Source organism: Sphaerodactylus townsendi, linkage group LG04 (genome assembly GCF_021028975.2).
Source record: "Sphaerodactylus townsendi isolate TG3544 linkage group LG04, MPM_Stown_v2.3, whole genome shotgun sequence".
Lineage (NCBI taxonomy): Eukaryota > Metazoa > Chordata > Lepidosauria > Squamata > Sphaerodactylidae > Sphaerodactylus > Sphaerodactylus townsendi.
The window spans coordinates 41,850,913-41,995,091 of NC_059428.1; the positions used below are offsets into that span (position 1 = coordinate 41,850,913).

The 144,179-nt window shown below is 40.5% G+C and overlaps 2 protein-coding genes across 7 annotated transcripts in view; both read right to left on the reverse strand.

Moving 5' to 3' along the window:
• Window positions 1-17,528: 17,528 nt before the first annotated feature.
• On the reverse strand, window positions 17,529-96,259 carry IMPG2 (interphotoreceptor matrix proteoglycan 2). 2 transcript variants are annotated; one of them, XM_048495072.1, is made up of 20 exons: window positions 95,918-96,259; window positions 93,736-93,996; window positions 81,369-81,535; window positions 68,354-68,385; window positions 68,233-68,256; window positions 60,061-60,110; window positions 59,547-59,632; window positions 56,691-56,852; window positions 44,943-45,001; window positions 42,769-42,786; window positions 41,019-41,263; window positions 38,083-38,147; window positions 35,537-35,717; window positions 32,431-33,605; window positions 31,373-31,592; window positions 28,653-28,863; window positions 26,885-27,073; window positions 25,585-25,783; window positions 22,976-23,055; window positions 17,529-19,995 (listed from the first exon to the last, which is right to left on the reverse strand). In XM_048495072.1, exons 1-20 carry the CDS (start codon window positions 95,994-95,996, stop codon window positions 19,983-19,985), a joined length of 3,516 nt encoding a protein of 1,171 aa, XP_048351029.1. In that variant the 5' UTR covers window positions 95,997-96,259; the 3' UTR covers window positions 17,529-19,982. The 2 variants fall into 2 exon arrangements, 1 of the variants encoding a protein (XP_048351029.1); XR_007244354.1 differs by lacking the exon at window positions 25,585-25,783.
• Window positions 96,260-100,465: 4,206 nt separating this feature from the next.
• Window positions 100,466-144,179, reverse strand: part of SENP7 (SUMO specific peptidase 7) — a 55,764-nt gene continuing 12,050 nt past the window's right edge. Inside the window, exons 5-24 of one of the 5 annotated variants that reach the window (XM_048493341.1) lie at window positions 139,701-139,898; window positions 137,458-137,652; window positions 130,840-130,949; window positions 128,905-129,083; window positions 127,393-127,711; window positions 126,293-126,459; window positions 124,397-124,531; window positions 123,428-123,461; window positions 122,669-122,848; window positions 119,455-119,714; window positions 117,334-117,467; window positions 112,499-112,615; window positions 110,869-110,988; window positions 109,159-109,251; window positions 106,995-107,209; window positions 105,885-105,937; window positions 104,565-104,605; window positions 104,266-104,334; window positions 102,996-103,146; window positions 100,466-102,104 (exon numbers count right to left, since the gene is read on the reverse strand). In XM_048493341.1, the coding sequence (XP_048349298.1) occupies window positions 101,967-102,104; window positions 102,996-103,146; window positions 104,266-104,334; window positions 104,565-104,605; window positions 105,885-105,937; window positions 106,995-107,209; window positions 109,159-109,251; window positions 110,869-110,988; window positions 112,499-112,615; window positions 117,334-117,467; window positions 119,455-119,714; window positions 122,669-122,848; window positions 123,428-123,461; window positions 124,397-124,531; window positions 126,293-126,459; window positions 127,393-127,711; window positions 128,905-129,083; window positions 130,840-130,949; window positions 137,458-137,652; window positions 139,701-139,898 (2,908 nt within the window). In that variant the 3' untranslated portion in view covers window positions 100,466-101,966. The remainder of the gene's footprint in view (window positions 102,105-102,995; window positions 103,147-104,265; window positions 104,335-104,564; window positions 104,606-105,884; window positions 105,938-106,994; window positions 107,210-109,158; window positions 109,252-110,868; window positions 110,989-112,498; window positions 112,616-117,333; window positions 117,468-119,454; window positions 119,715-122,668; window positions 122,849-123,427; window positions 123,462-124,396; window positions 124,532-126,292; window positions 126,460-127,392; window positions 127,712-128,904; window positions 129,084-130,839; window positions 130,950-137,457; window positions 137,653-139,700; window positions 139,899-144,179) is intronic. The other 4 variants (XM_048493344.1, XM_048493342.1, XM_048493343.1 and 1 more) reach the window with 4 other exon arrangements.

Sequence of the window (144,179 nt, forward strand, 5' to 3'; positions counted from 1 at the left end):
ATTTAATAACCTGCTCCTGTCGCATATGTAGCGGGCCTGCCTCCAAAGCCAGTGCTGCTTAAAGAGGCTGCGAGGGATGGTGGCTGCTCCACCCCCCTCCATCAACCGAGATAGAGCTGAGTGTCCATCTGCATACTGATGATAAATTCAGCCCAAAAAACTCCGCTTTTCGAAAGCCAGCTGAGCAAAGTTACATCAGATGTTAAACAACAGCGGGGATAGTAGCGCCCCATAAGTGCGCGGCATGGAAGGCGGGCACTTCCGGAAGGCCTGAGTCCCGCATCTCACTTACTGGCGTTCCGGCCCCGGAGAAGCAAAGTTTACTATCCATTGAAAGGACGGTGCCCGTACTCCGGAGGCAACCAGACGGTGGGTCTAAAAGGGAATGGTCGACACTATCAAGCGCTCGCGGTGAGATCTAACAACTTCCAGCAGCGCCGATGGTCTACTCGGTCAAGCGCTGGATCGCGGAGTGTATCTGTACGGCGGCGACAGGCAAAAGATTCTCCGCCCCATTCTTAGCACAAACGCCGGACTGGAAGGGGTCGAAAGCCGATGCGTCATCCACATTGGCGCTTTAAAACAGAAGGTGCCAGAACTTGGCTGCACCAGGGCCAAACTTATGCTATTTTGGAGTGAGACAGTTCCTTGAGTTGTGGTTCTTTTCACTCTTTTGTATAGTCTAATGGAAAACAAAAGCACCAGCTCAGCTTGGCCAAATTCTCACATAGAGCAGTTCTTAAAACTCCAAGTGTTGTTACTGATTTAAAAAAACTCTTTGGTATTTCTTTAAGGAGACCTCAAAAAGCATTTTGTCATATCTCTTTATCTGAATAATGTAATAGATAATTGAATACTATGAACCTCTACTGTCCCCTAGTGGAAGACCATTGAATTTTAAAAGGAAAGACTGGAAACAAAAGGTTAAATATTATTGTTGTTTGGGAATAATTGAGGTCTGGAATCCATGCTGGAAGCATCCTTACAAGGGTGCAATGGGTCCAAAAGGCCAACTCCCCAACCCAAGAGGTTTTTAGTCTCTGCTCTGTATGTGAGGACAAGAAAGAGGAGTGAGTGTGACAGCCTAAAAATAAACCTGCTTTGTCACCCAGAGGAACAAACTCAATATTGTTTACCACATCTAAATAGAGCCCAATAACTGAGTTATAATCATAGAATTTTTATGTGTCATGTCAGTGATACTCTGGATTTATAAGCATATTTGCTTTTTTTCTTAATGAGTACTCAACTATGTTAATTATTACTAAGCAATAAAAGACATCTAGTTCCAGCAGCACACATGTTGTAATGCAGTTGATTACAAGCAACTCAGTTAATAGGCTGAGTGGACTGCTGCCACCTTCCAAGCAGAAGTTGCATATAGATAATCAGCAGGTTTCTGTTTCGCAGAAGTCATTCAACGGTACGACTGCTTGGCCTAGAAACCAGCAAAGGTTCAGGCGGGTGGGGACATGGAGGTGGTGTTAGCAACAGCATTACATCAATTATGGGGAAACCCAGCAGTGACCTCACACCTCTTTAGAAATGCCAAAACTTTTCCATAATACTATACAGCTTTTGACGCTTCCTATGGGGACTGATGTTATTACTGGTTTTTCTCAGACCTGATATCAAGTAAGAAAATAAGAGCCTGCTGTATCTGATCAATTGTCCATCTGGTCCATCTGGTCAGTGGCGAAGCTACCAGGGGACAGGGGGTGCGCCGTGCACTGGGCACACGATTTTGGGTCACGTGGGGGCGGAAAATTCCCCCAGACCCCTCCCCCTCCCTCCGCAGCCCCCTCACAGCGCCCCCCCACACTTACATTACAAACCGAGCAGGCTGGGGAACAGGCTTCAAAGGCCCTGGGTGGGAACTACATTTCCCAGGGTCTCCTGGGAAATGTAGTTCCCACCAGGGCCTTTGAAGCCTGGTAGGGAACAGGCCTGTTCTCTAGCCTGCTCGGTTTCTAAATAAGTATGGGGAGGCGCTGCAGGGGGACGCCTCGCGGGGATGAAAATCCCCCCCATGACCCCCCCACTTACTTGAGAAACAGAGCAGGCTGGAGAACAAGCCTGTTCCCTTCCAGGTTTCAAAAGCCCTAGTGGGAACTACATTTCCCAGGAGACCCTGGGAAATGTAGTTCCCACCAGGGCCTTTGAAGCCTGGAAGGGAACAGGCCTGTTCTCCAGCCTGCTTCGTTTCTAAAGTAAGTGTGTTGGGGGGGCGCTGAAGTGTGTGCTGCGGGGGGCTCCATGCCAGGGTATGTGTGCCACGGGGTGTGTGTGCCGTGTGGGACTCCATGCCGGGGGGGGGAGGGCGAAAGAGCCATAGTGTGCACCGGGCGCACTCTGGCCCAGCTACGCCTCTGCATCTGGTGCAGCATCCTGACACAGTGGCTAACAAGTTCCACTGGAGGGCCAATGACAGGGCACAGAGGTCAAGGCCTTCCCCTGATGTTGCCTTTTGGCACTGGGATTCAGAAGTTTACTGCCTCTGGACATGGAGGTTCCTTTTAGTCACCATGGCTAGTAGCCATTGATAGACCTATCCTCCAAGGATTATGCCCCACATCACACCACACCTCCCCTGACTATCAATTCCCAAGGAGGGGATGGCACCCACCAGTCCCAAGGTCCAAAGACGGCAGCCTTCCCTGGGGTCAAAACAACTTATATTCCACGCTACTGATAGAACTACAACAGCAGGTGTCTAATGAGCTGATAGGGCATTGCTTGGGAAGCAAAAGTACAAAGAGTGGGAAAGTACAACCAACCACAGTAGTCAAGAGGGAGGGGGAATGAGAAGAAAAAAGCTTCCCACGTCTTAGGCGGGAGACATGGCCAGATCAAACCAGACTTGGGCTGATCATGACATTCTGAAACTTCAACTTTGAAAACTGTATGATTGCAGCCCTGTACTCACTCGCATTTACCTTTGAGAACAAATGGTTGAATTGTGCTATTGATGGCCAGAATTAGAGAATTTGCATGATAGTTGTATTTGAATCTGGTGCAGCATCCTGACACAGTGGCTAACAAGTTCCACTGGAGGGCCAATGACAGGGCACAGAGGTCAAGGCCTTCCCCTGATGTTGCCTTTTGGCACTGGGATTCAGAAGTTTACTGCCTCTGGACATGGAGGTTCCTTTTAGTCCACTCATGGCTGAAGGTAGCCATTGATAGACCTATCCTCCAAGGATTATGCCCCACATCACACCACACCTCCCCTGACTAGCAATTCCCAAGGAGGGGATGGCACCCACCAGTCCCAAGGTCCAAAGACGGCAGCCTTCCCTGGGGTCAAAACAACTTATATTCCACGCTACTGATAGAACTACAACAGCAGGTGTCTAATGAGCTGATAGGGCATTGCTTGGGAAGCAAAAGTACAAAGAGTGGGAAAGTACAACCAACCACAGTAGTCAAGAGGGAGGGGGAATGAGAAGAAAAAAGCTTCCCACGTCTTAGGCGGGAGACATGGCCAGATCAAACCAGACTTGGGCTGATCATGACATTCTGAAACTTCAACTTTGAAAACTGTATGATTGCAGCCCTGTACTCACTCGCATTTACCTTTGAGAACAAATGGTTGAATTGTGCTATTGATGGCCAGAATTAGAGAATTTGCATGATAGTTGTATTTGAATCTTATGGGTCATTCAGAATGAGTGTTGGAACTTACAGGCCTGCCAGGAAAACTGTTAGAAAACATTGTAAAACAGCAATAAGAATGAAGAACGAGTCTTGATGAAAACCAATCAAGACAACTTCTTCAAATAGAAGTCTTGCATCACCAAACTGTTATATTCTTTGAACGTTTCAGTAAATAAGATGATAGACAAAATCTAGTAGAAACTGTGTTTTTTACAATGGAGGGAAATAATCAGTGATGTCCCCAAAGGTTGCTTTTTGGGAGGACTGTGCTGTTTAACATACTTATTCACACGGGTAATCATATATGTAATGTTTACCTGGAAAAACATAAACTGATCTCACAAAGACACTCTCAGACCTACATTTATCGTAATAATTTGCATCCATATATAAATTGAATACAAATACTGGCAGGGGCGTATCTGTCAGTCGGACATGTGGGGTCACATGTCCCCAGGCGCCACCCATTTGATCCTGTGTGGGGTGCAAAATTGCATTGCACATGTGATCAAGCTGTGGTCAGAAGCCGGGAGACTACATGTCTCTCTGGCTCTGGGTCGCTGTAAGCCCCTTGAGTGAGGCAGGGGCAGCCTCTGATGGAGATGGCATCCAGCTGATGGAGATGGGGGGCCAGCAGCATCCAGCTGATGGAGATGGAGGGCCAGCAGCATCCAGCGCCGGGCTAGGAGTCTCTGGCTCTCTGGCGCTGGGTCGCTGCAAGCCCCTTGAGTGAGGCAGGGGCAGCCTCTGATGGAGATGGGGGGCCAGCAGCATCCAGCGCCGGGCTGGGAGCCTGACCTGGTGGGCCCGCAGCAGGCCCCTGGCCTGGCATCAGCTGCTGCTGCCTGCTGGCCCACCTCCACGTCTATCGGAGGCTGCAGCAGGCTCCCAGCCTGGCTCCAGCTGCTGCTGCCTGCCGGTCCCCCCCCCACCTTGATCGGAGGCCATGGCAGGCTCCTGGCCCAGTGCTGGCTGCTGCCGCCTGCTGAGACCCCCCACCTCAATCAGAGGCTGCGCTTGCCTCACTCAAGGGCCTTGAGCAAGGCTGATGCAGCCTCTGATCAAGGTGGGGGGGACCAGCAGTAGCCAGAGCTGCTATCTCTCTCTCTCTCTCTCTCTCTCTCTCAGACCCTGCCAAGGGGTGCCCGCCCCTTGATAAACCTGTGGCAGGCTCCAGGCCCAGCACTGGCTGCTGCCACCCACACCCCCATCGATAGGGGGTGTGAAGGGCAAGCATGGAGCATGGTGAGTACAAAGTGCATGTGGGGGAGGGGCCCCGGACTTATTGCCGGTATGCCTCTGCATACTGGTGAAAGCCAGTGTGGCATTACAGACTGAGTGTCAGATTTGGAAGTGCAGATGTTTTAATTTATTTGCCTGGGATAGGAAGTCACTTTAGCTCTAGTGACAAAACTTCCATTTCCGCTGCAGAAGCAAAAAACTAAGATGCCTGATACGACTGCTCCGTTCTAGACCATCATACTATATTTCAGAAATCCCATCTCAATTTCTTCAGCATATGCAAACATATTTATAATGCTATATGAGTCTCCATGAAAATGTGACTTCAGATTGTTCTTGATCAGAAACAGTTTGAACAATCCCCATTTACTTTCTACCACACCACTGTAGAAGTTGGTTGGAATTCTTTCCGGATAACTGACCTCAGAGACAACAGGGAACTTGCAATCATGATGAGTAAACAGAACTGATTATCAGCTTGTGATCTTCCCTTCCCACACAGTCTGCCTTTTCTTCTCACAAGATGCAACCAGCTCTCTTTCAAGAAAAAGAATTGTCTCTCGATGCTACCAATACCAGTCCTGATACTCACCTCACAAGCTGCAAAACCATCCTGGACAACAATGAGGGTGAGCTACAGTCCAACTAAGGATTCCCATACCTTAAAAATTGCTAAGGACAGTTTTCAAACATTACATTTTCCTAGAAGAGAGGAAAACATATGAAAAGAGATGCAGGATTTAAAATTAGTTGTTGTTTATAACACATATTTCGGTTATGACCTAGCACTCATTTGACTAATGTTCAGATCAATCCAGTTCTGCTAAATTCCAGTTGAATCTTACGCTTGATTAGGCAGATGGCTGCTGGCATGGTGGCAGCCTATATTTAACCCAGGCTTGGCCATCAAATGGGATAAAGGAACACATCTGACCGATGGGAAACCTAGCAATATACTTTTCCCAGCCTCGGGACAGGAGAGGAGGAAGAGAGAGGAAGGTTGTAAGAATAACAAATATATGCACCTCATCCTTCAGCTGCTGGGTCAACTTTGTACTTTTTAAGCTCTATCCATGCAATTTAAAAATATGCTGTAAAACGAGAGGGAGTGTTTCCGCTCTTCGTTCTATTCTGTATGTTCTTTTCTAGGATGGCTAATATGTAGGTGTTTGGTTTTAAGCCAAAGATCTTTAATGACCCCACTTGTCCAGGACACCTGGCTTTGACATCCCTCTTAATAAGGTGTAGTTGAGGTAAAAAGCCTAGGCGGAAAGGTGAACAGCAAAGTACTCCGTTGTGATTCAGGCACTGACATTGCACTCATAAGAACAGACGGTGGCCTTAAGCTGAAAGCTCTTTCGCGTGGCTTCCTGTGAGAATGCTTCATGAGCCCTAATGGTAACATGAATTTGTGTGTATTTTTATGAAACTTGTGCTTTGTGTCAGCTAACTATGCTGCAAGTGAGCACCACCTACAAATAAGTCACATATAAATGTCTCAAAATTAAGACATGCTCCTCTACCTTGCTGCAGCTTTTTCTAACTCCTGAAACAAACATCCCAGGGTCACAAGACCCATAAAGAGGGAGAAACTGCTGCATGGGATGCGGGACAGGTCTAGAGTGAGGACAAGGAACTGAAACCCTTCCTCTTCCACAAGCACAGTTCCACCAAGGGGACAGAACAATATCTTTGTATTGTCTGTCTTGCTCTCACAGCTGCTCATCTACATGGATCCAGTGACCCCAGAAAAGATTTTTCCAGGGGTCAAAAAGAGGTGCAGAAATGCAGAGGAACATGAAAAAAACCAGTGCTTTCTGCACATGGTGGGTGGGTATTAGTAACCCAGCCTGGCCAACAAGTCTAAAAGAAGCCTTCTCTCTTACAAAGCAACAAGTGGTCAAATACAGAGAATTAGTAAAAAAAATATTCTAACATCCATTGCTTGTGATAAAATCCAGGTGATTCTACTATGAAACCATTTATATTTTTCGGGCTTTACAGGAATGTCCTCTTCATCTCATTCCAAATAATTCAAAAGTCCTAACTAGAGCTATGCAGAATTTTTATCTATCAAAAGAGGAGGTTTGGAGGATGAAATTTTCATGGATTTTTCTCTGCTTATGCTTTCCATGCACAATTCACTGCCTAGTCACAGCTGCTTCTTTCTCCAGTCTGCAGTTTCAATCCCATTTTTTTTTAAAAAACTTTTTTTTAAAAAAATGAACTTCCTCATTAAGTGACCCCAGTCATTCAGAGAATATCTAGACAACATGATGCTGTTACATCATCCTACAAGCCTATGGAAACTTGACTACATGGCATAATCATGATAGCAAAGAGAATATGGGGAGGAAACATTGCTTTCACACCAAAGGGGTTCCTCATGACCCCATATAATGAATCATAATTCATTATAGTATAATTAACTATGATGATGAGCATTATAGCCAAATCACAGTAATCTCACCATATTTCTAAGCATACAAACATTTTCACAATTCACTAAATTTCCACACTTAACTGTCAAAAGACAATTATTATAAAACATAAACTCCTTGCCCCATTTCATCTCCAGCAGAAACCTTCTCAATCCATTGTGCATGCTCCACACTGTACTATGCCAATGTAGTTTGAGCTTCTGATTTCTCAAATATTTTGGCAGTTTTCGGCCATTTTGAAAAAAGAATAACAGTATTCTTTAGGAGGCATAAATATTACATTCAAAGATGAAGAACAGAACTGTACAGATTTCCGAGGCAATGCTATCCGTTAATGGAAAATGTTTCTTTAGTTGAGAAACACTGGAAAATTAGTCTCAGGACAAAATTAATGAATAGTTCTTCTGGCTGAAGTAATCATCTCAGGTTTCCCAATGAAGTTGAGCCAGATCTACACGTCAATTTTTGCAGAGTTGCATTGGCATTGTGACCACCTGTCCATTCTAAGACCCCCAGTTCACTTCTCATAGATTAATGTACAGTCACAAAAACCAGATGGTAAATGCTGATCTGGATTTAAACCAGTAATTCAGAGGAGAAAAGAGCCATATGCTGAATTTAATCCCCAGAAGCTTCTGGGCTGTTAACACACCTATTTCATTATGAGTTAATTCTTCTGCCTTCTCTTAGTTTATATGGGCCTTGAAACTTGATTTCAGTACAGTGTACATGAAGGAATAAAAAAGCTAATTCATTCATGGGGAGGTCTTTGTACATTTAGGCTGTTATGTTGCCAGATAATTAGGGGTGTCACCTGTTCTTAATTCCTCAAGACCATTAGTATTTTGGGAGCTCTATCCATATGTTTCTAACCACACTTTTCTGTCCATATGTTTTCTGTCCATACTTTTTTTAAAAAAGAAACCAAAATTGTATCTTTGTTATGTTTGCAAGGGAAGGTGGATTCCAGGGAGGGATTGTTCTCATCATTAGGCTTTTGTAATTTGCCTTTCAGCTCCCTATTTAATAATTAAACAATGCAATTCTGGAGGAGCATAGGCGCTCAGGGAGCTATCTGACCTTTACACTGGCAGATTTCTACGTTATACTGGTGTAAGTGTCAGTTACACTGGTACAGACTCCCAGTGCTGCTTCATGGCTCAGTGGTGCCAGAGCAGCCCATCAGCAGCTACTCATTGGCACAAATGAGGTGTAGACCTCTGCACCAACCTGGTTGTGGGCAGTTCTGGAAGTGTGACTGAAGTATATTGGCTCTCAAAGCCCTTTAAGCCTGGGAATGCCCCCTGTTAGAGGTGAAAAATTACACCCCCATAAACACATGGTGTAATCTATAGAAGTGGCCAAGTACTCTCTCTCACTGGTGCAGACACGCCCATAAGGCATTAAGTAGCTTAGGATACTGACTATTGCCACAACCAATCACCTTTCTCCCCTGTGGTGACCAGCTCCCCTCCATAGCACCCAATAATGGCGCTTCCAGCCCTACAATAATCTTGGCCAGGATGCTCCAAACTCATCCCACCTAGGATGCTCCACAATTCATAAGGTAGGGCACATGGGATGCCATCTCTCAGCACCCTGCCATGTGGACTTAGGCTGATTCCCTACTGCCAGAGTTGACCTAGGTTCGTCCTAGCAACTCCCCACTGCCGCTCAGTTCAACCTGAGTTCAATTCCAGTTCTGAGGTACAGCTTTCCCCCCAAACCTAGGTTGAACTCAGTTGGAAGCTAGATAGTGGGGAATCGTCCATGGTGACTCTCCCGTTCAGCCAGAATGGGAGAGTTGCGGAGGGGAAAAGTGCCTTTCTAAAAATTTTAACTGCTTTTTTCGAAGCTATGATGATGCGACCATGACTCCCCCATTCAGTCAATTCTACGTAGCTGAGACGTATAAAAACTTTTTTAAAAAGGACGCACGCTCAAATTTCCCACCATAAAACAAGAGTCAATCGGGAACGAGGAGAGAAAGAAGTAATGAAGATGATCCCGCCCTCTGAGCTCAGTTCAAGTTGGATGAACTGAGTTGAACTCAGTTGCTGTGGGGAGTGACGAGAGTCGACCCTAGGTCAGTACCAGTTAAAGGAACCGGGTCGAACCTAGGTCAACTCTGCAGTGGGGAATCAGCCTTAGAGCAAGCAGTGAGGTACTTGGTGGCCGGAAAAGCACAGAGAGGACACTCAGTGCTTCTGGTGAACATTTTGCACTAATACCCCAAGTATGCACTCTGTGGCTGACCTCTTTCATTTCGGAACATTAACAGGTATCCCATTTCTGGAGGCTTGACCCGAAGGGTTGCCTACATGCTAACAGGTAAGCATGGGTCTTGGCACCAAACCTCATTTCCTGTTCCCCTTACTTGTGGCTAGGAACCACAGTGACCACACTGCCACATAGCTAGTTCACTGTATTTTAGTTTTTGTAGTTGTGGGAACTGTGATTTGGGGGTTAGCTGATATAATTGGTTATTGCTCATAGTATATTATTGTGATCCATTATTATGCTGTTGATATTGTTGTGTTATGATTTATTGTTGTTGCTGTTTATGTTGTGCTTCATTGTTTGTTCACTACTGTTGTTTGCCGCCCTGAGCCCTCCGGGGGATGGCGGGATATAAATTAAATGTGATGATGATGATGATGATGATGATGATGATGATGATGATGATGATGATGATGATGATGATGTTGATGGTGGTGGTGGTGGTGGTGGTGGTGGTGGTGGTGGTGATGATATGGGGACCCTGTGAGCAAGGAAGACTGATGCATCACAAGTACTCTAGAAATGATGTAATGGGGAGGGGTCTTAGGTTTTCCACACTAGGCTGGGAGCTAAATATTTTGTGCTCCCCCCGACAGGGTACATTCTGGGGAGATAGGGTTTGCAGAAAACCCAAAGCAAGTGAGTGGGTTTCACAAACCTTTCACACATTCTCTTGCAGGAACAGAGCCGGGGCAGCAAGTACTGGGGTGGATGATTCGTTATATGTTGTTGAACATTTTAGTGTAGGACAGTTGAACATTGTTTGGCCAGCACTACTCTCGACCTTAAGAGGAGCTGGGGGCCGAGCCCTGCCTTATGGGGCTGAAATTATGACCTCCCAAAGGGTTTCCAATGGGAGCTAATAGAAGATGTGGGCTACACTTTTGAGGGTCCATAACTTTGGACCCCCTGAACCAAACTTCACCAAACCTGGGTGGTATCATCAGGAGTGTCTCCTAAAGGTACTCTGAAATTTTTGGTACTGCTAGCTTAACAATTGCACCCCTGACAGCAGGCACCCCTCAAATTTCCCCAGATTCTCCTTTTAAATCCACACCCTTCGGCATGGATTTAAAGGGAGAATCTGAGGTCCCCTGTTTAAACATTTAAACAGCCACCCATTGGGGGGGGTGCAAAACTCAGATTTTGCACTGGGCTCCATTTCCCCTAGCTATGCCTCTGCCCGGAGGGGAGGGCAGAAGGGACTTCTGGCTGCTTGCTGGGAGCCCAGTGGGTGGGTGGCGGGGTGGGTGGGGCAGAGGAGTCAGTCGTCCCTGGCCTCGGAGAGCTGCTTTTATAAGCACTGAGGCTGGGGGCAGGGCTTGGGGAGGTGTGGCCACACCCCCAGGAGCGGGTGGGGGCATGTCCCTTCCCCTGAACCCCTCCCATAAAAAATCTATACCTACGTCACTGGGTTTCTGACAATGCAGTTACAGTAGAATAAGCTCTCTTCAAAGATGGCAGAGTGGCAGCTGTCCCAATCAGACATCTCGGGGTCAGGGGGCCTCAAGCACCATAGGTGACTGGTGTCATCACACCAGTGACAGGCTGCATTGGCCAGTTTTCCACTTGGGAATTCTGAAAGTCTTCTCAAATTTTCTATTTTGATTTCTAAATTCTAAATTACCTTGTCTGGAAAAGAATCAATTTCAGAGTTCCAAGCTATCAGTCAGAAAAGAAAAATGTGGTGTAACAAGTAGAAAAATTTGAACTATGGAAAGCCTTTCCAAATCTACTAAGCTGAACTGGAGGAGTATTGAAATAAGAAGCATGTGGTTTATAACTTAATATTATAGAGAAAAGATCCTTACCATCTGTTTATGTATCATACTGTGCTCAGCAACCAAACTTTTCTTGCATAAATAAATAAATTCATTGCTGCCCTCAGGTTTCTAAAGTAAGAAAGGCACTTATTAGAGCCTTCATTAAATCAGTAAGCTTCTAATTTGAGAACTATTAATACCTATTAATATTATGAACAATTCCTAAAGTTCTTATTATTGAAGCTACTTATTTGTTTTTACCAATATTTGAGATAAAACAAACACTGTCGGGACCATTAACAATTTTGTGAATGTGTTTTCGACTAGGAAGTACCAAAGAACTTCTTATGCATTAGATCTGAGAATGGATCTCCTGATGTTTACTTTTTTAATTAGTAGTCTCTCCCACAGCTTCAGTTGATTAGTCATGCTGTAAACTTTGACCTGAATATGATCACCACAGCTTCTCTTTCTCAAACTCCCTTCATCACGTAAAAGGTCAACTCCTGACAGAATTCCTTTAGTCCTACTTGGTGAATATCAGCACATGCGTAGCAACATGCCAAGAACTTTCACAAAGGTGCAGTAATTAAGTATGCTTCATAAACAGGTCATTGTGATTTGCTTTTACCCAGTTTGAGAACTCTGGTAACTGAGTTGATATGGAAGAGGGATATACTTCCCACAAACATGGCCAGGTCATTCAATTGACTGATATGTACTGCTAAATAGAATCACTTGCCATTTGTCTCCTCTTTGTGCACGTGCAGTCAAATGTGTTCTTGAAGTGGTCACCATCAAGCTAGACAGCATTACCTCCATAAGCAGTTGATGTCATCTTTAGAAGAACAACAGTATGAGAGCATGACTCATCCAGAAAATGGCACAGAGAACATCCCTTTCACAAGAAAAAAGCAGCAAACCTGACCAAGATAGTAAGGGAACAATAAGGTATTCATCTTCCCACCCTTGAATAAGCTAATACGTTCAAGGGGCATTTTTAATTAGCAAAACTGTGACTATAGAAGAATTAAAACATCTCTTCTCTCCTATTAAAGCTACTAAAGTTATTAAAGTTTAATATTTGTGATTTTGTCTAGTTATCACTTTATTGGAGATATGCGGTTCCAAATGAAATTGGCAGAACTTTCTACTATCTGCCTCCTTATGTATTAATACAAAATAAGTGTTAGGACCACGCTATGAATTTTCCTAGCCTTTCACATTGGAAGGGAAATGTTGGATTTATGGTGGCATCATATTGCACCCTTTACACTTGTTAACCAGTGCGAATGGTTCTTCCTCCCACCCTGGACATTCCACAGGTATATACCATCAGATCCTCTGAAGATGCCAGCCACAGATGCAGGCGTAATGGCAGGAGAAAATGCTACTGGAACACGACCGTACAGCTTGGAAACCCCACAAGACTCCAGTGATTCCGGCAGTGAAAGCCTTCAACAATACATCATATTTCTTGTTTTCTATTTCTAGATGTCACTAGAGGACAGAAAGGACATCCAGGAGTTTTACTTTTGGTGGCAGCCATCTGATTCCAGCCTCATTGTATTTAGGAAATACAAATAGGGACTTATGTTTTTCTTTGGGGAATATTACTTCCCTCTGCCTTTCTCTCCTTCCTTTCCCCTCCCCTCTCCTTCCTTTCTCCTTCCTTTCCTTCAGCGACTCCCTTTTCTCATGTCCCTTCCTCCAGTCACACTATCCCTCTTTTGTGCCAGTGCTATTTTCCCCATCTTCCTTTTTGTCTTTCTTCCTCTCAACTCCTTCACTCCTCCATCCCTGCTCATCCAAGATTTCGAAAATTAAATGCAACAGCCATTTAGGATTACCTAGGGAACTGCAGAGAACAAGTGTTGCCTAAAGCAAATCAAAATCTCTACAGAGATCTCATGAGGTAATCTTGTGAGATTTCAGAATTTTATACCTATTTTAAATTTATTTTCTATCCCTTTGTAATTTAAAAAAATGGCAAACTTTGGATTTACTCCAGCTTTATTGAGGATCCTCCCCTTTTTGTACTTGACCCCATTGTGCAGATGTTTTGGTATGCACTGATAAGAACATAAGAACAAGCCTGCTGGATCAGACCAGAGTCCATCTAGTCCACTCTGGAGCTATGTTCAGATATTAGATTTAAAAGATCTGGTGATGAAAGGGAGGGAGGGTTGGTCAGGTAGCTTTCTATTCCACATATTAGGTTTAGATTGAGTTTCAGAAAATTTTGTGTTACTGATAACTCCGTGGACCTCTAGTTCAAAGTAGGTTCCCAGTTCCTACCATCCAAATGAGCAGAAAATCCTTTCCTCGTGTTTTAAACTGGATGATTGCTTCAAGTAGTAGCTGACCTACAAGACAATGATCAGAAGTCAAACATTTGGTTATTGATGGTAGGTGTCCATTCTTAATGTAGTTCCACTATATTCCAACTCCTTCTAACCCTGTTGAATCTGTGATTTACAATATAATTGTGTATGCTGTGCCTGTAGCATAATCCAAATGCAATACTCCAATTCCGAAGAGACAGAGCTTAAGTCTGCTGCACTTTCCAGCAGCAGTGGGCCACTGACAAAGCCTCAGTCATTGTGGGTGGAGGCAAACTTTGATTCACTAAAGAGGCTAACATCTCTCCTCTCTTTGCTCTTCCCTTCAGCCTATCCAGTGGTGGTGGAACTTTTTACTCAGATACAGAGACCTCACAATTCCCATCAGCCCCTACAATTGGCCATGTTGGCAGGGGCTGATAGGAATTGTAGTCCATAACATCTGGAGTGCCAAAGGTTCGCCACCACAGGTCTAATCTATCATCCTTGGTTACCTTTCCTCCTAGTTTTTAAAGGGTTGAATCCCCGCTACCATCTTAGCCAGGTTTCAGAACACAAACCAACCAGGATGACCTCCCTGGTCGAATCCCCACTATCGTCTTAGCCAGGTTTCAGAACACAAACGACCGTTAGTTTGTGTTCTGAAACCTGGCTAAGACAGTAGTGAGGATTCGACCGGGGAGATCGTCCCTCAAACCTGGTTAGTTTGTGTTCTGAAACTTGGCTAAGACGGTAGTGGGGATTCGACCAAAGTAACCAGGTTTGAGGGACAACCTCCCCATGCTTGTGTGGCAGATTCCGTTTCTGGCACTCGTTCTCCCCGTTAATCCACATTCTGGCAGGACCTGGTTGCAAGTGGCATAGACCCCATTAACATGGTTCAGAGCTGATCCGAGGGGAGGGATGTGGGTTGAAACCTTGACTCGTTTCTCGCCCTGGAGTGTGACGCGGAATTTGGGCAACCAATCAGCACTGCGATGCACGCGCAGAGCTTTCCTTGGTTTCGTTTCTGCTTTTGCGATCGGCCAGCAGAAGGGGACGCAAACGTTAAACAGTCAAACGTGTAACTTTGAATCGTTAATGGCTTACACAGGTAATGATTAACTGTTTGCAGTTAAATGTTAAACTTTTACAGGTTGGTTTTTTTTTATCACGCCCCTACAATGTACCTTTCCGCAATGGGAAAAGGTCCTGCCCCATCAAGGCATGCCAGCCAATCAGGGGAGACCGGCAAAGCGAGCTCGCCTGGTAGTGGGGATTGCTAAGAGTTCTGCAACTGGGTGTGTCTGCTGTGTGCTCACTGCGGTGGGGAGGGAGAAACTCCGATGAAGAGGACACAGTTTCACAACGAACAGGTTTGGATCTGCATGCAAATTTCAAGTGAGGATTTGACCAAAGGACTTTCTATGGCATGGCAGCCCTGGGCTCATTTAAACCCATGAAAGGGGATTTGGCCCTTCTAAGTGTGGGCAACAGAAGCAGTAGGGTTCCAAGCCTTCCCCTTCTAGAGGGCTTCTTCTGTAGCCCAGGCTAGCCTAAGTCAGGTAGGGATGCTGCCAGCCTCATCTGTGGGATCACCATCAAGCACAGACAGCTCAGTGGCAGAGCCCCAGACAAGCCAGCATTGGACTGCTGGGAGCCTTCACCAGCCAAGGAAAGTCTAGGAGCAGGGCCTTCAACCTCAGACACATTAATAGTGATGACTTCTCATGTATGCTATCAGTCTTTTATTATAAAAATAGATCTGACATGAAAAGAATGAGAAGTCACACATTGTTTCATCCAGAATCATGAATACTGTATTCTAGAGTGTATGCTACACATTCTTAGTGGTAAGGGAATGTTTAGAAAAATCATATATCTAAATGTACTAAGAGGCCAAATGTGAAATGAAGGAAAGCATACTCAAACAATGAAATCAACGTGCAAATATTTCTGCAAATGTTTGTAAATGAGTTCTTATACAGCTTAATTTGACTCTGCAAGAATTAATGCTACAGATTTTGAATAAACAGTACAATTTATACAGATGTTCTGCATAATAAAACTATGAGAAATGTAGAAGTAATGAAAAAAATGTGTGGCATGTCTGTTGACAGTCTCAGTGAACTCTGCATAAAATACCTTTTTCTTCATGCCCAAACATGCTCATAAGATAGCACTCGGGAGAAACAATAAGAAAATGGTTTAAAGATGTTAAATCATTCATAAATTACTTACGGTTCCAGTGTAGGTGTAAATGTGTGTTCACTGTGTTGGTTATAAATTGTACTTGGCAAGAATACTGACCTATTTTCAATCTATTGGAAAAAGCTATTGATTCATGCCTTTAATGGCCTTAGACTACAAAATGATGCAGAATTAATTTCTCTAGGCAGGATCACTGCAGCAAATTGGAAACTGATAACTGCCTTTGTTGATGCTTCAGAAGAATGACTTTGGACATATTGCTCTCATGACGGGCATGCAGAAAAAAATGTAAGGGATGCAATCCACATAGAAATTTTATCTCCACTAAAATGAATATATTATAGCCAATTCTGATTCATTCAAGAGAGCTTGCACAAGAGAACTTCCTGGTGGGTTGGGTTCTCCTGATTAGCAATAAAACAAGAGTGTGACATGTAATGACCATGGACATGTCTTCTTTCTCCTGCAGTAAATAACACAAGGTCCTACTTAGCTTGTATCCAATGTTACCATGAGATGCATACATACCATGCTTGAGAAGTACAACATACAGCTGATTGAAACAAAAATAGTGTTACTCAAGTGTGAAGTTTGCTACAATCCATATTTATCCATGGAATAGTCTCTCTCTTTTTTTACTTTGAGAAGCAGGTGTGATAGCTTTGATGCCTTGCATGTACTTTGGAGTTATATATAACCATTCCTGTTTAGGCATAAACCTATTAGCTTTATCTCCCTTGCTGGAAGGAGTGGAACAGTGAAGGTGCTCACTTCCCCGACAAACGCTTACATATGCAAGCAGCATGTACCAGAAATCCACTACCTGTAGGTCAAACAAGGAAACCCCTTCGCATGGCTTGAGCTTCCTTGGTAAATGCTCTGTGGTGCCCTCCTTCCCTGCAAGAGGTCACTAATCTTTTACAATATTCTTTTGGCTAATCCTCTTTCATCAAAGCTGAGAGCATTCTTTTGTAACTGCTTGGGCCAGGTTGTGCTGGAGTCCTTAACATGGATGTGATTTCATCATCTATCAGCATAGTCATCAATGAGCATAGTTTTCCTTTGCCTTTTCATACCCCCAACAATTTTCTACCCAATAAAATTAGCTTTTTTCTTGCTTAGCTTAGTGTTGGTGGTTTCTCTTAGTGCCTCTGAATCTAGTGAATATATACTCCTAGAAAAATGTCATCCCTTCAAATATGACCATTTACTTCAGCGTAGGCAGTGAAGGCTGAATCCAAAATCTTTTTGGTCAGGCATTGATACCTGACTCTACCAACAGGACAAGAGATCATAGAAGGAAAAGCAATTCAAGATGGAACATTATCACGATTTCCCTAAATAACCTGGATTCTTGGAATCAGGCAATACATGCCATTGTCTATTACATAAAGCTCCCAGATCTGCTGTGCTCTCAATCCAGACAAACACCTGCTTAGATCAGCAACACAAACATGAGCCCGTGGTGGATTTTTGTCAAATGGAACTGTCTTCTGGGCTTGTGATACTCCACCAATCATTTATCTACAGCACTTTTCAGCAATCATATTTGTTCTATGGACCTTATAAATGTTGTATAATTGACACATTGGTAGACAATAATCACATGGAACTTTGAAAGAAAAAACAGATTTATTGCAATGAAAAACAGAGAGAATATTATGTACAGTAAGAAAAATATGCACTGTAAAAAACAATGAAATGCTCATTTCAATATGACCAGAACCTCTTCAAAGCTAGCATTCTGGAAGGCAAATCTATTGCTGAGAGATGTTACATAAACATAGAACAGGCCTATCTCATACAGAACTTTCTCTCTGATTACTTGCATCTCAGAATTTAAGTCTGCTATCAAAGCTCTGCAATTAACAGTCTCTAATGAAGCTATGTCCGCACTGAAGATTTCCCTAGATTCAGCTTGCATTGCATTCCACACATTTGCCTTGAGCTGTCCCTATCCTCTTGCATTCCCATGACTTAAATGTGCATTATTATCCTCCTTGTTTCTTCATTCGTTAGGGATAACTGGGTTATGGCTTGAGATATGAGGGCTTTGATCATTCTTTTGTCTTTTTAAAATTACAAATAAAAGAATCACAGGGATTTTGCCACTGCACAGTTTTGCCTGACAGATATGCACATTGCAGAATAGACAAGCCATTTGAAAAGGTACTGATTAGACAAAAGTGTGCACTTGACTGGACCAAGTATAACAACCTTGATGGCATTATTCCAGGATTAATCCCAGACTACTGTCTGCAACTGTTTGGTTGAGCCCTAACTGGAGGTGACTGTAAATTGGCTGTTCTTTAAACAAGATTACTCATACTCCAGCTGTGCCTCCTGCAAATGCCACAGGTCAAAGGCACTTCAAATTCACCCCAGTTGAAGATTCACATGTAGCAAAGCAGCAGCGCAGACAAGCCCTAAATGGCAAATTACTGGTAGAGTATGAAGGCAGGCAAGAAGCACGAAGAGGCATGCAGCTTATTCCTCATGCACAACTTTACAATTCAGAGCCGGATTCCAGGATGTGCTCCAGCTTCAACAACAAATGTCAGAGGATTAAACCCTCCACTTACTGAACTACTCCTGCTCAAATAAATCTCGAAGGTTTACAATGGCCTCAGAAAGCCCAGTCTTGCGAACAGCATAGAGGAATTTTTAAGGCTGTGGGATGGTATATTGTACATATGGAGATACTGAATACTGATAATTGCTGAGGATGATGGAAGAGCTACCTTGCAAAAAGATTAAAGATTAAAGAAATTAAAAGTCAGTGAGCTAAGTCCACTCTGTATGTGAATTCACATAAGAGCTATCTTTCATCTGTTGATACCTACTTAGTTCTCTATCTGGAGGTGCACAATAAAAGTTTTGTGCGTTCATTCCAAGCAGTATTGCTCAGGAATACCACACTTGGTTCAGGACTCTGTTCAATCAAGGATCATCACAACCAAGAGGAGGCAATATGGATACAAGTGGGGAGAGAGGGGGAAGAATGAGCCACAGTGGTTTCAAAGTTTCGGAACTTCAAAGTTTCAAAGTTTAGGAACTAGAATGTCATCTACCCGTTGTGTGAATAAGGGGGAACAAATAAATCTAGTGCTCTCTTTTATTACAGTATATGAAACCACTATGAAAGAATTTAACAAAAATCAATGCACTGTTACATGTATTCAAATTGGTTAAAAAATCCATATCTGTTAATCAAGTTCCTTTCAAAGTTAAACTGTTGGCCTTCTAAAAATAGTTGTGGGATATTTAGCATTTCTTGCCTGAAGAGCATCTCTCTGTGAGATATATGTTCAGCACATGGTAATTCTAATGATTATTTTGATGGAAAGAGATGAATGTATAGATGGTATGATCCAATTTCTCATGGTGATGATATGAACAGTACAAAAGCCACAGTGGCAACAACTCTAAACCAAAGGATGTAATGGTCTTAAACTCGTCATTAAGCTTGCTTTTAATAATAGAATATTCTTCTAGTTGGGCAAGAAAAGCTAAATTATATGCTAACTATTTAGGTAACTACCACTTTAAAATTTCTTTATGGACCAAATTATTTATTTAAAATGCAAATATCACTTGAATGAAACATTAATCAAACTATAAGACTGTCACATGCAACTCAACATTTATCTCATCACTAATACTTTAGAAAACCCAAACATGTAACTCTCTGAAGTAGAGAAAACCAAGCAGAAGTTCTTATGTGTTATTTATAATACCTCCCCAGAACCCTAAACAGAAAAAGAAAAAAAATGATCACAAGACAACAGAATTCAGCTGCAGAATGATCAATGTCCTGTTGAATTAAAATCTGCTTCTGTTACACATTTGAAGCTGATTTTGATGACCTTGCTGGACATCTCCCATGACGTACAGCTGCACTCAGAATTATCCAGTGATAAGCACCATTCTTTATATTTATCCACCCATTTAGCAGACAAAAGAATCCACCCATGAGATTCAGTGAAAAAACTAAAGGAAACTTCACAAGCATGGCTGCGCCTCATCTCGTGGCAACATTTGGTCCATCATCTCCATGAGGTATCCTTTTAAAGCAGCTTCCTAAAAGGAAATAAACAGAGCAGTGATTATTTAAGTTCTTGTCAAAAGCTGCACATAGGTAATTCAATGACTTGAAAGAAGAGGCTATACAAGCTGCCATTTCTCCCACTACAGACCCTAGTCCAGTGGTGGCGAACCTATGGCACGGGTGCCAGAGATGGCACTCAGAGCCTTTTCTGTGGGCAACACCGCGTAATACAGAGTTCATCGTGGGGTGGAAAATCACACAACTCTGGTGACAACCCTAGGTTGGCCTGGGCATGATCCTTTACCTGGGAGTAAACTCAGTTGCTGGCAATCGGGCTTGCTTCTGAGTAAACTCTCCTATAGGGTCGCGGATTCATCCATTTGAAGCTGCTAAGCACGGCGTTGTTTCCACCTTTCAAGCTTTTACTCATCACGAAAGTAACATGCTACTCGGAGCCAACTGTTTTTTTCTTAAACTAAAACCTCAGTATTCAGGTTAAATTGCCGTGGCTGGCACTTTTAAGTGAGCAATAAGTGGGTTTTGAATTGCAACCTGGGCACTCGGTCCTCTCAAAAGGTTCGCCATCACTGCCCTGAGTCCAGTAGGTGATGGCGAGCCTATAAGCCGCGGGTGCCAGGGTAACCTCAGGCACTGTAATGAGCACCGCGTGCTGGAAGTTCATGCGTGGGGTGAAATCCACACCCCAGACACTGGGTTGGCAGCCTGGGCATCGATCCTTTACCTGGGAGTAAACTCCGGTTGCTGGCAATCGGGGCTTGCTTCGCAATTAAACTCTCCACAGAATGCATTGATTCATCCGTTTGAGCGTTACGCAGTTGCTTCACCAAACCTCTGAAGTAACTTGTCGCCTCGGAATAATGTTTTTTTCAAGCTAAAACCTCAATATTCTGCGGGATTAAATTGCCCGTGTTAACTGCGATAAATAAATTGGGTTTTGAATTGCAATTTTGGGCGCTCGGTCACCGGGTTACGCCATCCCCTAGTCACTAATTAGACTCAGGTAGGGCAATCCTAAGAAGGGGGCAGTTGTGACAGCAAGCAAAAAGTAACACTGCCCTTTTCCCCATGCAAGTGGTAAATGCAACTCAATGGCCTGTGCCACTGGTTTTGCTGGTTTAAGTTGGTGGCAGCAAAAGGGGGTGTTACTTGCCCCCAAAGGCTCAGAAACTAAATAAAACTGGTTCTGCCCCTGGGAATGCCCCCTTGGCACCAGCACAGGCTCCTGTGCCAGAGGAGTGTGCACTGCAGATGTGATAGCGCCCAGGTGCGGCTCTGCCATGTGGCTCCCTAGCACTGGCATAAGAGCCCCTGTGCTAGCATTTACACCACCTCCAGAGGTGTTTTGACTCCCCCTTCAGCACTGCACAGTTAATCAGAAAATGAAGGCTGGCAAGTATATCCCTCCTAAAATGTGAGAACCAGTTTTAGCAAACAGGAACATTTTCAACTAAACTTTATAGGTCAAAGATAATAGCATCAAAAATGTATACAAATGGATTTCCATCAGGAATGTCAAAGAACTGAATTTTATACACCTAGAACAACCACAGCAATCATAGTCCATCAGCTTGTACTTTCCTAGAACTCACAAGAGTAAACATTATATTCTACTAACAACTAGAGGTTCTTTTTTTCATTACCTTGTTGAATTTGTGGAATTCAAGAAGGACTAGCTTGTAGGATTTGTGTTCCTGACAGCTTTCAATCTCCTATTTTAAAGGAAAAACTACTGAATATTAGCTAGTCTTAAACAAAGATGCTGACAAGTCTCAGTGGCTTTCTACTACGCTGTTTCTGCTTAGCCTTGAGATTTTTCATTCATGTACAAACATTTCAGAGGGCTCCGTCTTATTACCTCTAGAATGCAGACTATCTCATCCTATGTTAAGGTATGAATGGTTTGAACTTGTAACTGCATTAAAATTCCAGTTGTGCTAACTGGAGATTACAATTATATTTTCAGTACATTGCTTGATTTAGGAGATATAAGTTCCTCTGATTTTTAATAAATTGTTTAATTTGAGGGAAACTTGATTTTCATATCAAATAACTAGCAGATGCCATCACACAACTGCAACAGGTATGCATTCAGAAGTAAAAAAATATTGTGCTCCGTACAAAATGAGTGGATGTTGCAAGTCTGTTGGACAGCACATAGCTTTAATTACATTGACTTTGGCCAACTTCTCTTAATCATGTTAATTTATTATTTATCTGGAGATTGATCAGAATAAAAGTGTTGATTCCACAAAGATAGCACCCAATGATGACCTTCTAGGAGACAGGTTCATGGGTCACATGCTGACTTGAACGCGCTGGAATTATTTTTCTACAGCTCAATTAGCTTTACAGCTCTTTGTATTGCTCCACCCCCTCCCCACTGTGATTAGTCAAGTGCTCTTTACATTCCCTATATGAACTTCTGGTTAGAAGATTTAAAACAATAAAATAAAATAAAGCTCCTATTGCATCAGGGAACCCAGGTGTTGCTTTTCCCTATTCTTTCCATCTGTCACCTTATTCTATTAAATGTTCCTCTCCCTAGCATGTCTTTCTGAAATTCAACTTATTTATTTTGAAAAACGAGTATTATAGAGAAATAAAAATTATCTCATATGCTGCCCACATAAACTTTATTCATTGTGAGACCACTATGAATAGAAATAACTTGGTTGGAGAGGACTGCTAACATAAAAGGAGAATCTCAGAAAATAAATGTTTAATGTTTGTTTAATGTTAATAACTGGCATTTTTGTATAGCATCATTTTTCCAATGAAGCATTATACTAACTCACTTTGTTTCATCGAAATATATATTTAAAATCTACACAAAATTCAAATATAGTGGATTATACCCACTGTTTTAAAACATTAAAATGAGTCCTCGAATATAAAGTAGTTTTATTTTGCTCGAGTCCCTACTGTGTGAAATATAATAAACAGGCTCAGTGGAGAAACATCTACAAAAATATTTTTAAATATCTAACTCACATTTGATGCTGTCTCACAAATTCTGCAAACTGCCGGTCTTTGGCATAAAGTTCTAAGATCCGTATTCTGTCCTGGATTTCCTAAAATATGAGGAAACACATACTTTTAAACAGAAGCAATATGGTGACCCCTAAAGCCCTACTTCTCAAGGTTGAATTGGATTCAATTATTTTCTTTTACCAAATTCAGTCCAACAGCTCCATTCTACTAATTGTTGAATCCATAATGCACAGCCTGGGAGTAGCATGCAACTAGACAGCCTAGTTGACATAGCTCACAGCTCCTACTGACATTTATTGCAGCTGTGCTGGTGCTGCTGGACTCCATACCCCTGAATGGCTGAACTCCCAAGTAAGGCCAGCTCATTGGAATTAGGGAAGCTGGGCACTGCTAAAGAAGTATTTCTGAAGACTGATGGCAGGTCTCAGGCAATCTGCTGAGAGGTGCAAATGCACAAAATGGTTGTCACTTTGATCACTCTGATTCCTCAGATTACCAGCCTCCAAGTAGGGCTCTGAATTCTGCTTGAATTAAAACTCACCTCCAGACGAGAGAGATCAACTGACATGGAAGAAATTGTAGTTTCAGAAAATGGACTATTTGGCATCACATCTCTGCTGAGCTTTCTCCCATCCACAGACCCCTGCCCAAGATACCACCCATAAATCTCCAGGATCTTTCAAAGCCAGAATTGGCAGCACTACTAGTTCCCCAATATCCTGAAATCAGTTTCTCATGAAATCCTGGAACTTGATAGAATATACAGGGCTGAGAAAGCTTTAATCAAGAAAACTCTGCCTACTATTAGAGTCATTAGGTGGAAGCAGAGAGGAGAGTAGCTGGAGTGGCTGGAGTATGAGGAAGGAAGAAGACCACAATGGTTGGAATCCTCTTCCTCCCAACAAGAAGAACCAGATAAACAAAATGAAAGTTGTATTGTCGAAGGTTTTCATGGCCGGATTCAAATGGTTGTGGTGGGTTTTCCGGGCTGTGTGGCCATGGTCTGGTGGAACAAGATCCACCAGACCATGGCCACACAGCCCAGAAAACCCACCACAACCAAAATAAAAGTTACTAAAGAGTTGCTATGAGAAATGGCTGGCAATACCACACCAGTCTCCCATCCTGTGAACCCTTCTGTCACCTTCCATGGCTTGCAACAGCCACCTGCACCTCAATCCCACTCCAGGTTTTTAGCAGCCATTTGACCTCTCTGCTTCTGTGGCTGCAAAATTGTAAAATGGCCTCCAAAATCTCTATACCTTTGGCAAACCTTAAATACTATCTTTTAAAACAGTTCTAGATATAGTCAAATCATAAAAAGCTGTTTTTCATCTAATTTCAGCATTTTGGTGTGACAGTCCTGAAAGGGCACAAAAGCCAATCTGGGCAAGGGCTGTGTTGATCTAGGTAGGAAATACTACCCTTACTGTCAATTGGCTGCATGCATGACACAATCACACGTGCAAATCTGATGGGAATAGTCGTTATGCTCAGTGTTCCAAACATGCAAAATTAATGTTTTTCAAGGTATCCTTAGAAACATAGACTGTAGTGGCTGGAGAGAAGTGCTCAAGAAGTGACAATATCCTAGGATGAAAGTCCTAGTTCACTCTGCATCCCCCCCCCACCGCCCCACATTACCCAGCTCATCATGAATTCCTCTATTGATGTCAAAATTAAAACAAAATTTTTCTAGAGTATCACAATATATCTTACTTTTATTTGGAAATGAGACCCAAACCTCTTTACTTGGTTTTAAACTAAGGGGTTCTTGTGGCTCTTTTGCAGTCTGCTCCTAGCATGAGAACAGTTTGATTAATATAATTTAAGACTGCTCTGTTTTTTGTGCTTTTGTGCCATGGCTTTTTTAAATTAGCTTGATTTTATTACAATGTTCTTACTGATTTGCTTTTATTTATTTATTTGCAATACTAATGTGGCTTGTTGTATTCACTTGTTTTACTGACTTGTTTTTATTGACTTGATTGGTTTTGTTTATTGTTTTAGTTGTGAGTCACCTCAAGATGGCCTGGAAAAGTGGCACTAGGGTTGTCAGTTATAACTAGCAATCCAGTGGGAGCGTATAGAGAGGTGGTGACAATTTCATTAGCATCACCCGACGACAATTCCACTACAAAGCCAGAAATGATGGCATAGTATTGGGGCAACACTATAGGTTTCACACTAAACTCTATGGTTAAACAATAGAGTTTTTGGTGAATCCTAGAACACTGTGCTGAGGCAATTCCATCACTCCTAGACTTGCACTGTGTTGGTACAATGCCAAAGATACACCTTGCTCCATTTTCCTCTGCCAGCCTCTCAAGCAGCAATGAGGAATAAAGGCCATGGACCAGAAGGCCCCAGCTATTTGCCACTAGTTCGCAAACAGATTTCCTGAATGCATGAATATATGAAGTATTTCAAAGCTATACTTTTATAAGATTATATTTTGTATTTATACAGTGTAATCCTACACAGAGTTATACTCTTCTGGACTTCAATGGGCTTAGAGGATGTAATTGTGTTTAGGATTACATAATGAGTGTTTAAAGTATTACAACCACGCCCTTGAGATAGGACAGGGTGAAAATCAAAACAAGTACCTGTTTAGTGAGCTCACTGTTTTCATAAATGTGCCTGATCTCCTCACTGCTGTACTCAGTGGATGACTCATTACTGGTTGAGCTGTAAGAAGTTAGCTGTGGATATCTCTTACAGTACTGGTTGTTTCCTGTAGCATCACTCTCATACATTGGGTTATATTTCACTGCATTTTCGATGGATGAGAGGCTGTCCCCTTGCCTATAAGGAAAGTAGATATGTGCAAGTAGTACATTCCTATCTTTGCAAAATATTTCCCAAGTTGACTTGACCCTAATGTAATCTGGCATGCAAAACAACAACCTGGGAGATAAATTCTTGCCCACACTGCAAGGCCTCAGTTCATGGTTTCTTATAAATGTTAATCATACAGCCTTTACAAATTGGCACTTCTAATAAATCATGAATAGTGTTATGGTAGGTGGGTGGAACAATGCTTCTAACAGGTGGGCCAATGAGGCCCTCAGTGATATTTCTAGAGCCCATGCGGTCTCTTTCGGAGAGCTGCCTAAAACATCCATAGCCTCCTGCCCCATGTATAAACCCTATTATGGGCTTAGCTTTTGTATCCTATCAGACACCTGATGCATAGAAAGAGTTGCCCTTTTTAAAATATGCCCTTCCTCAGCCAGCTGCTTTAACATTTTCCTTCCTCAGGCTTCCCACACAGGCCAAAACTGGCTATTTATTTCTAGTCACACGCTAGGCTTCCCTCATACTTTTCTTGTCATTTAGCCCTAACTATGAGTCAACCAGAGATCAATTCAAAAAAGCCATTTTTGCTCACAGACCATATGCAAAATATGTTTCTAGTCTCCTTCACTGTCCACTTTCCTGTTCATTTGTCTCCTTTCAATACCCATCTTCAGAGGTGGGATCCAGCAGGTTCTCACAGGTTCCTGAGAGTAGGTTACTAATTATTTCTGTGTGCCGAGAGGGGGTTACTAATTGGTGATTTTGCCACGTGATTTTTGCCTTAGTTATGCCCTTCCTCTCAGCAGTAGCACGGAGAACTTGAAGCAGTCTAGCAGGAGGTGCACCGGCGTGTGTGGCAGCCTGCACCTGCGTGCATTCGTTTTCCGCCCAAGGACTGGTGCAGCTGTTGCGTCCTTGCCACAGCTCCGCCCCCGGGATGCCCCGCCCCTGGAATGCCCGGCCACGCCCCATCGTGCCCCACCCAGCCCCATTGGTGCTACACCACAGTTTGAATCCCACCCCCATGTGAACCTGTTACTAAAATTTTTGGATCCCATCACTGCCCATCTTGCTTAAAGAATGAAACACTCTCCAATAGATCCTTACCCTAACGTGTCCTCCATTTCACTCTTTGTGTACTGATCTCGAAGAGTCCTGGCCAGGAAGAAAATGACAGCAGATGCTACGAGAAGAAAGCCAGCTACGGAAGCAATTGCAATACCCACAACAAGTGGTTCCGAGACATACTCTTCACAGTGCTCTCCTCTGTACCACCAGTTCTCACCTACACGGCATCTGTCGTTCAACCCCATCAAAAGGGCAATGATAAAGAAAAACAAAGGAAAGTCATTCTGTTATCAACCTCAAATTAGAAGCTCATGTTAAATCTTCACCAATGTAAGATAGCAGCCAAGTGAAACACAAAGGCATTGTGCATTCATAACTGAACTACAGGGAGCTAGCAGAGAGGCTTAAAACAACATGAGTGATGCTATGAATGGAAAGAGGTTTCTCTGAGAAGTTGAGATTGTTCATACATTGAGGATCTATTGTGGTTATTGGAAAAAACAATATAACATAGGGAGACTGATGCATGTGATTTCTTTTTTTAATTTTATTTTTCGTATTTATTACTAACAGTACAATACAATTAATGACACTGTAAAATAATTATGATTGTTAGAATTAGAAGACAATTCATTTCAAAAAGCAATACAGGTAGTACAAACTTCGAAGTTCTTAAATGATAGAAAGAGAAGAGTTTTTTTAAAACAAGAGGTAACAGCAATATAGTAAACCCCAGAAAGAGTTAATATTCAATTAAAACCATTAAATAATTTAAAAAGAATAATCATTTATTACATAAGTATATTAGTACAATATTAGTTAAACAAAGAAAACTCCAGTTGTAACACCACCTAACTACCACACTTAAGGAAAAAAGAAAAGCCAAACATACAATTAATATTGTTAAACCAGAATAAATTCATTCTTAAAAACAATAAAACATAAGAATTCTGTAATCCCTGGGGGATTCTACTTTAGTCCATGTGAGATGTACCTCATTATATTCCCGGTCAAAATCTAGGGAAAAATAATATATGTTCCTATTATTGATATTTACATTTTTGTATCTTAATCTATATGTATGCTTTAGAGGATGACAATTGTCAAGCATAATGCTGTTCAAGGTAGTCCAGATCTTATCCAAAACTGGGCAATCAATAACCTTGAGAAGACCTAATTTCCTTATAATTTCTCAATACCTATAGTCAAATTGAAGTCACTTTTTCAAATTTTTGTACGATCTATTTCTGAGGAATATTCACCAAAGTTTGGCCTTCTGACCTTCATATCTCAAACATTTTAGTGAGCAGCCTCAGTTTATCTTACTTACAACCCAATCCAAACCCAATGAAATTTACTTTCAATTCATTGTGCATAGAAATTTTGCCTTCATTGTCAAGGTTTGAAGATACCATAAAATCTAAACAGCATGCCTTCATTAAGAATCAAGATAATCTTCAGTTCATTCCTCAAAGGAGGTTTGATAATTTTACACTTAATCCAGTATTCTTATCTTAAGCAGCAGTAGTAACGCAGCCTCCGTCAGCCATCTTGGCAGCTCCTCTCGAAAGGCAGACCGATCCCTAATCCAGTATTAAATTGATAATATTTAAAAGAGATGAAATTAGTTGCCTTGCTCTACTTATTTCTTTGCTGATATAGAGGAGTTTTGAATGATCCTAAATGTCTTGTCAGCTGTGATCTGTTCCATTATTTATCAGAGGTATCTGCTGTACTTCAAAAGAAGAGCCCAGGAGAACAATGTGTGATTTCTGCACTTGAAAAGCTAAGACAAACTTTCACTTACCTACATATTGCCCCTTGCCCTGGGATTATGTCACATTTCCCATCATTTTGACAAAAGTCAGGCTGGAGATCACAAATGCTAATACAAGGCAATCCGTCAATGCTCAGATAGCCCGGATAACAGACACACTCAGCCTCCCCGCTCCACTGGTTCACCAAGCATTCAGAGAACTCATTGCATGCCTGGAACTTGCAAGGATCAGCTTGATCTCCTGAAAACACAGACAAAAAGAGGCCAAAAATTGGACAGGAGCTACTGCTGTTAACTCTACCTTAGCCCTTTTTTTAGCCTGCTAAAAAGGCTCAGGCCATTCACTAGGAGAATGCATACTAGAAAAAGAGGAAGAGTTTGGATTTATACCCCACTTTCCCCTCCCTTACAGGAGTCTCAAGGCAGCCAACATATTCCTTCCCTTCCTCTCCCAACAACAGACACCTTGTGAGATAGATGGGGCTGAGAGAGTTATGAGGAACTGTAAATAGCCCAAGGTCACCCAGCAGCCTTCATGTGTAGGAGAGGGGAAACAAATCTAGTTCACCAGATAAGAATCTGCCAGCCTTCGGAGGAGTGGGGAATCAAACCCGGTTCTCCAGATTATTAAAGTTCACCACTCATAACTATTATACCATGCTAGCTCTCCACTAAATCCACTAACACTAGGTTTCTTCAGACATCATATGAAACCATAGTTTTACTTCATTGTCTGAATGTTACGGTTAATTATGGTTAATCAAATCAGGAGCTGAAACCATGAATTTTGAAATGGGTTTATTATCCTCATTTACTCTTAACTATGATTTTGTATGACATATGAATGAATCCTGGCTTATCTTGTCTTGTTTCTAGGCAAGACTTTTGCATACTCTCCTACAAGGAAGCTGGCATTTTTCAAGGCAATCCAGGATTTTAGTGATCAACTTGATTGTCAAATCCACATTTCACAAACAATATTTTTAATTATGCCTGAGCCAAACTCAAGTCAATGCTGCACCTATATAGTAAGAATTTATGTTTGTATTTCATTTATTGTTGGATTTCTCATAGAAACTAAAGGCAGAAATCAAAACAACAATTAAACAGAACACTGCTAATCTATTATGGTGGCATTCCATTATGACGGATAATCCAATATGATAGAGAACACTGCTAATCCATTATGATGGTTAATTTCTATGACAAGTTGGGAAATCCAAAAAAGTGTAGAGCTGCCATTCAAAACTAACCTAAGATATGAGCTTATTATGTAGACAAACTATTATTATCTCTACCTCCACTTCCCTGTCTAAACTATATAAATTATGGGTCCAAATGGTGATACTTTGGAATCTAAATTCCCAGCTCTATCTGAACTTAAGGAAGGCACATTCTTCCCAGCTAGGAACTCTAAAGATCCCATAGCAAATTTTGCAGGTTTTTGTTTAGCACTATTACAATACAGACCATTTAATTTGAAATGGTATTGTTGCCGGTGACATCACTGATGAATTTACCTTTATAAACTCTCAAGGAGCCAGCACTGTGGACTATCGTTTGGTCACAAGAAATGTTTTCCAGGCAATTATATCATTTCAGGTTGGAAAAAGAATTGAGAGTGATCACCATCCTTTAGTTCTGTCCATCTCAACTCATAGCAAATTAAACTAAGTACAATTAGACTAATAAATTTCGCCAGTAAATCACCCTCCAAATTAAAAGTTAAATGGTCTGAAAATTTAAGAAATAAACTTACTATTAGACTGCAATCTGACTCAGTGTAACCCCCATGTTCAGAATGGGATGACCAGAAAGGAGTGGAGACTGAGAGCAGCAGAAGGCTCCAAAGCTCATGAAGATGGAGGAAGCAAGGCTACCAGGCTGGGACATTCCAACTTCATGAGCTTTGCAGCCTTCTGCTGCTTTCAGTCTCCACCCCTTCTTGATCATCCCATTCTGAACATAGGGGTTACATCAGCAAATACTTTAAAGTCCGAAATTGAGATGTCAAATTCCATGTGGGGAAAAGGGGAAAGTCTTATTCAGTGAAGTCCATGGGTGGCTGGATACATGCCAAAACCCTTAAAGACTGTCATAAAGGATAACTGACATAATACATGTAAAGTACTTTGAATGTTCTCAAAATATGATATACATGCTGCTAAGGTTATTACTAAAGAAGACAAGCAGGCATCCTTCCTCAGATTTCATGAGACAGATACTATATGTACCAAATTCTTGCCAAAGTGCCCTTTGTCACCTCAGTATGTTAGATTACATGATCTTTAATGCTACAAAAAAGAAAGCTCACATAGAAAACTCAAATGTCACAGAGAAAGCCATGTTTTCTAAGTGAAAAGGAAATTATATGGTGGAGCATTCAATCATGTTGTTGGCAAATGTGTTCAGTGACCTGAAGATATTAATCATTCTTAGAATAGACTGGATATCATACAAGAACTAAAAAATTTGTTAATTTCCTTCAGGAAAAAGAACTCATTCATAAGTCTATCTTTATCCTGAAAGTCTATAAGTCAAACAAGGTCAGCCTCAAATATGACTTCATCTGACAAATGTAGCATTGACTCTTGAAAGCTTATATCCCAGAAATCATGTTTGTCGCTAAGATACTTCTGGACTCAAATCTAGCTGTTCCACTGCAGAGCAACATGGCTACCATCTGAAGCTATCTACAATGGTACAGCCTAGACAAGCCTACTGACCAAGCAACAATACTAATGTAATACCTGATTCTACATCAAGGGAGTACTTGTCAATGGCCAGGTTCATGGTCTGGTACGCAGTGTTGCAGAAGTCTTCCAGAATCATGTACACAGCATTAGTGACATTGCGAGGCACAGGTCTCATGAATTTCATTCGACTGTTCACCACAATACTGCCATTTCTGAAGTTCAGAATTTCCAGATTCCGGAAGCCCGTTAAATTGGACTGTAGATAAGGAACAAGCTACAGTACAAAAGAAATCATACATAAATTCTGTGGCAATGTCTTTTTTTGTTCAACATGTACATATAAAACATGTATATAGAGAACATGTATATATTCTAAATCAACTGTATGAATATGAATGCAGCTGGTCATTTTTCCAAATGTGCTGAAACTTTATATTTTCATTTATTGTTAATCAAACAAACACTAGTTCCATTTGATTAGTTATGCGTGTTCTCTTCAAAAATCAATGCACTTTGAGGGGGGAAATAGTCATCTAAATTCACACTAACAATAAGTTTGGGTCTGTATACAACCCAGTTCACCTGATGGAATAACATTTTTATTTATAAAAGATGGGGTAGTAATGTCTGCCAATTCCATCTTCCCACTTTGCCCTGCAGTTCGGCCCCTCATTGCCTCCATCGTCTTCTGTCACCAGGAAGTAAATTTCAGGGGGCTTAGAGGGTTGCAGAAGGAGGGTAAAGTGGAAGTCCTGCTTCGCAACATCTACAGAATTTGGCCAAAGTCTGCTAACTTGACCACTGTTTTTATAGCCATTAGATGATTATCATTAATGGCAACGATATAATGCCATATGCAGCAATTCAAATGAATGTAAGAAATATATCAAAATTTCATTATTGCTTAAAGTTTTTCCTTTTCCCTGATAAATCTAAGTCACAACTTTTTTGAATGTGAACAATCATAGCAGATTCAGATACAAATTAATCAGTAGGCAAACATCAGACTTGTAATCTGTCTTGTAAAATCAGAGTTCTATTAATTCTGAAATTTCACTGTGTTTCTTGTCCACAACAGCAAATAGTAAAATCAGAGGATTAAAATTTCTTACCAGTTCTAAGAATCGTTGTTCCAGTGCTTTATATTCAGGGGAATTTTTATTAAACAAGTCCTCTGAAAACATCATATTGGTAACTCGAAGGCTAAAGAATACCATTAAAGCCCGTGCAGAAACAGTAGCACTGTGATCTTCATGAGTAGCCCACACTACACTGGCCATCTCTGTGGAACGGACACTTGTAGACAACTCCATGTGACTATCAGTCATCCTTCTTCCTTCCTTCATTTCAGGGGAATAAAACGTTGTGCCTAAATAGTCCTCGTCTATTACTTCATCTTCTTTTGTTATCACGTCTCCTTCTTCCAACTTGGTTGGGATGACTGCTGTCTGAAATTCTGTTGGCTGTGCAACGGGCATGTCAGAGAGAACAATAGAAGAGCTGACTGTGCTAGGAGGGATATAAGTGCTGACCACTCCAGTGAAATCCTCTGAATCAGGAACTATGGTCAAAACTTCAAAACTTGTTACTTCTTCTGTGGCACTGTCATCAGGAGGAGTAACAGTGGATTTCAAGACAACTGTTCCAAATGCCTCTTGGTATACTGACTCTAAATCAGGCTGTTTCACAGTAAAAACATCAGTCACTGGATGTTCCACAGGAGTTGCTGTTGTGATTACTTCTGGTTTCACAAGTCCAGTCCACACAGAGGTTATGTCTGGTTCTCTTGTATAGTCTGTTGATACCTGCTCTGTTACTTTGAGGATTTGGCTTCCTGTTGTTTCAGAGGTGATTTGATGGTCCTTGGTGGAATCTTCCAATGGCGTTATGCTGAACATCTCAGTAGATGTAGAAAGAACACTTTCTATGGAGGAATCAAAAGGTGACAGGGAGATGACTTCCATTGGTACATCCTCAGATGTATAGGAAACCCATATATCCTTATAATCATATACACCTGATCCCTCTGGCTCCAATGTAGCTTTATCCCAAGGCCTTGCAATTGATTGTGGCTCCTGACCTGAACTAGAATCATATGCATCTGAATATATATCAGGTTGTAGAGTGCCCTCTTCTACATAACTTGTAATCACTTCTTCAGGTTGTGTGTCTGATGGTATTGGAGTGAGAGGAATCATAGACCCATTTGTAGAAGAAGTTTCTTTTGGCATAAGGTGAGAAGTAGGACTCAGAGGTAAATTTTCTGCCTTCTTAGTATCCTCAAATGCTATAAAATAAATCAATCCAAAGGTAACTATTTCTTACAAACTGTGCTTACTGGATTTTATTTGAGTCCACCCACATAAATACTATTATATGTTTTTCCCAGTAAATGTCATCATATCTCATTGTTGTATTTACAGTATGGCTGCATTTTGAATATTATATACTTTTCTGGTCACCCTATCTCAAAAACAGTATCTTACACCTTGAAAATATACATAAACAGGCAACCAAAGTGTTTTTAAAAAGATTGTTCCCCAGAACACCTTCTCCCACACAAGAAACCACATGTTGGAGCTCCTCTTGATCATCAGGCCTTGCACAGACAGAAGTAGAGAGAGAAGCAATCTTTGATACCAATCCATAGAATCATGATTGGGCTACATGCAAAGGTCACTACAAGAGGAAACAGTCGGTTTCCCACAAGAAGTCTGGCACACCCTAATGAAATCTGAGATAGTAACTTTCCAAGACTCCTTGCACCTAGTTATTGACCAATGTTTGCAAGACAATGACAATGACAGGTCATTCAAAAGTATCCTTTACAATGTAAGGTTTTCCAGAAAGCTACTCAAATAATCCTGATGCATCAGCATTTGCCTTGACCAGACATTAGTCAGAAAAAATTCCCTCGCAAGATATTGCCTAACACTAGTGACTTATAGTCATATTAGGTTTGCAGGTATCCCATATCTCAGAACTGTTCAGATGTAATCAGTTCCCAGTTGCCAAGTGAGAGGTATACGAAAGGATCCCCCCATTTTGAGCTAATTTTGCTTCTGATACCTTCTTCCATCACTAACATGGCAACTGGTTTCCAACCTTGAAACTTCTTGAACCACTGACAGGAGACAATAAGACCTTCCTCAGAACAGCAGAACATACCCTAATTTCTCCAATCCTACCTCAAATTTCCTTGCCATGTCCTTCCTCCTTTCCCATTTCTTAGTCTGAAGCCCACCAGGTCTTCGTTCCAGCCACACCCAGTGGAGTTCACTGCTCACTAGCTTCCCATAACCTTCCCATTTTTCCTCTTTCAGCTAGGGATTCCTCTTCTTTCTCTTACACCCCCTGCCTTCCCACTGGCACACCAGCACTTTCTTTGTCCCCATTCCCATACAAACCTTCCTCTGCTGGTTGATGGGTTTTTTTCTTGGACTAGCCACATCAGTGGATTATGTTATTTAATTTTATTTATTTAAAATATTTACATCCCATTTTTATGTCCATTTATGTCTACAAAACCCAAAGAAGTTTACATAAATTTTAAAAATACAAGATTACATCAGCAAACATAAAAATAGAAGGCAGAGCTTCAGAAACCCATGTAAAGAGTGTGAGATTTTATAAGTTTGTACCCCACCCCCCTTTTAAAGTTGATATGTTTAGTGCTGCATACTACCATCATTACCATCATTCCCCTTTCATCTACCTAAACAACCCAATATATTACTGTACTGTCTTTTGGGTTTGGCAATGATGCCACCAGAGACTTTAAACAAAAAGTTTAAAATTACATTTGAATTGTAATCTAGTAGACTGCTAAATGATCTTTGAGGTTATGTAGGTAGCCTTCACTTCACCCCCTTTTTTCCAGTACACTTACTGTATAACAATAATAATAAATTAGAGAAGCTGATGTAATGAAATCCAATACAATATTCTGTACAGAACTTAGTAAAACAACAAAAGGACTCTCTGAGATGCTTAAAAACAAATTTCTCTCATTATTTTTCCTCATGTTCTTTTCATTCATCTGTCATCCATCGGGAATATGACAAAAGAACTTATCATCTTCTAAAAAAGATAAAGTTTCCAAGTCCACAGGAAGTCAGTGTCTAACATAGGTGGTGTGACAGAATTTTACATCCACAAAACAAAACAACAACAGGTCATCAGAGGGGACAGTAATTCCAGCTTTTGTATGAACAGTACCTTTCACTGTTGAACTGAGGTTGCTTTCAGAGCTGGGAAAGCCATCGGGTCTTAACCAGATTTCATTGTCACTCAACTGATCAATATCAAAAACAAAACCTGGTTTGGTAAAATCAAGTGGCAAGATATTGCTTACAGTTGACTCATCTGCAGAAGGCCATTCAGATATTACAACACGATCCTAGAAGAAGAAGAAAAGTTTGATGTTTACAAGCCATAGTACCCAAATGAAAAACTGAACAAATCACAGTATGCAAGACCCAAGTTCATTCCCATTTTTCACCACATGTGCAATGTATACACCAAGGATGTGTGTGAACAGGCCTGTGAAGCGGGCACCAATTTGGATGGTGTTGGTGTCATCATACTTCCCTAGGCAGGTTTCAGAGGGTATGGTCCTGGTTCGTCTCAAAAGGCCCAGCAAGCCCTCCCCTTCTTACCACTTACACAACTATAGTAGTTTGTTCTTTGTTCCATTTCTCTCTATACGGAATTTGGGAAAGCAGAAGAATAAAAAATGTTCCACATCACTTTGTAGCAGACAATCAGATCTCATGCCATGGTTTGTCCCCACTTGGCAGGTTTTCTTCAGAATATCCTAAGATACATACATATCTTCAGATTTGGGGGAGTGTGGTTGAAGAAATGTGATTGGAGTAGGCAAGGAAAGAGGACACAAGGCCACTGGTGGAGAATGTTACATTAACTCAGGACAATCTATGGGAAACACAGACTGTGTGTCTGTATGCACCAAGATGCCTTTAATGGAGCGGGTTCTTTTTAAACCAAATATAGGGATCTCCCTGCATCCTGGAATGTTTTTTTCATTAAATGCCAATGCTTACATGTGATTTTTTTATTCCATTAGTTAAAGGAGAATGCTCCATGACTACACACAGTGCAATCACTAGTAGACTTAACTTTGTCCTGTAGTAAGCTAGAACTGGAAACTTCTTTATTTTATCTCTGGCTGTGTTTGTGATCTGATTAGTGTATTCTTTGTTATTAAAAATTGTTTGCGGAGAATTGATACGGAAGAGTCATCATCTTGATTTAAAGTAGTATTTCTTTTGATGCACAAAAATTGCCCAAAAAGTAAATTGATACATAGGTGCCAAGGATGATATGAGTTGAAATGCAGAAAAGAATTTCTGTCACTTGATTTCTTAAAGGTGCGAACACGAATTTTATTTGAAGCACCCCAAAACACATGTCTAGAAAACACACCTTCATCTGATCAATGTCCTGTAAATTGTATGTATCAACTGCACTAATCCAATCCAAAAAATCATTAACTTGTTCTTCAGTATCAAAAATGAAGAATAAGTCATTTATATGCTGTTTATAGGTAAAGACGTGCTCAGCAAAACTGCTGACTATATAATTTAAAAAATGAACATATTTTCAAAGAAAATCATGTCAGTGTTGGCTATTGAAGGTGCACAAGTGCATCCCTTATTGACACCATGCTTTTGCAGATAAAAAGAACCTTCGTAACAAAAATAGTTATGTTATAAAATAATGTCAATTAATTGGATTAGAAAGTGAAAAGTGAAAATGCGACTCAAGGAAACATGTCCATGCAAGAAATCTTGCCATGATGGACATTCACCCCTGCAGAACCGAAAAAACCTTGTGCATAATCAGCCCAGGTGTAAGAAAGGCTATGACAGTGTCAAAAATATTACACTCCTTGGCTGGAGGCTCCCTAGAATTTGAAGTCCTAGTGCCAGCCTGTCAAGCCTGTAGATAAATCCAGCAAAACTATCCAAAATAACTGAGAGAGTTTTGCGAGAACTGTGATGGGCCCATAGTCGGCTTCATGTGGAGGACTGAAGAACTGAACCTGGTTCTCCAGATTCAAGTTCACCACTCTTAACCACCACACCATACTGGCTATATTAATCTCCTGGGAACTCCTTGGATACAACCTTGAGCTTCATAGAAGAAGCGGGATATGTAATCAATAAACTAATTCATGAAAGCATGTTTAAAAATGAATAAAATTATAATACTGTGAATGACAGAGAATACTTGCACAAGTGGCAAAATATCTGTTAAGCTTGGAACAATTGCCTCTCTATAGAAATGTCAGGAACATTTTACATAGCTGCCAAGAATTGCACTTCATCATGTATTTAAATGCAAAGACTTGTTCCTATGGTACCTAACATTATTGAAAGATTCTCAGAATGGTACACTGCATTAACTAATATAATATTAAGTTGGCAAGTTTTGATTTTCTTGCACACATCATTTGGATAATAGGGCAAAAAAGCAACTCTGCAAACTATTTTCCATCACTTTCTGCCAGCAAAAAGCATATTCAGTAAGCTAATCATGCTCGCCTCTTAGAAATATCCAAAATGCTGACAAAAACTATCCAAAATAACTGTGAACTGTAATTTAATTTTTTAAAATATGTGAACATTTTGAATTTTAAAAGAAAGCATTCAAAAGTTCCTTGCATTATTTAGATGATTCAATAAGTTGCTGGAAAGGTCTATAACCAGTGGAACAAAATAATAATTCAGAAATATACTTACATCACTAGTGGGCTTTGCTGTCGTTGGAGACGGTTCTTCAGTTGCTGAAGAAATTACATCCTTTACTGTGAAGACAAGTGACAAGGAAGATGATGAAGCTCATGTTGATTAAAAACATTTAATTGAATGTGCTATACTTCCTCACAGAATTTCATTCTTTTCAGAATAAAGATTCTTAATATGACCTACACCTTAAATGTACTGTACCTTCTCTGGAGGATATTTGAAATATTTGTTTAAACATTTATACATTAGCAGGAGTTTAAAGAGGTTTAGAGTAATAGCATTTTAAAACATTTCATAAACAAGCCATTAAAACAATCAAAACCTACTATGAAATTCCCCCTCCCTAAACACAGCTCTGCATTCAATAGACAATTACAACATTTCAACAATCAGCAAAAAGTCCTGGAACCTTTTGTCAAGGTTGGAAGAACCAAGAGAAGATGCATTTCCATCATTGTGGTATGAGTAAGCAGTCCCAGCATGATAACTAATAGATGTTCCCCTAGATACTCTGTGATATGATGGTGAGCTGCAGCTTGTAGCACTATGAAGCAACTGAGGGAAGTGGCCAGAGAGTAAAAGCTGAGCAGTTGGGGTTGCCAACCACCAGGTGGGGCCTGGAGGTCTTCTCAAGTTACAACTGATCTCCAGACTACACAGATCAGTTCCCTGGAGAAAATGGCTGCTTTAGAGGGTGGCATCTATATCACATCCCCATTGAACTCCCTCCCTGCTGCTGCTCTGCCTTTCCCAGGCTCCACCCTCAAATCTACAGGAATTTCCCAACAGCTCACATAGGCAATGAAAAGCACATAAATTGAACAGGTTAAGTGCTATAAATACCTTGGCCTCTCATTCTCCTTTAACCTTTCATAGGCAACCCAGAGGAAGGCCGCTCTCCTAGCTACATCTAATAGTATGTCAGCACTACTACGTTTCTTTTACAGCAGTGGCCACTCCTTTATCCCTCCTGCCCTCAAATTTTTCAATGCCAGTCGCCTCGAGATTGCTTTACGGAGTCCCAATTTGGATTCAAGATATTAACCACTCCTTGAATTCTCTTCAATCCAAATTTTTTCACAAGGTACTGGACTCCCAAATTGTGTGCCCTATGCAGCCCTTTGTCTGGAGTTAGGTCAAAACTCCTTGGAATCAGCCGCTTGGCTGAGGACTTTTAGATTCTGGCTGCGAATTTATTTTCTCTCGGATTGTAATTCCTTGGTCCAACGTCTGCTCTCTGACACCCACTCCAACCCCTGGTTTTCCATAATTGAAGAAAAAAATGCCTCTATCGGACTGTCAGTGGATTCACTTTGCCCTTTGTCCTATTCAAAAGCTTATAGGAAATTAAAAGGTCAACTATTGGATAGAGAGTTCTCTACCCTAATCACCGGAGCCAAGAAAACGTGCTCCCCCCTGTATTTTTCTCTTCCATTTGAACGGGGCCACTTGGCACACTACCTGCATTGCTTAATAAACCCTGTTCAAAGGAGAGTCATAATGCTCGCCTGGTTTAATGTTATGCCTTCTGCCTTGTTACATGGAAGATTTAATAAGCAAGAAAAGGCTAAAAGATTGTGCCCATGTAACGATGGCTCAGTTGAATCTCTGGCCCACCAATTACTTCACTGTCTCAGATTCAAGGAAATCAGATCCAAGTATGTGAATCTCATTCCTTTACATTTACCCGATCTCCCCGATTTATTTAGATTACACTACTTGTTGGACAACCCTGATCCTTCTCTCTGTATGATAGTGGCAGACTTTCTCCTGGAAATTACTAAATGCCAGTAGATTTCCTTCGTCCTAACATGTATATCCTGTATTGTATATGCTTTTTAATCTGTTTTTATTATTGTTGTACTGCTGTCTATGCCAATAAAGGCTTGCTATAGAGAGGAATTTCCCAACCAAGTGTATGTAACCCTATGAGCAGTACACCCCAGAATCATCCAGAGTGTCATAAAGGATTGCTGGATGAATCTCTTTGCTTGCATTCTATCAGTGCCATAGGTGGGGGGAATGGTGCCTGGCCCCACCCCCCTCTACTTCCCTTAATACCTTAGATGTCCTAGCAGTTTATGAATTTGCTGCTACCCTAGAAAAAGCAGCTTGGTGGGAACTACACTTCCCAGGAGACCTTGCAAGGCCAAACTCCTGTAGAGGCCTGGGGGGGGGGGGCTCGCAAGGTCTCCTGGGAAGTGTAGTTCCCAGCAGGGTGCTTTTTCAACTGGCTGCACCAGCTGAACTAAGATAAGTGGGGGGCAGAGGAGGAGGGGTGTGGGGGCAATTTTTCACCCTCACATCATCATCATCATCATCATCATCATCATCATCATCATCATCATCATCATCATCATCATCATCATTACTATTATTAATTTTTTATTGGGTTTATAGACCGCCCTCCCTTGGAGGGCTCAGGGAGGTGAACAGCATATAAATAGAGCACAATATCAGGTTAAAATCCAGTAAATGTAAATTAATACAGGCTCTAATAAAAATAAACCCTACCCCATTAAAATGCAGCATTATTAACATTAACATTAACATTAACATGACCCCAATGGCATGCACCCAGGATGCCGTGCCCCCCTCACCCCATTGTAGCTCTGCCTATGCAACCTATATTTAGCTTGGTCAGTTTGTACTGCAGCATGGCAACTAATTTCCTTGACCCCACCCCATTACAAACAATGGACTTAAGGCAAAGCCCAGTTGATTATGAAAGCAAGCAGATGAGCCCTGGTTTAGAGAGACAAAGGCTAGCTTTGGCCTCATTTGAATTAGGTATTAACGAGAAAGCCAGTCGTATATTGCTGCCTATACACTCCTGGGGGGCGGGGGTAGGTGCTAATGTCTGGACAAATTTTAAGAGCAAATACTGATAAGTTAACTGAGTCAATGCGGTATTTCTTAGTAATACACACCACTGATGAGTTGGAGAGAGTCAGGATCCAAGATCAGAGAGGCATTATCCAGTAAAGAGTTCTTATGAAGAACTTCAGCAATATAGTGTCGGAAATCACTGACAGTGTAAACAACGGTTGGGTTATCCTCAATTTCCATAAAGGCATTGTCTTCCACTTTGTTGGACTGAAGGTTAATCAGATCCCAGGAAGCATTGGTGATAGCTTCCCCATCAAAAAACACCGAGTACAGAACTTCCACACCACTGAAAAGTTTGAGAGAGCACTATCAGACAAAGGCAGATACAGTACACTTGCTATTAATATTGATAAAACAGTACGTTTGCTGTGGGATGTTGGGCCAGCTCAACCAACCTCACAGAGATTGCAAGGATAAACCTCACAGAGGTTGCAGAGGTAAAAGGTACACAAATGAAAGAGGAGGACAAACTTAGCCCTACAAAACTAAAATTAAGTATCTAGAAGGCCAAGAAAATGTTCAAAGGGCCACTAAATGTACAACTTCTAAATGTCAAAAACCTATATGTATTTATTACACATTAAAATCATCTACACATGTAAAAGGCCCACAATGACCTCCCTCATACATACAAAATCACACTTACAATACTAGGCCACTTTTTTGACCCAAACAAATAGATGCATTTCTTTCAAACAGCCTTCCTCAGTGGTCAACATTAATACAACAATGTAATGTCAAACTTATAGACTATAAATAGCAGTTATAAAGATTTTTTATAACTCAGACCAATTGTTGAAAAGTTGTTTAGATTGGCACCCAGGTCTTCCTCAAAGTCTTTTTCTCTTAAAAAGTATAATACAATGGGATAATCATGCCAAATTCTGCTAGAGCGAAACCTTATAATGCCTCAGTCATAGGAAATCCTTCAAGTCTAGAGCAAATGGATTGGTACAATTAAAAACAAATAAACGAGAAATTCAGTAAACCTTTCTGCTGATTTTGCATTAGATTCATTATAACAAGAGTTACTTTACTTTTTCAGCAACGCACAGCCAATGGTAATTACTATACCAGTAGACATCAATTTAGAAACTATCTATATATCTAATAGTGATGTGTGACCACCACCTGCAGATCAGGACCACAGATTTTTCTTCAAAGTTGGGGTACATAGCAGCCACCACTGGAGTGGAGTTCAAGGTAGGTGGTGGAGCCTGGAACCTCAGTGTGTGCGTGTGTGTGTGTGTGGAGGGGGGGATGGGATCTCCCCTGGCAAGTCTTGCAGATTTTCCACTTGTTATAATAACCAACACTTGCAAAGGCCCCCATCAAGACAGTGATCTGTTAGTATTATCAGACTGCCTGAACTTCCTGAATCTCTCATTTCCCTTTATGTTGTGTGTATCTTCTTATCTTGCAACAAAGTTCTCAAAGCCCATAAATATGGGTCACCTATTTCAGTTCACTACAATAAGGCCTCTGATGTAAACAAGTTAGTCACAGAAGTGTCATGTCATGCTGTTACAGCCTGTGATGTCATAGTATGCCTTGAAAACGTTTGACCACACAGCTGATTCTTTAAAGCACTGGAGGAACCTTTCACTTTAGACCCAATATCCAGAAGAAACTACTAACTAAACTTTGATGGAGTAAATAATAGCTTTCAAACAACATCTTGCCACTGCAGTTCAGAACAGTTTTGGAGCCTTTCATCAGAATGGTATAATAAGGTAGCAAACTAATAACCTATCAACAGAACAAGAAAAAAATATTAAAAGTTTCTTTTACCTGTCATCCTCAGCAGACCTAAATGTTAAAGGAGGAGACAAGAAAAGTTAAAATGAAAAATGAAATGAGAAATGTTGCTTCCCAGTTAATTGTTACCAGAATTAACAAAATAAAATTCATATAAAGCATATAAAGCAAAATAAAATTCATTATAAAGCATTCTCAACCCCCACCCCCAAAAAAGAAAACCATTTTTGTACAATTTTTTATACTGGGCCATACCTGGCTTCTGTTATATTTAGTATATTTTATTTATAAATTCCTATGAGACACAATTATGGCCTTCTTCCCAGTTTGCTGTAGTGGGAAGAATGTAAACTGGAGAAACATAAACTCAAATCCCAAATCAACCACAATGCTCATTATATGACCTTGGGCTAATAAAGGATGGGGAGTTTGATTTTTATTGCTATACATTTTTAAAAAGTTGTCCTTTAATAGCAAAATAATACAACACACTATATACACATGATTTTTACAACCGCATTAACCTGATGCCCAGGAAATTTAATCTTGTTTGTGTTTTATACTATGATCATTATTCGATAATTTCAGCATAATTTCAATAATTTCAGTGTTTTTACTCTGTGTTGTATTGTGATCATTGTAAGCAACTGGTAATTTGTGCAAAACCCCCCACAATGTTACTGTAATGAAAATTGAAACAATTTGTAAAGAGGCCAATTTTTCTGTTTCAAAGACTATCAGCCCAATTCAGAGGGGCCTAGCAGGCAAGGACAGCACCACTGCAACATCACCTGGCCCCTCCAAAGGGCTGTCCTGCAGTGTGGCAAGCCCAAAAAAGTAAAAAGGGTGTTATGACAGCAGGCTTGGGCTTCAGAGCCAGCTTCTGTGTCAGCATCATATGGTGGCCAGTTGACCAGCTGTTGGTGCATTTGACCTTGTGCCATTGGAATGGGTACTCACACAGGCATAGGGGTACACCAGCTCCAGAGGGGAATTCACCTTCCTTCCCCTGGATTGGGCTGGCTGTGTTTTAATGAACTGTAATGTTTGGAATGATGTATCACTGAATGTGTTTTGAATGAAATACATTTTTTTCCATTTCAAAAACAAACAGCATGTACTCTGGCACTTAGAATTACTAGAGATTCTGGGGTGGTACCTGTGGAAGGAGGAATTTGGGGAGGAATGTCATCTAGAAAGTCACATTTTTTCCAAGGGAACTGATCTTAGTAGTCTGACAATTAGTTATAATTGCAAGAGACTTCAAGGCCCCACCAGGAGGTTCACCATATTAGTGAAGCTAAACCAGGGGTAGGGAACCTGCGGCTCTCCAGATGTTCAGGAACTACAATTCCCATCAGCCCCTACCAGCATGGCCAATTGGCCATGCTGACAGAGGCTGATGGGAATTGTAGTTCCTGAACATCTGGAGAGCCACAGGTTCCCTACCCCTGAGCTAAACTATCAGATAGTTCTGAGGACCACACTATTTGTTGTATCGTGGATGAATACTGCTGCCATTGTTTCATAAGATTACAGTTGCTAACCACCAGGTGAGCAAACAAAGCCACTCTGCATCCAAGGCTAACACACTTGTGAACATGCACAAGGTTGTTTCATCAATAATATCCAAATATCCATGATATTTACAAAATATAGGAATACAAATTCTCTAATTCATACAAATTGGAACATAGAACTGCTTTCAGCTTAATAGTAAACACTAAAGACTGCTTTTACTATTAAGCTGAAAGCGGTTTTATGTTCCAATTTGTATGAATTAGAGAATCTGTATTCCTGTATTTTGTAAATATTGTGAATATTTGAATATTATAAGAGATTGATGAAACAAACCTTGGCCCTGTTCACAAGTGTGTTAGCTTTGGGCGCAGAGTGGTTTTGTTTGCCTACCTGATGGTTAGCAACCAATAAACCTTGTGAAACAATGGCAGCAGTATTCATCCATGATACAACAAATAGTGTGGTCCTCAGAACTATCTGATAGTTTAGCTTCACTAATATGGCAAACCTCCAAGTGGGGCCTTGAAGTCTCCTGCAATTATAACTAATTACAACTAATCTGACAGCTTAGCAAATTTATCTGTCTTGATTCTGCAGAGTGGTATAATGAGAAGCTTTGTTCAGGCAACTTTGATAAAACTAATAAAGCAAAGAATTTATCCTCATGTGTTGACAGAACTTCCTACCTGAATTCAGTTACACGGATGTTCTTGTATCCAGGCAATCCTTCATATGAATTTTGAATCTATTTTAAAAAATGGAGACAAAAATGATGCATTCTATTTTTTTTCAGGTTGTCTCACTAATAAATGTACAGATATTACTCATTGGTTGTGCAGGTTTTCCATCATGGGGTAGTTCACTCTGTAGCCACAGGTAATTGCATATAAAATAAAGAGGTCCTTCTGAGGTCCTTAGAAGAAGTGCAGCATATAACAATGATAATTAGAGCCAATTACATCACTATTATCCAATGTACATTTCAGTTTTATAGGTTTTTACCATCTTTTAAAAAAAGTCTTACATTTATTTTACTAGTTTAAAATTTGAGCCACGTTCATTATGACACCAGACAGCACTAATTTGAAGGGATAAAATTGGCAAGGGACACCTTCACTTCTGATGCAATTAAGGTTGCCAGGTCCCTCCAGCCACCAACAGAGAATGGGAAGGTAGGGTTGCCAGATTCAGATTGGGAAAGCTCTGGAGACTTGGGAATGGAGCTGGGGGGGGGAAGGGACCACAGTGGGGTACAATGCCCTAGAGTCCACCCTCCAAGGCAGCCATTTTCACCGGGCAACTGATCTCTGCAGCCTGGAGGTGAACCATAATTTCAGGGGATCCCAGATCCCACCAGGAGGCTGGCATCCTTCAATGTAATGTCCCACATTTAATTAGTATGTTTGCCGTATGCACTTCCCGCTCCAGGGCTTGCCCTCATTCATTAATGTCAGAAGACTCCGTCCATCCCCTTATCTCTTATGTGGTAAATAGATTTCCAAATTCTTGTGCTGGGTAAAGCCTAGCATAACTTTAACACTGGGTTGGATTGGATCCCATCATCCATTAGCAAAACAGGCTGATGATGATCAGTTTTCCTAACTTTCCTGTATAGCCTGCAGCCATTTCCAACCCCAGGCAAGTTCATTCCCAGGGCCACGGGTGGGAATGCCAAACTCCAGTTGAGAGCTGGCAATCATTCAGAATTACAGCTGTACTATAGATTACATAGATCAGCTCCCCTGGAGAAAATAGCTGCTTTGGAGAGTGAACTCTAAGGCATCCTATCCCATTGAAGTCCCTCCCTTCCCCAAACATTGCCCTCCTCAGGTTCCACCCTCAAATCTCCAGGAATTCCCAACCCAGAATTGGCAATCCCAGTCACAAAGTCCACCAGGAACAATAGCAAACACATGTCAGAAATCTGTGGCGGGGAGGAGAAAGAGGATAAAATCGTCCCTCCTGCCTCTCATGTGAGTGGAGCTCCATTGATGAAAGAAATAACGAGTGACATTGCCCTGTTACCCTCCCAGCCTTTACAGCTATGGCTCCATGCAGGTCCCTCAACCTCAGGAATATACTTTTTTTAGCTGAAAATGGCTGCTGAGTGGGAGCCAGGAATATAAGTGATCCCTGTTCAGTCATAGCACAGTCTTGGAACTGGATCCAATCCACTTTTTATTGTGTGAGAAGTTACTTAGATAACATTGTTTAGATCAGTGTTACTCAGTGACTTTTCAGCCACATGTGGCTCTTTAACATGATACCTGGGACACTTCTGAACACCATTCCCTAGTGTAATACCTGCTCCATGTTTCAACTAAGTGGGTAAGACCATTGCCCAGTGAAGCTTATGGTTGGCAGATGGTTCACTTCTTGAAACAGCCACTGCAGAAGAGACTGGCAGGTGCATGAGCTGTAGGCCCCATGCTAGGGATAGAAGATAAAAGGTCTGGGAAATCCTGTGGATGCACCCAAAATTATAGTCAAATATTTAATCGTTATATCTTAGAGTATTGTATGTGCTTGGTGGGATGGATTTATGGTAATTGTGAATGTGCCTCTTAGCAAGCCACTGAGTAAACTATATTGGTTTAGACTGAATAGAGAAACATTTGATCAAATTCATGTAGCCCTGTTCAAAATTTTAGAAAATGCATTTTATTTAGAAGAATGTAGGTTATGACACTCATAAGGAAAATCTGCTGAGGTCGTATCATGTTTCAGTAATAAAGAACTGTATCACTGTATCTTGCACCTTCAAGAGCCAATCCTATGCACTTTAAAGAAAGGCTCACTATGTCCAATTGCATAGGTCAGGTGCATAGAATGGGAAACTCAGAAACCTGTAGACTTTGAACATATTATGTGTCAGCAAATTATCTGCCAGTCTTAACTTCTAAAAGCCTCACAGTAGACTACTAGGTTCGCTAGAGACACAATTAAAATAGCAGATGACCCAAACATATACCAGATCTTTATGTCTGTTGCTCATTCAGTTTCTACTTACTGCAGCTATTTTACTCAGTTCTGTAAGGACTTCATCACATGTAAGGTTACATGTAATGGTGGAAAGTGCCATCAAGTCACTGATAACTTGTGGCAATCCTTTAGGGTTTTCAAGGCAAGAGACATTTGGAGGTGGTTTGTCATTGCCTGCCTCTGTGTGTGCTGAGAGATAGGATTTTAGGATCTATGTTTATGGCAAAAATCTAGTAAGGATCTTCTCATAGCGCTGTCTAAATGATATGAAATACTATAAATATTTCCACCACATGGTCTTTAAAGAAAACATTAAAAATCAATGATTGGTTCTAGAGAAGCATAACATTCATGAAGCCTTAGACTGGGCAGGAGCAAAATGGAACTGGGTGTGTGGAACCTAAAACATTTGTGAATCCAAGCCTTATAATTCATTCAACTTGGTTCATTCAGAAGGAGAAAAGCAACCATCTTTGTATTTACCATGAAGCAAGAAACCACTGTGGTTCTTCGTTCTGATATTTACTACTTCACAACAACTTCCATTTTTAACTCAGTGTGCCCAGAATAAAAACCTTTCAAAAATTTCTAACTGGGAAGGGTGTCCAAGGGTGTCCAAGCACAGAGAGAACTAGGCAAAGGATAAAAGGAACATCAGCATGCCAAGTGGCCTTTGTCTGATCAGACATTTCTTCCACGTGTAGTATGGCACTGTTACTTGGCCACAGCTGATGGAAAATTAAGACATCTGGCCTAATCTGGCTACACATAAGAGTTAGGACAGATTTCTTTGGCTGCAGGATAGAATATATCTATTCTCCATATGGTCACAATCTGGCAAGAGACTAGACCTAGTGTAATATATTCAACAGTGTTTGCCAAGGCAAGATCCAGGTGAGTTAGAGGAATAAATATGATAGGTCTGTTCCACACAGCACAAAACTGATGCCTGTGGGATGTCTTAAAAAGAGACAACTGCCTCCTTTCACTTTGCACACCCAAAATAAGATGTCCAGGGAAACTCTTAAAAAGAGGAGGGTTCTGGTTTGCAAAGGTGTCAGAGGAGAAAAGTGGTTGTTTCCTACCTGACCGTTCTGCTCTCTGTTCAGTTTCACCTTCAGCTTCTATCTGACATTTTGTGTGCAGCTGAAGGGATTCTCCCTGCCACCATTTGCTGAAGGTTGTTCCAGGATGTTTGCTCTGCAGGCTTTGATCCTGGGCACCTTTTCAGTTCAAAAAGTACATAATTGCACTCAGCTGGTCCTGCCGATTCTGGGAATATATGGTTTTAAAATTTTTTGGAGGAGCTATCTTCAAAGTTTATGCAAGACACGCGCAAGAGAATTTTAGCTGCTCAGAGAACTCTCACTGAAAAGCTTTGGGATTGTGGAAGACTGGTCTACAACCCATTGAGAAGCATTGTTATTCTTCTCAATGGGAAGTACACCTCTGCGGTCCCAATGCTTTTCAATGGGGGTCCTGCAAGCAGCTGAGATTCTCTTACACATGTCTGTGTATCTTCAAAGATAGCTCCTCCAAAATTAAAGAGGCACCCAGGATTGGAGTCTGCAGGGCAAACGTCCTGGAGCAACCTTCAGCAAATGGCAGCAGAGCAAAATGTCCTGAGGCAACCTTCAGGTGCACACAAAATGTTGGACACAATCTGAGCGTGAAACTGACCAGAGAGCAAAACGATCGGGCAGAAAACACAAGATTCCTCCTGAGCTCTGCATTCTGCACAGCCAGACAGGAGACATCTTACAGGTGGTTTAGGGAAACCAGGATGGCTGTCCAAAGAGCTTCCAATTGAGCTAAGATTTTAAAAGGACATATACAAGAAATGGCAAAGGGGGGAACTACCAAAGAGGAATTCAAACAAATCAGCAGGATGTATAGGGAGAAAGTCAGAAAAACTAAAGCTCACAATGAGCTGAGGCTTGCCAGAGAGGTTAAAAACAACAACAAAAAGGCTTTTTTTGTTATATCCATAGCAAAAGGAAGAAAAATGATAGGATAGAGTCACTGAATGGAGGAGATGGCAAAATACTAACAGGGAATAGAGAAAAGGCATAACACCTTCTTTGCCTCAGTCTTTTCCCAAAAAGGAAATGGTGCTCATTCAGGAGAAATGAAACAGAAGAAACAGTAGGAGAAATTCAGCACAAAATAAATAATGAGTCTGTGCAGGAATACCTGGCTACTTTAAATGAATCCAAATCTCCAGAACCTGGTGAACTACATCCCAGGGTATTAAAAGAACTGGCAGAAGTAATCTCAGAACCACTTGCTATAAACTTTGAGAACTCCTGGAGAACAGAAGAAGTCCCAGTGGACTGAAGGAGGACTAATGGTATACCCATCTTCAAAAAGGCAAAAAAAGAAGACCCTAATAATTACCATCCAGTCAACTTGACATCAATTCCAGGGGAGATTCTGGAGCAGATCATTAGACAGACAGTGTGTAAGAACTTAGAAGGGAATATTGTGATCACAAAAGGTCAGCATGTGTTTCTGAAAAACAAGTCATGCCAGACCAATCTTATCTCTTTTTTTGATAGAGTGACAAGATTGGTGATGAAGGGAATGCTGTGGATGTAGCATGTCTTGATTTTAGTAAAGCTTTTGACAAGGTGCCCCATAATATTCTTGCAAGTAAGCTGGTGAAATGTGGACTAGACAATGCTACTATTAGATGGATTTGTAATTGGTTGACTGATCGAACTTAAAGGGTACTCATTAATGGTTCATCTTCATCCTGGAAAGAAGTGACTAGTGGGGTGCCACAAGGTTCTGTCCTGGGCACAGTGCTATTCAATATTTTTATCAATGACTTGGATTATGAAATATAGGGCATGCTAATCAAGTTTGCAGACAACACTAAATTAGGAGGAGTAGCTAATACCCCAGAGGACAGAGTCAGGATTCAAAATGACCTGGACAGATTAGAGAGCTGGGCCAAAACTAACAAAATGAATTTCAACAGAGATAAATGTAAGATACTACACTTAGGCAGAAAAAATGAAATGCACAGATATAGGATGGGTGACACCTGTATTGACAACACTACAGGCAAAAGGAATCTGGGAATCTTAGTAGACCATAAACTAAACATGAAGAATATTGTGTACAGTTCTGGGCACCGCAATTCAAGAAAGATATTGACAAGCTGGAATGGGTCCAGAGGGCGGCAGCAAAAGGTCTAGAGTCCATGCCCTATGGTAAAAGGTCTAGAGTCCATGCCCTATGAAGAGATGCTTAGGGAGCTGGGGATTTTTAGTCAGGAAAAATGAAGGTTAAGGGGAACATGATAGCTATGTAAAAGAGGAAGCAAGCTTGTTTTCTGCTGCCTCAGAGACTAGGACATGGAGTAATGGATTCAAGGTACAGGAAAAGAGATTCCACCTAAACATTAGGAAGAACTTCCTGACTGTCATGGCTGTTCAACAGTAGAATTCACTGCCTCGGAGAGTGGTGGAGTCTCCTTCTTTGAAGGTTTTTAAACAGAGGCTGGATGAAGATATGTTGGGAGTGCTTTGATTGTGTGTTCCTGCATTACATTGGGTTGGACTTGATGGCCCTGGTGGTCTCTTCCAACTCTATGATTCTATGGTAAAAGGTGAACTTTGAAGCATTCTCCAAAAAAAGACGCCTTGAGTTATAATAAGGCATCCTGAGAACATCTTGGGAAGAAAGGTGCACAGAGTGCCTTCCCAGGATGCCCTTTTTTAGAATTCCCAGGATTTCTTATTTAGTCTCTGGGAAAACAGACGATTATTACCAGTGGTGGGAGTCAAACAATTTAACAACTTGTTCCGGTGGTGGGATTCAACTGGTTGTTTACAACTGGTTGCTTACAAGCACCATTTTAACAACGGGTTCTGCCGAAGTGGTGCGAACCTGCTGAATCCCACCACTGATTGTCACGTATAATTTGTTCTTAGTTCTCAAAGTAGCAACTGTCTTGGTCACTTGAGTAAGGGTGCATAAAGAGCACCCTTAGTCATGGATGCATAAAGAGAATACATCTCACCAATGACAACTGGCTAGGCAAGTCAAGGCTAAAGTTTCAGCTAGAAAGTGACATTCATGGTAAGAGAACCTTATATAGTTTATTCCACCAGCTAGGTCTGGGGAGTGGAAGAAGGAATTTTATAAAGTGGGCAAGATCCAAAACCATTGTTCTTCCATTAAGCAGTTCACAGTGTCAGCAGATGTAAGCATATAAAAAGGCAAAAATGTTCAGGAGACAAGTAAGTTTTATTGTTACAGCAACAATAAAAGGCCACTATGAATGCTCCTTCATTCTGTCAGAGGTCAGGAGGAAACCAAAGAGACTGGCAGACAGAGCAGTTCCCAAGGGCCTGCTTTCTTCCTTTGCCAGCCTAAGTCAAAGCACATGTGAGGTAGAAGATTGGTTAATGGATCCTCAGATATATAGTTAACTGCAGAAAGCAGCCATTGGTGGAATGATAATGGTTGTGGATGTGGCATTGTAGAACTGGGGGTTTAAATCTCTTGCCATTATATTTTCGTTTCCAAAGCCTCACCCGCCTACCACAACCTTTAAACCTCATGCTGGGGAAGGGGGGGGGGGGGAGAGAGAGAATAAAAACATGATAAGAATACTTGTTTCCCCTCCTGGGATTAAAGCTTTCTAGATAGACTGTTTCCAGCTGAGGAAAAAAATGGGAGGGAAGAGTCAAATTCTCTCTTTCCCATGTTGATATATATTCCCTTTCTCTTATGCTTGCTAGCAGCTAAAATATACATCTGGGGATCCGGTCACAAATAGCTAGCTCTGTGTGTGGTTTGTTCCCAAACCAGGATTCCAGATAGAGAAAGAAACAATTACCTTAGCTCATCTAACTTACTTCATAGGATGACTGTGTAAATGGGTGATAAAACTCTGGAAGGTGTTGGTGGTAGGATGATGAATGACCTCTCCCTGGGATGGCATGTAGACAAGTACAAACATTTGGCATCCCCGAAAACCTGAAGCATGACTCAAGGAATCTGAGTAAACCTTATATAGAGTACATTTTACTTTTAAAAATTTTAAAAAGTAATAAAAGTGATTAATGTAATGTGTTATCTACAGTTCTTTGCTGGCAGTGTAGATAGATCCTCACTCAGTAATGTTGCCAGCTCTGGCTTGGGAAATACCAGAAGATTTTGGAGCCTGCAAACTGTGGAGTTTTGGAAGAAAAGGACCTCAGCATGGTACAGTGCCATAGAATCCATCCTCCAAAGTAGTTGTCATCTGGAGTTGTAAAAACAAGAGGTCTCCAGGCACCACCTAAAAGTTTGCAACCCTATCACCTGGCTATTTGTATTGGCCAGAATCAGCACAAGGGCATGTGCGGAATTGAGGTTACTTAATACATGTTTCTGATACTTGAACAAAAACAATCTGAAAGCACCTTTAGGCCCAAATAATATATTACAAAGAATCTGAGGGCATCTTCCTCTGTCTCCCCAGTAACATTAGTTAAAGAAGCTTTTTGTTGGGGGCAGGAAAGATGATGTCACATCAAGTCTTCTTTAACAAAATGTCACCAAGAATATGCTATTCTGGGTGGAAGCTACACAGTGTTCATAGAATCGTAAAGTTGGAAGAGACCACAAGGACCATCAAGTTCAACCCCCCTGCCATGCAGGAACACACAATCAAAGCACCCTTGACAGATGGCCATCCAGCCTTTGTTTAAAAACCTCCAAAGAAGGAGACTCCACTACACTCCAAGGAAGTATATTCCACTGTCGGACAGCCCTAACTGTCAGGAAGTTCCTCCTAATGTTTAGATGGAATCTCTTTTCCTGCACCTTGAACCCCATTACTCCTGGTCCTAGTCTCTGGAGTAGCAGTAAACAAGCTTGCTCCCTCTTCAATATGACATCCCTTCAAATATTTAAACATGGCACCCCTTAACCTTCTCTTTGCCAAATATACCCACTAAACATACCCAGCTCCCTACATCTCTCCTCATAGGGCATGGATTCCAGACCTTTTACCATTTTGGTCACCCTCCGCTGGACCTGTTCCAGCTTGTCAATATCTTTCTTGAATTGTGGTGCCCAGAACTGAACACAGTATTCCATGTGAGGTCTGACCAATACAGAATAAACAGATACTATTACGTCCCTTGATCTAAACACTGTACTCCTATTGATGCGTCTCAGAATTGCACTGGCTGTCTTGGCTGCTGCATCACACTGCTGACTCATGTTCAGCTTCTAGTCTACCAAGATTCCCAGATCCCTTTCACATGTAGTGTTGTCAAGCCAGGTATCTCCCATCCTATTTCTGTGCATTTCATTTTTTCTGCCTAAGTGTAGTATCTTACATTTATCTCTGTTGAAGTTCATTTTGTTAGTTTTGGCCCATCTCTCTAACCTGTCCAGGTCATTTTGAATCCTGACTCTGTCCTCTGGGGTATTAGCTACTTCTCCTAATTTGGTGTTGTCTGCAAATTTGCCTAGTGTGCCCTCTATTGCATTATCTAAGTCATTGATAAAAATACTGAATAGCACTGGGCCCAGAACAGAACCCTGTGGCACCCCACTCTGCAGGATGAAGATGAGCCATTGATTAGCATTCTTTGGGTTCAGTCAACCAATTGCAAATGCATCTAACAGGAGCATTGTCCAGTCCACATTTTACTACCTTACTTGCAAGAATGTCATGGGGCACCTTGTCAAAGGCTTTGCTAAAATCTAGGTATAATACGTCCACAGCATTCCTTCCATCTACCGTGTCATTCTATCAAAATAAGAGATGAGCTTAGTCTGGCATGATTTGGTTTCAAGAAACCCAAGTTGACTTTTAGTGATCACACTGTTTCCTTCTAAGTGCTTACACACTGTCTAATGATCTGCTCCAGAATCTTTCCTGGAATTGATGTCAGGCTGACTGGACAGTAATTGTCTGGGTCCTCTTTTTCCCCCTTTTTGAAGATGGGAATAGCATTAGCCCACTGGGACATCTCCTGTTCTACAGGAGTTCTCAAAGATTATAGCAAGTGGTTCTGAGATTACTTCTGCCAGTTTTTTAAATACCCTGGGATGTAGCTCATCAGGGCCTGGAGATTGGAATTCATTCAAGATAGCCAAATATTCCTGTACCACGTCTTTATATATTCTGTGCTGAATTTTCCCTACTGTATATTCTGTTCCATTTCTCCCTGAATGAGCACCGTTTCCTTTTTGAGAAAAGACTGAGGCAAGGAAGGTGTTAAGTAGTTCTGCCTTTTCTCCATCCCCTGTTAGCATTTTGCCATCTTCTCCATTCAGTGATTCTATCCTATCTTTTTTCTTCCTTTTCTATGAAAATACCCAAAAAGATTTTTTTTGTTTTTAACTTCTCTGGCAAGCTTGAGCTCATTGTGAGATTTAGCTTTTCTGACTTTCTCCCTACATATCCCCACTATTTGTTTGAATTCCTCTTTGGTGATTTTCCCATTTCTTGTACATGTCCTTTTTAAATTTTAGCTCAGTTGAAAGTTCTTTAGACCTCCATCCTGGTTTCCTTAGACACCTCCCATTTTTTCTCCTCATTGGAACTGTTTCAAATTGTGCCTCCAAGATCTCACTTTTAAGAAATTCCTATCCATCATGCACTCCCTTCTCTTTTAGTATTTTTAACCACAGGATCATACCCAGGCGTTTCCTAAGCTTACTGAAGTCTGCTTTCCTAAAGTCTAGGATGTGTGTCTGACTACACTTAATATCCGCTTTCCACTATAAAACAAACTGTAAGAGAATATGATGACTCCCACCTAAGGATCCTACCACTTCCACTCCACTAATCAGGTCATCATTATTGGTTTGAAGCAGATCTAAAATAGCCATTCCCCTTGTTGATTCTTCCACCTTCTGGACCATGAAATTGTCTGCAAGGCAAATGAGAAATTTGTTGGACCTGATAGTCTTGGCAGATTTTGACTCCCAACAAATATCAGGATAATTGAAATCTCCCATTACTACTACTTTTTCTTTTCTGAAAGTTTGGTCATCTGTTCCAGGAAGACTTCATCCAACTCTTCAGTCTGGCTTGGGGGTCTGTAATAGACCTCTGCAATGAGATCACTGCTGTTTTTCTCTCCCTTCATTTTTACCCAGATGTTCCAGGATTTAAATCATGGACCTACTCACAGTGGTAATCATCCCTGATGTATAATGCTAGTCCTCCTCCTTTCCTGTTTGATCTGTTTCTCTGAAATAGGTTATACCCTTCAATGATTACATTCGAATCATAAGACCCGTCCCACCAGGTTTCAGTGATACCTATTATATCGTATTTGCTTAGCCGTCTTAAGAGTTCAAGTTCATCTTGTTTATTTCCCATGCTCTGTGCATTAGTGTAGAGACATCCAAGATCACGGTTCATGCCCTCTGGCTGCTTATTTAAGGTTTTATCCCTCACACTGGTGGGTTCATGAACTATTCATTCAGTTCTTTTCATAACCTTTGGACTATAATCTCCAGCATTTGATGAACTCCTGCCCACTTGAATACTGTCTCCCTTCCCCCACATAACTCAGTTTAAAGCCCTTCTGATGAGGTTTGTGAGTCTCCTAGCAAAAATGTTCCTACCTACAGGTGTGAGGTGCAACCCATCTCTTGCCAGTAGTCCCTCTTCATGAAACTGCAGACCATGATACAAGAAACCAAAACGTTCCTGGTGGCAAACCCAGTTGTTCACCTCTACTATTCTTCTTTCCCTCCCTGGGCCATATCCTTCAACGGGGAGTAGAGATGAAATGACCACCTGTGCATTCAGATCCTTCCTTTCCAGAGCCTCAAAATCCCTTCTGATGTCCCGAATGCTAGGTCTTACAGTGTCATTTGTTCCCACATGGATCAAAAGGAAGGGGTAACGATCAGTAGGTTTGACAAGTCTTATCAAGCTCTCTGTGACATCTCAAATTTTTGCCCCAGGGAGACAGCACACTTCTCGAGACATCTTGTCAGGCCTGCAAATGGCTGTTTCTGTTTCCCTTAACAAGGAGTCTCCTACCACCACCACCACCATACATCCTTTCTGGGGTTTTGCAGGTGCCATTTGATGCAGGTGCCTTCAGACACCTGAATATTTTCTGAGGGCTGACTCTATTGCTCCTGTATCTGTTCCTTATCCTCACTGACAAGGGAGATAACTTCAAATCTATTCTGTAGCTTCAAACTCACATAATGTTCCCTGGTCCCTCTACTTCTTTGAGTCACACTCCTCCAATTGCCCACCGGTGTTTGAGAGCTGCTACCTCAATGAGAGTGCATTCATAATACATTGTTTGGTAGAAAACAGCAGCAAAGGATAGGAACAACAATACCAGTAGATGCTGAGGAGCATAGCCATTAGCCTCAGATAATTCAGTTAAAAAAGATAAAAACATGAATGCTCTCTCAGTACATTTCAGATCATAGGGGGGAAAATGGACAGGTAAGGCCCTTACTTCAGAAATAAATTGCTGTGTGAGTTGCAGATGCTCTTCAGTGAAGGGGTCACTGAGTTCAATGCTGTATTTCTCTTCAGGAAGAAGAATGCTGAACTCAACCACTTGTTCATGCGCTGGTTTCACCAGTTTTTCATCCTCTTTCTTTATTTCATTATTGAACTGAAGAGGAAAAAGGGAAATATTGAGTGAAACAGGGTTAGAAAAAATCCTTCCCTTCATTAGTACAATTTCTGCACTAGCTTAGTCAGAATAAATGTAAACTTTTTTTTAATACAATTTGCTTTTCTGATTTCTATTAGATATTGGAACGTGGTTGGAGGAAACATTAGTCCGTTTTCATAGTTCCACAGCTGAAGGCAGACAGTAGTTATTTTAAGAGAAATGAATGTGTTTCCTGTGATACACACATTTTCTTTGGTTGTTACATGCAGTAAAATGGATTTTAAACTTCTTACAAACTGTGCCAGGAGGCAAAATCAAAGGAAGGCCTTTGCCTCTATGCCCAGTTGTTGGTTCTCCATAGTCATTGGTTGGCCACTGTGTGGGACAGGATGCTGGTCTAGATGAACCACTGGTCAGATCCAGCAGGGCTTTTTTTATCTCACCATGTACAAACCTCTGTAAAACCTGTTTACCAAAGGTGAAAAGTACGGTAACATAAATTTGGGGGAATAGGGATAATTGATTAGTTGTGGATAGATGCTGAGAATACAGATGCTGAGTAAAGCTATATGTATGAGGAGACCCAAAAGCACAGGGCACCATCTTTTCTTATAAAATTCAATTAGGAATTATGGTTTTAAACACTATACATTTATTTCATACTGTATATCTATCTATTGTTGGGATTTGCACAGAGTTTGGCCTGGCTGGGAAAGGTGAGGGGTAAAGATCAAATCAATAAGAAGGGAAGGCTGAATCAAAGTAGGCCGGTGTGTAAGGGGAAGACAATAATAATGGTCAAAGGAAGAGTTGGAATGTTATCTTAGTTCAGCTATGACTTTTTATAGGCCTAACTAGTTTGTAATAAATATATCATCTTGCCCATGAGTATCTCTTATTTTCTTAGAATAAGGAAATAATTTTCTAACCAACATTCTTATCATTTGTATTAACATATCTCAAAAATAATTTGCACCGCCCCCCCCACGCCCCCCACCATGGCCACGTTCTTTGCATCAAAAAAAAATTCCAAAAGATAACCTTGGAATCTGAAAGAGGACTACTAAAGTTATGGCATTCACAAATCATCAGCATAAATTGGCAGAATATAATAATGAAGCTTGTGAGATATCACATAAATTCCAAATCATTTGTTTTAGGTTTGTGGTTTGCATATTTTCATTTCAGCAATAATCTACACATTTTGCTAAAGTCAAAGACATTCATTATGGCAATAAACAGCTGAAATGCATTGTAAACCGCAGCATTAGCTTCCATCTTGACTTATGAAATCACAAAATTTTCTGTATTTTTCAAAGACCATCAATACTTCATTGGTGCCCAAACTGGAAAATTACTGGAATAGTTAGTTATACCAGCAACTGATGTCTCTGGCATTAATAAGACAGTTCTGACTCCCATTTTCACTCTAACATATTACCCTTTTCCACTCTAACATATTACCCTAACATATTTCACTCTAACCCTAACATATTACAGCCTAAATATCAGCTAATCTTATTATTGCTTTCTGATAAGATGGATTTTGCCACAGTGAAAGTGGCAGGGTTAGATCACTTTCAACTATCTCTTCAAAACTGACAAGTCCATGAAATACTACCAATTCACAAGCAAAAATATATCACTCTAAGCAGGGGGCAAGATTTCCCATACTGCCAGCTCTGGTGGATTTAGAATGGGGAAAAAAACTGATTCAGAATTCAGTGTTTTGTAATATCAAGAAAATGACAGTTTAAGTTTGAGAATTATACTAGTCTTGGAAATTTGACAGTTAGAGGGGACGAAGCTGAGGCGGAACCGCATTGAACTCAGCAGCTGTGGGGAATACCTAGGTTGAACCTAGGTCGAACCTAGGTCGACTCTGCCAGTGGGGAATCGACCTTGGAAAGCCTTCTGAACCTCCCCTTAAATATCTCTGGAACTGAGTGGGGGAATTACCATCATAGCTATAATATTTCTAAAGAGGAATGGTTCACTAAATCTTGTGCAGACAACTGAAACCGTGAACAGTTAACATGTGGTAGCAAAGTGGGACTGGGGCAGTAGACTCTGTCCCCCTACCCTGGGAGCATTGATTATACTTTGTACACAGAAGCTATGCACATACACAAATGAGACCTGTATATAAGGCAGATCAATCAATGCATTAAGGGCAGGAACAAAACCTGCTGCTGTGATCCTGCACTCATCCACTGAATGTAGAGTGTTACAGTCAGTTACACAGAGCTAATGCTGCAATTCCCAACCAGGATACCATGGTACCCTGGGGTACTGTGAACACTTCCCAGGGGTACCGTGACAATGCTACCGCCCGCTCCCTTTGCAGTGCCCTTTTCGCTGGTTGTCAGGGCAGCTCGCTTTATGGCTTGGCGGTGATGGCGGAGGGAGTGCACTATTGTCTTAATGTAATTAGTTTAAATTACGTTCACTTTCACATCATTAATGAATGAATAAACAGATGCTTAACAGCAATAAACTATTATTTCTCTCAGGTAACTACTCATTGAAGTAAATCAATTTTTTTAATGGGTGTTTTCCTCAAGGGTACCGTGAGATATGAAGAGCGAGATCAAGGGTACCGCATCAAAAAGGTTGGGAAACATTGAGCTAATGAATCAAAATTGCAATTCCCTCCCCCCTCCCCCCCATGCAAAGCGCCTATGTACTTACTTCAGGGTTTTCAGACTTGTCAGTAATAGTTTCCGAAGCAGTCTCAACTGAAACCTCATCAGGGGGTGGCACATTGGCAGCTGCATCTTGAGGAAGACAAGTAGTATTTTGAATTGATTTACTCATACCTTAGAGAATAAAGTAACTGCCATGATGATAGCATATTATCACATTCTCTGTTTCACATTATCAAGTGACTAAAATTATGTTACCAATTGTGTCAAAACAAAATATCTGCAATGGTTCGTAAACATGATTTTAGGATGGCAGGACTTTCTGATTCAGTACAATGGTACGCAAGGCTTTTGTGTTATTTTTCTAAATGAAGTGCACAAAATGATTCTGCAAGAAGCGTCTGCTCAATATCATGGCTTTGAGCCAACCTGCAAGCAAATATGCAAGGGGAGGCCCAAGGATGCCTTGCAAAAGGGAGCCCTTAAGGCTCATGAACAAAGCACATAAACATCACTTGAGACATAAGCCTTCTTAGTAGTTTTCTGAGTAGGGAACATACCTCTCAGAGTTGTAGCAACACCAGCTGGGGACGGCGTTGACAATCCCAAACTGTAAAGTAAAAGGACCAAGCATAAAAGTAGAGCTAAAATCATTCTTGCAATAACAATCTTGCTTTATTCGATGTAAACTGCGGACCATTTACCAAACTGAGAATATTTTCTGAACAGAGTCTTCAGAACACAATTTGGATAAGATGCAAGATCCAGATTTTTGAAACCTTCAGACGAGATACCCTCAGTGAATCTTCTTTAAATACTGGAGATACAAGCCTTCCCACAGCACTAAGAACAAGCAAGCAAGAACAGTTCTTCTTTCATGAACTTATGGCCTTACAAGTTTGCTGTTCGCTCAGAATCCTTCCCCCTTGGGTCTCCATTTAGGAGAAAAGTGGGATGTAAATAAAAAGAAATGCGTTGAGTCAGTGAGTGAGTAGCATGGATAGGGAGAACGACTAACAGGCTCGTGTTAACCAAAAAATCAGGGTGTGGCGGTTTCTGCTTTCAGGTCACTATCATATTAATGTTTCTCCAAAAAATAAGTAGCAGTTTAATGAAACAAACATAACTGCTGGGGAACGTCAGCACAGACTGTTGAGGAAGAAATGTTTGATGCACTCCAATCTCTTCCAAGAGCTTCTATTATTTTGTTAATTAATTTTGTTTATTTTTGTTAGCAAATCTTTCACACCCTCAGAGGTGTCATTAGTATACAAAAAAGAAAAACCAACATTTTCTTAAAGAATTATTTTACTAGGAGCAAATTGGAATAAATTTGTTGGCATCAAAACATTGAATCTTGACTTCATGCCCGCACTGGTCAGTATCAATTACCTCCTGTCTTTTCTTTGCTGTTTTTCCTTGGGGAGAGGGGGAGATATTAAAGGGTTATCTTTCTCATGAGTTTTTAAACCCACTCATCACAATTTCTCCCTTTTGTTTGTGTGTGAGAGTATCTGTCTGATTATGTTAACCAATATACCACATTGATTCAAGTAGTTTCTTTCAAATATTTGTTGGTCAAAAATACTAGAGAGCAGATAGGATTTACTGTAGCAGTAATAGCAGCTAGTCTCTGTGCATGTTAAATAGGTTTTATTACAAGCTTTTAATATAAAAATAGTGAATTCCTCACAGCAGAAATAAAATGTTGTTAGGATGTTTTACAAATTGTTTGGGAGGAAACATTCACACAGCTCTCTCCTCCAAAATGTCTTCAAAACATTCTATTTCTCTCAACCTGGGTTTTTAAAAATCGCTACACTAGCGATCTTTTTCCCCCCAACCAAGGTTGAAGATGTTTCCAGCCTGCTGAACAAAATCAGGTAGGAAATGCTTTATTTCTCATGCCCAAACCTCTTACTTTTATTTTCACCGCTCGTGCCCACCATTTTGTGTGCTGCAGCAGAGATTCTCATAAGGTTCCCTGTGGACCTTTCCTCTGGTTGCAGTATGTGTGCAAGTTTGTTTTGCCTAGTAATCCTGCATAAAAGTCGTTTGTTTGTTTTGCCTAGCAATCCAAATCATTTTTCCTTTTTTTTGTTTTGATGGGGATGTCTACAAAGCTATGGTGACATGATTAGAGAAGCTGCAATATGCACATATTTATGTCACTGTACATCTCTTTCAAAACAAAAAAAAGGAAAAGCGATATGTGTGTGGGATTGCTAGGCAAAACAAATTTTATTCATCTACTTTTTATACAAAAATCCTTTTGCCCCTCACTACCTCTGCCACCATCTCCATTTTACAAGCAGTGTGAAATTGTCCCACAGGGCCCAGGTCTCACTTGACAGAGCAATCCACCAGGCCAGGCCTAGAGCCAAAAAAGCTCTGGCCCTGGTTGAGGACAAATAGTTTTCAGGCCTGGACTATCAGTGAGGTATTATTCACTGAACGGAGGGCTCTTTGGGGAATGTACTGGGAGAGGTGATATTTTGGTGGGAGAGGAAACGATTTGGGAAAAGAAAAACTGCACAAACAAAAAACTTGAAAAACCAAATTGCTGGGACTTGGATAACAATTTTAACTGCTTCATAAATGGAAGATGGTGCATGAAAACTGGCTGTGGTCAGGAGGAAAAAGAGATGGTGGCAGAGGTAGTGAGGGGCAAAAGGAAGAAAAAGAGGTTCCCCTGTCCTTTCTTGCTGAACTTTGAGAACCTCTGTTGCTTTTTAAGTACACTTCTAACCCTCTTTGTGGCTCAGCTAGGCTTGGCGTGCAGCGACAGTTTCAGATGTGCTCCACAGTTCTGACTAGATTGACAATTTTAATTGCTAAATAGTTTTTAAAAATCTTTTGGATGCTTTTTCACATTGGATTTTTTTTGTTTTATATACCAAGCAAGATAAAAGCCCAACAACAACATCAATATGTGTTTAAAGCCTCAATTTTGTACAATTTCCAAGTGACCAAATCATTAAGAAAATGTCAGCTGGATTGGAGTTAAGTAACAGGCAGGAAAACAAAATGTGCTATTCCTGGAACTTCTCCTTGTTGGGACAGGTGTTGGGACAAGATTAGTCACAGCTGCAATAGTACAACTTTCTATAGAAGTACAACTATTTTTAATGATAGTTGTCATTTTCACCAAATTCTGATAACAGATTAAAGACCTTTTAGTCAATTAGTATCTGCATATTACCTGAGCTTCAATACAGAGACTTTTCTGACAAATTGACAAGTATGCAAGAATATGGCAAGAATATGTACAATTAAAAAAATTAACAGCCATTCTAAGAAGGTAACACTATTTTTAGCATTTCCATAACACAATCCCCCTCCCCCAAATCATAGTGCTATACTAAGCAGACCTAAGTACATACATAAGCTGCAACCAATTTATGGCAACCCCAGTAAAAGCTTTCAAGGCAAGTGGAAAGCCAAGGTAGTTTGCCACTGCCTTCTTCTACAGAACTTGATGTCCCATCCAAGTACTGACCTTGCTTAGCTTCTGAAATCTGATGAGATTAGACTATGCCATTCCACCTTCTCTCCTGCTAAGCAGTATTACACCTCCTAAATCCACTGGAGTCAATGGGCTTAGACTTGTAACTTTGCTTAGAACTCCACTGGGGTAAGTCATTTTTTTTAAAAGTATGCCTTTAAATTTGCCTGCACAGACTAAAACTGCCCTCTAGTAATAATCAGAGATATACAAGCTGTCTAATCACAACTTTGTTTAGGATTGCACTATCAATTGATTAACTTTAAAAAAACCCTTCAAATTGAATTGACTAAAGTTTGGAGTCATAGTGAAGCTATGTTAGCATAGATTCCACTAAATTGTGAACAAACTTAGGTTCACATGCAGTCTCCCCACTCATGTCCTGCACGTCCTGGTTGTTGGCTAGCAACTATTTGCTGTTTCTTTCAAGACAGACAATTATGGTCCCCCTCCAAACCCAATGTGAAAAGCTTAGTTTGTAATTCCAATACACAAGGGACCTGCAAACTATAATTAGCTGGATTAGATGAAACAGCACACTATGATTTTCAGGGAACCCAGAAATGTGCAAGATTACTATGGAAAATGAAAAGACACCAAAAAGATAGTCGTATTTATGTATGTCTGCAGTGACAACACAGATTTTCTATTTTGGTGTTGCTTCCTTTGGTTGCACCAAATGACTAAGGATTTGAATCAGGACTAGTTAGACCCATGGGAGGGAAGCTGTGGCAAAAATATCCCTGTTTCACTCAACCTGGTATCTGTCTTTACTCATTAATTTCAAGCCACGTTGCTGCAATTTCCCTGTGTATTTCCCTGTGTGAAAGAATGAATCTGAACATGAATCTGAATGAATTTGGCCTTTTACTCATCTTTTAGTAACTATGGCCAAATTCCCACATGTGGAATCGCTAGGCAAAACAAACCTTAATCATTTAATTTTTACATGAAAATCATGTGTGGATGAGCTATAAGCAGAAGAAACCTCCATGGGGAACCTTCAAAGAATCTCTGCTGCAGCACACAAAATGGTGGATGTGAGCAGCAAAAATTAAAGTTAGTGGTTTGGGCGGGAGAAATAAAGTGTTTCCTGCTTGCTTTTGTTTGCTCAGCAGGCAGGAAACATCTTCAACCCAGGCTTGGGGGAAAAATCACTAGTTTAGTGAATTTTTAAAAACCCATGTTGAGAGAAATAAACATTTTGTAGACATTTGGGGGAAGAACCCCCCCCCCCCCACACACACACACACACACAGTTTTTTAAATGTCGTAAAGAAATTTTATTTTGCTGTGTGGAATTCACCCATGATTCACAGTATGATTACGAGCAAATCGCTTTCCTTGGACAGCCAATGATATGCCACATAAATTATATTAGCTTTGTATTCTCTGTGACTTGGCTCTATCCTCCAATACAAATGCAAACCATTTTTAAAAAGAGTCACCAGCAAAGCATGAAATAAAATTCTTAAAGAAAGTGTGCAGTATTTTACAGCTTGAGTGAAATGATGAGTTCCATAAATGAGGTAGAGAAGGCCCTTTTCCTGGTGGCCATTCATATCATTCTGAAGATCATTTTAACTGGTGAACAGGTTCATATGAGTTTAAGTAGTCCATAAAAACCCTTGTCTCAAATGGGTTACGCCTCCAACAGTAATTACCAGCCCAGAAGCAAAAAGGTAGCCCATGCAGTTTAAAAACTGGCAAAATATTACTTTAATAATGTATCCCAGTTCACAATGTTGCCATGTCATTTTGCATTAATTTAATCTTTTGAACAGTGTTAGATGGCAATCTTATGAAGATCACAAACTAATAGTTCAATCTGAATATGATCAGAGCAGCTTCATTCAGCTTTTTCACACCCTCAGCCAAATATACCTGGAACTCATCAAAACAACAGCACAATGTACTATGTTAACATTCTGATACTGTCCTGCCAAAATTGTGGTATCTAAATCCTAAAGGATATAAGAAATTTTAGCAGTAAAATGTGTATCAAACAAGGCACAGCTGGTTTTTGATTGCTCTGAAAGCAGGCCTTTGAATTGTGCCCTTAGTTAAGAGGGAACCAGTGGTGATGGGAACCAGTGACCCTAACTAGTGGATGGGGTACAGCAATTTAAACCCACAGAAGCTTTTGAACAGTTATCATGGGCATCCTAATGCAAAGCTTGTCCACCTTACAAAAAAGGTGGACAAAATTCTGATCAAAAGCAGGCCATGGCTAATATCTCACCATTGTCAGGCACTCCTCGTTCTAAGGAATGAGGAAAGCAGAGTGTTAAGCCACAGGTGTCAATGGTTTTTTTTTCTCCTTAATGTGCCTTGGAAAAACTGAAGTTCGGTACCTGAGGCTAGGAAAGCTAAATGAATGGTTGTGGAGTTATGCAGCTTTTTGTCAGGCCCAACTGTTTGTGAAGGGAAGTAAAACAAGTCAGCAGTACAACAACTAGCTTTATATTGGGCTTTTTTCCAGGCTCTTGGAAAAACAAAAGGAGAAAGTCAAATAGTAACCTGCATTGTTAATGAATAGGCTTTTACTTCTTGTTTCTTCTATGTGAGAAAAGTGGGAACATGTATTCCTGGTTATTTTTCTTTCATTGCTTCTACAGCATTATTTAGATTGTGGAGGGCTAAAGTATAATCTAAGTCCCATTTAATTAGAGGGTTTCAATCATCTAACTCTGCACAGAATTGTACTTTTAAACTTGTATAAAGCCCTGTACTGATATTGTATGTGAGTATACTGGGTGCACGTGGACAAAGCAAGTTAATCGCACATGCACACTGCATTCAGCACAGTTTCTGAACTGAACTTACAGACACACAAACTGTATTGCACATAGGCACTGGAGACGTGATCAAACCTCTGAATAGCCCTGGAGACCCTGTTGTGAAGTGTGGGGAATGAAAGTTAAGCAGAATGAAAGGCTAGAGGGGAAAATCCTACTTCAACATGTGCATCTTCAGGGTACCCCCATAAAACCTTTTCACAGGTCTAATGCATTGCCTAATGCCCAATTTGAAGAGCTGATGACAAACATGACCTGTATTGCCACAGAGGAAGAATTCTGAATACTGTAAAGTATAGATAAAATATGACATTTAGGAAGTACCAGAGGTTTCATTTGGGTAGGGTAGCCCTCTTACCTTCCATATAGTTCAAATCATGTAAAATTACACTTACATATGTGGTTATTTTAAGATACAGATAGATCCTGTAAGTACTTGCAGAGTGATTTCTCATTTTCCCCTCCCCCACCATTTCCTTTTTCCCCTTCCTGAAAGCCCCTATAGCCTCTCCCCTTTTCCTGCTTCCTTTTCTCCTTTCCACCCGCCACCCAACCCACACTTATTTGCCCTGTCTTCAACTTTTCTTCCTTCCCTCTTGTGACATCTGGGAAAACTCTGGGCCACTTATGCAATGCCCATGGCCAGGCTAAATCTTAGTTGCACTGCAGGATATTCCCAAGGACTTGTAGGAGTAGGGTTGTCATATGGACACTGGCACTCCAGTGGCTGATGAGTGAAATAAAATTTTTAAAAATGTCATCAGCAACAACATGAAAACACTGCTGGGTTGTCCCTGGAAGTGATATCACACCTCTCAAGGGATTGCCAGAAACTCAGTGGTGAAAACATTTTTAACAATTCCTAGAAAGATGTAATGTCACTTTCTGGGAAAACTTGGAGCTTGATTTCAACCCTCTCTAGGAATCTCTAGCAATTCATAGAGGAGCAATGACATCACTTCCAGCTTTTTCTAGAAGCAATGCCACATCATTGCTGAGGGTCACTGCAACACCTTCCACTCCCTGAAGAGAGATAGAGTCCCAAAAGGGGGGAAGCGTGTTGCTGGGGGTGGATGTTTGATAGCTGCCTTTTTGCCTATGCACTCCCCACTCATGCACACACACAAGCCCCTTTAGTAAAAAATCCTGTCTGGATAATTAATATATATACTGCCACCATTTCTGAGGTAAAAAAATATGGATATTAGAGAGGCTTTTGAAAGATAAAACAAAAATTGATTTTATTTTACAAGCTTTCTTCTCAGGTACTTGTTACAGAGAGGCACTTAAGTGTTTCTGGTTTCTTTAGGCAGACATTTACTTAGATGTTGCAGAGCAAATGCAGTTTCTCACACGCACAGGTATCTCTGTTTAGGGTAAACCTTTTCAGCATGGTCCTGATCACTCTCCTAAAACTCCTATCCTTAACTCCAAAGGGAACTCACATTGGCTTGGGACAGATTAAACTCTGGGGTTTCACTAAACCCACACTTAACTCTGCCAGTTAAGCTAAACACACCCTCATGGGCTCTCCGGCTCCAATATCTAGGTGTGATCTCCTCATGAGATAGTAGCCAAGCCCTCTGTGTGGTCTTAGGAGCGTCCCCATGAAATAAGCTTATCTCTTGTTTTCCACCATCACTAGGCATCCTAGCCTCTGATGAAAACAAGGCTCTTTCCTCTCAGTCTTTGAAATCTCTTTGAGAACACTGGCCTCCTAGCCATTCTCTCTCTGTCTCTTTCTCTCTCTGCCTTTAGACATGATCTCCACTGACTGAATCTGAGGATTGGCATGATTTGAGCTTGTGTCACACAAGCTCACAACCTGCTTTCAAATCTCTTAAACTCCCAGTTCTCTCCCAATCTATCTTTCTGACCGGCTTTTCCTGTTTTTATATGAGCCAGTGCATCTTTTCTGCAGCTCCTGGCTACTGCATCTCAGCCAGCCAGTCAAGTGGCGCTCTGGTTAACACTTGATGCTCCTACTCTGGCTGAACTGTACCTTTTCAAATTAACCATATAAAAGCCTAATCCGTCACCAAGCTGCAAGTCAAAGTCTGTAGAATGACATTCTTCTCACACTCACTCACTCACTCACTCACTCACTCACTCACTCACTCACTCACTCACTCACTCACTCACTCGCACACATACACACACACCCCTCAGCAAATTTTCCCCTCTTTCTATTCCCCATATCCAGTTTGTGGCATCAGGTTTGATGTTAAGTTTAGATAGGTAACAATATACTGAGCATACATACAAAAGTCGTGCAGCACCATGAGTCTGCTGGGGGACCTGCAGTCTGCTTAAACTGCTAAGCCCTTTTTTTATGCTTAGGATATAGAGACCAAGAGGCTGATGCTAAACTGAGCATCTGATACCCCTGGAAAGGCAACGAACTGTGAAACTTTAAAACAGTTACTTACCCACAGGCCCAGTCAGTGCAGGAACTGGAAAAAATCACGATAAAAGAAACGATTTAAATGATTGAAACTGCTTTATTCTTTTTACAACGTCTTATAAAGTAGAGGCAATGTATATACTTACCCACCCACTACTTCTTTAGCATAGGCCAGTTTCTAGAAAACAAAAAACCAGATTCTAGGTAAGGACCAGCAGTTCGTATACACAGCAATTAAATTTTGCATTTTTATAGACCATTTCCTATTATTTGGTAATGCTTGGAGAGGCCTGTGTGCTGTATAGGTGATCAGAGGGCAATAATGCATAGGTTCAGGAAAAAAACAAAGTCCTGACTGAGACTCTGGAGGGCTGGTGCTTTTTAGAGTTGATAATACTGAGCTCAATGGGCTAGGATGCCAGCCACCAGGTGAGACCAGGGGATCCCCCCAGAATTACAATTCATCTCCGGCACAGGTGTCAAACTCGCAGCCCTCCAGACGTTATGGACTACAGTTCCCATCATCTCCTGCCAGCATGATGCTGGCAAGGGATGATGGGAACTGTAGTCCATAACGTCTGGAGGGCTGCGAGTTTGACACCTATGGCTCCAGTCTACAGAGATCAGTTCTCCTGGAGAAATTGGCTGCTTTAGAGGATGGTCTCCAATGTATTTTATCCCCACTGAGGTCCAAGGCTCCACCCCCAAGTCTCCAGAGGTTCTCGTGCTGGTGGCCAGGAGATGACCTGGCAACCCTAAAGTGGACTGAGGTTTCTGTAGCAGGCAGATACAGATGTTCAAGTTCTGTTTCTGGATTTTCAATTATATTTAAGCCATTAAATAAATGTCTTCTAATATTTAGATCATTAAAACTCTAGTGCTTAAGATAAAGGCTGTAATCCTTAGGGTACTTTCCTCAGAGTAAGTCCCACTGAGTAGCATGGCCTGATTTCTTAGCAGATCTGCTTAGGATTGCTTCCTAAGTGAGTGAAAAGCGAAGAAATTTGAATCTGATAATGTTTCATTCTAGTTTGCTGGGTGGATAATTAATTTTCTTAGTTAACTCTTGTTACCCTCCCCCCAAGCCTTCAAGATGGAGCATGATAGGAATCTAAACAGATGTTGAAGACTAGAACTCCCAATAACAAATCAAACATATATACCATAAGTAACTATGTTCCAGAGGCTTTCGTATGATTTAACACATGGTAGATAAGGAGCTGAGTTTCTTTCATCAAGTATCCTCTGACATGGAAAAAATTCCTCTACAACGAAAGTCTTTTTTTACATGAGAAAAATTAATTCTGTATTAGAGGAAGTATTTCTCTGTTGAAGAAGAGAGTTGTAAGATCAAACTTTATGGAAAGTAATATAGGATGCAACCCATTAGCTACACAATTGATATCAGCATCTGTAATAGACAATATGTATATAATTGTGTACAGTTGAAAAATTTACTGTCTTCAGTCAAAAGTGTTCTGCGTGCAAGCAGAAATCACTTCTGCTTGTTGGGTATCAGAAGTTGCCATGTTTCAACAATATCCTCCTGCCTGCAATTTCCTCTGCCACACCACATTCCTGTCTGAAGGTCTGCTGATCGTTAGAAGCAAAAGGAGCTGAAGCAGGAAGATAGTAGAATGCTGCAAATAATTGCTGCAAAAGCTATCCCTCCTTGTTCCCTCTCAGAACAACCTTCTCCTGCCCATGACCAGCATGTAGTTCAAATCTCTGAAAGAAAGCAACATGACTCTGCCATGGAAGAAGAGAAAGTGTGTGAAGAAAATTGTGACATTCATCACTAGGGATGTCACAGGTGACAGAGGCCACAATATTTGCTCACCCACACCATGCACAGCACTAGTTCTAATCATATTAGATGCAGCCAGTGGAAGGAAAATTTTAAAAAAACACAAATCAGTGTTTGGAAAACAGTTTCTTGCACAATGTATTTGCTTGGTTCCAATGCTTAGAAAGCAGTTCAGAATTGCTGTTAACTGAAAAGATACCCAGTTCCCCTACAATTTCTAAGTAACAATCTCAGAATTACTGCAGTAAAATATCTAGAAAGGATCTGGATGGAGGAACAGACAAGAAAAGAGCTATCCACAGTTAGTGTACTGTTTACTCTTGCAGTCCTCCGGTGTCCACAGAGACCAATATAGGCACCAAAACAGAACCATCAAGAAAAATATGGAAAAGGACATCACAAAGTTCAGGAAGGACAACATAGAAATAATGACAGGAGTGTGACGCTATAGTCTGGCTGTAACATTTTAATACACTGCTAATAAAAAAATGAATGGTTAAAGTCAGAGATGTTGCTGAAAATATGGCACTCTGAGATGTGCATCTCTGACACTAAATCATTTCTTCTTCCTATATACGAGGATGAAGTATTATGACATCAAAGTGTCAGTAGTTCATACACTCACAAAACAAGTGCTTTGCAATAGTATATTACCGTAAGCACGCACATTCTTGCTCTCCATTCACCATTTCTCGGAAAGGAACATATAAAACCTGAACAGTAAATAGGCCATTTTCCAGACTGGCATCTCTCTCTAAATTACTTAGGCAGCTGACCTGGTCAAGACCAGCAGGCTTAAAATAACACTTACTAGAAGTGCTTGGGTTTGACAGCAAATGTAACCATGCTGTCACCCTGGATATTGTCAGATTAGGTAGTCACTCCTGCTGTCTGGACTTAGGACTCCATGCTGCTGGTTTTCACAGAAGGCACTGAAGTACTCTACCTAGAGTCAGAAACCCTGATACTCTCTCTCACCATCCCACCCCAGATTGGCTTTATGAATAATTAGTAAAACAAGTTATACTACAGATTAAGATACGTGAAGCTACTACCTGTCTTCCAGTTTTTTTTGTGCAGGTAGTACAGTTATTACAGAAACAGTTTGTGAATCCTTTGATCTGTAAGCAGAAGGCACTGACAGAAACTGTTAATATGTTTCCCAGGGTAGCACAACTGGTGTGGAACTTCTTAGAGGCAGGAGAACAAGGAAAGAAATTTGTGATTCTTGCACAGACAAATCACTGAATCCAACACATGGCATACTTGGACTGTAGGCAACAAATGTATTCTCTATTTTTTCCTCCCCTTTCGAAAAATAGTGAATTCTCTAAGTCAGTCAAGCCTATTTTGAGTGAATGAAGCCTATTTTAAACTAATCAATAGAATTATGTTTTGAGCGGCGTTCAGAGTTTCATTCAGTATGACTTCAGACACATAGAAAATGCTGAAGTGGTGAGTTAAACCAAGGCCTCTCTTCCCTTGGCCAATTCATAGGGATAGCACGAGGTTCACAATAAGTCTTCAGCTCACAGCTGACTCCTTTCCTGGTTCAGCTGATGCACCTGACTCAGGAAAGGCCTTCAAAAGGGAAAAGTGACTTTTCTAGACTTTTCCCTAGCAATTCCAATAATGTCAGACAGTTTGAAACATTTCAGACTATTTTTTTCTGACCCAGAAACACAGGTAACAGTCAAAGTTCTCTCAGAACTCTCTCAGCCCACATAGAGGAAGGCAATGGCAAACCACCTCTGAATGTCTCTAGCCTTGAAAACACTACTGGATCACCATAAGTCCATGGTGATTTGACAGCACTTTACACTTACACACACACACACACACACACACACACACAGAGGCAAGGAGCAGCAGTGGCGTAGGGGGTTAAGAGCTCGTGTATCTAATCTGGAGGAACCGGGTTTGATTCCCAGCTCTGCCGCCTGAGCTGTGGAGGCTTATCTGGGGAATTCAGATTAGCCTGTGCGCTCCCACACGCGCCAGCTGGGTGACCTTGGGCTAGTCACAGCTTCTCGGAGCTCTCTCAGCCCCACCTACCTCACAGGGTGTTTGTTGTGAGGGGGGAAGGGCAAGGAGATTGTAAGCCCCTTTGAGTCTCCTGCAGGAGAGAAAGGGGGGATATAAATCCAAACTCCTCCTCCTCCTCCTCCTCCTCCTCCTCCTCCTCCTTCTTCTTCTTCTTCTTCAAAATGGATGGTGCATGGCTTCCTCCTCCTTTTGCTATGCTTTTGATATACAAACATATTACTAATTTTATATTAGTATTAGTAAATGGAATGCTGCATCTGTTCTCTCACCTCCCATGCTTTAAGTGGGTAATCCAATTTTTTGCAGTTTTTGCTTGCAAATTTCTTCTGTTTAACATTTGTTTGGCACCTTGGGGTTTTTTGGAGGGGACACAATAATGAATCTTGTAGACTCATGGGTACATTGATTTATTGTTACTTTCCCTGTTTCTGGCTGGCTTTCTTCCCTATCCACACTTTTTATTCTTTAAGGAGGCTCCCTTAGACCCTTAGAGCACCCTACCTAACTTTATTAATTATAGCCAGCAGCCATGTGGTTTATGAAGATTTTTCTCTCCCTTGGGAAGAGGTGTTAATCCTTCTTTTTTTGTCTTCACTGTTCCAGGCAAAATCCAACCCTTAGGTTTGGCTCCAGACCCATTTAGCAGCAAAAGGCTAATTATCACTGACAAAGACTCACCAGTTCCTGACAAAATGTGGATATCTTACCAATTCTACAAAGTTCCAAGTAAGGGGCCCAGGAGTGCATTTTGCTGTATTTGTTCAGACGCAGTAGCCTGTCTGCTCCACTTAACTGTTCTGGCTCAGTCAAATGCCACTACTTTGAATTTTTGCCCTACACATATACTCTTTGAAATCCATCACAACCACTGCTCTGTTCATGCAAGCCAATCAACTATTTTGTGCCTTTGCTTTTGCACAGAGTTTCTGATTACATTGGGCCTGATTTTTATTCAAGCTTCCAATTACTTTGCTCAACTTTCTTTTGCACTTTTGGCTTTCAAATGTAGTTGAATCTTTTATTTCTGTCAGGGTGCCTCAAACTTGCCTATTCTTTAAGCATTGTCCTTGTGATGGACCTAAAGCGCAGGCAGAGGCAGAAAAGCCAGAATATAAAGAGTTAACTCTCAAAGAACCTGTTTGTGTGCGTGATAGGCTGGTAGTGGGTGTACTTGTCTGAAGTACTTCAGGAGGAGATAGAACTTCAGACAAGATTTGAGGGAGTTCACCTTTGAGTTCTGGAAAGAATAGACCCATCTGTAGTGTCTGTGAAAGATCTGTGGTTTTGGCGAGAAGAGAGTATTGGGAAAGAGAGACCACACTCTAGCCAAGGAGGGAATTTATTTCTAGGGAGAGAAGAATTTCCAGTTCTGGTTCTTAGATCAGAGCTAGTTTGTCTTCTGTGCAGAGTGAATCGAACTGAAAAAGCTCTCTTAGGGACCTTCCGCACTTACTGTGTTGTACCGGTTTCTACTCAGGTTCAACTCAGTGTATCCGCACTACAACCGAGCTCGACGTTGTCTTGTCTCTGTTCCCCCCGCTCGGAACCGCGACATCCCTGTCGCAGTTATGAACTGCGACTCGCTGGTGGAACAAGGTCGATATCGCTTCAAAGCTTCGAAATGCGGACGCATCGAAACGACACCGCATCCATTCAACCAATCAGGAGCCGCTTCGTTCGCATGCGCAGAATGGGAGAGTCGTGACGGGCAGAGAGCGCGGCTTTTTTTATACAGTTTCCCTCACGTTTCGAAGCTACGATATCGAGATCGTTTCAAAGTGATGAGGAGAAATCACTGACTGGAAAAATTTTGGCGCCAAAGCTTCGTAGCTCCGACTGCGCCGGAAGTAGTTCAGCGTGTCAATGCTACGTAGCTGCGACGTACGGAAACTGTAAAAAAAAACAAAGAACGTTCCCGTTTCCCTCCGTAACACAAGCGCCAATCACGATCGAGGAGCGAAACAGGTACCCGCCCACTTAGCTCGGTTCCAGGGGGCCAAGGAAGTTGCTGTGCGGACAGCCAGGAATCGCCCCCCATTGAAGGGAACCGAGTTGACCTTCACTCCCTTTTGTAGTGCGGAAACACCCTTAGAGTTTGTGTCAGAGCAGGGCCATTCTCTTGTCAGAAGGGAAAATCACACTGTGTCTGGGAGAAAATTTCCCATCCTAGTTCTTCTACTTCAGATGCTAGGAGGTAAACCTAAAGTTTGAAAAATCTAAAGGGAAAAGTGAGTTGTGAAATACTCCTTTCCATGTAGTTAACAGGCACCAGAGTTACCATATGAACCTCTGGGCACTAACCTGGATACAATCTGTGAAACATTTTAAAATTCTATCATATTTTAAAAGCATTAAGAACTCTGTGATAAACAGCAGCAAAGAAAAGAAGATCTTAATTAGGGAACATTCATTGCCTTTGGGTTTAGGGAGGTGGGAGATATTTTCCACTTGTGATCCCCCACCTTCACAATCATCCTCATGATAAAGGCGATGTTGTCAGAGGAACCAACAAGAAGAGTGCTTGGGCTCACCACGGTTAACAACTCCCATTATTTTTATAGTGATGTCTGTGATTACCATATTTGGTCCATTCTATGGATTTATGGAAATTGAAAGGAGGAAGAACTGAAGGCAGGTGAAGGAATTCAGGTCTGGCAGTGACCTCAAGTAGGGGTCCTCAATCAACCCCCTACTCGAACCAGATTCCCTTATAACATACACAGTTCTTGAACATCTGATTCCAGAATGGGAGAAGAGATAGGTTAATGAGACCTAAATGTATCCATTCAATGAGCATAGCACACAGCTAGCTTCTGCTGCAAACAAGCCAATCTAGCTTTCCCTAAATTTGATCCTAGGAAGAAGACTACATGTGCAGGTCCATGGGTATAGCTGTAGAAAATGGTGCCTGGGACAAGCACTGAAATTCTGCCCCCCACCCTGTGCAGACTCCGCTGTCTCAGCACCACTTCCACTGCTCTTCCTCGGGAGCCAAGTCGACTAAAGTTGCTGTGGGGTCAAGTATATACTAAATATAATTTTTTTCTCAGTAAGTTGCAACTTAGATTAATTTTCTAGGTAGAACAGGCTAATCTAGCTCCTTATTCCATTCGTTCCTGAAACTCTGAATATTATATTATATTTATTAACTGACATCAAATATTTATAAACAAATATTGTAGGTTTCTTTTTTGGCGTCAGTTCAATTAAAGTTCCTAGGAGCAAAGAGATTCTGATATACTTAATGCTACAGGTCTGTATTTAGATACCAACAAATACTTTTTCCTATGAGATCAATTTCAATAGCTAGGTGGGGGCTACTGGTGTATTTATCAGCACCATCCTCTTTATTACTGTTAGAATTTTAGTGCTCAAAACTGTAGTCATAACAGCAGAAATAAAGTATAAAAAGAATTTAATTTTTTGTGAAAATAAAATAAAGTTCTGAATGTGAGTTGCAAAACCGAAGAATGCATTAACATTAGTTAACATTACTACTGTTTAACATCTTCTGATGGAATTATTGTCTGTTAAACAACTAGGGAAACTCTACTCTCCTGGCTCCTCTGTAAGATGGCAGAACTCAAAGAACTATTTGCAGTCTCCACTGTTACCTCAGGTATAAAAGCTGATTTTTTAATTGTTTAAATTCCCTGTCTGTTATAGCATATGGTAGGATTGCAGAAGCTCTAGAATGAGCTGTTCAATTTATCTAACGTCCTAATGCCATTAGAATGCCCCTTTTCTTTCTTTGAATCCATTTCACTGACTGACATTGGCAGGTGAGGAAACACTCTGTATAATGATACCAAGGTAAATTGAACAACACATTACAGAGGAGAAGAGAAAGTCTGAAAGAGTTGTTGTTTTATGAGGAAGCCCTATGCTTTTTTTTTACAATGTCCATTCTAATAACTTTATTATAACATCAATAGCTTGTAATAAAGTATTAAATTCAAAACACTGAATGGTATACATTTGCCAGATAGTTGATATGAGCATTATTTACTACAGAGGACCTGAAAGGGGAAACTTAAAAGAGAAATGTGTTTCTTGACAATAAATACTGTAAAAGTAGCAAATCCTCTTTTGGATCTGTATTAATTTAATCCTACACATATTAATGCTGGTTTCTCTTAAATATAGCTGATTAGCTATTTCTGTTTGCTATGAATATCAATGCCATGGGAAACAAAAAAAGTTTTTAAAACATACAGTAGCCATCAGCAATGTGTTTACAATACAATAATCACATATATCAATATATCTAGTTGTCAGTACAGATAAATCTGTGGATGCTTAAATCTGGAGACTGGAATCATGAACAGACAAGGTCAGATTGCAGAAAAATAAAAAAATGAAAGAATAAAATACACTGGGGGTTAACCACCTCCCCAAACATTAGAAGTAGCACCTCTAGCTTTAAAAAAATAAAATGACTGTTGTGAGATTGCTAGGCAATCAAGCAGTACTGCCAGCCTTCAAGCCTTAGTTTCTGTCAGTAAAAGGCAAGGAAAGAACAGGACCTTCCCAATGGCTGTTTTGGTCTTTGAGGCAAGACTCATTCGGGTTTAACCATAACATTGTGTCCAATTACTGAAGCATCATCATCACTGTCTCTGGACAATGCACTAGTATCATTTCTGGGCACGGGATGTGATGTCAGCCTGCTGGACCACACATTGGATCCCTTGGTATTTCCCACCAATTGTCCCCTGCCCCCCGACCACCTGAGCTGGGTCCACTCCTTGTTTCCATTTAATACACTGCTTATTAGCTCATGTCTCAATATGCAGCCCTTTCTCCCAGTCCTTGGATTCATTCTTGCAGTCCATGTTTGACACAAACAACATGGTAACATCACCAAGACTTCCTCTATAAAATAGCTGCACACTCTTTGATCCTTCTTATCACTTGGTGCTCTTTGCTGTGCCACAGAAGCCAATAGGTTGGTACACAACATAAGGGTCTGTGTTTCCAAATGAGAATACAGAAAGCAAAGGACAGATGGGCAGCCTGTTGCAAGAAATGTTTAATGTTGCCTGGCATCAATGACCCCCCGATTGGACTTTTAGACATACAGAATTTAGTAAATGAATGATGTCCAAGAGGCATGCCACATCTTAGTTCACAAATCCATATTTGAGGCCAATGGGCACCCATCTGGATATCATAAGTTTATTTCTAGCACAACAGCAACTAATTTGCAGATTGGTCAATTCTATTTTTTCCCCGCTTTTTACTTCTTTAGCTTATAAGGCACATAAAAAGGTTGACTGTGCTAATAAAGAAAGGAGATAAATTAGGTGGAAATAACAGAAACATAGGATCAGAGTTGGAAGTGACCCAAACCCTGTAAAATCTTGTCCTCTATCCAAATATCACCAATACTCAAATTCCTTTTCTTACAGGACAATCCAAGAACAACATACTAGAACCAGCAAACAGGTTTATTTGCCTGCATTCCTGTGGCCAGAGGCTTTGTTCTTCCAGAAATTGTATTTTTAAAAAATCAACCCAAGAACTAAGCACAATCCAGCAAAAGTTATTGGTGACTTCCATTAACTTCAGTCATATGTCAGTTTGGTGTAGTGTTTAGAGTGTGGGAATCGGATCTGGGAGACCCAGGTTTGTATCTCTGCTCTACTGAGGAAGCTTGCTGGGTAACCTCTCACAGCCTAACCTAAGTCACTGAGTTGTTGGGAAGATAAAATGGAAGACAGGAGAATGATATCAGCCAGATTGGGTATAAATGAAGTAAATAAATATTCATTACTTTTGTTGGATGGTGCCCATTGCGACTAGAATATGGCATTTTTCTGAAGCTACTAATATAGAACCCACTAATCACTAGATACTGTGCTACTATTCACTGTTAAAATTCTCCTACCCAGATCCATCCATATGTTCATCCTCCCTACATCAGAAAAATTAGAGCTATCAAATTAGAGAAATCATTTAGAGTGTTGTCCCTATTACATTCCCTATTACTATGTAATGAAAGTTGTGTGAAAGCGTGTGAAAGTTGGACAATGAAGTAAGAAAGTAGGTTCCTTTGCAATGTGATGTTGAAGGAGAGTTTTACAGATACTGGGGACCACCAAAAGGATACATCATCATCATCATCATCATCATTATGTTTATATAACCGCCCTCCCCGGGAGGGCTCAGGGCGGTAAACAAAACATGGATAGAGCACAATAAAATCAGAGACTAAAATCAGTTAAATATTAGTTAATTTGGCTCTATCTAAATAAACCCCACCCCATTAAAACACAGCATACTAATCAGCATAACAGATGGCACCAACTATCAAATCCCCTAAAAGAAAAAAGGGAGGAAGGACGGCAGGATCCACTGATGTTATGAAAGGGAGGGGCATCAGCAGCTAGCCTCCCCAAAGGCCTATTGGTGGGTTCTAGATCAAATCAAGCCTAAACTCTCCCCAGAAACTAAATGACTAAACTGAGGCTATTGTACTTTGTACTTTGACCACGTTGTGAAACGAGGAGGAGGAGGAGGAAGAGGAGGAGGAGGAGGAGAAGAAGAATAGAATTTATAGCCCCCTTTCTCTCCTGTAAGGAGACTCAAAGGGGCTTACAATCTCCTTCCCGCCCCCCCCACAATCACCTTGTGAAGTGGGTGGGGCTGCAAGAGCAGTGAAGAACTGTGACTAGCCCAAGGTCACCCAGCTGGCATGTGTTGGAGTGCACAAGCTACTCTGGTTCACCAGATAAGCCTCCACAACTCAAGTGGCAGAGTGGAGAATCAAACCAAGTTCTCCAGATTAGAGTGCACTTGCTCTTAACCACTACACCATGCTGAGTCATTGGACAAGACAATGATGCTTGGAAAAGTTGAAAGCAGCAGGAAAACAGGAAGACCCAACATGAGACAGATTAACTCTATATAAAAGAAGCCATAGCCTTCTGCATGCAAGATCTGAGCAAGGGTGACATTTTGGAGGACATTTATTTACTTGTGTGTCTGTTTTTTGTTTGTTTGTCATTGGACTTACATCTTGCCCATTCCCAACCACATTCAGGATCAAGGCAGCTTACAACCATTTAAAAATAAATTATGCAATAATATAAAAGCTCTACAATGAGATTAATAATAATACTAAAACCTAATTCATGGGTTCCTCATAAATAGGAAGTGATTTGACAGCACTTAACATAAACACACAGTTCCAAACTCAATGAAATAAATGGAAAATGAGAAAGAACATGTCTGTGCTTTCATATAAACCTTACTCCCTTGGGGGCAAGGTGGTTGAGTGAGTCATGGTTGCCACACTCCAGACAATTCTCAATGAAACATTACGTACAGGCATTTTTGTATGGCCTCGGGGCCTCCTTTTAGATTAAAATAGCTTTAATTGCCATGATGGATGACTTTTGGCAAATGAGAGCTGGGACGGGAACTTGGGTTGTCTTGGGTGGCAACAAGAGCATGATGATGTCACTTCCATGGGAAACTCAGAAGTGACAGCAAGTAGATCTAGGAATCACCAGAAACTCTGTGAAAAAATGGGCTTTTTCCTGGAAGTGACACCATCATGCCCGTAAAGCCACTTTTTTTCTCCCCTACCATTGCATTAGGCAACAGGATCTTAGGGTGGACAATCCAGGAGAATAGTAAACCTAGGTACAGCCTAGAGTTTACCCTCTGAAGCTGCCATTTTCTCCAGGAAAACTGTTCTCAATAGTCTGGTTATCAGTCATAATTCTAACATATCACCAGGTTCTACCTGGAGGTTGGCAACCTTAAAAAAAAAGATCCGGCTGGCCTCAACAAGGGCCAGGGCTTTTACTGCCCTGGCCCCTACCTGGTGGAACAGGCTCCCAAAGGAGACCAGGGCCCTGCAGGACCTTCAGAGTTTCCGCAGGGCCTGTAAAACGGACCTGTTCCGCCAGGCTTTTGGCCAGCCGGGATGACCATCTGACCCCCATACCATCTTGGTCTCCCGTGGGCAGGAATGGGGTTGGGATAAGTCGCCATCTGTAAATTTTAAATTGTTCGAATTCTATTAATTTAAAATTGTTATAGATTGTTTTATACTTGTATTATGATGTTGATGTACACCACCCTGAGCCCTTCGGGGGAGGGCGGTTTAAAAATGAAATAATAAATAAATAAATAAATAAATAAATAAATAAATAAATGGGGAGATAAGGGTTCAAATTCTTGTTCTGCAATGAACCTTGTTGGGTGACAGTTCCTCCGTGGAACAGTCTTCCTCAGGAGGTGGTGGGCTCTCCATTGGAGGTTTTTAAGCAGAGGCTTGATGGACATCTGATAGTAATTCTGATTCCATGAACTCATGCAGTTTATGAGAGGAAGGGCAAGAAGGGTTGCATCAGAGCTTGGCTCTTGTGGCTCTTTCTAACATGTCCAGGGTAATACCAATTGCCACTTTGAGATCAGGAAGCAATTTTCCTCCAAGCCAGATTGGCCAGGGATCCTAGAAGGTATTTTGCCATCTTCTGCACATTGAGGTCACTGGGAATATTGATGGGGGGGGGGAGGATGTGGGGGGGGGGAGAATTCCCTGCATTGTTCAGAGGGTTGGACTAGACAACCCTAGAGGTCTCTTTCAATTTTGTGTTTCTATGATTCTATGACTGTCACAACATGCTAAGACTCCAAGATGATGATGAGAAGAAGAAGAATAAGAAGTTGGATTTATATCCCCCCTTTCTCTCCTGCAAGGAGACTCAAAGGGGCTTACAAACTCCTTTCCCTTCCCCCCTTATAACAAATACCTGTGAGGTAGGTGGGGCTAAAGAGCTCCAAAGAACTGTGACTAGCCCAAGGTCACCCAGCTGACATGTGTTGGAGTGTATAGGCTAATCTGAATTCCCCAGATAAGCCTCCACAGTTCATTTTCTCCAGGAAAACTGGAGAGCGGCAGAGCAGGAAATCGGCAGAGCAGGGAATCAAACTTGGATCCTCCAGATTAGAGTACACCTGCTCTTAACCACTTCGCCACTTCTAAGGGGAGTAAAGAAGTTTCCCAAAGGGAAATAGCAGCTTGAATGCAGAGAGAAATCAATGTCAGACCAAGCTTCTAGAAGTCACCAGTTAGGAAACCAGTTAGGAAACCAAGGGAAAAGGGCCAGAGTGTTGGCATTGTTATGTTTGTACATTCTATGAAATTGTTCTAGATATTTTAAACACTACATACATATTTGTATTGTAACATGGTGCTGATTATTCACTACCTTGGGGACCCTAAATTGGGTGGAAAGGCAGCATACAAATGTTTTCAATAAATAAATAAAATTTAAACATGTTTCCCATACCTTCATGATGAGACTTTGATGTTCTTCAGACTGACTGAAGTTGGTTCCCAGCTCAAATATACTCATAGTTCCTTCCTCACATAGATTAAGCCACTTTTGATGTTCTTCACGCCCTGGGAGTCTTTCCCAGAATGTTTTGAAGGCTTCCCATACAGCTTCCTGGCACACTGAAAAATAAATATTTGTTACTGTTAGCTGAGGGGCTGTGGCTTTGCACACAAAGCTCACAGGTTCAGTCCCCGCAATTTCCAGTTAATAGAGCTCTGTTGTTCAAGCGGGTGTCTTCTGTGCAGGCATGCATGAGAACTGCACTGAAGACACAGTAACAAACTTCCTGTACCTGCGATCCTGAAGTGCTGCTTACTGTAGAGCAGACAATACTGAATTTGACGGAACAGCTTCATATATACATTGTGGCAGCTTCGTATCAGCACATAAGAACAGCTCTGTCATCAGTAAGGTTGCCTGCTCTGGGTTGGGAAATACCTGGACATTTTGGAGGTGGACGCTGAGGAGGGCAGGATTGAGGCAGGAAGGGGCTTAATGCCATAGAGTCAGAAGTGTATGGGGGAAAATGGGGCTGGGGGTCAAGACTTGCTTCGGGCGCCCTCCATTCCCGCGCCCCCTTTGCACTCGGGAGCAGGGCTCAGGGGTGGGGCTCGGGGAGGGGCTCAGACAGGCACTGCAGCCCCTGTCCGAGCCCCCTGCCTCCCTGTGTGGGGCATCAGGCCTCTCCCCTGCTGGGGGATTGCACTGGCGCGCCTGGCCTTTTCCAGGGGATTGTGCTGGTGAGGGAGAGGCCTGCAGGAAGATTGTGCTGGCACACCAGGGAGGCCTCACATGGTGGGGCACACTGGCGGAGAAGAGGCCTGCAGGGGGATTGCTCCAGTGCAAGAGACCTCCTGCAGCGTGCGAGGCCTCACCCATGCCGGTGTGCCCAGCATGACAAAAGGTTATTTGGTCACGTGGGGGGGGGGCATCTGGCACCCCCCTCATGACCGAAAGGTGTGCACTCAGGGATATGGGTGTCCCCATGTCCCTAGGGTGGTACGCCACTGCATAGAGTCCACCTTCCAAAATGGCCATTTTCTCCAGGTGAACTGGTCTCCGTAATCTGAAGATTATTTGTAATCCCAGGAGATCTCCAGCCACCACCTAAAGTAAGGCAGTCCTAGTCATTTGTTCCACTGGGGCTGTTAGTGAAAGGGCTGCTGTGAGGAACGGAAGGGGAGCAAAACAATGTAAGTTGGTTTGGGTCCCCACAGGTGGTGTATAAAAGAATAATTAAATGGTTAATATGCCATAACAATTATTTGTACTCTTAGATTGGTTGCCAGTTTCCAGGTGAGCCCAGCGATCCCCTGGAATTACAACTGCTCTCCAGACTACAGGGATAGGTTCCCCTGGAGAAAATGACTGTGTTGAAGGGTTGCCAGTATGCTATTATACCTCTCAGAGATCCCTCCCCTCCCCAAATCTCCAAGAATTCCCCACCCTGGAGTTTGCAACCTTATTTACACAGGACAGCTCAGCCTGTCTTTCATACACAAGAGGCCAATGCATGCAGGAGGGGAACTAATTGTAAGAGCAGGGACAGCAGGATTTAGTCACACTACATCACTCCTGTATTTGCCATCCTTTCTTTCCCTTCTTTGTCACTTTCTCATTTTGTTTCCCTTCTGTTTAGCAAAGGTTGCCAGCTCTGAAGATTTTGGTGGTGGATCCTGGGAAGGACAATGTGTGGAGAAGAGAGGGCCCTCGGTGGGATATAACACCATAGAGATCACTTTCCAAAGCAGCTATTTTCTCCAGGGGAACTAATCTTTGTAAATTAAGAGACCAGATATAATTCTGGGAGATCTCCACCCACTCCCTGTGCACTGGCAACCCTGTGCTTAATGTTAAACTCTGAATTACTTGGAGTTACAGCTTGAATGTTGCTTTAATACTACAGAGCGCTATGACTAATGATAGAGACCAAATACTACACATATATTAATCTTGTTCCCCTGCTATTATCCAAGAAGTTTCCCTGGAAATAAAATTTCACTGCTGTTGGGAAATTTTTGGAATCCCATTAAGTAGTGCTCAGTTTAAGTCCTATTTCCAAACAAATTAACTCTATTTGCAGCTAAGACAACACAAAATTGATGCAATTGCACAAGAACTATTATGTGTACCATTTATGTTTTTCAGTAGCAGAAATTTCAAAAGACTAACAGACAATAGCCTGCCAGCTCAGAGGCCTGGAGTAATAATAAGTGTTAATCAAATAGTTCCCCCCCCCCCCCAGGGACTCCTTTTGCTGCCTATATTGGTTTCAGACTGCTAGTCCTCTTCTTAATGATGTCTCTGTTCTCATCTTCTTTTCATTAATGCTCCATTTTTTTAAAAAAAGAAAAGAACTAGGCAGGATAAACAGTTTCCAAATGCAAGCTGTTGCTTCCTCTAAACACCTCATTCACCTCCAACTAGCCTGGAGATTTAGTATCTGCTCTTCCCGTTAGTTAGTGTGACAGCCACCCCACTGAGTCCAGCTTCAAAATCTCATCACCATCTGTGGGTTCTTATTGCATTAACCAAACATGAACTTAGGGGCCAGCGGGTCTCTCTAATGGGCATAAGGGATAAGGCTTTGGGAAGTCAAGGCACCTTCTGCTATGTCAGAAAAATCCACTGAAATTGATTGCTCATATACTTTCATGTGGAAAAACAGAACTAGTTCATCATGGATAGTATTATTGTACAAGCTTAGCAAAATGCTGAAGAGAGATTTATTTACTTCATCTAGCTGAAAATGCATGATGTTGTTCAAAAAGGACCTATTTAAACATGGAATGAATAAACTGCTTGACTATTCACCTGCAGATGAATATCAGTACCTCCTTCGAACTATAATAAATATCTTTTCTTATTCAGGATGTAAAGAACTTAGTTACTGTAATTTTGCATGTCACTAGATCTCATTATAAAGAGAGTAATTCTTGAACATGTAAAATCACCCTCTGTTAGAGTCAAGCCAAAATTCTTAATGAAAAAAGGAGGGACTTTTAAATCCGACTTCTAAAAGTTTCTTCTCTGTGGCTGAATTCATGGCCTGGGGGCTCAGAAGGCCAGGGTGGTATTGTGATGAAAGTTTTGGGCTAGGATCTGGGAGTCCTAGGTTCAATTCTTTGCTCTGCTATCGAAGCTTGCTGGGTGACCTTGGACCATTTATATATTGTCAGCCTGATGTTGGAGAGGAGAAGGATGTAAGCCTTTTTAGGTCTCAAAAGAGGAGAAAGGCAAGGTATAAATGAAGTAAATAAATAAATGCAGCCAGCATACTATTGTGGTTCCACATGACAAATAAGAATTAGTTACAAAATAATGCACCATCATCGACCAAAAGGGAAACTGCAAGCGAGAAATCAGGCGGAGACTGAGACTAGGAAGGGAAGCCATGAAGGACCTTCAAAAGATTCTTAAATGTAAGGCAATGTCACTGGCAACCAAGATCAAGTGAGTTCATACCATAGTATTCCCTATTACAATGTATGGGTGTGAAAGTTGGACAATGAAGAAAGAAAGTAGATTCCTTTGCAATGTGGTATTGGAGGAGAGTTTTACAGATACCATGGACTACCAACCCCCCACCCACCCCCAAATCAATGGGTTCTAGATCAAATCAAGTCTGAACTCTGCCTGGAAACTAAATTGACTAAACTGCGGGTGTCATACTTTGGTCATATAATAACAAAGGAGTCACTGGCAAAGACAATAATGTTGGGAAAGTTGAAGGCAGCAGGAAAAGAGGAAGACTCAACATGAGATGGATTTAGACTTTATAAAGGAAGCCAAGGACCTCAGTATGCAAAACCTGAGCAAGGACGACATTTTGGACAATATCAATTCATAGGATCCTCATAAGTAGGAAGTGACTTCACAGCACTTAGCATACACACACAGTCCCAAACTCAATGAAATAAATGGAAAATGAGAAAAATCATGTCTGTGCTTTCTTATAAATCTTCCTTCCTTGGATGCAAGGTGCTTGAGTGAGTCGTGGTGTATGCTGTTATGACCTGTGCCCACAGCACTAAATACATTCATTCAATCATTCAGTAATGCTGGGAAAAGTGGAAGGTTGCAGGAAAAGAGAAAGACCTAACATGAGATGGATTGAGTCTATAAAAGAAGCCACAGCCCTCCGGCCCCTTCTGCACATGCAGAATAATGCACTGTCAGTCCACTTTAAATCCACTTTGCAGCTGTGTGGAATAGTAAAATCCACTTGTAAACAATTGTGAAAGGGGACTGAAAGTGCATTATTCTGCATGTGTGGAAGGGGCCTCAGTTTGCAAGACTCAAGCAAGGCTGTTAACAATAGGACATTTTGAAGAGCATTGATTCCTGGGGTCACCATGAGTTCGAAGTAACTGGACAGCACTTAATACACACACACACACACGTGAACGATAGCAACATTTTCTTCCATCTCTTAATGGGAGATTCAGAATTTTTGCCCCATTTTGAGGTTTCCCCTTAAATTATTGCTAAAATAAAAAGGGGACGATATTTCACACACAGTACTGTTTCTTTCTTTACAAACCGCTCTCTCTGATATTCTTCAGACCTACTGACATGGTTCTCATCTGCCTGGAGAAAAAGAATTCTGTCTCTTTAACAGGTTTTATTTACCCAATGATGTTATTTACCTCCATGCTATGAAAAGCTTTAGCTGGTCATTTCCACACATTAAATCTGTATTAATGTTATAGGATATTTTTGCCAAGTCTGTTGATAACTTGTGTTTAATATAACATTCTCACTAGAAACATGAATAAGCTACTTTCTCATGCAATGTTAACATTGCAAGAACTTTGTAGAGATGGTGAAAAGGAGTTGCTGTCTCTTTAAATCAAACAGTGGAGCAACATCGTGGAGCATTTACAAGCTTAGGAAGAAGAAGAGTTTGAATTTATACCCCCCCTTTCCTGTAAGGAGACTCAAAGGAGCTTACAAACTCCTTTCTCTTCTTCTCCTTACAACAGACACCTTGTGAGGTAGGTGCAACTGAGAGAGTTCCAAAGAACTGTGACTAGTCCAAGGTCACCCAGCAGGAATGTAGGAGTGGGGAAATCAATCTGGTTCACCAGATAAGACTCCGCCACTCATGTGGAGGAGTGGGGAATCAAACCCAGTTCTCCAGATTAGAGTCCACTTGTTATTAACCACTTCACCATGCTGGTTTCCCAAGGACTACTCTACTCAAGGAGTAGAGCCTACCAACTTTGAGTGGGTTCTGAGCATAGAGCTTAATTCCAAATTAACACACCCTCTAATAGGGCAGAACTAAAAAAAACCTTAGCAGGCATATAAATGAATCTTGTATATTCTTCAGCAAACATTAAATAATTTTTAAAATTAGCCAGGGATTTGTTATCCTGTAATGTCTAAAAGAATGTAACGAAGACATTTTGCATCCAATATTTGATGGACTAGCTGCATTTTCATATTTTGTACAATTGCTGTATAATCTATTGCACTTGGATTGCTTTTTATGATCTTAGCATGCCCAAAAACAGGTAAATATAAAAACCAACACATTTGAGAAAATCACATAAAATCCAGCTCATTTAGTACACACAAACTGGCCCTCTTGAACAGCATTCTGTTGTATATCCTGCACAGAAGTTCCTGTGCACAGTAAGGGATTTTCCAGATGTCAACAGTGCAATTATAAGCACAGTTACATCCATTAACTTCAATCAGAAGATATAACTCGGTCTATATTAAGCAACAAATGTTCTATTGTTGCGTATAATTGCTCCAGGGGGATATGAAACATTACATTTTACCAGTGGCCAAACATCAAGCAAATATTAATATGAAAATGTAAATCTTTGTCAGACAAACCAAGCCGTTGGAATAATATTTGAAAGGTGTATGAACTGGCTACCTATTGGATAGAACCTTTCATTATTTTGTAACTTAACCCTTAAATCTTGACATCGACATGACATCTGTGAGAAACTCTCTGCTGCTATTTAACACACTCTACTTAATATTCTAATCACACTATTTGTTTCAAATTGTTGGATCCAAACTCACATCAGTTTCTCTCTACCTAGAAGATGCCAGTTTCAGAAAGTGGCAAGTGTTTTACTGTTCTACAGCCATTTATCTTTCCAGGAAGTAAGAGTTATTTAGCTTATTATGTTTCATTCTGCATAAAGGGATTTACTAGGTTAACTGGAGGGACAGCACATGACAAGTTCGGGATGTCTGCTGGGGGTGGGGCAGCTTTCTTGGTCATTTGTGTAAATGAGCACTGCTCACTTTTAATCCAAGTATAATCCCATTTGTACTTCTTAAGGGTTGAACTATCTACAGCCACTACTAGGATATTGAGTCAGGGAAGCCATCCTATTTTGGAGGTGATACCAGACCAGTGTTCTTACTTGATGTGCTGTTAAAATTGATAGTTGGTGATTCAGGAGAGTAGCGAAGAAATTAATGAAGGATACATCCTAGTAGCTTCTCTCATTGAATTGCTGCTATTTATGTGCAGTCACTTCTTTGATAGGAAGACTCTTTAAAGGTTCACAGAGTCAACTGAACATACAAATTAAAGCAGCATCAATCATGTTCATTTGATATTGGGGGAGTATACCTAAATGTATATATTTTATTCAATTAGATAAAACAATTAAATTTGATTCAATTAAATTTGATTCAATTTTCTAGCAGTATGTATAGTTCCAAATTGGGAGTGATGGGAAAAAGCTACAGCAAGTGGTGCACAGTAAACTGAATTGAATTGTCACAACTGATGCAACAACCTACAGTTTAAGCTGTTTCACATATTTGAGTTTTCATATGCCTACTATGTGTGTCTGTGAAATGAACCTAAATTGCATAGCTCTATTGTTTCAAGGTCTACAATAAATATGTTCCAATTAAAATTAGATCCCATTATTATTTCTCATCAACCTCTACATTATATACAAATAGGAGTTCATAGTTCACTTGACATGTGGCACAAGAGTACAAAACCAACAGCAACAGTAACTATGAATGATTATTTCTTCCAGCTCAACTTTTGTTTCCTCTGGAGATTTGTCAAAAACAAGATGAACACCCACTTTCTGCACCCCAACCCTAAAAGGTTTAGGATGGTGACCATTTTAAAGATATGCCAGCATCTCTAGAGATATGTTGGTGATAAAATATATCATCATCATGCTGGAGCCATGCTGGTTGTAATCCTTGAACTGACTCAGGACCCTTCCACACATGCAGAATAATGCACTTTCAATCCACTTTCAATGCACTTTGGATTTTACTGTGTGGAATTGCAAAATCCACTTGCAAACAGTTGTGAAAGTGGATTGAAAGTGCATTGTTTTGCATGTAAGGCGTGGCCATAGCCTTGACCAGTATCAGGGTCACACCATGGGGAGAGCAAGACTCAGTTGGATTCTAAGTCTCAACAGCCTCAAATACACTTCCAACACCAACATAAAACACCAACATAACATTGTGTGTGCAAAATGCTGTCAAGTTGCAGCCGATTAGTGAAAACTCAGTAGAGTTTTCAGTGCATGAGATGATTTGCCGTTGCCTCCATCTGCACAGTGACCCTGGAATTTCTTGATAGTCTCCCATCCAGATACTAACCAGGGCTGACCCTACTTAGCTTCTGAAATCTGAGGAGATCAGGCTAGTCCAGAACATATAATGTATTTTAATGTTTCATTGGTATATTATTTATGATATTTTGTATTGTATTTGTTTTATATTTTATTGTACACCGCCCAGAGCCCTTCGGGGGTTGGGCGGTCTATCAAGACCAATTAATAACAACAACAACAACAACATCCATATAAGGGCCAACATAACATTATGCTAGTGGAAACACTGGCACAGTTCAAATTCATCCCACTGCAGAACAAGTAAGGATTAACAAACTCTTTTCTCCATACCACACACACCAGTGCAGTTTAGGATACAGCTAATCACATTTTTCCAGAGTAGTCAATTTCTCTCCACCCAGGCAAGACACCCATAGCTCAAATGATAGAGTATGTGACAAGGGGCTGTAGCTCTCTAGTCAACCTCATGCATAGAGCAAGTTAATTTGAGAACTGCACATAAAGGACACTTAGCAGCCAAACACTGTTGTTTTGTTTGTCTTACACTGTTCTTCTCAGAACTCTTACTGATTCTCCAGTTTATGGCTTTTGCAATGAAGGGGAGGACAATTACCAAACAGATAAACAAGGTAGGAGGAATCCTGTCCTCTAACTGGGACTTCTGCAGCTATCTTACCTACACTCCTAACTTCCACCACTGTACCAGCAGTGAGTGTGAGCGGACAGTGCAATATCATGCTGGGACCAAGCCCTTCCCTGTGGGTGGGCCACTAGAAGCACAACTGCAATCTGGGTTTCCTACTGTCCATGTTTGTCGGTGCTACTATTGACCTAACTCATGATGCCTATTGCTTTGCAGGATTACAGCTCTATGGAGCAGTCCTAGTTCCAATGCAACTCCTACCCTCAACAGGGACAGCCCATCACATGGAAACCCCTCCAAGGAAGGGGAGAGCTACAGATCCTGACTAAGCACCAAGTGAAATCCTCTGTAGATTATGTTCTCTTTGCCACTTTTAAGGAATATTAGTGTCCTTGTGTTGATCTGGATGGCCCTATACTAAGAAGAGAAGAGGCTAACAAGCACTCCATCCCCAGTATGATGTTAGCTGGCTTCTACACCCACAACACTACCATGTCTGTTATTACCTGTATCTATCACACTGCTCTGCGGTGGGGATGCCAACTAACTATCAACTGAAAAAAAAAGAAACCATGCAGTTTTCATATGGGGAATGTTTGGTAAGCATGGATGAAGGAGATAGGTTTCTGGGCTGACTGGGAATGGACATTGGTAATGGGCTCCCCTCAGTTCAGGAAGAAGATAGAACTCACTAGACAAAATAATGGGTAATGGGGCACCCAATCAGTATTCAGTGTGGACAAACTCTTGATGTTTGATGGAGTAAATATGATTGGGAGTCCAATTGGACTGTTTCAGGGTACTCCCTATCTGCAATTTGAACCAGGGACCTTGAATATGCTATCCTTATGTTTTTCCACCATGCCCAAACTATCTTTGCAATTTTCCCTGCACTACTCCCTATGGCTGAATTTTTTAATTAACCGAGAAAAACAACAGTTAAGTAGTGGAATTCCAATGGATATAAAACATTGCATTAAGAACAAATTGGGCTTCCTGTTTCTCCAAACCAGTTAGATATTTGTGTGTCAGTTGAATTTTGGTCCAGCGTGTCATATCTATGGACCGTCTCTCCCTGTATTGCCCCGGCAAGCATTATGCTCTGCCTGAAGTAATGACCCCTGGCTCCAAGACTGTCCGGCTAGCCTTAATCAGGGCCAGGACTTTTTGAGCCTTCGCCCCAGTGTAGTAGCACTGTCTGTCAACTGAGACCAGGGCCCTGTGGGACTTTGTCCAGGTCTGCAAGACACACCTTTGGGTGAGGCAGTGACGGTTTTTCTCTAGTTTTACTGTCTTTCTAAGCTGCCCCTCCTCCTCCTCTTCCTTCCCTCCTCCTTAATTTGTTGTAAACTTAACATAAAGTGGGAGAGGAGGATGTTATTGATCACCACTGGGTGCTTACTGGCACCTAAAAACTATTTAAAGGATTTAATGCCATCTGGAATGGGATTTTAAAGTTTTAATGTTAAAGGTTTTGATGTTGTTATCAACCTAATTTATTGTTGTTGATGATGTTTTGATTTTGTTAGCCACTCTGAGCCTGGTCATTGGGTCGAGGAGAATGGGATACTAAGTTTAATAGAATAAAATAAAAATTGGAGGCCTGTGGTTAATGCTTTCAAAATGACAGTTCTGCCAAATATATCTTTTTGTTTCTCACTCTTTCACTTATGAGAGATGATATGGAACGTTATGGATGGTATTAGAACAAGTTCTAAAAAAATGTGAAAAGGAGGTCAGGTTGAATACTCTACCCACAAGAACCAGTTTTAAAAGATAAAGTTGATGTATTAAATCTGACTTGACATTATAGTTTTTGAATGGTCAAGAGTGTAACAGTTCACTTAAAAATTATTAGGCAGTTGCTATTATTAGGCAGTTGCTATCATGGGATAAATATTAAAGAGAATTTAGTACAAAATCTTCATTTTCTATGGTCACTAGAAATAATACATTTAACAAAGCTGGGAGATTTTTGCTCAATGGGAAAAAACATAATATCCCTGTTCACAAGTTACAGTGAAAGCACATACAATTCATACACAGTGTACATTAGGATTTTTTTTAGTTATACCTGAGTTGGTTAATTCATATTACATTCAACACTGAATGTGTGACTGAAACACTCATTTATGCAGGTCTTTGGTTTCACTAACTTCTTCTTAGAAACAGATGTGTATACATATACACAGGATGTTCATACATTTAATGTTACATGTGGACAGAATATCACAATTATACAGGGACTAAATACAGTGGAAATTGGATTGCTCCTTCCTGCTCTCCCTAGATAGCACTCCTATTATATGCCATCTGGACCTTTCTTTCTGTGTAAAGACTGATTATAGAACTGCCAATTTGTGCCATTTATGAGAATTTGCGGAAATGAATTTGGAGGAGAAGCCAAACTAATTTCATAAGGCCAGACCCACAAAGTTAGTCAAGCTATAATTGATAACTGAAGCAGATGGACAAACGCACAATATCAACATAGATCTAATGAATTATTTTTATGGCACCAATATGTGAACTAAAATGTCTCATCTCACAATCTTCCAATTGAAGACTCTTCCTAAAGCTAATCTAAGAATGACATGTTGTGCAGTAGAGTGGAGGAGATACATTGACTTTAGAAATGGATGCCTTGGGAAACCTACTATATGTGTAAAATGTATTGTTGAAGGCTTTCATGGCTAGATTCAACTGGTTGTTGTGGGTTTTCCAGGCTGTGTGGCTGTGGTCTGGTAGATCTTGTTCCTAACATTTCACTTGCATCTGCAGCTGGCATCTTCAGAGGTGTATCACAGAGGGAAATCTGTTACACATTGTGATGTAACAGACACAGTGTGTAACAGACTTCCCTCTGTAATACATCTCTGAAGATGCCAGCCACAGATGCAGGTGAAACGTTAGAAACAAGATCTACCAGACCACGGCCACACAGCCCGGAAAACCTACAACACCTGTATGTGTAAAGTTTGCCACATAAATCTTGAGGTTGTGGCCAATGATTTCTTCACTAAAACCAGCTCAGTAATAAAAGTGCTAACCCATTGAACCAGGGGTTGGACTTGATGGCCCTTGCAGGGGATTGGACTTGATGGCCCTTGTGGTCTCTTCCAACTCTATTCTAGGTTAAAGCTTGATCTACAAACTACTTGAAACTTTAGCAGAAGCAAATATGCTAATCTTAAACCTCATCCACATTTTATTGTTTTGTTTGTTTGTTTGTTTATTCATAAATATTTATACCCTGCCTCATACCAAAGTCTCTAGGTGGCTTACACACATGCTCTACAGGCTGTGATCCTAACCAGAGAATTATCGCTTATGTCTGGATTTTGAAATTTCTCTGTCACAAAAATATGCACATATTATTTCCACTTATGCAGGTTTGATATTTTGCCGTGCTAAGGTGAATCTTAATATCTCACATCATTCATTATAATGTCACAAATATATCATTTCTCAAAGATAAAGAATACTACCTATCTTTCAAGAGGCCAAGTTCTAGGACTCAACATATGATAGGTATATTGCACTTTCAACTTTCTTTGCAGTGACGACTTGATCAGATTAGCCAATCTTCACATTCCTTAAGAGGCCCACCTAGGCTGACAGACAATCCACCTTCTTCCAACATGCCAAAAGTTACATTACCTGTTTAAATAACCATACTAGTACCACATCATTTTGAGGCAAATAGTCTGCTAATACATCAGTAGATGAAAAAGAAGACTTCTGTCATCCTGAACCAAGTTATCAAGCTGTAACCACCAGTATCTGTGCTACTACTTCCTCCTGTACCTGGAGAGATCACCCACAATCTCTATCTTGATTGAATTCCCACTGTTATGTCTTCTGTGGAAATGTTCAAGACTGCCTCACAGGAATTTATAAAAAACTTTCCTTGAACAAACAGAGACATTTCTATACAGAAATATAGATAGAACACAATAAATTGTTCATTATAAGCAGACTTATTTTAGTGGAAGGTTTAATTGATCATGCACCAAACAATCAGTGTTTGAACGGCAGCATATCTAATCACTGCTTTGAAAGAATTTTCATGTTGATGTTTGCTTACCTCTGAGTTTGAAATATTTCAGATGGTTGGCAGTGGCTTGTTCAATAGTCTCATCCGGACATATTTTAACTCCAGTAGGAAAGAAAATTGACCTCTTCCTTCGAACCACCAAGCCATTGCTTCTTTTCACAGAGTGCCTAAAGTCAAGATGATGCTTAGACTCCAGAAACTCAGGAGGGCTTCCTATTTTCCAGCCATTAGGTGCAAGATCTGGAGTAGCATCCTTAGGTTGTGTGTCCTCTGAAGGTGAATAGGTTTCTTCTGCAAAATAACATCACAAACAATACTTACTTATATGAAATTGCTCATTCAACTCAATAGGCTTGAACTGTATCAAAGTAATAAAGTTAAAAACAATCCTGATTCCAGACTCCAACTCATTTATTTATTCACATTATTATATCTTGTTATCAATTGGAAAAACCTTTGAAATAGCTAAAGTGCCCTCATGTTCAGTGCCTGATAGGAGCACTCTCAGTTTCTCTCCAATAGGTATATTTGCCCTCTCTTGAAGAAGTGACAAAATCCATAATTCACTTTATCCAAATGAAAGACACATTTCAAAATACAGTGCTCCAGTGATCACAAACCTCAGGCAGCTGTGAACGTTTATATTTCCACAACATTACTAATTCTAAAAAGACATTTCACAAGAAAATAAGTCTAAATCAAATCTGCTTCAAACAGTTCATTTCCAGTTGTAGCCTATTAGTTTTTTTTTTAAAAAAAACTCTCTATGCATTATGATTTTCTTGTTCTTACATTTCCATTTCCATCCTTTTATTGCCAAGGAACTACAAATCATCACGGTAATTTACTTAACAATTTTTTTTATTTATTTGAAAAATGTATATATCCCCTCTCCAGAGAACCTGTTCAACAAGGCTTACAAAAATGGTTTCTCACTTAAGATCTTTGCAGCACTTTTTATTGGCTAACTTTTCAACACATAGTCAACTGTGTAAATTGTTTGTTATATTTTCCCCATTTATTTTGAGAACAGCATACTGACAGTATGTCAGGGAGGAAGGAGCTCTGTTTTTATGAAGACTGCATACAAATCCAACCCTTACTTCGTTACTGAGACATCTTGTTTTGCTGCTTGTGACAAGATCCTTTCTAAATAAGTTCTTCCTCAACATATTACTTCAGTTGCCACTCCTACACAAAGGCATGAGATTGAATGTCCCATATGTTCTAGAGGGGATTTCCCCAACTTGTGGATCCCAGCTTAAAAGTGGGTCATGAAGCCTGTGAAAGTGGGTTCCAGGCTTATATAGTTTTATTGCTGTGTGCATGCTCTGTTTTTTTTTAATAAAGTGTGTAATAATGTTTTCCTGTCACATTAGAGATCTTAAAATAATCTACTTTATTTTGAATATATTCAGTCTGTTAGTAATATCCTAACAATGAGCATGAAAGTGTAGCAACAGATATCATAAATGAGCAGGCCTAGCTGGGAAAAGGCAGGGTATATGTTGAATAAAATAAAATGAAATAACTAAATAGACAAATTACAAATAGGTGTGGAACTAATTCACACTCAAGGAGATATGACTGAAAGCCATTTCCAATGTCACTGTTGAACCTGAGAACGAATCAGGTTTGCCCATTTTTCATTCACATTGTTGTTGCAATTGCAAGAATACTGACTTTAACTGTAAATTAGTTGACGGGGAAGAGACCCAACAGCCCAGAATTCAAATGATATCAAATACAGGCAATATATACTGCCAGGCAATAGAGTTTATTGAACGGTTTGCTGAAGAGATGCAGTGACCTCTTTGGTGAAAATCCGTAGTCAGATTACATGGAATAACTGAGGGGGAAGAAAAAATAAACTGCAATAAGAAAAGCGAAGCTCCATAACACACCAAGGCTGAGTCTGTTATAAATCCTCAGCTTGTTTATGACCTCATAGGACATATGTTCAATTGCAAAGAAAAAAAATCCTTGCACAGTATACTCCTCTGCTAGAGACTGAACTAATTTAATTGCTAATAAGTTAAAAGGAGTTTTCTTGAAATAAAATTCAGTACAAAATTCAGTACAAAAGGCAGAATCTAACTCTGCACATGTGTATACATATTTCTTCATATTCTAATTAAGTCATTTTTTGTTTAACAAAATAGTTAAGGAATTATTCAAAATGAATACAGATAATTGAAGTGTATTTTCTTACCTGTAAATGCTCGCATATCTCCTTTAATCAATACAAATATCCAGATTCCCAAACAGATATTCTGAGGAAAATCAAGCATATTTCTTATTTTGTACTTAGGAAAAAGGGCAAAACACACACACAAAAGCCCTTCTTTTAGCAGTATCCGCAGTCCTGAATGTGTTAAGCATCTAATAACGTTATCTTCTTGTAGAAGTTCTGGCGTCCCATTTAATTGTCCTTGATTAAAAAGGATTAGAGTAATATATATAACACAAGGCAGCCAAAATGTCTACAAGAGTATCCTCCTTTTAAAAAGAAACAATGTTGCTTTCATTTCAGAAATCAAAAGACATGCTGAAGGAACACCCCTTGATGTTAGCCAATGGACCACTAAGACAATTTTTCCGTTTTAAGCTGCCCAGCTAAGCCAGATTTAGCGGAGCTTGTCATGTCGTTAACTAGCTGTCCATGCAAGGACAGTAGCTTTCACACTTAATTAAGCACATTTTTAATTGACTTTTAAAAAAACAACACATACCATCTTGGTATCAAAGCAATAGTTTGTGTGAGCATTGTGGTAGTCACTGGCAGCTCCTCTTTCTTGGGCATTTCTGGTACAGGCAATAATTTTGAAAAAATACACTTGATTTGATTTAGCTTCAAGGCTATCTCAGGTGTGCTGAACCAATCCTGTGTTTGTTGATCTTCCAATGATCCTTATTTCAGTTTCCCTCTCTCATTTAGAAAGGAAACAATATTGCTAGGTAACGATAGTAATGGCAATACTTGTCTTTTGCACTTTGTACAATGGCATTGACATATCTCCCTTCCCAGAAAAAAACTTGATGTTTACATTCACAGTAACAAAATCTGTATGCACCTGAACAGTTGGATGGCCCATAGCATAGACTGTAGCAAGTGGCACTACATAGGACTAGTCAATGGTCCAGATGTATGAGCAGAAACATAAATCTAGCACCACACCATTTCCATAACTGATAGAGCAATATGTCCTGCAATATTTCCTGCTCCCTTTCTGACACTTTACCATGATTGTAGATATAGGACCTTAACACATTTTCCTTTGGCTCTGTGAGCCAGCACAAAAATTTAGGAGGAAGCTTCAATTCTCAATCTGCAGGGTGTCACATTTTAATTACCGTATTTTCTAAATATTCTTACCACAAAAACTTCCATCAGTTTCTAGTAATTATATTAAAGTTATGACGATGTTGCAGTGAATGAGAGGGGGCTCCACAAAATTTCAAGTGCTACTTAACCTTTGAAGGAAAATATACTTTTCATGTTCATCATCACAAACATCAGATTCACTGCTGACAACGGTGTTTTCAGCACCCTCTTTTTGGCTGGTTGGAATCCAATCCTCTTCACTTTCACTTTGTTCCATTTCCTAACAGATCTCCAGCAGCAATTTCGCAAATTTGAGGATAGTGAATCACACGTGCACACTTGTGTAGCGTAACAATGAGCCTCAATTTTACCATGAGCATCGGCTGGCTGTAAAGCGCTTTCCGGATGGACATAAGGCCCCGGGGGAAAACCGGGATCATACATTGTTTGTATCTCGGTTTCTCCCTTTACATGGCAGACCATCGGCGCGTTCAGGCCAGGAGGAAGAACTCCAAGTAATTATTCATGGCCCCGGTTTAGTTTCATTTTCGCCAACGTTGCCGCGCATGTGCGAACTGTCCCGTTTTTCTGACGTTCTGATTGGCTGCAGGCGGCAATGCAGGAAAAATAAGCCACTCTGTCTCCCGCAGTCTTTGCATGGGAGAAGGATCGGCTCTTTTTTTTAAAAAAAAGAACCACTAGGGTTTTTTTTTAAAGCCATGGGTTAAGGGAAATCTTGCGGGGTAGGCCCGAGTTAGACCTGGAGGCCATGCGGAAGTCATGGCTGAACTGGGATGTTTCACCTCCTTATCCCAGGATATATGGTCCGTGCGAAAAACCACTAATTCACATAAAGGCCTCTAAGAACTTTTAGAGAACGATTTGATAATCAGCTGCCCTGTGACATGACCTGTACAGAATCAGCACATCATGTATTACCCATAAATTCCTTAATTTGATTCTAGAACTTGCAGAACCATTTAAAGAATTTTCATTACTGGAAAATGCAAGTGGACAAGGAATGGGTTATTACAGTCAGAAGAAAGGAGAATGTATTTACTGCAATTAGAAAAAATCTAATCATCCAAATAGTGTGCCAGGAATATTCACTAATGAAAGAGGAATATTCACTAATGTCTGCAAGATTCCTAGGAAGTGCTCATGATGCTCTTTCAAATGTCACAGTTGGTATCATATTTGTAACATTTCGCAATGCCCAACAGCAGTTAAAAAGCAGGGTTTTCCTTTTGAAAGCTGTTTTCTGCACGACTCTTAGTTTATTTCCTCTGTATTTACTAATAGTGTATAAAGATTAAACACTCCCAGTACAAACAAACTTAAGGTGGTAGTGTACAGTTTTATTAAATGGGTTCTGCATCATATAAATGTGTGTGTTAAGTGCCATCAAGTTGCTTCTGACTTATGGTGACCGTATAAACCAGCGATGGCGAACCTTTTAGAGACTGAATGCCGGGGGTGGAACAAGGGGAAACTGCACCTGGGGCACGCATGCGCCCTGTGCTCCTTCCACGCCCCCACCCTGCCCTGGAATGCCCCGAAACACTCCGCCCTGCCCCCGGAGCATCCTTGCCACACCCCCACAGGGGCGCGCGCCCAGTACGTCACGCACCCCTTGCCCCCTTGGCGCTATATAAAACTACTGTTTTATATTTTATTGTATGTTTTAATTATGATGTACACTGCCCTGAGCCTACTGGGGAGGGCGGTCTAAATATATAAATAAATAAATAAAATAAATATGCCACTGCCGAGTGCCCAAACTGGAGCGACAGCACACGTGCCCAAACTGGAGCGACAGCTCACGTGTCCAAACTGGAGCGACAGCTCATGTGCCCACCCGTGCCATAGGTTCGCCACCACTGGTATAGACCAATGTTTTCCAGAAGTCCTATTGTTAACTGCTTTGCACAAGTCTTACAGACTAAGGGCTGTGGCTTTCTTTACACAGTCAACCATACAAATAATGTAATATAATTTAAATTTTTTTTTAAATCATACACCTTCAGTAGCAGACAAGATGCAACAATAAAAAATGCACCAGAGTGTGTCAGTAATGTTTTAAATGGTAACCTAAATAATCTACTTCTGTACATTGTAGGATACTGTGAATATCCTCTATTAAGATACCTTATGACGTCTTAAAGGCAGTCCTGAACACTAGGAGAATGCTCCTTTGACAATGCCTACTGTATTACTGGAGCAATTATTGAGTGCATCTTTGGCTGAATGAAAATGAAATTCTCAGTACTGCATTACACTTCTAGATGCCAACAAACCTGTAAGAACATAACAGTGCACTGCATGCTCCATATGGCCGCTAATAACTGTATGCCAATTCCTAGAGATAAATTATGTCTGGACAGTGTATCCCTGCAACATCTTGAAAGACAAAGTCATTCTAGAAGACAAGAATATGATGTGGTAGCAATTATAAGAGATGGTATTGTTCTGAACTACTTCCTTTGTTGGGAGAGAGGAGGGTGCATCAGGGCAAGATTTCTTGTCCCGACATGCTTCTCACTTTTTCTGGGGAAAGTGAGAGCATTTTGACGCATATCGATGCACCAGAGCAGGACGAGGGCAGGAAACAGTCGGCAGTGGGTAATCGGCCATTGAGAAAAGTGCTTGCTGAACCTTTTTTTCTTCATCCTGGGACACTTGACCCATTTTGTTTTGCATTAAATTTAGGGGCAAAGTAGATGAGATGGTGGCAGATCCAAAATGGGATTTTTAAATTTAAATAATTTCAGGCAATGCTACTTGGGTTGGGAGATCTGATATTCTGCTAAATCCTTCCCCCAAAGTTTGCCCAATGGAGAAAGACATACAAATATCTCTTTAAAAACATATTGGATCACTCATCTGCAGTCTCAGCTAGCTTGGTCTCAAGCGTAGTATCTCTTCCTGCATATTTTTCCTACAGAAAAACAAGTGTTGTTCAGGAAAAAATGTGCATCTGAACAGAATCAAATGTGAAAATCAAATATCTGTTTTGCTGCAATCACAGATTATAAAATGAGCTTTCAAAATCACTGATGCTTGACATTTAAGACTTGAGCAATATTAAATCATCAATGAACGCAACAGTACATTAGGTGTCAAAAAACCTGGGAAGTAGAACTGATTTAATGTAACCAATGACCGACTGCACAAACTAGCCAACTGAAATGACAAATAGTTCTGGGTGGATACCAGTTTTAATTTTGGTCTCTGACTCCTTTGTGTTCATCCTGGACAGTAATGCCGTGTCTTTTTATAGCACAGTTTTAATATAAAGGAGAGGGGAAAAAAATGTGGCAATGAAATAGTAGCTTATCTACATTAAAACAAATAAAGAAAAATCCCTTCTCCAAGAGTTCCATTATCCCTTCTACTAGCAAACACAGGAGGAATATGCAAGGAAAAATAAACAGATTTTCAGAAAACTATTTATTCAGACAGTGCTTCTAGCTTATCAAGTACAAGAACAATCTGGCCTTCAGTTGCAAGTCTACTTCACACCACAGAGATATACTTCAGTGGAACTTCTGGCACAAATAACTTTACCTATCGCTATAAACACTTGGATAAAAATTCACAAGTATTCAGCCTTTCACTGTATATTGGGTTGGATCTCCCCCAAAATTAGTAACAGATCTTTCCCTGTCTTGCTTCTCCTTCAACAGTTTCTCCAAGCTCCCCAAAATGCAATAACAGAGGCCAAAGGAGCCCTCTGGGCAAAATGCTGTGAGGTCCTGGTGGGGAAAGGGTTAGGAAGGAGAATTGGTGAGAAGTGCCCTTCTTCCTTTTTGCATCAATAGACTACTGTGCAATGTGCTTCGTGCAGCGGTAGAAGACAGGAAAGAGCTGCCAGTCATTCCTAATTCACCCATCACATGACATCCCATCGTAGCTTGCAGAATTTATTCTACAAGGCTTCCCGCTTCCCCTGCCCCCAAATAACAGCATTAGCTGTTTAGAATCTTTGGAGGCTGCTTAGAGGAGGGCGGAGAAAATTCCATGATCTAACCAAACATGCCTCTGAACATGTTGTGACTTCTGAGTAAGAAGTTTATTTTAGAAACAGGTTTATTAAATACCTAAGAATCAATTTTCCTTTCCTTCAAAATAAATGCCACAGTTGAAACAGGATGGTATCTTGTAGATGTAAAATACTACTGTATCCAGTATGGCAGAAACCATATGACTTTATATTATTAAAATACATAGTATTCATACTATACACAAGTACTGCATAGCAGAAAAAAAAATTAGGCTTCCAAATCTGGTCTATGAGAGCAAGATGCACGTGGAAAAAGAACTATTTTCCCAACTGCTCCCTCTTGTGTTACATTTCTAAATTACAGGACCAGTACAACATTATTGTTTTGAGTTCAAAAAAATCACACAGAACTGTTTTCATAGGTATTGACTTCTGAAAAAAAAATTCCAGAAGTAGACAAGAAGCATTTATACTTCACTGATTTAGGCATGGGAATGATTTCTACATGAGTTCTCTATGACTTAAAAACGTCTCTAAGATGGTAACATTTCCCTCTTTTGTAGGATTAGACACAAAATCTACAGATTTAGCAAGACGGAAATTAGCTAAAATATTTCCCAACTTTGTAGCACATTCCCATTTATGCCACTTTTTATATACCAAATAAAAAGGCCAATCAGTAACATAAAAATATTTACTTTAAACTGCACAGCTGCAATTTATATTGTCCATTTCCCAAGAATGGCTTGCAATACAAATCAAAATTTTAAACCCTTAGGTTAAATGTATATTCAAAATAAACAACAATATGATCTGCAGTTCCTCTCTTTGCAAGTCTGGAGGCAGAAAAGCTCCTGGAAGGATTTCCAGTAATTTTAGGTGTGTAGGCAGAGAAAGGGAGTCTTCTTTAGCAAGACTGGAAGAACTGTCCAGCTAGCTCTTGCTACCCCTCTGCTGTTGCAAGTGAAGCTGAAGGATCAAGTCTCTAATTTCTTCTCTCTTGTTTCTCACCGCCTGACGAGGAAACCAGCGGTCTAAGTGCAGTGGAACCTCAAAGTTAACGATGGGACTCTGTTGATTAAACGAACAATGTTGTTGTATTAACTAAAAAAGAACAGGCACACACTGCTGTCTAAAGACAAAATTTCACTTTTTAACAATTCCAGACACATGTAAACAGTGCTTGAGGGCCTACAGGACTGTGGGAGGCAGATGAAGAAGAAGACATGGCAAGTCTCAGAGAGAAGCTCTGTGGCAATCTTATGGCACACATGCTGCCTACCATTTTGAGCACTAATGATAGCAAATGTTTAGTTTAGTTAGATTTTAACAAACCTAAATTATCAATATTTGGAGTATACAGTGATGCTTAAAACACTGAAGTTCTATGGGAGAGTAATGTGAAACAGCATTTCATTACACTTCCTTATGATACTGCGCATGGTGACCCGAACCACTATTGTGCCAGTACCATCTGGAACAAAAAACAGCCGTCCAAAGTGGCAGATGAATACTGGGCATGGGTCTACACATTTACTATATTCATCTTGGTAAGCATCATAAGTATTTGCTCAGCAAAAACCTTTTCCTAAAAATATGGCTATACAAACCTGAAAAGGAATTCAAAATATAAATCTTAGATAAATATAAAATCTGAAGCCCTTGAAATCACAAAGCCTTAACATTTCCACCAACAGATTAAAGTAATGCTATTTGCAGTTTTAAACAAACATAAGTCTGTTTGATCACAACATAACTGCTCTCACCTGCTTTCAGTTCCTGAAGACAAAATTAATTAAAAGGAAAAAAAGGAATATCTAATATCTCATGTATATCTTTCTGAAGTAGGCACTAAGAACTCATGTAATCTGAGCATGTGTTTATCCATATGCCTTTGGTAGGATGAGGATTTGAGAATCCTATCAAGAAAAACTGAAATAATTATATGTAAATGTTTTGCACCTGGAAGAAAGTTTCCACATACTGCAGTAAATACACTCCACAATCGCTATTGTTATTTTGTTTAGGGACTCTTGGACAGAAATCCACCATTGTTGATTTGCTGAACTCACGACAGGTCTTGAGTTTCACTTCCCACTCTAGTTCTAAATATCTGAAACAATAACAGAGGTAGTTACTTGTAGATACTGGGACACTAATTAAAAATGCCTGTAATAGTAAAGGCACCTGAATGAGATTGATTGGTCAATGGTACTAATGCCATTTATTTTTCTTCGTATTAACAGTCCTCCAATCCACTATTTTGATATGCTAACACATTCTTTCACAAGGCAGAACTTATAAGGGCACAGAGAAGTATGTCAAATCCTGTGTGTCCCTTTTTTCACTTACAGAAAATTCCTGAACTTCTTTTAGAGCTTTGTGGGAACCTTGAAGGCCTTGCTTCATACATGAAAGTTCTCCATAAGAAACCCATGATATCCAAGCTTCTGATGACTGGCAGCTAGCTTATTTAGCAGATTATGAAGTGTTCTAATGCTTTCCCAGAGTGTATTGACTCCTTCTCATCAAGTGAATTTTAATATTTTGAATAGAGAAAAGGTTGAATGGAAAGAACCATTGGCTCTGACCACTAACTCACTACAGCATGGACTGAACTTTGAGAAAAGCACTCTAATTCTTCTCTTTTTGGTATGAACAAGAAAAGAAGGATCTGGCCAAGGTCTCTCTTTATATGCTTCCGTTGCTTACTCCAATTGCATCGGCCTTGACAAGCAAACGTCAATCAGCTGCAAAGATCCATAAGGAGTCATCTTTGGCATAAAAATGGAGGGAAGCACCTGAAAGGCAGACTGGATCCTTTGGGCATCAATTGTCTACTAACTTCATGGCCTTTTGAGTGTTTCATACGCTACAAAACTTATGCTAAATGTTCACAAATGGCCAGGATTTTAATACAATGATGCCCAGAAGACTTTACTTCATCTAAAAAAAGTAATTTGTATAAATATAAACTTGTATAAATATAAACTTGTTTCTTATAACCTCACTGCACCTCAAAGTAACTTTACAGTGAATTTTACATATTAATAAGAAGCAGCACAGAAATACTTTATATACATAATTAATTTATTATTAAGCAGGACAACATATTGCATGTTATAAAAATTAAAGCTGTATATGTTTATACATGGCACACATATACTTAGGATCTAAAATAAGATTGACAGCATCTGTTAAAATGCAGAATCAAATGAAAACAGTTACTCACTCTCTCAAGACTTGAACTGTATTCTGTATGGAACTTGCCTTCAGGGAATCCAAAATGAGGATACATGGCCTACAGAAAATAAAAATAAAATTAATTTCATTTTCCATTACCTACAAGATCAGTGGTTGGAAGAAGCTTTGTTTTGTGAACTTCCAAGGAAACATCAACAACTTGTTAAGTATAACTAAGGAAACAAATGAACAGCTGTTATACTAGGTACAGCCATATAGTACGATACACCTATTTTAAAAGTGTATATAGCCAAATACCATTGAGTTGTTACAAATACAAAGGCCTACCTTTTACAAAGCTTCTTGATTTTAGAACTGCCTGAGGAACTCTGAAAAATAATTTCACAAACAGCAATTATATATATTATATATAAGGAAAATAGACAATTAAGCAAATTCACATCATTTGACATCTACATAAGACAGCTATCAAACTGATCATGAAATATTTTCACGAATTTCATCAATTTATATTCTAATTTATATCCTGCCTTCCTGACATGACAACCCAAGAACATGAAATATCACAATAAACTCCCATAATGCCACAGTTGTGACTGTCTATCCAGATCTTGTGCTTTTTGGATCTAACTGCTAAAAACAAAGCCTGGCCTGCAATGGTGGAACAAGACCCTTGATGAATTGGGGCCTCATGCTCTGTGGCGGAGGTGTGTGGCCTGTGGATGTGAGAGCATTCGACAGGCGGGAAGGAAAAGACTCTGGGCTTCTTGTATCTCTTAATGGCGACGGTTAGTTCCAGTCCAAAATTCTTTATGGAATCTGCATGGGATCTTGCCCATGTAATGGACAATAATTAATGTTCTGAAAAACTGCTGGGCATCTTTTTAAGTGTTGTCTATTTGGGTGCAGCAGTTGCTTGCAAGCAGTACCTCCTGCAGGGCCTCATACATGGCTATATGCATTGCCTGAGAGTCCAAGCATTAGTTTCCCTCCCTAGCATCTGAGAACTGCTCTGCACTAGCTAATTACCATCCACTGACAGGATAAGGGGCAGCTATGCCAATTTCTTGGCTATGAAGAGTGCTGGTGAATTCTCAAGGAGAAGCAGGCCACCAAGGTGGCAGTGAGGGAGGGTTGCAAGGCTCTTGGAGTTGTTCCCTGATCTCTCAGGCAGAGGAAGAATGACTTGCCAGTCCTTCCTGTCACTTTTTCCAAAGGCAAGAAAAGAAGGAAAGGAAGACAGAAGGATGAAATTCCTAAGGAAAAGGGTTCAGAGAACAAAGGAGAGCAACCTAGAAGTGAGGCAAATGAGACTATAATGGGGATTCTCATCACCCTCAAAGATTACTTAGACTTGCCTAATTAGCTTAGCCTGCCTGTGTTAACCAAGTTGGTGATCTAGACTGGCATCCTCCACCATCAGAAAATCCTGTGGAACTCTAGTCTGAATAAAGGCAAACACCTTCTCCAAATCTAATATTAAGCAAATCCATGGACTTACCAGAGCATATTAGGTACTTTGCTTAATTTATTTGTTATTGAACTTGCCATAAAAACAGATAGACCTACTTGTATTCTATTAAACATTTAATTCTGCAGGCCTATTTGTTCACAATTATAACTTTTTAAGATACAAAAGCCACTTACTTTGGAACTTATGGAACCCGATGCTGGAGACAGCCTTTCAGGTTGGCCATTATCTAACACAACGAAACAAACAAAAACATGGTTACAGACAAACATTAGGATGGGGAGAGTTGCTGCAACTTAAGAACAGATGGAGTTGGATAATGAAAAGTATGAAATACATGAATGGATGCAGTATTATACTTATTCTGAATATATATTTACAAGTTGGATTGAGCTGTAATGACATAACACTATCCCCATTTTCTTTTAAGATTGAAAAAGAAGATGCTTAAGGATGTTCTGTTTACAAAATAAAAAGTCCAATCAAATATTAGACCAAAATCACACACTGCTTATAGATGTTGAAAGCTGTGATGTATGGTGTAAAATTTCTTGAGTTTCTTCAGTTTCTATAATCTAATGCAAGAAAAATGGAAAGAATCACTAAATACGCAACAGAATCTTTTTTCACCTTTCTTACCTGAAGTTTATGCAACTGACCATACAATTGTGGCATGTCCATGTGAAATGTAGTTGAACAAACCAATAGAGCCAGAGACTTAACAAAAAGAAAGATCATCTCTAGGGAACTGCGGGCTAATCTTTTTCTAGTCTGGAAGACTGCATCCTATTTGTAGTTACAACATGTACATTGATTTTTTCCTTGTAGGTGGTGTGAAGACCTAAAGCTACATGCTGGGTTTGCTAACCTCCAGGACCCTAAAGTTAGCATGGAATTACAACTGATCTTCAGATCTGTTCCCCTGGAGGAAATGGAAACAGCAAAGGCTGGGCACCTCTCTGCTGAGCAGAGGCGTAGCAAGGGAGGAAAGCGCCCAGTGCACTAGTGCATCCTCCCCACTGTCCCGGAACGCCCTCGCCACACCCCACAGGGACGAGCGCTCAGTGCGTTGTGCCTCCCCTCCACCTTGAAGCTACGCCTCTGCTGCTGAACTCCCTCCCAAACTCTGCTTTCCCAGACTCCACTTCTAAATCCATAGCAATTTCCTAACCCAGAGCTGGCAACCTAAGGACCGCTACATGCAGATTCATTCACTAAAGTAATCTACAAATTGTCTCTTTCAAAAACAATGAAGCATTTTTAATCATATTCTGTTAAATCATTACCATTCAGCTGCAAGTGGCTATTCATATCCATTTCTTCATCATTCCGATTATCACTGAAGACCAAAACAGTTTCTGTTCTAACAGTTTCAGTTTTAGTTTCTAGATGAACTGGAAATTGGGGAGTGGGTGACTGCAATGAACACGGATCCAGACAGTCCTCATAAACAACTTCTTCTAGCCAAGGAAAGCAAATTATTGCAATGTACCAATGAGATCTGCCAAGGAAGGGAAGAGAAAGTCAGAAGCTAATATTTTAAGGGAAAGGGAAAAAAATTGCCAGTGTGATTGATATTAAAATTTGCTAATAACCAGTGAGATGCTACAAGTACATTCACCATTGACACTTGCCTCTTCAGCATAACTTTTTTCTATCCATGTTACTAGGCAATGTTTCATTATGAATAGCTTTTTGAATTATAGCAATCAACATTACAAATCAACAAACTCAGATATTTTTATACATCACTTATATCCTGTTTTCAATTGTAACAATGAAACCTCCACACATAAAATCTTATCCTAAATTCTATAAATAAAAGCAATAAAATAATATATAAACACAAACATCTAAAAAATCTTAATGCTGAACCTCCTTGAAGACAGCACTTGAAAGGTGAGATGCTACCAGTGCAAAAGTTCTATTTTGTGCCACATCACTTCTCATCTTATGAGCACATGGCACACAGATTCTAGTCTACAGTGGGCTAAATTCATGAAGGGATTTATAGATTTATAGAAAGGGATTTATAGATCTACAAATCAGCTGGGGTTGTAGCCAGTCAACATTCTGTGCTAGCTAACTGTAAAGTCCAATCTGATCACTTACTATTATGTGCAATGATAAGGCAATTCCTGCATTTGGACTTCATACTAACCATGTTGTTGGGGGGTTTCAACCCCCCCCCATGTTTTTAACTTGATTTAAAACAAAACAAACATGCATTTTGATTGATTATATAACCACCTCTGATGTCAGAAAAGAATTTACACAGTAGGATGAAAAATACCTCTGCTTTGGCATATTTTATAGAAACATTTATAGGTAACCGACAACATCTTGCTTTGTGAACAGAAATGAATTAAAATAAAGTGTGGGAGTAAAAAATACCACCCACAACATTCTAGTGCTGATTTCAATGAAGTCAAATACAAATTAATTTTTAACTACCTGAACAATAGGTGCTGATGAATTTTCATTAGGGCTAAACAAAATATTGACTGCAATTCTACACACGCTCATTCAAGAGTAAGCTCTATTGAACAAAAGAGAACTTCTCAATGTACATGTGCAGGAATAAACAGTAAATACAGGATTTCCTCATATTTTATACTCAAATTTTGTGGCTAATGAACCATTCTGTTACTGTTATTTTTAAGATTAACTGTTTATTGTTAACAGGTTAATAACAATGAACTTATTATGCTCACTGTTGAGTAAATGTATTAAAGGGCAGTATTTCAATTTAGTCGATTTTTCAAATCAAAACACAAACATTGATGTTATCTTAAACTAGCTGATATGGATGCTGGAGGGGGTTTTAGCACAGAGGTATTAATGTCCAAGTTGCTAAATGACAGCCTTTCTTCCCCACACAGACAAGCATCTAACACTATAACATCAAGTCCCATAAATAATATCCTTGAATTATAAAACAGATGATTGATTTTAAAAAACCCTAAATCACCGATCTTTCTATTGATTGTTTGAGGCCTTCATTTCTGAAACACATGTTGATGTCTAATTTCTATTTCCATGAGTTTTTTGCACAACACTGCGAATGTTCTGTTATCTTTTGGAAATGCTAATGCTTTAGCCTAGACAGCATATAATTTTATTTTATTTTATTTATTTATTTTATTCTTTGGTTTTCTATACCGCCCTATCCCCGAGGGGCTCTGGGCAGTGTACAACACAAAATTCTACTACAATACAACCAAATAAAGGGAGCAAAGATTAACTATATGTGGATAATTTCCAAATTACACAGGCTCCATCAATTTTAAAATATAACTACTAGTTCCCTTTAAAAACAGCGTTTAATACAATAAAACTCGTCCAGCAACCCATATTTAAAAACCCTCCCCAAGAATACAAATGAAAACTTCCAAAATAGATATATACAGAAAATAGCAGCTTAGATGTCAATAAATATATCAGACTTACTCTTCATTCACAGGCACAAAAATGTAGTCTTTATTAAAAATATTTGTATGTCGAGTCCACCTTTTCACTCTTTTGTGTCTTCTTTGTGCCAATCTGTGGATTTAAAAAACAACAATTCTGTAAAGGATGTTTTTCCCAGAACAGCAGCAGCATCCTTTTCACCTTCCCAAACTCAGTGAAATGAATATAAGTTCCTTATTGGTTAAGCAAATTAACCCATCTGAGAATTTGCTAACTATCAGGACGTCATTTGGCCAGGTCCAGACAGCTGATTATTTCAGCTTCAGAAGAGAGAGGTTACAAGGTGAACCAGTTAAAAAGACTGAAAAAATGGCCATAGTTCCTATTTTATTTCCAATACCAATTACCTATTTTCTTTCCAATACCAATTTCCAAGCCAAATCCAGGCCTGAGATGTTGGTAAAATGCCCTGGATAGTAGCTGCATCTTCTTGATTGCACCTACAATTCCACATCAAGTATGTTGCAGCCATCTGGCAATTCAACGCTTCTACCATTTGAAGTCACTTAATGGAACCTGCCTACCTATTTAAAAAGCTATCTTCCTGATGAACTAGAAACTAAAATAAGCATTCCAGAATCGAAACCTCCATGGCAGGTAAAGAAATGGAACATTCAGAATTCTGCAAGGAGCTAAAGACTTTCACTGTAGCTGCGGGCAGTTTTCGCACAGGAATATATTCAAAGAATGTTTTCCATTGAAATTGAACAACCCTTTTCATGAATGTGGTGAGAAAAGGAGCTTCAAATGAAATCAACAGAGCAAGGAAGTCTGCGAGGGCTGTGTACAGTCATCACGAACAAGTCAAACATAGTTTCAGAAGGTTGCTGTGTTGGTTTGCAGTAGAACAGCTAGATTCCAGTCCAGTAGCACCTCAGGGACTAACAAGATTTTCATGGCATAAGCTTTTGGGGATCAAAGCTCCCTTTGTAAAATATCCTTTTGTATCCGACAAAGGGAGCTTTGACTCTCAAAAACATATAATCTGAAAATATTCATGGTCTCGAAGGTGCTACTGGATTTCAAACTAAAAATTGTTTGTGTCAGGATTGAGCCTCGGTTATTTTTATTCTTGGAATCACATAGCTATGACTAGTAACTTCCTAGTTTGACAAAAGGAGTAAACTCTAATTTGAAATCCTGGGTCCTGGTCAAGAATCTAAGTCCAATTTATTGAACAGTTTCAAGTTCAATCATAACAAATGAATGTTTGGTTGAAGACTTTCTAAACTTGGAGTCTTCAGTTTGGCTCTGCATGTGAAACGAGGATAAAAAAGCAAACGATTCCAAGAATAAACTCTGATTTGATCATGATGTGTGAGCACCCTTTTACATGAGGCTCACCTGATGTCTTTGCTTTGGCACCAGGCCTAAACATTTATTTTTACTCAGGCTCTGTCTGTAAGGTTCCATCTCTCTAGGTTGCTGAATATTAATATTATTGATAACACTTATATCGTTGTTTTATCCTTTTGTTGTATTGTAATGACTTTGGATGCTGCCTAAAACACGACTGTAGACAGCATCTTATGAATTCTCTAATATTAGCTTAGTCTCACCACATTGTTCCATTTGGTTCTTTCAATTATTGTGTAGAACATCAATTCAAGGAATTATTCTATTGTGATGCATTCAAGTTTTCAGTTAGTTTAAACATAGATAAATACTACACTTTTAAGGATAACATACGAAAGATTTGGATTTTCTTCTGAATTCTGTTTTGTCCTGGTCAAACATTTATAGAAGAAACTGCTAAATATGTGTGACCGCTCAGCAAGTTTTCTGGGAGCTTTCTCCAACAAGAGGTATCTACAGAAGAGTAAAAAACAACACAAATTTAATGTCTTGTGATTCTCTACCCCCCCCCCCCTCTCATTTATGTGCAAAAGCTGGGTGAAAAAGGCTTCAGCATAAGGACTTATTTTTGGAAGTGAGCAATCAGCAGAACTACCCAAAAGCTGTTCCCTATTTTTTCTTATACATACAGTTCCTTATTTCTATATGGTACACTGCTAGTAAGTACCCAACCATCCTGGCTAATTTCTCCACTCTCTTCTCCTGCCTCAGGGCTAGCAAACAGAGAGGCAGCTGCAATACCTTAGGGAACTGGATTTGGCCAGTGTTACTCTAATCACCCCCAGATGGGAAAGGTTATCCTCTCACAGCTCAGAGTCATAAGATGCTCAAGGACGGATTGAAGAAAAGCCTAATTTTGAATCCTAATAGGGGGGCTGTACAGTAATTCAGGAGCCAATGCATCCCCTCACACTAAGGAATTATGTAGTGACTTCAGGACATCCTCCCCAAAATAAAATAAGAACAATCTGTGTAAAATCAATCCAACGTAACAAAGCACCCGAAATTAGCCAAAAAAGTTCTCAAGAGCTAGCCTAGCTCAGCCCTGTTGCACATGAGCCCCAAGGAGAAATTTTCTTGCAGGTTCATTCCTTTACATTTGCATCTTTCAAAAGCACATTAGAAAGACCTGAAAAATTATGTCTCAAGCATGAAGAAAACATCTTCTATACATCTACTGAGTAGCCAGAAGTGAAGTAGTTCTTTTCCCACAATCACAAGTGGGAAAAAAGCCTGAAAAAAGACCAGTGAGCTTCTCCCTCTTAGTTCTTCCCATTAGTTCTTCTCCCACTCCACAAAACCATTCACTAACCAACGAACTACTGGAAAATCATCATTTTAGAGAATCGCTGCCATGTCCTTTTGTTTCCCTATCTTCTCTATTCTTTTCTTAATATCTTAATTCATTACAACCCCCCCAATCAAAAAATCTGCATAAAAATGAACTTACTTCAGTAAAATTTTTGAGGTAATTCTTTATAACAAGAAGCAATTAAGGATTAGTTACATAAAACCTTTTACTTTGACAACAACAGCAGTGGGAAAAATCAATTCAGTGCTCTCTTTTACAAAGTGAAATAACCAATTAGTAATCTAAAATAATTCCCCTTCTACCTGGTTGACATCTATCAAGAATGAGAGAATAATATAATGTGTTGCAGAGGTTAGTGCACTGGATTAGGCCCCAGGAGACCTAGCTTCAAATCTTCATTCACCCTTAATATCACTGGGTGATCCTGAACAAGTTGTTCTCTCTCAAACAACCTACCTTACAGTGTTGCTGTGAGGATAAAATCATCTACAGGCAACCCTGAGATCCATGGAGGAAAAGTGGGAAGAAAATGTACCAAATAATTTCCATGTTGGAAATTACAGTTCACACACTTTTCTCTACATCCAAAATTAGTCTCCTCAGCCACAACCAGCAACCTGAGTAGAGTTTACCACACCCTTTATTACTCACTTCAGATAAAAGTCAATGATCACATCATTGAGGAATTCTCCATAGTCCAAACACTCCAAGTCTTCTCTTGTGACACCCAGTCCTCCTTTGGCAGGTGGGGGAGGATAAACCATCAAGCTAAAAGGTAAAATTCATTTTAAATCATTTCTTTAAAATAAACAAGAAAGAAATCCATCCAACCAGGTTATTTTTCTTGAAGAGAGGGAAGTATATTCTTGCATTTTGTATGAAGCTCCTGACTAACCTAGTTGTTTCTCATTGTATTAATCCACAAGCCCATCCTACTATTGTACTGAGCTGAGAACAGGATATTTGGTTGACACAAGGCATAACCCACCAATAGAGGAGCTCTTGATCTGGTAAGGTGTACCTTGAGGCAGTGGAACTCACCTCATGTTAACAGAACACATTACCCTTAGTTGAGGAGAATAGCAGAATAACAAACAGTAAGTAAAAAGCAAAAGAAGAGGAGGAATTTTGATTTATACCCCACTTTTCTCAACTGAAAATAATTAAAGACTATACATGTTTACACTTCAGTGGATAACCACACATTTTTCAATTGTAGCATCCTGAACCAATGGATCACCACTGGGCTTTGATTTAAAACAAAAAGGCTGTGTTTTCAGTGGTGTAAAACCACTAGCTCCACGGATGTATGAATCAAGAGAATTCAATTTTTCAATGGGGGAGCTGGTCTAGGTGCCATACTTCTCAAAAGTCTGACTTTGCACTCCTGAAAACCCAGTCTGGCAGCAAGTGGTGCTGAGCTGCTGTCCAGCTGGACCTCAGACAAAGTCACCCCCCACTTGGCACTGCTGCCAGGATGCCAATTAACAAAGTTTTTACTGTAACATAAACACTCCCAGCAGTGGTTTCACAGCCTTCCTTCCTTTGCAAAGCAAACACTGACATCTTCAGCAGAATTACACCCTTCTATGCCCATTAGCATCAATGGAACTTTGTTTAGGGTATAATTCTGCTTAGGACGGCTCTGTAAGTAATTTACGTAGGTTGATTAAGCTCTTGTAAATGGACTTCTTTGGCAGAAGAAATTAGGTTACATTACTGTAATATGCTTTACAGGGGGCTGCCTTTCAACACAGAAATTCTAGTTCATCCAAAACGTCAGGCTACTGTCAGGGTGTGACACAGAATTGCATCACCCCAGTGCTGAAAAGTCTGTATTGGCTGCTTTTTAGTTTCCAGACACAAATGAAAGTGTTACGTTTTTACCTTTAAAGCTCTAAATGGCTTGGAGCTAGGATACCTGAAAGATCACCTCCTTCCACACTTTCCAACCCAAGTGTGTCTCATGCTCCGGTTTCTGCGTCACCACCTTCAGAGGTGAGGTGGGTGGCAACCGAAGACTGGGCTTTTTCAATAGTGCAACCCCGCTTGTGGGATGCCTTTTCCCCTGATGCTCACCTGGCGTCTGTGTTGCTTTCTTTGAGGCATCAGGCCAAACATATCCGCAGAGGTGAGGCAGGGGGTGGCACCCAGGGCAACATCTGCTCCAGCTGCTCCTCTGTCCCACTTACCTTAGCGGGCAGGAACTTGCTGCAAGCCAGCTCTTGAGCAGCCTGGCGGGGCAGGGCCAAGGGGTGCCCAGTGGCAACCCAGCCAGGCTGCTCCTTCACCCAGCAGAGTCTCTGCCAGCTGAAGGAGCAGCCTAGCAGTGCGGGACCAAGAGACACCTGGCATTGGCCCAGCAGGCTGCTCCTTCAGCCAGCAAAGACTCTGCTAGCTGAAGGAGCAGCCTGACAAGGTCAGGCTGAGGGGAGGGGTGTGGGGGGCGATTCTCTGCCCTCCATGTGACCAGCTGGCATGTGTCCGGGAGACATGTGACGCCACATGTTCCCGTGAGCGTTCTGCCACTGCATATCTATCCACTCAAGCTTTTAATTAAAAGGCTGATTTTTTTCAAAACACTATTTAACTCTGAAAACTGTCTGTTTTTATAGTCTATGTTTGTATGCTGGGCTGGGATTTTATGCTGATCTTTAATTAATACCTTCTAACAGTTTGTTTTTATTATTTTAATTTTGTAAGCAACCTTGGGTTCCTGTATAGGTTCCTGTACAGGTAGTATAAATATTTTCTAAATAAATAAATGCACATTAAATGAAAACCGTCATAATGGAAATAGGCCAAACAGCATCAGCAACATGCAGAACACTTCAGAAGCAATGACCTTCACCATCCTATTCCAATGGAGATATATACTAACATTAGATATGTAAAGGTAGCCCCTTTTCTAGTGAAGTGCCGTCCCTTTGGTGCTTACTGACTTCCCAGTAGCCCACACCCCTAACACAAACTTAGCACAACCTTGAAGCTGCAACAGCCACAGTGTTAATTTTGACAAGGATCCTTCATTGGATTAATACCATTCTGCTGTACCAACTGAACATTAAGGATGGCAACTGAAATGATAACTTATCTTGAAGTTGGGAATTTTTCGCAAAATAGGCCTGAATCATTTAGCAAAACTGGCTGTCACAGAAAGACTGCACAGAGCATTTTTCAAAGGTGCGACTCATAGTTAATGTCATCTCACAATGAACATGTGATTATAACTTGCACTCCTGAGTTTTTGTTAACACGGATGGCCTGTTCCTTGTAAGAAGCCCTTTTCTCTGAGGAGGAAGCTCAAGTCGCTTTGACACTAGTAATTCTGAATTGCCATTTTTATTCTTATGGCTACTATGAACAATCTGAGCCTGTCTGCCAAAACACTGTAATCCACTGTTTTGCATGCTATTTGCCTGCCTTTTTCAGAGCTGGTTTGCGTCAATATTTCTAGTTCTAAATGGAAATGAAGTGCTAGCTTGTGCAGTGTGGACAGGCATTAGAGGCAAAGCTCTATCAATGCCCTGGCACCGCTTGACATATGGGGTAGCAAGCAACACACAGTTTAATAATGTCTACCCATTTGCTGATTACACTGCCATTTTAAAATGCATGCAATGCAGTCCCCTTCTCTATTACTTTTGCACAGCTATAATTACAATGCTAAGTACAATGTTTTACTTCTACTTCTTCTTGCAAGAGTGGAAGTTTAAAACCCAGGTTTGGGGAAAAAGCAATCTTACAAATATTTTAAATAAAATGAAAAGAAACGTATTTTCAGTTTAATTGAGTCATAGTTGATTGATTGGTCTTGTATGGTAAAATATTGCAACTAATGAATATTTTTAAAAATACTGAGTAAATCTTGGGATTATGAGCGTGCTTACTTCATTGCCTTTGCTATGGGAAATCCTGTAATGGGAATATAGTACTATATTAGGAGCTATGCAGAATCACAGTTATAATTCTGTGTCCAGGGATTAGCTGAGGGCAATTCAGCAGCAGTGCATAAATTTATCCTAGCATGCAAAATATTCTGATTTAAGCAGAAAGAGACATCTATGAAGACATGCCACTAAAGATATGTGTTTCTGGTTCATGCTACATGGAGAGGAACTAAATCAAACAGAGTGAACATCCACTAGAATGGTATAAATGTAATTACTTTAGACTTATAATCTGCATTTTTAATTCTTTCATGAGACAAGGGACTTCTGCTTGCAGACTCCTGGCCTGGAATATCCATTTTTAAAATGTCTCCGAATGTTTGTTTCCATGAGGCTTGAACCCTGAAAGACCTCTTAGATTCTAATATTTTGTAGGGGAGAGCAGTAATCTTTGTGATCAAAGTCTTACTGCTATAGATAGTGATTCAAACACTTCCTTATTTATAATCCCCTGCAAAGGCAAAGTGTACAACAGGAGGTTCTTCCAGTTAACTATGCAACAGTTGTTCTCCTTCATCCAGCTATGACATACAGACAAATGTTCCTAAAGTTTTTAACAGAGCTCTGTAACCTTTTTGAAAGGAAATCAGACCTATCTATGAAAATGGCATTACTATATGAAGTACCTTAATTCTGAAGAAAACAGGACATCTATGTTTTCTGTGTTTATCTATGTTTTCTGCAGGGTACGCGGAAATGGCAAAGATTTTCATAGCCAGACACTTCTAACTTCAGTAATGTGACATGCTAGCAAAGTAATAATAGCTAGCCTCTTTCTGCTAGCAAAATAATAATAGCTAGCCTCTTTCTCTACTCATCCACTCTTCCTTTCTGCCTTCTCATCCCTCTTCTATAATAACACTTTAAAAATTCTTTGCCTTATCTTAGCAGATCTCATCTGGCATAACTCTCCCAAGCTACATTTCTGAAAGTTACTGCTAATTGCAACCACTCATCCAATATGGAATGTGAAGCCTTTGCGCCAGCACTGATTTGCTTCTTTTCCATGAACTCAAAGAACTCTTTGTGCACAAAACCTTCCAAATTCTACTGATTCCCTCTTGCCAACTACAATGCCCCTGTTGCTGCTTTGCAGGCCATTCTGGAGGAGCCCTGGAATCTTAGGAATGGGGTGACACAGGCACAGGTATAATAGGAAGAGGTGACTGGAAAGTTCAACTCCATGAGAATAATTCTATTTATGTTTTTTGGGAACCAACCCCTACTGTTTTGCAGTGTCTAGTACAACATTTTGTTAAGTAGCAAAAAGCAGCAAGATAAAAAAGTCTCACAACTGCTGTGATTGTTGCACAGTGGTCAAAAGAATAAGTAACATCAAATTACAATGAGTCCCTAACAGGGGAACAAAACATATCAGAAGTGTATTAGGCCCAAGATTCATCTCCTAGATTGCTTTTCTGTCTTTGAACAAAAGCATGAAATAACATATTTTGACCAGCAATGGTAGAAGCTATTAAACTGATTCCGTGATTGATTCCTCTATGAATTCAAAATCACTTAAACAACTGTACATACCACTGAACAGGTCTGGTGTCTTGGAATTCTTTCCATTCATCCTCTTTTGCAGATGAAATTGAAAAGGAATACTTGCCGCCACTTTGCTTCTGCAGCAGACAATAACTGGGCTTTGTGGGGCTTAATTTTGATTCCTGTAAGAAAGGCAGGGAAAATAATTTTTCTAGTTCTATATTAAAGACCCCAATAGATACACAGAAGAAACCAGTTGGTCTATTGAAATATGAAACCTGGTTGAAAAATGTAGCTACACTTTTTATGAATTAGAAATACTCATTGTCCCTGAATCAATCTATCATTTGGATTCAGCATATGTGGGACAGTGAGATCTGTCACATGCATGGAAACTAGAGACCTTGCAAAAAGTATTTCGACTTTCTTCACCAGTCTCCCTCTCCATCATTCTTCTTCATGTGCTTTGCTGATAGAGAATATAATACTCCTTAGAAGGATGATAGCTTCTCAGTGTGTTTATGGAAAGTTTTTAATACAAAAAGGACTGTCTTGTTTAGAATTTTTTAATTAAGAATTATTACAACAAAAGGAATCATTTCAACCTAATTTTAGAATTTTATCAGAATAGGCTTTCACATTCAAGGTACAGAATGAAAACTAACTAGCCTCTTCACAAGTGACTATTTGTTACACAAGAGCTTATTCCACTTAAATCTTACACAAAAGCAGTAATGACAAAGAATAGTTCCTGGATTTTTATGGAGCAATTCGTCTTGAAAGGGTTTTCTGAAGAATGATGTCTTGACCAGCCATGCCATGTAGATGCCTATCGTCATCAATTTAAATACACTAGAACAGAAATGGATAAGGATGAACTACACATGCCCCAATCAACTTGTACAGAGTTGGAGGGTACTTAGAACCTTTAAAAACCTGCCATTTAGACAAATCACTAGAAACAGAGTTAATTTATGGGTGAAAATATAGTTGGAAATTCCTAGCATACAATACCCCACTCAAACGAAACTAATGTCTTATTAGTGATGTGAGGAGAAGGCCCAGGAGGCTGAACTTCCGTCAGCTGTTGCCTCAAGGCACAATGGCTCCAGTCACTCTTCTGATCTTTTTGTGAGACTTCAGATAAAGAAGGAAGAGAGTTCACCACTTCTATGTCCTACCCTTCAGACCACTTCCTTTACTGACTTGGGCTCTCCCTGGCTCCCAATCTCTAAAAGAGCCAGCCCAGGACTACCTTCCTCAGCTGATGGCTATCAGACCTTAATGGCTCCTGGTGGGTCAAGCTCTCTGCTCCCTGCCAACTTGCATCTTATGAGGCTCTCAAGCTTTACTGAGATTTTGTTGTCATGGCGACAGTTGTGGCGGTGCCTGACCAGGTCTTGGCCAAGCCTCTGCCATTGCCTGCTGCCCCTCCCTCACAGTCCTTTCAATCTGGTTGGATGCTGGACTTCTTCCAGCTTCTGTTGTTTGCTGGGGGTTTGGTCCTTCTGTGTGGTGGTGGTGGTGGTGAGCTGAACACGTAGGTACTGGGGCCAACTTTAAACAACCAGAATAGTCCATTAAAAAACAAATACTAAAACTATTTTAAACATTTATATTATCAAAAATTATCCTCACCAATATCTTTTATTAATCTAATAAATGATATATACACAAAAGTGAGGTGCTAAATGGCATGAGCAATCCAGACTCACTATGACTCTGCCATAGGAATGTAAAGCTACAGCTATTTCAGAGTGAAATTTGAACTTCAAAAGCTTATACTCCATGTTGGTCTCTAAGGTGGTACCAGACTTAAATTTAGCTCTTCATCTATAACAGTGACACAACTAGTGGTTACTCATGAATTGGTGACACAGAAATTGAGCTAGGAAAGTTGGAGGGCTCTGGTTGAAGACAGAAGGATTTGTCTGACCCCCAACAAAAGATTAAGACTGTATGTTTCAACCTCCTCCTGCCCCAGGAACAAGCTCCATTATGCCCCAAGCACCTTTCATGATCCATTATGAAATTTGTTCCACACAGCATACAAATGAATGGTAAAAAAAAAAAGAGCTATAAATGCAGACAGCTTTCCTGGACAGAAACTGCTGTCTTTCTTGCCTAGCTCTTTTATTCCAAAGATTCATTCAAAAACAACTGATTTACCTGAGGTTGCAGCTCCTCCAGAACAGTAGTACTCTTCTTTAGCTCCTGAAGCAACATATTACAATCATCAAAGAAGGAGCATTCTTCAGCAGATATATCTTGCAGCAACAGAACTGCTTGTTTCCAAGGAAAAAAGTCAATGAGATCTGGAGTGGAATTCTTCTTGCTTATTTCCAAAATTATCTTGTTCAATATGACCTGCTCCCCTTCCGTGAGTGACTGAGACAGCTTGAGGAAAAGGAATTCAGTGCTCTTCACTGCTGTGAGAAAATTTTCAGTATAGATTTATTAAAACATCTTTGAGTAGCAATTATTCTAATAGTTCACTCTATGCATTTCAAATAGTAATCTAGGAATAAAATTAGTATTTCAGATAATATCTAACAGTCAAAAAACAAGCATAGAAATACTATAATTTCTCTAAAAGAATCAAAATGTGGACTTTTATTTGAATTGCTAGATTACGATCCTTTAAAAATATCAAGCCAAGTAAGTTAGCTGCATATCACTTAAAACTTTTGGCTCTGTGACGCTCCCATGTCTTCTGGATACAAAATTCTTATACTAAGAGGAATCTTCCAAAGTCGTACAAAAGCAAGCTCCAATGTCAAGATCTGATCGTGACATTCCTGTCCGAATAGAGCAAGGAGGAAGAGCAGAAAAACAGCAGGTTTTATAGCCTGCTTTTCTCTAACTTAAGGAACCTCAAAGCTGCTTATAATCACATTCCCTTCCTCTCCCCACAACAAGCACCTTGTGAGTTAGGTTGGGCTGAGAGAATTTGGAGAGAATGGTGACTGGCCTAAGATCATCTAGCAAGCTTCATGTGGAGGAGTGGGGGATCAAACCCAGTTCTCTAGCAGCTGTTGTGGGATTGTGCCATGAAGAGGAACACATCTTACTGTGACCTGCCTCTGAAGATGCCAGCTCTAGGTGTGGGCAAAACATGAGGAGCAAAAACCAACGGACCACAGCTACACAGCCCAGAAAACACACAACAGCCAGTTGATTCTGGCCATGAAACCCTTCGGTCATACCAGCTCTGTAGATTAGAGTACAATGCTCTTAATCATTACACCACTCTGGTGCTTTGGATGAACGACAAAGACACCCACATCAGGATAGTAACAAACGCATACAACCCTGAAATATCACACAAAAATACCTACGCCTGATACATTTATCTGGGTCAGGTGACACTGTAATATTATTGTAAGATCGTGTAGCGTGATCTCACCTCCACCACCAAAACCACATCCTCCGCACAAATACTCAGTTTCCTTTCTTCCCTTTGCAGAACAAGGGGATGAATAATGTGAACCAGACTTCCATGTGATGAGATACTCACGTGGAGGACCCAGTTCACAAGGGGCTGTCTACCTACTGAAGGGGAGTGGTTCACACTGCTCCTCTACTAAACTACTGCAATATACTACATGTTTTTGTGTTAGTCATACATCATGATAAGAAGCAGGAACACTGTCAGTACTGATGTAGCATAGCTGATTTTAATCTCATGTATTCATACTAGTTATATACGTACTTATTTAGTTTATATAGGTTATGTAGAGTTCAGCAACTTGACAGGAAAAATACAGGACTATCTTAATCTTGACAGTTCATTAATGTACAAATAGAAATCTCAAACAATTGTCTGATTTTAGCTTTATAACTTTGCTCTGAAATATTTATGAGTTTCAGTAAAATGTTGTCGAGAGCACCTGTTTGTTATCTTAAAATCCCTTTCAGTCCAATTAGGGGGAAGCTGAACAGTTATGGATGTGGGGTGAGCTCACACCAACATGGGTGCCTACCCATGCACACCGGCAGAGAGGGCATCCACTCACACCCTGTAGCACCCAAACCAGGAAGAGCCCACTGCCTGGTGCAGGGGGGGATGGTCTCAGGATGTTCTCGGGGATGGGCCGATTTTAGTTGGTTTCCACCAGACCTTCAGCCCATGAATGCTTCCCTTCTTGATTGCAGACATGCCACTCGAAAGTGTAGCATAAGCCCTTTTTGTTCAATTGGTTATTTTTAGGTGACTGGGGGGTTTCTTGGTTTTTTTCTCCTTCTCATGCCACCTGAAAGTCCTTTGGGGCCGTGCAGCAGTGGCGCCGTCCCTGGCTGCCACACACTCTGGACAATTATGTGTAAAAGTTAGAAACATTAATTTTTTAAACTCTATAACATGTATCACGTAAAAGGCAAATTAGCCTTTTCCAGAAGGCACAATCACAGGAGGGGTTTGTGTGTGTGTGTACAGCTTCAAAACTTTGCATAGCATTTCTGTCAGTCAGCTAACACCTGATTTGTCCTGAACTTTATGAAATTAGCTAAGTATGAGGAATGTCAAGAGATCTGATGTTTATTAAATGCATTTTTCTATTATTATAGTTTTAAGTAGCACCTGCATTTGCCTTTCAGTTACTTGCCTAAGAAAAAGAGTTATTTCTTATTTCAAATAAAGTCCTTCACTTTAGCTCTCTGCTTGTTTTCTTGATTAACAATCAAATGCCTAGGTCCTCATACTTCACTGTGCTATAAAAGATAAGTCTCTCTCAGAGAGATTATTTTACATGTCATAGATGATAGGGAGTCTTCCACTGTTGCACTAACAAGAAAATGCTCACAAGGCAGAGTTGTATTAGCTCCTTAATAGGATACGAATTTGATTATTTGTGACAAACATTTAACTCAACATACTATCACAAAAAATATCTTTATCATTTGGGTATAAAAGTGCTGCCATAATTCCTCTTCAAACAAATACGAATAAACAGGTAAAGTAGCTTAGAAAACAAATCCTGGAACAAACGGCTTGAGTGTCCAAACTGAAGAAGATACTAAATAAATTCAAAAGATACTTAAACATGCTCAGTAGTCTATGGCATGCTCTCTTCTTTTTTAGTTAACCTCACTTTTAATTTCTAAATACTAATTTCCTACAAAGTCTAACTATAGAACTTGTTTCTCTGGACTTTTCATTTGGGTACATAATCATTGACAAAATACAAGACATACAGTTGAGATCACTATTTTTGTGACTTTTAGCATTAAATCAGGCAAATCTTAGTAAAGACCTCAATTTTGTCCTTTGAAAACATTCTGTGTTTTCCTCTAATTGTTCCCAAATTAAAATCTGAATTCCGACATAGTCAGTGCTACTTAGTATATCTAAAAGATGGACAAGTTAACTACAAAGAATACATACCGTTTTTGTTCAGCACAGATGTTCCTATTTGATTTTCAATCTGTTCCACATAATTTGATGATAGCCAAAGAAAAATGACAGTATCACTCCTTGAAGTTGAGGAATCCTTATGGTCAGTCCACAGACCAATTTTTTTAAAGTGCCTAGTATCTATGAGCAGGTCCACATTCTTATTCAGGGCTGCTCCAGGGAACAAAACATAAAATAAACAGACAGTCTACAAGGCTGAAGCAAGCTGAAGTCACAATTCCTCCCCTTCAAAGAAAATGGGCTGGATCAAGTGTCTGTTGCATGATTGGGGGAGCACTTCTATCCTTGGATCTCAAGCACAAGTCAAAATTGTCTTTGAAAACAACTAAGAGCCAGTCTTACATAACTGTCAGTCTTTTAATTAAGCTAAGCTTGAAGCATACCATGCAAAGATGGGAACACTAAGATTAATTCCAACCACCTTTTCTGCTGGTAAAAGGGAAAGAATTATCCTTTTTGACCACCACCAATGGCTATGCTGGGGTTCATAGGACCGACATGTAACAAAATTAATATGGAATGAGGGGGGTTATACAGGGAGGAAAATTGGATAAGATTCAGTGGGAAAACTGACTGGATCCAACTCTTTGTGTGACCCTGCATTCCTTTAAACTGTTGTGCCCCCCATGCAAAGTACCTATGGCATGCTTAGCACATCAGACGCTAACAGCCAGGGCAGGTCTAGTGCTAATGAGCAGTGAAATTTAATGAAATGATGTAATATCTTACCTTCAAATGGAATCTTAATGTAACTCGTTGAAAACTTTTAAAAAAGAGAAAACAAAAAAATCAGCCTTTTAAATGTAACAGTTCAGAAATGCATTTCATTAATATATTTGAAACTAAAAAGGAAGAAAACAAACAAGACTTAGATAATATGTTGATACTGCAATTAAAACGCACACATGCTTGTTGATCCATTCACTTCAAAATATATTTTGTGTAAAGTACAGAACTTATTTTGAAACAAGTGGCTGGCATCTAACAAAAACATGCACAAACCACAAATTTATTTTGAAACAGAGTGGATGTTCAAAAAATCAATGATATTTGCTGTTCAAATGTGAAAAATTCTATTAGATATACCTAAGCTTTGAGATGTGCCCAAAGTATCAATTTGGATCCAGGACAATTTATTTTAGGACTGATATGCCAGTACTAGAAATATTAGAATATTCATCAGTGTGGCATGAAAATATTTTACAATTATACAAGCAATCTTGTCTATTGATTTCAGCAGAACAGAGGCACTGACAGTTACGAATATAGAAAATTGATTTCAGCAGAAAATTGATTTCAGGCTGTCTGCTGCTGTCACCTCCTGGTATCAGACAACAAAGAGGAGAGAGTGAGCCTCAGCAGCCATTGGGCCAGCTGGCAAGCATGAAGAAAGTCAGAAAAAGTCCAACCATGATGGCCTTGGCAGAACTTGGGAGGGGCCCAGCCATGCAAGAACATAGGAGGAGCCAAGCCTAGGGAGACCCCAGGGAGTGAAAGCGGTAGGCAGAGCTGGCAGCAGAGAATCCTCACATTTCCTGTATGCCACTGTTCCTAATCCCATCTCAGTAGACACTTCTCATGTAGTACAGTGCAGTATATGTGGGGGGTGGGGGGTTATGCCAAAATCCTATTTCAGACTACTTTCATGGCTCTCTAAATATGAGCTTCAGCTATATATGAGCTGCGTGGCAAACTTACTCTGATACAACCTGTTGCTGTTCCTTTATACTTTCCAATAAAAACCACAGCAGATTTGACATCTAAAGCAAAATCTGCCTGTTCACTGGTCATACAGTTTGAAGTAGCCTTAAGCGTAGGTGATTCAGTGGAAGCCTGTGAAATGAAAACATAACAAAACATGTTGCATAAATACTTTTAAAAACACCCTCCCCACTCCACAAAATGCAGACTTGCAATTATACCAGATTTTTTAAAAAATGTATTCAAGTTTTATCCCATTTATTCTCCAGGTTGCTCGGAGTGGCATACATGGTTCCCTCCTGACATTTCCTCTTAGCAACCAGTATACTTTATGGCAAAATGAGAATTTGAATCCAAGTATCCTCCAGTTGAAACCTGACACTGTAACCACTAGAGAAGGAAGAAGATGTGGATCAATGGTAGAGAATCTGCTTCACATGCAGAAGATCCCAACTTGAGGCTCTGGCAACGCCAGTTAACAGGTAGCAAGGGACGTGAAAGACCTCTGCCTGAGACTCTGAAGAGCTGCTGCCATTGTGAATAGGCAATGCTGACCTTAATGGAACAGTGTTATAACTCATTGTAAGGCAGCTTCATGTGTCCACTGAACGACACTGACTTTATTGGTATTGACTGCCAATTACAGTCAATTATGTCACTTCAGAAGAAAAGTCAGCCATTTAAAAATTGCCACAAGGGCCCAATCCTGATCGGCCCACATGCAAGAGTACTAGGTGATCTCCCCATTCACCTTTTCAAGCCATGCAACATGTCTGTTTCAAAACAGGGAACAGCATAGCTGCTTTGTGGGCCTAGCATCAATTTTAAAAGGGATAATTTTTCCTCTAAAATGGCATTGGCAGCTACAGCAGCCATGACTATCTCATTTATATAATCCCCAATCAAAGCAGAACTGAAAGTGTACCTAAGGGTGGAATTACATGTAGCCCTTCACTTCTTTTTCACTCAATGGCTTTCTTATATAAGACAAAGCAACTGTGGTTATAGTGAGCCAAGGTGAGGGGGGACTGTATGTTTATTTAGCTTTTCTTTCCAAGCATTCCTAACACCCCTCTGCTTTTCTTTCAAAAATATAAAAGCTACATGTCTCCATAACTTTTTAAAAATCTTTAGCAAAGCAGGAGGGCATGTGCAATTTCAAGCAACCACATGCCTTTAAAAGAGCTGAAACTAACAACAGTTGATTCACCTGATAAAAGAAAATCTGTGTAGAAAAGGTCACAGATCTTTGCATAATGTGAAGTTCTAGCCTAAATGCATTAAAAAGATGTACAAAAAGAAAATGTACAGATGTACAAATAGAAGATGTACAAAAAGAAAATTGAAGAAGAGGAGTTTGGATTTATATCCCATCTTTCTCTCCTGTCATGAGACTCAAAGGGGCTTACAAACTCCTTTCCCTTCCTCTCTCCACAACAGACATCTTGTGAGGTAGGTTGGGCTGGGAGAGTTCTGAACAAACTGTAACTAGCCCAAGGTCACCTAGCAGGAGACTAGGAATGGGGAAAGAAATCCGGTTCACCAGATTAAGAGTCCGCCAGTCATGTGGAGGAGTGGGGAATCAAACCCAGTTCTCCAGATTAGAGTCCACCTGCTCTTAACCACTACATCATGCTGGCTCTCCTGAATGAAATAAATGAAAAAAAGGAGGTGTAAATTCTTTAGGACTCCAAAGCTAACTACATCAATAGGAAATCAGTGAGATTCATTCACAAGCACAAATGGGTTCGAATTGTGCGAATTCTGAGAAAATTGTCTCAGAAGCACACTGTGGTAGTGTATGGTTTCTGCAATAATTATGTAAATTATTCTTGCATGGTCTGGAGAGAGCAAAAAATCCTACAGACAATCAACGTGGGAAAAGCGTATTACTTGTTCAGTCTTGTTTTCAATTAAACCCTGTGACAGTTCTTCTGACAAAGGTAGCACATATCCTTGTTCTGTTTCTTTACTCTCAGGTAAGTGTCCTTTCGTAGTCTGGAGGCAGAGCTTTGTATATTTTGCTTCAGCACTTTCTTCTTCATCACTAGAAACGACAACTAAAGCAACGAAATAACAGTGCACAAGTAAATCAGGTAACAGTGTTTTTAAAATAAAATTGGTGCAATGCTTGAGTAATGATCTAGTTAGTCTGCAACCAGTAAAGTCAACCCATAATTTGTCTAAAAGAAACATTATCATAAATAGTTTTAAGGCTTTTAAGACATCCAGAACTCCTTTTCAGATTGGATGCAGATTATTATTAGGTATAGGAAAGATGTAAGATTGTACCAAAGGCTATTGGAACAAAACCACAGTGAAAAAAACTGCATTTGAAAACATAAAAGCAGAAATTACTTCAGATCTGGCGAACACTAATTTAGATATACAATGATATGAGTTATATCTACCTATCTCAAAGGCTGTTTCCTTTAGTAGGCCCGGATTTAACAGCAGCACCCCAGGGATTCTAAAACTGTGTCCCTGGGGAGGAGTTTGCACAGCTGGCGCTGCTGCATTGCAGCAGCACCATCCTTGAACTGCCCAAGCAGCGTGAAGGCGCTGCTTTCAAACCCCGCTCAGGGAGCGAGGTTTTTGCAAAACAGAGTCTTCCCGCAAGCGCGGTGCAAACAGCACCGGCGGGAAGACGCTGTTTTCCCCATCCCCTCCACTCACCTCTTCTGGCAGCGTTGTTCTGGAGGCTGGGTAGCCTGGACACTTGTGCCATGCCTGGAGAGTTTTCGAGGAGGGTAGCGTGGGCATGTCCCTCCAGCCCTCCAGAGCAATGCTGCCAGAAGAGGTGAGTGGAAGGGACCGAAGGAGAGACAGCTCCGTGCAGAGCCGCCTCTCCTGCTGGGAAGGAAATTGGCGCTGCTCGCATGCTGTGGTGCAAACAGCCCCCGAGCCTCCACCGGTATAATTTATGCCGGTGGAGGTTCGTTTCCGCGCGTGTGCGGAAAGGGCCAAAGTTTCTAAAGCATGTTTTTACATACTTGGCTCTGCTGACTCAGTCATCTGTTTATTCTTTTTCAATATAGTCCCAGGCTCTTCCGAAGGTACAGCTGTATTCCCTTCTTGTTTTTTAGGAGAACTGACTGGGGGTGAAATCTGGACATCTTTACTGACGACAGAGTGCTGCTTTCTCTTGGGAGAAATCTTTGAACAGCTTTCACCTGGACAAGTGACAGCAGTATCCTGATTAGCAGTGGTGAAAGTTTCATAGCAGTCCAATTCCAAAGACTGAAGAATGTTTTCCTGCTGAGGGTTACGTTCTTGACCAGGTGGCTCAACTGGTTCTGTGCTCTGCTCTTTCTACAATAATAAAATAAAATGAAACACTGTTTTTAAAAATCAGGCTGCAGAACCTCCTGGGAGAAATGCATGGTAGAAAAACATAAATAACAGCTTGACTTCATGCCACGAAGTTAGCCAGTTTGTATACTGATGGTTACCAATAAGTGATGAGCAAAACCTGTTCCCTCCAAGAGTGGTGTGATCCACAAAGGACAATTTGAAAACCCCAACCAACTTTGGCATGATAGCAAGATGGAAGCAGGTCTAAGGGCCCTGTCAACCCCTTGATGACTTCAGGGCACACCAGAGGCAGCCATTCCTAGAACTAATCATTCCTAGTACTAATTAACCTCCCCCATCTCATGTGGTACAATGGAAACCACAACCCACATTAGGAAAGATGACGCAAAAGCAGAGGTCGCTTAACTTACCATGCACACCAAAACCTAACGAAGTGGTGGCGAACCTATGGCACGGGTGCCAGAGGCAGAACTCAGAGCCCTCTCTGTGGGCATACGTGCACAGAGTTCGTCATGTGATAATAGTGCAATCATTTCACGGAGATTATTAGCATTAAATCTAGGACCTAGTTTTGGGGAAGCAGTGTAGGTAACCCTGTTAAGCGCTGTAAAACCCTACTGATTTTCACGGGAAGAACTAAAGCGTGATCCTTTACCTGGGAGTAAGCTTGGTTGCTGGCAATGGGGCTTGCTTCTGAATAAACCCTCCTAGGGTCATGATTCACCCGTTCGAAGCGATGCACATTTGCTTCAAAGCAATACCACTAACTACCACCAAGCTTACTCCCGAATAACATGCACCTTGGAGCCAACTGTTTTTTCTACACTAAAACCTCAGTATTCAGGTTAAATTGCCATGCTGGCACTTTGCGAAAAATAAGTGGGTTTTGGGTTGCCGTTTGGGCACTCCGTCTCGAAAAGGTTCGCCATCACTGCGTGGCTTCATAAAAAACTTGAATCCTTTCAGGATTCCCCTCCCTCAATTATATTTCAAAATTTGGGATGCTACACTTGGATTCAGAAATGCCTAGCATGAGAGTACCACCTGAAATTCAGTGTCTGGAGATCAGCACAAATACTCGGTTGGTACATATACCTACACACACCTCTGCACAGATGTTATCCAACATAAAATACTCTATCAATTATTATAATTATTTACTGTGACCAAACATGTAAAAAAATACTCACACTAGGCAATGATGATTTTCTTCGAGAAAATACACTCCGCTGACTTGAAAAATCTTCACCTCTTCTTTTTCTGCATTCATTATTTTGAAAGCATGTTTCTCTTAAACCAGGAGAGGCATTCTTGGAATCTTTTGTTCTTCTGTCTTGACACTCTCTTTCTTTATTCTGTATGCTACAGTCTGTATTTAAAATAGTTTTAAAACAACAAAATAGTCAAGGCAAATTGAAATATATGTTTCACACTACTTTAGATCTACTATTTAAGGCACAGTGATATTTAAAAGATGGACCAAAAACCAATGCCTTCACCTGACCATCCTACTTACTCCATTAGAAAGATCTATGTGATTTCCAAGTCAGTACTATGTTAACATACATTTATAATCTACCTAATTTCACTAGACATGCAATGCACACAAAAGGTGCCACTTTTAAACTGCATTAAATTCATGTCAAACAGTTAGCATTTCCAGTTCCATACTCACAGTACAGACTATAACTTAACGAAAAGCATAAGCACATACCAATCTGTCCAGCAAGACCCCAGCCCTGTGGAACCTGATGAAATTTTACAGGGCCTGTAAGACAGAGGCTATTCTACCAGGCTTGTGGTTGAGGCAGCTATGGTTGTATCAGTCGAATGGTCTCCTTCTCCTCCCTTCTATCTATCTATCTATTTATTTATTTATCTATTTATCTATCTATTTATTTATTTATATTTATATACTGCCCTCCCCCGAAGGGCTCAGGGCGGTGAACAATACACATAAGTAGAGCACAATAAAACCAAAAACTAAAATCGATTAAATATTAATTAATTTGGCTCTATATAAAATAACCCACATTAAAATGCTTATTTTATAATCAGCATAACAGATGGCCTACTAACAAATCCTAAAAGAAAGAAAGAAGGATGGCGGGTCCACATGATATTATAAAAGGAGGGCCATCAGCGGCCTTTCCCCAAAGTCCTGGGCGGAACAGAAACAGATCTTACAGGCCCAGAACTCGCCGGGTCATGGTCCCTGACAGCCATGGAGGAAGGCGTTCCTGGGCTGGGGCCCAGGGCTGTAAAATTTCAGCCTGGGTGAAGCTAACATCGATGAGGGCCAGGGATCCTGATGGGTGGCCTCTGCCAGCAGAGACCGATTGGGACATATGGGGTAAGGTGGTCCTGCAGGTCTGAATTTAGGCAGCAGGCCTTAAAGAGATTAACATGTACCTTGAAGGTGATTAGGAATTCAATGTCATTAACCAGTGCAAGCGGCATGCTTGGAGTGTGATGTGGTCTCTAGTGGCACCCCCTGTGAGCACACAAGCCGCCGCATTCTGGACCAATTTCAGTTTATATTGGCGGGATTATTAAATTGTATTATTTTGATGGAATCTGATTGTATTCACCATCTGGGTTTTAACTGTTGTTATTCACGTTTTATGTCTTTATTGTATTTTAAATGTTGGAAGCTGCCCTGAACCCTCAAGGGGAAGGGCAGCATATTAACATGCATACATAAAAGAATAGGAAGGCATCCATCCTGCTACTCTACTACTGAGTGTAGGTAACCAGATAGTTAATAGTGTTTAGGGTTAGGTTGATTTTAAACATTTAGTACCTTAACAGGAACAAATAAGGAATAAATCTACTGTGTCCAGATGTATATGCTAAAGATTGCTGACTAATACATTTGCGTTAAAACTCAAAACATGAGTTACATGGCAATCTGTTGGACTAATTTCAAGGATGAAATTATCAGGGATAACATCAGGGATTCCTATCATGTTTGTGATGGTAAAAGGATTTGGATAGTCTGTTGAACAGAAATTACAGCCTGTAACTCAATCTGGACAGAGAAGAATTCTATCTCAGCTAATCTATTCAGTTTAAATGTCACATCCAAACAGTAAAATACATTATAAAATGTCTTAATAGCAAACCTTCCAGCACCACATCACATCTTCTTAGAGTTGGCACGGCACTGCTACTTTCTATATCTTTACAGGGTTTCCAAAGATGGTCATTTGACCTTCTATGAAATCTTCCATACCTGAAGGGAGAAACCCAAAGTCATTAATCTCTCATAAATCTTCAGCAATGAGTAATCTTTTTTTAACAGATTATTCAACCTCTTCCTTATAACACTCAGTGTTCACTAAGTTTAATTAAATACTTCCTCAACCAGATTTCAAGAAAACTCATAAACCTGTCAAGTCAGATTGCATGTTTAAGTTACATTCTCCTTTGTCTTTATATTTTTCCTTTCTATCAACATATAAGTAACTAGAGAGAAAAACACAAGTACTAATTAAACTAACAGCATGTTGTTAGGAACGGGAAATGTTGGATGCCTTGATCAATACCCCAAGAAGGCTCATTGGGAGCAAGAGCTGGCTACAGATTCCACTTTCATCGTGAGCTATGTTGATAATTGGCAACATTCTCTCAGGGATGCATCAGCCCTGATACATAAAAACCTTGCTGCAGCCAGGACACTCAAAAAACTGTGTTATGACAGAAAGACATGCTTATACACCTTTACTGCAAGTGATTCAGTGATGGAGCTGACAGTAAAGGAGGCAAATTAAGTGTGAGTGGTGGCAAGTTTCAACCTGTACAGCAGGAGGGAAGGGGGCAAGTGAGTGCAAACTCCCCCATGCAAACACAGATCCACCACCGACTCTCCAGTACTCAAGGACATATGGGGGGGGGGGGTGTGGATCACAACCTATGCGATCTAAGTAAAAAGTTATTACAAACAGATGAAAACAATACAATTTAATGCCTCACATGCATTAGGTAGCTAATGATTTAGTGAACTGATTTTCTCAGAAAGATAAAAAGGTTGATATTCTCATTTATACTACAGAAGCATTGCAGTGCTCTAGCAATTTAAAGGATCATACAATGAATATAAATATATTTGTATGTTCTCTTAAGGCTTTTTATACATTTACCAAGATTAAGGTCCAGTTCTCACATCAGCAAGGTGAACGAAAGTGAAACTATACACACTGTTCATCCACACAAATAGTTCTAACCTAGTCTTTTTCTTGACTTGCTAGTTTTCTGTATGTGGGTTTTTAAAAAATATCTATGAAGTAGCACTGAATCATGAGCTGCCACACACAGTTTGATGTGGCACAACACAGGCACTGATTTACTATTTCAGTGGGAACTAGATCTACGAATAAGACTTATTTCTTCTGAAAGTCTTGGTCCACAGTCTTGGCAGGAACTGTATAATTGCATGCATATGAACTTGTTATTGGAGGGCTATTGTGATGAAGCACCAATGATATCATTTGACACTTCCATGTGGGACTTGCAGATACATTTGGCATAATTTATTTTTGTGACCCTCTTCACAATGGTGCAAACTGTAATCACTGTGTATAGACTTAATCCAGTGGTGGGATTCAACTAATTTAACAACCGGTTCCGGTGGTGGGAATTCAAATAATTTAACTGATTGTTTACAAGCACCATTTTAACAACCGGTTCTGCCAAAGTGGTGCAAACCTGCTAAATCCCACCACCGGCTTAATCAGAAACAGCTTGTTGGAGCACCCTTGCAGATGATCACAAGTTACTACCGTATAAACTCATGTATAAGCCGACTCCTGTATAAGCCGAGGCACCTAATTTTACTACCAAAACCTGGGAAAACATATTGACTCGCGTATAAGCCGAAGGTGGGAAGCCGGGAGGCCGAGGGAGCTCCTTATTTGGGCAGTGACTCCCCCTGATGTCATTGCCCAAATAAGGAGCTCCCTCCACCCACCGCCTGCCTGGGCTTCCTCAAACCCAGCCTGGAGGTTGAGGGAGCTCCTTATTTGGGCAATGACATCAGGGGGAGTCACTGCTGGGTTTGAGGAAGCCCAGCCTGACAGGAGGTGGAGGGAGCTCCTTATTTATGCAGTGACTCCCCCTAATGTCATTGCCCAAATAAGGAGCTCCCTCCACCCACCAGCTGCCTGGACTTCCTCAAACCCAGCCAGGAGGTGGAGGAAGTTCCTTATTTGGGCAATGACATCAGGGGGAGTCATTGCCCAAATAATGAGCTCCCTCTGCCTCCCGGGGTTTGAGGAAGCCCAGCCAGCCAGGGTTCCCCTTCACCCTCCGAGGAGGGCAGCAACAAGCGGCTTGTGCAGCCGCAGGGAGGTCGTCCCGCCCCCAGCCTTGGCAGAGGCCTGAAGAGCAGGCTGGTAAGCAGTGACTCGTGTATAAGCCGAGGGGGCATTTTTCAACCTTAAAACAGGGCTGAAAAACTCGGCTTATACGCGAGTATATACGGTAAATAGAGACAGAGATGTGCCTTTGAAATAGTCATGCTTTAGTAGCATGTCCAAGCCACTATGCTTTTATGCTACCATTTAACTAGAATGGTATTCTTGTCAACAACACTGGAACTAAACCTCTTTAAACTAAAACCAAAACTTCTCCAGGTCCAGATGGCAAACACCTGGCAAAGAAATGTGAAATTGTTGTTCTACTAACCAATATGTATAACTTCTCACTAAAATCAGTTTTTGGACCAGATCATGGCAAAGCAGCAAATTGCATACAATTTTTTTAAACCAACCGTTGAAGGAGATCCAGGGAGTTACAGGTCAGTTCTCTGAGCAGTAAAACAAACATGTGCTAGACATTATATACTTGAATGAGTCCTCTTATGGATTAAAATGGAGAGTTCTCACAGTAGAGAAGTGAGCAATAGTATGCCACAAAGATTGGTATTGAGACCAACATAATTTATTCACAATTGCTCTAAATGTCCAATCAGTGTGTGGCAGTGAAAAGAAAGGAAAGATAGAGCACCTTTCCTATACATGAATGAGAGTGAGAGAGAGATCTCAGTCACCCTGGTCTATGTCTCTCTCCTACATATACCTGTTAATTTTTCTTACATACTTCCTGTCCTCCACACATTCACTCTTTTTCTCCTTTCTTTCCACTCACTGGTCTACCCACCTGCTGTTTCCCACTGTTCCTGCTTGTGTATCGGGGTGTGTATGTGTGTGGTGGGAGATGCTAATCATCCTTTCCCTGCCCACACACCTGTCTACCTGGAGTGCAGCTGTTGCCTGAGCCTCTTCCCCCAGCTCTTCCTTCCTTTGTCTTCCCTTCTGCCTACAGTTTCCACCTGCCTAACACAAATGGTGGCCACTGTCACTACTTCAAGCACTACCTCTGACACAAGTAGGCAATGAGGTCAGCTGACAGTCATATTTTGTGCCTTACTGGATTGTTGGCAAATTTAATCCCCCCTGCTCCATTTTTACTTGAAGTTTTTCGATTTTTCTGCAAGCCTGGGGGAGTTCCCTCAAATCCACTGGAAAATCTTATTTCTGTGTAAATGGGCCTAATCTGTGATGTAAGTATCCACAGATTTCCCCAACCCCATTATTACATATGTAAATTCTGAGCACTTGTAGCCTCCTGCGGGAATCTCCTGAGGCCAACAGAAAAGCAAGTCTAACACAACATTTTCGGATATTATATTAGCAAATAAGAGCAGCAAATGCCCCATTTCTAGAAATGATACACAAAAAAGTCATTCTGAACCATTATCTACTATGAATAAAAAGTATACATAACCCACTTTTTGAAATTAGAATGGGAATCAAATAGCTCTGCAATACAGTAAAAGCTGTAATACAGTAAAAGCTACAACCAATGCTCAGCATTGTTTGCAGGAACTTTGGAACAAAAAGCCTAAATACACGGTTAATTTTAAGCATTTTGCTGTGACTTTTTCTTCCTCTAGTTTTTTTCCCCTGTAAAACAAATGGAGAACGTAATGCAAAGAAACGGCTCCTGTTTGTTTTACAGCCAATCACAGGCCCAGGTGTCCATTCACTTTTACAAAGCATGGGTATGCGCTTCAGACTGATCCATGTTTTCACTTGCACACTGTTAGTGTAATTTGCATGCCTTGCTGAAAAGTGGAAAAGGCCTACTTCAGCACCTACTTCACACATCTTCCTGAAGCTTTCAGAAATAAATATCTCCTTACAAAAGACCACTTTTTATGTCACCATGTTGACTCATTTGCAAGTCACAAATCATGGTCAGAAGAGTTTAGGGGCCACTTATGAATCCAGCTGACATTTCTGAACACATGTGCAATAAACAGACTTGGGGACACATCTTCCGACATTGTTTTCCTCATTAAAGTAACTGGTGGATGCATTTCTATGATTGAAAGCAATTAATACCAAAGAGGATTGCCACTTCCACAATGATATTCCTTATTATCCCAGCTTTCTCTGTATAGGTCAGTTCATGAACTTCAGATAAACGCAACACTATCATCATACTACTGCGGTCATCAACAAATTAAAGAAATGTTAACTGTTTTAACATTGAATCAATCAATTAATGAATCAATCAATTCATTACATTAGCAAAACTTTTCTAAAGATGTCTTTTAAAGATACTGACAGTGCAATCTCATGTCTACTAAGCCAAAATATTTCAACAGGCTCAGACTTGAATAACTCTACATAGGATTTCACCACAAATGAAGGCAATATTAGCAAAATTACAGTTTAACAAACAAAAGCTGTCTACCATGTTAGAGGAAAAAGCCACTTTCTGTATTTTCCTTCTCCATTATAGTAATTCATTGAGACCAACAGAGTCTCAAGAGACAAATCTGCGCCCTTAATCTTCAGACATATTCACCACAACTGGCTCTCACCAATTAATCAATTAACATACTAATCAAACTTCATAGTCCTATAAAAGACAACAAAATAGTCTTAAAATAAAATACTTTAAAACAGTCACATATCTGCAATGGGACAGGGGATGCCGCGACCCAGGCGCGCACCATTGGGGTCATGTGGGGGGGAAATCGCCCACACGCCCCTCTCCTTCCCCCGCCCTGCCAGGCAACCCAGAGCATCCTGATGGTACAGCAGGAGCAGAAACCACAAAGGCCCCCTTCCCACCCACCCCAACCCCAGGGAGGCCTCTGCTCAAGTTGGGGCTTGTAAGGTCTCCTGGGAAGTGTAGTCGCCCCGTGCCTTCCTCCCACTTACCTTAGTTCAGCCGGCTGCAAAGAGCAGTCTGGTGGGAATTACACTTCCCAGGAGACCTTGCGAGCCCCCCTCCCCCAGGAGGCCTCTGCAGGAGTTGGGGCTTGCAAGGTCTCCTGGGAAGTACAGTTCCCACCAGGCTGCTTTTTCAGCCAGCTGCTCTTTGCAGGGTGCCAGGGGGGGCAGGTTGCCCGGGGGGCAGGGGCACCATTTTGCCCCGGATGCAGTTCTCTCCCCCGCCACTACTTTAAAACAATACCCTTCCCCTATTCTGTTTTGATCAAGGTGCCTAGTTTACAAAGTGAAGGGCAAAGTGAACAGCCTATGATCTGTTGCTCATAAGTTAATACACAAGATACAAAATGCAAGAGCAATGACAGAACTTCAAGAACTTCTTTAGAGCGACAGACCCAACACGTGGCTACTGATTTATACTGACCACAGTGGTGTGAACCACTGAATTATGAAGGTGGTAACATACTTCAGAAAAAATCCTTAAGCTTCAAGCATTCTATAATGACACAGCTAAGGCACATCTACGTTTTAGGAAAGTTGTAACAATACATTTCTTCCATGGAAATTCTTTTGAAGAAATATAAGTGGAATATGTGTTGGAATTGACAATCCATGTGGATTTTCAGTTCCCTGATATTTTCCATTAATAGTCCTCCATGAAAATCATCCCCAAAGCACACTTATGGGAATAAGAGAACCAATTATGGAGCATGCATATGAACACACAGAATACAAAAAAGGTGAAATATTGCTTAAGGTATTTTGAATCTCATATATTTCAGCCCAATCCATGGGAGAAGGGGGGAAACAGGCAATGGAAGCAGCACATGCTGTAACAACGTAGGTGCCCCATTCCACCAGTGCAAGTGTAAATGTGCCGATGGAGGGGGCAAATACCCAGGTGGTTGGGGTCACTCAGTTCCATGGTACCTGACCCCTTAAGAGCCTGCCACTCCAAGGCTATGTTGGCATAGAACTCTAAGGGCCAGGGACGTTCCCAGGGATGGAGTTGAGTCTCAGCCTGGGAATACCAAGTTGAGTTTCAGCCTGGGAACTTAAGCTACTTGAAAGGGTGGCGAAGTGCATTTTGTGTAATGGGTGATTCTTAGGGAGCTGGGAGTTTTCTGGCTTTTTCTTTCTTCCCATGCTGCCTGAAAGCCCCTTGGAGGTGGTGTACCAGTGGTGCCATCCCTGGCTGTCACATCCTCTGGACTGGGCCGTTTAGACAGTTAAGCCTATGTGTAAATCTCTCCAATTGAAATCAGTGAGGTCCACAGTGCAATCCTATGCGGTTACTCCAATCCAGCACATTGAAATTGATGACTGTGAAGCTCAGCATAGTGTGCACTGTTCAATGCTTTAACTTTAGGGGAACTGTATCATTTGTTCACAACTTCAAATGTACATCGTTGTAATTGTTAGTTTCAACCAAATCATATTTTAGAAAGATTAGTTTAAGGACCAAAATCATACCAAATACTATGCTGGATGACATACCTTTTTGATAAAATACAGCTTTGTTGAGAACTTATTTTTTGACATGATTCTAGGCTGGCAACAGATGAGGAGGGCTCTTCATCTGATTGCAAGTTGCTAGCATCAGACAGATTAGCATCAGCTAACAGATGAGTTTGCACGTATTTTCTTCCTGTTCTTGTCCTCAGAACATTCGTCAAGGTAACTTTGGGTTGCCTGCCATACATACAATAATTAATATTCTGTAACTTGTACAAAGAATGCTTGACTGAATTCATGTATCGTAAATGACCGGGTAGTCTCAGAATCTTATTGACTATAACTTAAAGTAAGTTAATGAAGACAAGTGAAGTGGCCCAAAGTATGGATGAGTGACACAATAAGGAAAGGCCAATTAAAACTTCATTGCTGCACTCGATTTTCAACAACAACTTCGATGACGGTGTTCAATATTATGAAAAACTGCCAGCCTGAGTAAAAATGTACCAATAGCCAATTAACTATTAATGTTTAAAAGTTCAAAAGAGCACATCTTACTATTTAACTACCTATCAGCTGATAAAAAGGCAGCAATAATTCTCTCATCTCTTCTAGAAGTCACTCTGACAAATATTGTTGAATGAATGCATCAGAAAAATGAAACAGCAAAAATGGGACAGCCATGGTATCTGATTAAAATGGCAGCAAAATATTTCTCATCTAACTATATATGACTGAAACAATGAACTGTGAAGTTGTGCTTAATGAGTAAAATAATGCCCTCTCATGGTGATCTTGTACATCAGCAATTCCTACACTTTGAGGTGCTGTGGTAAAGCTCTGGTCTGAAGATGTCTACATTTTCACTGACCATAGCCACAACATGGAAAATATCTGAAAGGCTTCTGAATTTAAATGCAATTCTGTGTTCCTTCCAATGAAACAATGAAGAACAAAACCGAAAGAGTGTATTTTGTAAAATAGGTGAACTTTGCTATGTTTGCATATGTTCTATGAGCTGTATATATGAATGAAGCAAGTACATGAAAGCTCCAACTCCCTCCCCAGTGCAGCCCACCCCCCCATAAAAAGCTTCTTCTGAAGTCTGGGGCCCTTCAAGAATTATTTGGTATGCAATGCAAGGGATTGCAGTAAGAAAAAGGATCAGCTGAAATTCCCTCCCCTTTTTTGTGAAAGCTTTTGTTCCACTCATACAACAGAGCAATTTCAGCTGATGCCCTCCTCCAGAATGGTCTTCTATGCCACATTTCACATTGTTCACAAAATTTCCTCACCCTTAAGGCTGGGCTTTTGAAGGAGAGGCCTCCACTGTTCCAAAAGAATTAGTCTCCAACTGATATTAACTACTCAAGACTCTTTCGTTCATTCTGCTCTTTACCCACAGAGTTCAGTACAGCTACAAAAAATGTAGCACAATTTGAATTAAAAGTTCATTATTATTCATTCTGGAAAAAGTCTCCAAAGTTTTCAGTTGTAAATTAGTACTCTGTACTTTCACGTGGAAGTGCATCACATACTATTGCTAAGCAATGGTCCACAGTCTAAAAACCAGTGGTACAGGTACTAATTTATGCTGCACTGTTTGAGTACAGAATGAAACCATCTTCTAATTGTTCCCTCATCCTTCTCTGTAGATTCTTCCAGCAGTTGGTTTTTTAATGTTTTGAAGTTTGCTGTTGTACACTATAGATGTCAAAGGATGTTTTCATTACAAAAGACATTGCTCCATTGAGAGATGTATAAAAAGTCCTCTGAGAAAACCGAACAGTTCACAGAGGAATGGGTAAGTTGCTAGTAGTAACACAACTCTGTCTTCTCTGCAAAACAAAGGACTGAGGATATGAAGAAATGAAGAAAGGACTGAGGATATGATGAATAATAAACCCTACATGAAACAGTGAAAATATTTCCTTTCTGGGAAAGAGATAAAACTGTGAACAGATTTCTCTCATAGTTGTAAACATACATTTTTAGATATGTATGACAGGAACTCAATATATAATATTTCAAATTGGGAGAAATAATCCCAGTACTATTCCTAAAACTTGTAGAAACTAGCATGAAGGTTTAACAAGAGATCAGAATGGACAAATTCCCTCTCAAATGAAACAATCGCAAAAGCAGGTTTGGAGAATCCCTCCAGAAGGTGTGTGGAAAATGGCAAATGTCCACCAGATAACAACGAATACTTGCTCATAGAAAACAATTACATGCAGTAGTAAAGAGGTAAAGGTGAGTTATATCTGTGAGTTAACCAAACATACCTTTTAGATATAAAAAGGCTTTGGTGAGGAGAACTTAAAATTTGCCATATCTCTATACTGTCAGCAGATGATGAGGTTTGCTGAGTTGACTGCAACTTGACAACATGAGATAAATTAGCATCAGTTATAGGATGTGTCTTAATGTATTTTCTTCCTACTTCCGTCTTCAGGACATTCGTCAACATAACTTTGGGTTGCCTGTCATACATACAATAATAGGATTGATAAATAAAGTAATGAAGTCTAAATAAGATACTTGAATTCAGCAAAGTTTCCTTAGAGGACTTGATAATCACAGTGTTATATTTTCACTTTAGAGATCTCAGACAATGATTTGTAAATAATCTTTTTGAACATATGAAAATTAAGGTGGATTACCTTAACTGTTTCTGCTTTTCAGGCTATTGCTAGTCTTTTAAAAATATATTCTTGCTTGAGATGGCTTTATCTTCTGTGTATCTAAAGCGTGACCAATGCTGTCCTCTTTATTCTGATGCTAGCAAATTACATCTGATATTTTTGCTTGGATATCTGATAAAGTCCAACTGTTCACAGGTAACAAAAAAGTCAATTGCCCTTCTGAATTGAAGGATTATGAACAACAGTGTCGGGGGATGTGTTAAATAACTAAGAATCACCTGTATCTAAGTCTCCTAAAATTACAGAATGATTCAGAGGAAGCCCAAGAAATCAGGGCTCAGTCCTAGAAGGGAACAGACATTTCAGCCAGAAGTTCTGTAACAGCTATAGCAGTGGTTCTCAACCTTCCTAATGCCACAACCCTTTAATACAGTTCCTCATGTTGTGGTGATCCCCAACCCTCACATTTATCCATTTTACAGATGGAGAACAGAGAGTCTTAGGCGACCCCTGTGACAGGGTCGTTCGACCCCAAAGGGGTCCCGACCCCCAGGTTGAGAACCACTGAGATATAGCATCTTCCTCTGAGTGTAAGTTTATCCTGAGATACTCTGTAAATTCAGCAGCGCATAGGCAGATTTTCTTTCAGAAATCCATTTGCTGATCTGGGTAATTCTGTAGAGTCAGAGTAGTATCCCAGAGACTAGTATCTGGGCGTATAACAAGTGTTCAAAGAAATATATGAATATATGAGCATACTGAGATTTTCTTTGAGATAATCATGTCATTATCACAAAAGCAACATGCAAACAAGGCCACAAAGAGAGGGCCAGATTAAAATCTGCATATAGAAACTTTGGCTGAAAAAAGATAATATGCATTACGTATAGAGTGTCAAGAAATGAAGGGGTTAACCTTGTTTCTAAGCTGGGTGGATGCCTGAGTAAGATTTCTTGGCCTGGGTTGTCCTTAAGGTGACTCAGGTGCTCTCTATCTACCAAGGTCACAGACTGTTTTTCTAGAATGGACTAGAATTCAACTGAGATAATTTAATGGTTAATTGTTAACTGGGTAATTAGGTCATCATGCCCAGTGAGAGATCCCTATTTAATTAGTATTCAGGACTGTCTTGCTACTCTTCTGCCTCCTGTACCTGCTGCAAAACATTCTGTCTCTTTCAACTCTGAATATGCTCCAACTATTTGTTTCCAACTACTACTACCCTGTTTCCCCGAATATAAGACATCCCTGGAAAATAAGACGTAGTAGAGGTTTTGCTGAAGTGCGAAATATAAGGCATCCCCCAAAAGTCAGACGTAGCAAAGTTTTTGTTTGGAAGCATGCCTGACGAACAGAATACAGAAATATAAGACATCCCCTGAAAATAAGACATAGCACATCTTTGGAAGCAAAAATTAATATAAGACACTGTCTTATATTCGGGGAAACACGGTACTGATGGAGAATTGTGTAAGTATAGGCTAATTTAGCTTTACTGCTTTGTAGGTGTTCATTTGACTCAGTTGTGTCTCTATTATGTTTTAAGGTGTTTCCTTTCTTGGCTTTGCTTGTAAACTACCAAGCTTCTTTTTTTCTATTTTTTGTTTTTAATAAACTTTTTTTAAAAATCCTTAAAAGGTTGTGTTGCTCTGAGTTCCTGGGTCAAAATGCACAATAAAGTATAAAATGAAAATACATAGGCCCCTCTTTCGCCATCACTATGAGACAGCTTGTTTTCTGTGAAGATATTACATGAATGCATTTATAGCACATGCATATTCAAAGTTTTGAAAGCTAGAATTTTACTAGGATTCATTTTATTAGTGTTAACAACATGAAGAGTAGTCCATTTATACAATATAACTATTGGCATTCTGATCTTCCAAGAACAACTTTACAAAGCTAACCACAGTGCCCACAGAAGTCCAAAGACACTGTTAACTTCATACATAAGAATTCATGTATTTCTCTTCAACTGCTGGCAACAAAAACAGCTGTTCAGTTAATAATACCGCTTGAAACTTAACATCATACAAGTAGAACAGATTCTGACATTAACCTAGATAAACCAGTATTTTCAAAAAAGAGCTTTTAATACATGTTTTATTTTTATATATTTATGATCTATCTTATATAGATATTTATCATGGTAACTGGTAGTTCCCAACATTCTCTCTGTCATTCTTCAAAATTCTATCATTCCACCGAGAAACAGCCCCAGTACTTCCCAAAAGGTATTTGCAAAATATTGTTCTTCCTCCACCATTTCCCATCGGTTATACTGGTAAACATTTCACTAGTCCATCTTTTAAATATTAATCCATTTATATTACATAAATGAGAATATTTATGTAGCTATAAGAACGGAGCAAGACAAGGGTATACTATAAAGTGAAGTGCATCCCTGAAAAGCAGCAGGTAGGAAAATCAACATAAGTAGCCTGATGAGATTGACTGCACCAATTCCTGTGCATTTTAGTATGGCGCATACCAATAGATCAATGCAACATCAAAATATTGTATTATGCTGACACTGGGTTGGATCCAGTGCAAAATTTCGACTTGCTCTAGAGCTATTGAATAAACAAATGCAAGAAAGATTACAGTAACCACTTGTGCTACTTCAAGCTCACTGTATGTTCATTTGAGTTTCCACTGGCACAAGATGCAACCAATATTCAGGCACTTCATTACACAGGGAGGAAAGTACTAGGCGTTATGTAAGTTTTTGTCAACTGGAATCACACTAGATATTACACAAGTTCTTTCACAAATGGAACTGACCTGGATCCAGTAATACAGAAATAGGAACATAAACAGACTTAATGCAATTCCATTTGCGCAAGATCGTTTGCAATACCTAATGCTTTCCTCCCTGTGTGCTTGCAGAAAACCATCCTGGTTTTTGTGTTTTAATTAGAATATTCAAAAGATTTTTTTACCAAGGAAGTTGAAAACAAAAGCACCAGAAAATAAAGACTCCAGAGTAGTTTGAATAATGGAGCTTGAGGAATTTCCCTCACGTTAACTAATAGTCACTGCCCATCTGAAATGTACAAGCATTAAACTGATTTTACAAACATGCTGAATTAATATGGCAAAATAAATTGCTATGTTTAACTTCAGCTTGTTGCACTACCTCAAAGACATATATAAATCTCAATTAGTCTGCTGCTTGTTTCTTTTCTCACCTCCAGGTGGAACTCCCAAGTTTTACTCCAAGCGTCCCAGTATTGCCGAGCAGTAGCCTCACAATGTATAAACCTGCTCACTGTTAGTCAGCTACCATGAATAGATAGGGAAAGGGTAAGGAAGACCAGTGCAAATCCTGAAGAGGGGAAATAGTTGTGGCACAGCCAGGGGGACAGGACAGCTGTGCTGCCTCCTAAGAGGCTTGCTGTGCCATGGCTTTCAAACCAAAGGTAGAACTGCCCTTTTCCTTTGCAAGTGGCCTCTGTGGCACATTGGGCCGCACTACTGATTTTGCTGGTGTAGGTGTGTGCTGGCAAATGTGGTGTTCCTGGTCCAGAAGGGCTCACGAAGCTGACTACAGCTGGCTCTCACCACCGAAAACACCCCCTTTGATGCCGGTGTGGTCTCCTGCACTGCGGATGTGATGGCACCGCAGCTACAATGGCACCTTGGTGTTGCACTGCTGCATAGCTCCCCAGTGCCGGCGTAAGTGCCTCTGTGTTAGTACAAATGCCCCTTATGTCAGCATTAGTAGCATTCTGCCTCCGCAGCAGTTTCCCCTCCCCCCCAGATTGCACTATTAGCCTCCAACTCAGATACAAATCATCCATCAGTTATTCTGTGGGTCCAATTATTTCGGTATCCTACATAAGTATTGCTTTGAAACTCAAAATAGATCTTACATTCCCCTGCCCCCCTTTTGCTAATTTGTCATAGACCATTTTGAGGATGCTTACCACTTGCTGTAGTTTAATTGCAAATAGTTTAGTGGGGGCACTCTCTTGGGAAGAGGGAAGAGCAAGGTATGGCAGTATGTGGGATGTGAACTGTTTTTAACAGTGTTTCATGAGGAGCAATTTTTACTGTGTAAGTTAGCAAAATGCCTTTTAAACTGACCCTTAGGACACAATGAAGCTGCATAGTCCC

Excerpts from the sequence above, each read along its gene's own strand:
- IMPG2 (XM_048495072.1), bottom strand. The coding sequence starts at position 95,996 with ATGCTTGATTTTCCTCAGAATATCTGTTTGGGAATCTGGATATTTGTA. Across the intron at positions 68,386-81,368 it reads ATCAAAGTCTCATCATGAAG|AAACTGGCCTATGCTAAAGA; the intron begins GTATGGGAAACA and ends TTTGTTTTCTAG. Across the intron at positions 35,718-38,082 it reads CAGCAAAGCCCACTAGTGAT|GATCGTGTTGTAATATCTGA; the intron begins GTAAGTATATTT and ends TTCTTCTTCTAG.